The following is a 144,179-nucleotide window of genomic DNA, read 5'->3' on the forward strand; positions in this document are numbered from 1 at the left end:
TCCTACTCTTTCCCTGGTTATCCTCTTCCCACTAATATACCTATAAAATATCTTGGGATTTTCCCTTCTTTTACCAGCCAGAGCTTTCTCATATCCCCTCTTTGCTCTCCTAGTTGCTTTCTTAAGCTCCATCCTACACTTTCTGTATTCCACTAATACTTCCGTTGATTTGCTCTCCTTGTATTTGCTAAAAGCCTCTCTTTTCTTTCTCATCATACCCTGAATGTTTCTGGTCATCCATGGTTCTCTAGGCTTGTTGCTCCTACCTATTACCCTAGATGGAACATGTTGGGCCTGTACCCTCCCCATTTCCTTTTTGAATGCTCCCCACTGCTCTTCTGTAGAATTCCTGACAAGTAACTCTTTCCAGTCTACCTTGGCCAGATCCTGCCTTATTTTGCTAAAATTCACTCTCCCCCAATCCAAAACCTTTTTTTGCAACTTGTCTATTTCTTTCTCTATAACAAGCTTAAATTGTACCATGTTGTAGTTGCTATCACCAAAATGCTGCCCCACCAACACATCAACCACCTGTCCGGCTTTATTCCCCAAAATTAGATCCAGCACTGCACCCTCCCTTGTTGGATCCTCTACATATTGAGCTAAAAAGTTCTCCTGTATACATTTTAAGAACTCCACTCCATCTAAGCCCTTAACACGATGACTATCCCAATTAATGTTGGGAAAGTTGAAATCACCTAATATAATTACCCTATTATTATTTTTACACACCTCTGCAAATTGCTCACATATTTGCTCCTCAATTTCCCGCTGACTATCTGGGGGTCTATAATAAACACCTAGCAAAGTGGCTGTCCCTTTTTATTCCTAAACTCTACCCATAAAGCTTCATTTGATGCCCCCTCCAAGATATCATCTCTCCTTACTGGAGTAACTGACTCCTTAACTAATATTGCAATGCCCCCTCCTCTTTTACCCCCTCCTCTGTCTCGCCTGAAGATTCTATATCCCAGGATATTGAGCTGCCAATCCTGCCCCTCCCTCAACCATGTCTCCATGATGGCTACTGTATCACAATTCCACATGTCAATCCTTGCCCTTAACTCATCTGTTTTACCTGTAATACTCCTGGCATTAAAGTAGAGGCCTTCCATCCCGGTCTTACTCCCTTGAAACTTACTTCCGCTGTATTCCCTCTGACTTGTTCGCTTTCCTGTGTTTAGCTGTGTCCCTATGCCGCTAGGAGTCTGCGTCCCCTCCCCCTGCCAAATTAGTTTAAACTCCTCCCAACAGCACTAGCAAACCCGCCAGCAAGGATGTTAGTCCCCCTCTGGTTCAGATGTAGACCGTCCCGCTTGTACAGGTCCCACCTTCCCCAAAAACGGTCCCAGTGGTCCAGGAATCTAAAACCCTCCCTCCTGCACCAACTCTTAAGCCACGCATTCATCTGTGCTATTCTCCTATTTCTATACTCGCTGGCACGTGGCACTGGGAGTAATCCAGAGATGACAACCTGAGAGGTCCTGCTTTTTAGTCTACTGCCTAACTCCCTGAATTCTTGATGCAAGACCTCATCCCTCTTTCTACCTATGTCATTGGTACCAACATGTACCATGACCTCTGCCTTATCACCCTCCCCCTTCAGGATGCCCTGTAGCCGTTCAGTGACATCCCAGACCCTGGCACCAGGGAGACAACACATCATCCTGGAGTCACGTTGACGGCCACAGTAGCACCTATCTGTTCCCCTGACTATAGAATCCCCTATTACTATTGCTCTTCCTCTCTTTCACCCTTCTGGTGCAGACAGGCTGCTTGTGGTGCCAGAAGCTTGGCTCTGTCCGCACTCCCTGGAGGAACCAGCCTCATCAGCCTCCAAAACGGAATACCAATTTGCAAGCGGGACCCCAGGGGACTCCTGAACTACCTGCCTGTTTCTCTTGAACTGCCTGGTGGTCACCCATACCCTTCCTTCCTCGTCCCTTCAGCTGCGGTGTGACCACCTCTCTAAATGTGCTATCCATGATGCTCTCAGACTCGCGGATGCTGCTCCACAGTGTTTCCAACTGCCGTTCCAGCTCTGAAACCCGAGCTTCCAGGAGTTGCAGCTGGACACACTTCCTGCACACATGTTGGTCCCGGGGACTGGAAATGTTTCCGGATTCCCACATGCAGCAAGAGGAGCAAACCACGGCTTTAAGCTCTCCTGCCATGACTAATCCCTTTAAATTTAAAACTTTAGAAGACTATTACAATAAAAAAATAAATCAACTAAGTCTTGCTAAAACAATGACTTACAATTCAATCCAGTTTGAAAAATACCCACCAGGACTTACTCACCAGTCAGCTGTGCTCTTTGGAAACTCTCGGCTCCCCTCACGCTCTTTGAGGACAGGTAGGAAATGAAAGGAGCTCCTTGCTCCCTCCTCACCGAACTCCCTCAGTCACAAAACTCCCACTTTAGCACTCTAATGCAGCCCCAAGTCAGGACTCCAATGCAAATGAAGTCAGCACTGTAAGATGGCCCACTTTTATACTGTCTGACTCTAGCCCCTGAGAAATGGTCTAAGCCAGTAATCTAATTAATAAGGTGCAGCTGCAAGCAGAGCCTGAGTGAACTCTGCTTAAAGCTGGTCTAAAACTCACCTTCTCCAACCTAAACAGCAACTGTCAAGTTAATTTGCTAAATAAAAGAAAGACTAGGCTTTAGATAAAACTAACCCTTAATTACCCTCAGTCACAAAACTCCCACTTTAGCACTCTAATGCAGCCCCAAGTCAGCACTCCAGTGCAAACTTGCCACTTATCAGCCCAAACCTGGATATTGTCCAGGTCTTGATGCATATCTACACAGACTGCTTCAGTATCTAAGGAGTTGCGAATGGTGCTGAACATTGTACAATCATCTTACTTTAATCATATAGGATAACACGTGACTCTCAATAAACAGATGGGATAACATCTGGTGATTTACAGGATATTATACCATGTGACATAATACCACATGACACAAAGGTCATCTCACCATTTCATAGCAGGAAGTACTGAACCTTGACTGTCTATAACACTAAACTGACAGCCCCAGCTGAACACTGATTATTATATGGCTAATTGACCAAGACATTTTCTTCTTGGCTCAGTATTATTGTAATCTGTGGAAAGAAAGAGCCAATTCAGCAACTTCTTTGTAACGAATATGAACAGTGTGTGTCAGGAGGCTATTCAGCGAGGGCAGGTGTCACAGCCAGGTCGATTAAGGGTTGCTGCTTGTTGCTATAATCTACAGCTGTCTCTCCCTCCCTAGCCAATGAGAGTAAATGTGAAGCAGTTAAAAGGTATCGTAAAGTACTTAAAGCATGGCAACAGGCCTTTCCACCCATATTGTCCATAGCAGTGTTTATGCTCCACACGAGGCTCCTCCCACATCCAGATATGTTGGCTGTGAATAGGAAAGTGATGTGCTACTGGAATTCTACACAATGGGAGCAAAGGAATGGGGTTTGGTTCATTCAAATTATATGCAATGGAACTGAATGAGAAGGTGACGAATTGCAGGAAATCTATACATTGGGTTTGAATGGGAAATGGTTACTCTATTGGAATTTTATGCATTGGGAGAAAATGGAAAAGGATTTGGGTCTATTGAAATTGTATTTAATGGGATTTAATGTGAAGAGGATGGTCTATTGGAAATCTATATGTTTGGATTGAATGGGAAAGAGTTGGTCCATTGTAGCTATGGACATCTTGCAATGTAACCACAGAGCTTGGGAAGCAATAGTGCTGGTTCATGATGGGTGTACAGACACAACAGAATAGCTAAGCACAAATATAATTACTTTAATGAGAAGTCTAGTTGGGAAGAGTCATTTATAGTCAAAGTGCCCTGCTTTATACTGAGGAAGAAAACAAAAAATCCAGCTTGACTGGAAGAAAGGTCAATCTTCTTATTTTCTGGGAAGTATAGAGTTACATTCCCACCTTACTAGGCCACTTCTAGATCTGATAAGTCTTCATCCATTCCAGAGCAACAAGTTAAACATTTCAAACCTCAAACCAACTTATCTAGAACTTGAGAAACCATGACACTGGCTGGATAATCAGACTTACCCTCCCCTTTAAAAAGGGATGGACTTAATGTTAGAACTCAACTAGGAGGACTGATGCCTGGGATCAGAGGATTGTCCTATGAGGAGATTGAGTAAACTAGGTCTATATTCACTAGAATCTCAAAGAATGAGAGGTTGTTGGCCAGGGGCTGCAAGAAATACAGAATCAGTTACAAACTGCTGGAATTGTTTGTGACCTATAGTAACCTGGAGCTCAGACACTGGCCTGTGCTGGTAAAAACCAGTTTGAACTAATTAATTTATGTGACAAGGCAAAGGAGCGATCACAGGAAAAGAGCCTTATTTGGACACGGTGTGATGCCGGGGTCTTTGGGCCTGGGCCAATTAGGAGAAGATGCGAACGAGGTGAGCAGGCTTAAACCAACCGGAAAGAGACAGCTCAGTTTTGGAGAGATAGAGAAAGAGAATAAGAAGAGACCTTTTTGGGCATAGAGCCAGCGATAAACTCCGGAGAACAACCATCGTGGAAGTGGAAGACCCTGCGTGAGCAACGCGGCGACGACGTAAAAGAGAGAGAGAACGGAACTCCTGGCCAGCTTCAACTCTCCCCTTTTTCGGGTATTATCCTTTGTTTTCTGTGACTAGGTCAGGGAAAGGTCAGTGGAACCTAGTGGGTGTGCTTATCAATTCTAGCTAGCTTTGTTATTAACTGTATAACTCAGTTTGAGTTGTATGCTTTTGTCTAACTAAGTGTATAAGCCTTATTCTTACATTGTACAGCAACATGAATAAAGTAAATTGATAGTTAAAGAAAAGACTGAGTTTCCTCCTCTTTGTACTAAGCCATTAACTGTAGCCTGTGGATTAAGTGGAGGGTGGCTCTCCTGTAACCCGATATCCCAAACATCCAGCCTGAGCCTGAATTGAGAGGACTTAGTCCCACGTGACGGCCAGGATCAAGTGGGTGCAGGGAATAAAGGAACCAAGGGGAGTTGACTCCGCTCCACGGTTTACAAGGTGATCTCAAATTATGAAGCTTACTGGTGCACTCCCCCAATTGCCCCATTTACGTGCCCTCGCCCAATTCGCCCATTTACTGCTGCCTTCCCCCAATTGCCCCATTTACTGCTGCCTTCCCCCAATTGCCCCATTTACTGGTACCCTTCTCCCAATTCACCCATTTACTGGTGCCCTTCCCCCAATTCGCCCATTTACTGCTGCCTTCCCCCAATTGCCCCATTTACTGCTGCCTTCCCCCAATTGCCCCATTTACTGGTGCCCTTCTCCCAATTCGCCCATTTACTGGTGCCCTTCCCCAATTCGCCCATTTACTGCTGCCTTCCCCCAATTGCCCCATTTACTGCTGCCTTCCCCCAATTGCCCCATTTACTGGTGCCCTTCTCCCAATTCGCCCATTTACTGGTGCCTGCTCCGATTTACTGGCACTTACTTAATTGGCTGTAAAGACAGCGATAATTTATTTGCTGTAAAACAAACACCATTTACAGGAAAGCCATCAGGCTCTGAATGTCATCGTCACTTTTCGGAATCTCTTGGGTTGAAATTGATCAAGACCCATGCAACAATGTCTGACATTAACATGGAATCGATGTAAGTCAATAACATTTCTAAATTACTTACCAGTAACATTATCTGTAGTGCATTTAAAGATGGCTATTTTAGTTCAATATTTTATTCCATCTCCTAATTTGTTAGTAGCTTATCCAACCATAGGGAGATGAGCCTGTTCCTATCCTCACTAAGAAGTCACCCTCACATTCCAAATGAGGACTCACTGGAATATGATTGGGAGCAAAACCCTCAGATATCAGTTGTGGTTTAGTGGATAGCACTCTTGCCTGAGATTTAGAAGGTTACAGGTTCAAATCCCACCCCAGTGGCTTGCGCCCATAATCCAGGCTGACATTCCCAGTACAGTACTAAAGTAGTCTTCTTTGGCCTCCTTATCTCGAGAGACAATGGATAAGCACCTGGAGGTGGTCAGTGGTTTGTGAAGCAGCGCCTGGAGTGGCTATGAAAGGCCAATTCTATAGTGACAGGCTCTTCCACAGGTGCTGCAGAGAAATTTGTTTGTCGGGGCTGTTACACAGTTGGCTCTCCCCTTGCACCTCTGTCTTTTTTCCTGCCAACTACTAAGTCTCTTCGACTCGCCACACTTTAGCCCCGTCTTTATGGCTGCCCGCCAGCTCTGGCGAACGCTGGCAACTGACTCCCACGACTTGTGATCAATGTCACAGGATTTCATGTCGCGTTTGCAGACGTCTTTAAAGTGGAGACATGGACAAGGTAGTACTGCGTAGTTAAAGGTGCTGTTTTTTGTTTTGCGATGTTAATCTAGTGAGTAAACATAGCTTGCAATGTAGTATTGAAACACACCATCTAAAAGGCCCAATAACTTGCTTGAGTGAGCTAAATCTCAATTGGGGCAATGATAACGTGGGTGCTAGTAACAAAAAAACAGGAGTAGGCCAGATAGCCCCTTGAGCCTGTTGTAAGGGTGAGGACTTGCCCCGCTACCCAAAAACGCCTCGAGAGTCGGAGGTCTAGTACAAACGGGTGATCTTTATTAACCAGCATGCAAGGAGAGGTCCTACTCTTAGGAATGATTATAGGGGTTCTATTAGTACAATGTGTGAGCAGTCTACTTATACAGTTTACTTGACAAGCTGTTCTTTAATTATATCATTTCCCATCTACTGTCTTCCCAAATCCCATTCTGCCTTGATTATATTATTCACCTCATCAACCTCTTGATTAGGTTATTCATGTGATTTGTGTGTCTAAAAGGCAAGCTCTTCTCAGGTTTCAGGGACCTAAGTAATGCCAAGTATCCCATGATTCCCTAAGCCAGTCTCCCCTACAGACCCCCATTTGGCTCTTGGCTAGCATCTGGCCCAAAGTAGCCACTACCCTAAAATCCTCTGCCCATCGGGTAATCTGGGGATCCTACCTGTTTCGACGTGCTTCAGGTCCTTCCCTAGCATCCTCTTACGACCTCATCTGTGACCTAGTGAACAGGGGGCTTAGTCTGGGATTGATACTTTGCTGTGAGAATGCTGAAACACCCTTCGCCTGCATAAAATATCTGCTCAAGCTAAACTCGATTGCTATTCAAGTTAACTAAGGACTAAACTGGGCCTCCCAGTAAGTGTTCCCACCCCTCAAGGGTACCCGTTCCATGCCTTCCAGAACATTAGCCAGTGTGTTTTTCCACTGTCTCTTCGCACTATACACAAGGCAAGCCATATATATAGCAGCATTACCAACTGGGCAACCACCAGTGGGAGATGATCCGAATCCATGAATGGATCTGCACACTGAGGCCCCAATTCAAGAGGTCCTCCAACAGGTGGTGTTGTCTACCTGTTCTATGTCCTTATCGATTTCCTTGCTCTTCTGCTGCAGGGTATAGTATACTTTATGCACCCTGTCAAGTTCATTTTGTATTGCAGTGAGGTGCTTAGGTAGTGGGGGTATTGGGTAGGAGAACCGGTTAATGTACAGTGTCAGGCTATCTTTCATATCCTCCTCAACCTGCATATAAACCATCTCCCACTTGTGGATGTCTATTAGTTCAACGCTTCCCACCCGGGCTGACACCTGGGGGTGCAGACATACGGTATGGTTGGTCAGTGGCCATGGGCAATTCCTGTGGTGGTATTCCTGTTGTGATGTGATGAAACAATGTCTCCCTTTGCCCAGGTATGCTACATGTGTTGGTTCCATTCCGGCTGCAATGGTTTCCATTGTACAGTCAGCTGGTGCCTTAGAGCCACATCTGGCCTCTTCTATCTTGTATATTGGGCGGGGGCAGACTACAGCCGTCCAAAGTGGTACCTGTCATACTCCTTCTTTCTCTACTGCATATGAAAGCATGTCACGGTGCCTCACATAAAAATCCCCTCTAATCACTCCTATATTCTCTACTCTATACAAGGTCCTTCCTGGTGTTAATTTTGTCAGGACCGGGAGTGCTAAGACCATGCCCAGGAACATTCAGCATTAGTAGAATACACATGTATTAAACCCCTGAGCTGGCTACCAGTGATGTTCGACCCTGCCTTCCTAGACAAGTCGGTCAACTGTTCATTTGTAACCCACATGGGTATTTCTCCCTCTTGAATTTGCCTCAGGTTTTCCTGTGCCTGTTCAAGCACCCATGACCCAGAAGTACTGCAGACATCATTTTGAGCCACCTTTCGAGAGGCGTTGTGGCCTTCATTAATCAATTTGTTAATAGTCCATGCGTGACTCTCCAATACAGTTGCTGGGGCCTGCACCGTTTGGGTTAGATCCTGGTCTGTACAAAATTGTCCGGCCTGGACTTCTTGTTCTCTATTTAATATCACTTTAAGTTGGGCAGTCAATCTGCGGATCTTGTAGTCCATGGAGGCTAAATCAATGGAATTGACTACAGAGGTCCCGGTATTGAACAATGTGGCAGCGTCACTTACCCGGCTGTGCTTCTTCTGCCCCTTTCCTCGGGAGCAGGGACTTCGCCCATTCCCACCGTTAAACTGACCAGCCTATTTCAACACTCGCCTCAACAGGGCTGAGTACAATGTTCGGGTTTTAATGGAACACCAAAGGGGTCAACCTATATCCGATATATTCAATACTATGGGTACCAGCTCATGGTGTAAATTGTCATACAGAACCTTATTTCTTTTATTACCACCAGCCAATTGTCTGGGCAAGGGCTCAGCTCTGGGCAAGGTATTACGGGTTGTGCAGCTCCCGCAGTTCTGGTGATTACTGTAGTGGCTTGGGTTGTCGTTGTTGTATGGACCTTTTCCTTAGAGAACACATCCCGTGTCCACGTACTACCTCCACTCGGGTTGCACAAACTGAATCTGTGGAGTGAGAGTGATTGAACTGGGTGTAATCTGTCTCACACCATGCTCATATATAGTCTACCTTTGAGCAACTAAAAAAGCTCTTCCCCTCGTTTTTAATGCACACACTGTTTGAGTTCGGGAATGTTATGTACGTGCTGCCGTTTGAATTCCCCCCGAACCCGTCATCATCAGTCCTTGTCGTGAGTACACCTGTGCTGCAGTTCAAGGTTATTTGCTTTCCCACATTACGGTCAGTGCTCCTCGCTCCTGGTCGCACTCGGCGTCACTCGCGGTATACCACAGTCCCGTCTGCTGCTGCTGTCGGGTGATGGCCTCGGCTCCCTCAGTGATGGGAAGGACGACCCCCATCCTCGTGAACAACATTGCGACCCTCATGATCCTGCAGGAGGAAACAGATGATGGACGCCAGTCATCACCGGTCAGCCTCGGTTATTCTTAGTGCCAGTGTAAGGCCGTAATTGGGATCAATGTTTCCATCGGCCTCTCCCTGCATATCCAAGCAATTGCATGTGTTACTGGTCATAAAGACCTCATAGAGTCCCAGCCAGCACAGTGTCCAACTGGGTTTTCCCAGTAAGGCCTTTACCATAACCAAGTCCCTTGGCAATCTTTCCTTCTCCTTAGCCTCGTCAGTTTCTAAGTCTTTGATTAGCTGCTGGTTCCTTGCCTCTTGCCTTAGGCCATGCAGCTGTTTACATAACTCCCTCACAAATCGCTTTCCCCACGCTCTTTGCGGCTCCTGCATCCTCACTTCCTACATAGACATCCCCTGGAAGCCTCATAGCCCTGGCTGTCATCAACTCAAAGGGCGTCAGTCCGGTCGTTCTGTTAGGGGTGGCCCGTAACCTCATCAGGACACTGGGTAACAGGTCTGCCCACCCCTTCTCTGTCTCTGCTATAGCTTTAGCTAAGGACGTATCGGTTTATCCTTTCTACCATTCCTGCGCTCTGAGGATGATATGGTATGTGGAACCTCTGCCTAATTCCCATCAAGGCGCATACCTGCTTCGCTATTTTTCCGGTGAAGTGCATTCCTTGGTCTGAGTCAATTTGCAATGGTACCACCCGAGCATGGTATTACTTCTTCTGCCAAGATTGTTGCTTCTGTGGTGGCAGAGCAATCACGTATGGCAAATGCCTCTATCCACCGGGTGAAATGATGCATTATCACCAGGCAGTAGGTTTTACCCTTACTTGGAGGTAGGGGTCCCGTGACGTCGACTTGTAAGTGGGTCAACCCTAGGCCTGGATTTGGTGGGACATCTTGATCTTAACAGCCTTGCCTGGGTTAAATTGGGCACACACAATATACACTGCTGTCAGTGCGTAGCCACGCCCCTGCCCATGCCAGGCCACCACCAACAGCGTTCCATCCGCCCTATCATGGCGTTACGCCCGGTGTGTTGGTCCCCATGATAGACATTGAGTAAATTCTGTCTAATAAATTCTGGGCCAACACCCTACCTTGCATTTTGGAAGATCCAATTCAAGAGTGAACTATACAGTAAATGGAAAAGTCCTGGGGAAAATTGATGTACAGAGAGATTTGGGTGTTCAGGTCCATTGTCCCTTAATTCAGTGACCTGCACTGATAATCCTCTCGATAAACTGCCATCCTTAACCACCGTACCATCCCCTTTCACCACAGCCCATCCTGTATGTGGAGCTCCATTCACATACCACCTCGACCCATCTACAAACAGGGTAATATCAGCATCTGTCAGGAGCTCGTCGCTAAGTCCACCACTATCCTTGGTTGCCATTTCTTCTGCACATTCGTGAGGTTCCCCCTCATTCAGCATCCCTTCTGTGGGGGTGTCTCTTATATCTTTTATTATTTGCACTGACTAATCTTTGGGCAACAAGACAGCCTCCCATTGTTACCCAACAGCTATCTGAGACTGTTTTCAGTCTGCCTGTGTTTAGTAATTCTACTAAGGTGTGCTTGGTGTCTCCCGTCATTACGATGGGCTCGCTAACCTTTACTGCCCAGGCAGCGCAATCGAGTGTCACCACACCTCGCGGCATCCTGATTTCCCACAGGGGTTTGTTATGTAGAGAAGTATGCCACTGGTCTCATTCGGTCTCCGTGTGCCTGAGCTACCATGGCGCTGTAATACCCAGCATTGTTGTCAGTATAAGTGTGGAATGGTCTTCCCATGTCTAGCAGCCCGTGGGCAAGTGCCAATATAAGGGTTTGTTTCAGACAGGCAAAACTGAGGTCAATGGGAATCAGGGGGAAAACCCTCCGCTGGTTGGAGTCATACCTAGCGCAAAGGAAGATGGTTGTGGTTGTTGGAGGTCAATCATCTGAGCTCCAGGACATCACTGCAGGAGTACCTCAGGGTAGTGTTCTAGGCCCAACCATCTTCAGCTGCTTCATCAATGACCTTCCTTCAATCATAAGGTCAGAAGTCGGGATGTTCGCTGAGGATTGCACAATGTTCAGCACCATTTGTGACTCCTCAGATACTGAAGCAGTCTGTGCAGAAATGCAGCAAGACCTGGACAATATCCAGGCTTGGGCTGATAAGTGGCAAGTAACATTCGCGGCACACAAGTGCCAGGCAAGGACCATCTCCAACAAGAGAGAATCTAACCATCTCCCCTTGACATTCAATGGCATTACCATCACTGAATTCCCCCACTATCAACATCCTAGGAGCTACCATTGACCGAAAACTGAACTGGAGTAGCCATATAAATACCGTGGCTGCAAGAGCAGGTCAGAGGCTATGAATCCTGCGGCAAGTAACTCACTTCCTGACTCCCCAAAGCCTGTCCACCATCTACAAGGCACAAGTCAGGAGTGTGATGGAATACTCTCCACTTGCCTGGATGGGTGCAGCTCCAACAACACTCAAGAAGCTTAACACCATCCAGGAGAAAGCAGCCTGCTTGATTGGCACCCCATCAAATTCTTCCGCAAAATTTCGACAGTAGTTAAATAACCCTAGCATTTTGCGTACTCCTCTCACATTTGTTGGTCCAGGCATTTTATTAATAGCTTCCTTCCTGTCTAATGGCATGGACCTGCTCCCCTTCTCTACAACGTATCCTAAGTACTGCATCTTCCGCTGTCCAATCTGGGCCTTCCTTGGATTGGTTTTAAACCCTGCCTCACTCAATGCCTCCGGAATGGTTAACACTGCCCCTATATGTCCCTTCACTGTCTCCGATGAAATGAGGAGATCGTCCGGATATTGCAGCACCATGCTGTTAAATCTTCCCAAGTCCAGAGGCTCCAGCACGGAGCTCATGACTCTGTGGAATATTGCAGGACTATTGTGAAAACCCTGGGGTAGCCTGGTCCAGGTGTACTATCGGCTACCCACTGTAAAGGCAAACTTCTCCTGTGATTCTTTGGCTAGGGGTATCGCCCAAAAACCGTTAGCTATGTCCAATACTGTAAAGACCTGATATTCTGGTTTTAGTCCATTGAAAATAGTGACAGGGCTTGCCACTATTGGATATTCCCGTGGGGTAACTTCCTTAAGTGCAGTGTAATCTATAGTAAGTCAGTATGTCCCATCTGGCTTCCTCACTGGCCAGGCGGGTGAGTTGGTCGTAGGGACGGTGGGACGAATCACCCCCCACTAATAGGCTGCACTATTTCTGCTACAGCCTGTTGTGCCTCTTGTTTAATGGGTTACTGTTCCTTTGCCTGAAGTTCGGGGCCCTTCACCACTACCGGCTCCATTTGCACCAGCCCACAGTCTTGTCTACTGCTAGCCCACACGTCGGGGATCTGCTGACACAACTGTCCCCATGCCCCATGTATCTCCCAGGCCCTTTCTGCTGTCTCGACGGGTGCCACTTTTGACATCCTGGCTACTGCCGCCTCTGGGATCGATTGTCCCCGATTACTTCCTGCGCAGGGCCACAACACTCGTCCCTTTTTTGGGTCGATCAGTGCTCCCCAGTTCCCGAAATCGATCCATTCCTAGGGTTGTCCCTTTCATGTTTCTACACACCCACAGCTGGGTGGGACTCATTAATCCTCCTATTTTCAAAAGGATGGTCTCACTTCTTTTGGCTCTTATATGTTTCCCCCCATCCCCGAAAGTGTAATTAGATTAGATTAGATTAGAGATACAGCACTGAAACAGGCCCTTCGGCCCACCGAGTCTGTGCCGACCATCAACCACCCATATATACTAATCCTACACTAATTCCATATTCCTACCACATCCCCACCTGTCCCTATATTTCCCTACCACCTACCTATACTAGGGGCAATTGCTAATGGCCAATTTACCTATCAACCTGCAAGTTTTTGGCTTGTGGGAGGAAACTGGAGCACCCGGAGGAAACCCACGCAGACACAGGGAGAACTTGCAAACTCCACACAGGCAGTACCCAGAATTGAACCTGGGTCGCTGGAGCTGTGAGGCTGCGGTGCTAACCACTGCGCCACTGCTTAACCGTTGGAATGTATAAATCAGTCAAGGATACCGAGGCCCTCGTGTCTATCAACATCCTGCACTGCTAGCCCCCTAACAGTGCATCGATATACATGCGTGGGTCCCCCATGAATCCGTCTACCCCGGGAGCCGGGGCGACCTATTTCTATTCCAATATTCCTAGAATCATTGCCCTGATCTCCTCCCGGGTTATAAATTTGTTCTCTGATTGTTGGGTTCCCTGCCTAGGTCTGCTCCCTTCCATCCCGCCCGCTGGGGCCCGACGTTGTCCCCTCATGTGCCCAATTCTGCAGCAATTCGTACACCTCTGACCCTCTTTGCATTCTCTGGCCCTGTGTCCTAATTTCCCGCAATTATAACATGCTCCTTGTGCCCCCGGTGTATGGTAAATATTTTCATATTTATCGGCTATAAACCTGGAAAGGGACCCCTCCGATCCCAAATCTAGACCTTTGGCGCTATTGGTCATCCTGTCAGAGTGTGGTCTGCCTGAGCGGTATTGACCCGCGGGATACCCTTCAAATCCCCTGGGCGATATTGATCTACGGGATACCCTCTAAATCCCCTGCACAGCTCAACCTCTTCTGAAGGTCTGCTTTGTGGTCTCTCTCAGCACGGTCTCCTGTGTGGTAACAGCCTTCAGGATACCCCTAAATCCCCTGTGCGGCTTCACCTACTATGTGGCTCTGCGTTGCAGCTTTCTCAGTGTAGCTGTCTACCCGGTTCCCTCAACTCACAACCTACTACCCTGGCACCCGCTTTGATTGCTTGGCACTCGAGTCTCCAGGCTTTGGTTCTTTGATACCCACTTAAAGTACTAGTCCCGCGATTGTGCCCCCTAGTGAGGTAGACCTTTCCTAACTATGGGTGGTAAAATAAAAGGTACTCACCCCTTGATTGGTCTCCTCAATGTCGCGGTCCTGATGTGGTGTATCCTGCCAACTACGTCAAATGTAAGGGTGAGGTCTTGCCCCACTACCCAAAAACGCCTCAAGAGTTGGATGTCTTGCAAGGAGAAGTCCTACTCTCACCAATGATTGTAGGGGTTCCACTAGTACATTGTTCCAGTCATCATTTTATACAGTTTTGCAGGAGGTTTACTTGATAAACTGTTTGTTAATTACATCATCTCCCATCTACTGTCTTCCCTAATCTCATTCTGCCTTGATTATATTATTCACCTCATCAACCTGATTAGGTTATTCTTGTGATTCGTGTGTCTAACAGACAAGCTTCTCTCAAGTTTCAGGGACCTAAGTTAAGGCAAGTAACCCATGATTCCCTGAGCCAGTCTCCCCTACACTGTTCTACTATTCATAGAATCATGGAAAGTTTACGGCACAGAAAGCAGCCACGGCCCATCGTGCCTGCACTGGCCAATAAACGATCCACCTATTCTAATCCCACCTTCCAGCATTTGGTCCGTAGCCCTGAAGGTTACTGCACTTGAGGTGCATATCCAGACTCGTTTTGAATGAGTTGAGGGTTCCTGCCTCAACTACCCTTTCAGGCAGTGAGTTCCAGTCTCCCACCACCCTCCGAGTGAAAACGTTATTCCTCCTCTTCCCTCTAATTTTAAATCACTTTAAATCTATGCCCCCGAGTCATTGACCGCTCTGCTAATTTAAATAGACCCTTCACCTCCACTCTATCCAGGCCCCTCAAAATTTTGTACATTTCAATCAGATCTCCCCTCAGCCTTCTCTGTTCCAAGGAGAACATCCCCAGCCTATCCAATCTTTCCTCATAGCTGCATTTTTCAATTCCCAGCAATATCCTTGTAAATCTCCTCTGTACCCCATCTAGTGTAATTACATCCTTTCTGTAATGAGGTGACCAGAACTGCACAAAGTATTCAAGTTGTGGCCTAACCAATGATTTACACAGTTCTAGCATTACCTCCCTGCTCTTATATTCTATACCTCGGTTAATAAAGGAAAGGATTCCATATGCCTTCTTAACCACATTATCAACCTGTCCTGCTACCTTCAGGGATCTGTGGACATTCACTCCAAGGTCCCTCATTTCCTCTACACCTCACCGTCTCTTTGGGCCTCCTTATCTCGAGAGACAATGGATACGCGCCTGGAGGTGGTCAGTGGTTTGTGAAGCAGCGCCTGGAGTGGCTATAAAGGCCAATTCTGGAGTGACAGGCTCTTCCACAGGTGCTGCAGAGAAATTTGTTTGTTGGGGCTGTTGCACAGTTGGCTCTCCCCTTGCGCCTCTGTCTTTTTTCCTGCCAACTACTAAGTCTCTTCGACTCGCCACAATTTAGCCCTGTCTTTATGGCTGCCCGCCAGCTCTGGCGAATGCTGGCAACTGACTCCCACGACTTGTGATCAATGTCACACGATTTCATGTCACGTTTGCAGACGTCTTTATAACGGAGACATGGACGGCCGGTGGGTCTGATACCAGTGGCGAGCTCGCTGTACAATGTGTCTTTGGGGATCCTGCCATCTTCCATGCGGCTCACATGGCCAAGCCATCTCAAGCGCCGCTGACTCAGTAGTGTGTATAAGCTGGGGGTGTTGGCCGCTTCAAGGACTTCTGTGTTGGAGATATAGTCCTGCCACCTGATGCCAAGTATTCTCCGAAGGCAGCGAAGATGGAATGAATTGAGACGTTGCTCTTGGCTGGCATACGTTGTCCAGGCCTCGCTGCCGTAGAGCAAGGTATTGAGGACACAGGCCTGATACACTCGGACTTTTGTGTTCCGTGTCAGTGCGCCATTTTCCCACACTCTCTTGGCCAGTCTGGACATAGCAGTGGAAGCCTTACCCATGCGCTTGTTGATTTCTGCATCTAGAGACAGGTTACTGGTGATAGTTGAGCCTAGGTAGGTGAACTCTTGAACCACTTCCAGAGCGTGGTCGCCAATATTGATGGATGGAGCATTTCTGACATCCTGCCCCATGATGTTCGTTTTCTTGAGGCTGATGGTTAGGCCAAATTCATTGCAGGCAGACGCAAACCTGTCGATGAGACTCTGCAGGCATTCTTCAGTGTGAGATGTTAAAGCAGCATCGTCAGCAAAGAGGAGTTCTCTGATGAGGACTTTCCGTACTTTGGACTTCGCTCTTAGACGGGCAAGGTTGAACAACCTGCCCCATGATCTAGTGTGGAGGAAAATTCCTTCTTCAGAGGATTTGAACGCATGTGAAAGCAGCAGGGAGAAGAAAATCCCAAAAAGTGTGGGTGCGAGAACACAGCCCTGTTTCACACCACTCAGGATAGGAAAGGGCTCTGATGAGGAGCCACCATGTTGAATTGTGCCTTTCATATTGTCATGGAATGAGGTGATGATACTTAGTAGCTTTGGTGGACATCCGATCTTTTCTAGTAGTCTGAAGAGACCACGTCTGCTGACGAGGTCAAAGGCTTTGGTGAGATCAATGAAAGCAATGTAGAGGGGCATCTGTTGTTCACGGCATTTCTCCTGTATCTGACGAAGGGAGAACAGCATGTCAATAGTCGATCTCTCTGCACGAAAGCCACACTGTGCCTCAGGGTAGACGCGCTCGGCCAGCTTCTGGAACCTGTTCAGAGCGACTCGAGCAAAGACTTTCCCCACTATGCTGAGCAGGGAGATTCCACGGTAGTTGTTGCAGTCACCGCGGTCACCTTTGTTTTTATAGAGGGTGATGATGTTGGCATCGCGCATGTCCTGGGGTACTGCTCCCTCGTCCCAGCACAGGCATAGCAGTTCATGTAGTGCTGAGAGTATAGCAGGCTTGGCACTCTTGATTATTTCAGGGGTAATGCTGTCCTTCCCAGGGGCTTTTCCGCTGGCTAGGGAATCAATGGCATCACTGAGTTCCGATTTGGTTGGCTGTATGTCCAGCTCATCCATGACTGGTAGAGGCTGGGCTGCATTGAGGGCAGTCTCAGTGACAGCATTCTCCCTGGAGTACAGTTCTAGGTAGTGCTCAACCCAGCGGTCCATCTGTTTGCGTTGGTCAGTGATTATGTCCCCCGATTTAGATTTGAGGGGGGCAATCTTCTTGATGGTTGGCCCAAGAGCTCTCTTCATGCCATCATACATTCCTCTGATGTTTCCGGTGTCTGAGGCCAGCTGAATATGACTGCATAGGTGTTGCCAGTAGTCGTTTGCACAACGCCTAGCTGTTCTTTGTGCAGTACTTCTGGCTGCTTTAAGTGCTGCGGATGTTAAATCGCTGGGGGCTTTCTTGTAGTTCAAAAGTGCAATGCGCTTAGCGGCTATGACAGGTTCCAGCTCTTCACTATGAGATTGAAACCAGTCTGCATTTCTCTTCGCACTTTTGCCGTAGGTGGTCAAAGCTGACTCATAGATGGCGTCTCTGATGTGGGCCCACTTGGTCTCAGCATCCCCTGTGGGAGTGTTTTGAAGGGCTGTTACAAGTGAATTTAGAAATTTTTGTAACAGCTGTGGGTGAGAAATTCTGCTCGTGTTGATGCGCGGGTGGCCCTTCTGCTTGGAATGATGCAACTTCTTTGGTCTGAGTCTAACCTTGCTGCACACCAGGGAGTGGTCGGTGTCGCAGTCCGCACTGTGGAAGCTGCGTGTGATTTGAACACTGTTTAAGGCGGCTCGCCTTGTGACAATGAGGTCTAGCTGGTGCCAACGACGTGATCTTGGGTGCCTCCATGAAACCTGGTGACAGGGTTTAGTGTGAAAGAACGAGTTGGTGATGCAGAGGTTATGATAGGTACACAACTCAAGCAGTCTCTGCCCGTTCTCATTCATCCTTCCAACGCCATAGCGCCCAAGGCAGGAGGGCCATGAGTCATGGTCGGCCCCAACCCTGGCATTAAAGTCCCCCAGCAGGAATAGGTGTTCGGTGTTGGGGATGCTGCTAATGATGTTATGGAGTTGTTCATAGAACTGGTCTTTAGCTTCAGGTGCGGAGCAGAGTGTTGGAGCATAGATGCTGAGTAGGTGTACTGGACCAGAGGTGGTGAGCAGTCGGATGGACAGTATGCGTTCCGAGCCATTTGAGGGAGGCTCTATCATGCTGAGCAAGGAGTTTCTGATGGCGAAGCCCACTCCATGCTGTCTTGGTTCTTCAGGATCCCTGCCCTGCCAGAAGAAGGTGTAGTCTTGCTCTGCTAGAGAGCCACTCGCGGGGAGGCGAGTCTCCTGAAGTGCTGCAATGTCCACATTGAGTCTACTGAGCTCGTTGTTAATGATGGCGGTCTTCCGAGAATCGTTGATTTGTGTAAGGTCTTCCGACAGGCCAGGACACATAGTTCTGACGTTCCAGCTTGCAAAGCGAAGGGCTGGTACCTTCTTTCCTTTTTTCATGTTGTTTGGTGCGGTGTATCAGTCCACCTTTCGGGCAATGACCCTGAGCTCCAAGCACCCATTGAAGCAGGCAGACTGTGGCGGGACAGAACCTTATTGACCGGGGGCTGCCCGGTTTGAGGCGGGCGGTAGCTGTCCAGTGAGGTGCAATGACCTCTCCCACCGACAAAGGCAACCCGTGGCGCCCAGTTTCTACGCCAATTTATCTGGACTTATAACCCGTAACTGCTGCCTTCCGTGTTGTTTTAGTCGCTGTGAGGCAACTATGGAGTGACCTCTCCATGGCGCATGCCTGGGCAAATTTATGGAGGTTGAGAGTTGCCCAGTCGTCAAAACCCCCCTCTCGGCCTTTCTGGTGGGGTCCAAAGGAGTGCAGGACACGACGTTTGGCACCAGTATGGCTGCAGGAACTGCCGGAAACATGCCAAAGGTGACACATGACCGCCTACGGGGTTCCGCTCCGGATTTTCTGTTAGGGTTTACTCCCTTAGCCTTGGTCTCTCCCGAGACGCCCACAAGGCAGTGGGGTTGTTGGGGCCCCTACACAGGTGTAGGATGGTGCCGGTGGGAGGAGGGGATGCAAGGGGGAGGGGTAGAGGGAGGGGGTGGGGGGGTTGCAGGGGAAGGGGGTGCGGGGTGAAGATGGTGCGAGGGGGGGGCGGGCTGGGACGGGGTTGTGAGGGGGTGAGCTGAGAGGGTGGAGCAGGGAAGGGGACGGGGGTGGGGGGGAGGTGGAAGGGGGGTAAAGGGGGGGGGGAGGGGGGGTGGAATCTGGTGCAGGTAATAAGCCATTTCCTCAGTGCCCACCATCGACGTCCGGAAAGCTCATCCACGTCCTTCGGGAGGTGAAGCATCATTTGGCAGACTTAGAGGTGATTACATTTGCTAAGGGTTTTTTTTTCTGCAGTGGTTTAAATAAAGGCATGCAGCATTGCCGACAGTGCGCTGCAGATGCTCTCCGAGCCATCTCCCGCGGGCGCTTTGAAGTTGCGGCCGGGGGGGCCGTTCGTGGATGTTTGGGTGTTCGGGGCACCTTTTCACAGGACTTCTCTCGGGTCCCGCAGCTCCTTCTTCACCTCAATGGACTTACCGCATGCCGTGGCTGCAGACACTCTGGACTGTGAAGACAGCAGGATCGGAGATTGAAGTATCGGCAGCTGTGCTCGTCAGTTTCATCCGGATCAATTTCATTGAGAAAACAAAGAGCAGGTGTGGCTGGGGGAGGGCAGTGGGCCCAGGTAACATACACTAAACTAACTGTTAACTTTTAGATAGGGCTAAAATGAACTGATTTAAAGAGCCAGGGGAATTTAAACAGTTTAAGAGGGCAGATTGGGGGAGAAAACGTTAGGGATGGGAGCAGATGGCCATGGATAGAGTTGAACAGCAAGGGAGCTTCCTAGGGAGCTTCCAGCCCAGGAGCCATCTTGAACCATCAATAACACCTCACCGTATTCTCCCATTAATCCTGTATTCCTTTGCCTTGTTTGATCTCCCCAAATGCATCAACTCACACTTCTCCGGGGTGAATTCCATTAGAATTAGATCATGACTGATCTAAGCTCCATTTGTCTGCCTTGTTTCTGTATCTTGTAATACCATAGCCTAAATAAAAATCTTAATGATCTTAGTTTTGAAAGATTCTACAGCTGTTGCGTGGTAAGAATTCCTCTAAGGTTTGTGTGAAGAAGTGCTTCCTGATTTTACTCTTGAATGGCCTAGTTCTAATTTAAAAGTCATACTCCCTTTGTTCTGGACTTACGAACATGAACATACGAATTAGGAGCAGAAGTAGGCCATTCGGCCCCTTGAGCCTGCTCCGCCATTCAGTAAGATCATGCTTGAGCTGTTTGTGTCTCGACTTCTTCAACAGAGAAAATAGTTGCTCATTACCTTCACCTATCAGCTCTTTTCAACACCTCAGCACTCTTGGATTAGGTCAGAGGGAGAGTGGGAGGTTAGGAAATCAGCCAATGTGGTCACTACTCATACAAAAGCAAAATACTGCGGATGCTGGAAATGTAAAATAAAAACACTCCTTGGGGGAGGGCACCAGTAAACGGGGGTGGGTGAATGGGGGGAGGACACCAGTGAATGGGGAAATGGGGGGAAAGCGTCAGTAAATGGGGGAAATTGAGGAGGAGGCCAATAAATGGGCTTTTCTTTCTGAAGAGAAGTCAGATGTCCTGATGGAGGTCTTCAGAACTATGATAGCATTTGTTAGGGTAGATGTGGAGCAAGTGTTTCTACTTGTGGGCGAGTCCAATCACTAATAAATCCAGTAAGAAATTGAGGAGAAATCCTTTCCCCGGAGAGTGTGTAACTTGCTATCACAGGATATAATTAAGGCAAATAGCATAGGTGCATTTAAGGGCAAGCTAGATAAACACATGAGGAAGAAAGGAATAAAAAAAGGCTTTCATTTATATAGTTCCTTTCATGACCACTGGACGTCTCAAAGAACTTTACAGCCAATTAAGTACTTCTTTTCAAAGTGGCTCTCCCTTGGCATTTCTTCGGTGATGAAGATTTTGGGAAAGTTGTACTCGTTGGTTGCAGGCCCGCTGGTGACTATTCAGGCCTATCCGTGACTGACGGATTCTCCCACAGTGGGTGCAAGTGAAGATGTAGTCGTTGCTGTGGGCAACTGGATCTATCCTTCTCCTCCTTTTCTTTCATGCTGGTTTTTCTTTGCTCAGTCTCAAAGGTATCTGTAGCCTTTCTGATGTAGCACCTCCAGGCATCACGAACTATGGGCTGCGCTGCCCACTGGCGATGATCAAAGTGGCGCACAGAGAGGGACTTCTTCGGGGAGTCCTTGAAATGTTTGCGTGGGGCCCTTCTGTTCCTTTTACTAGCTCTCCACACAACATGATTTTGGGCAGGCGACCGTCGGGCAACATGACCCCGCCCAACGCAGTTGGCTTTGCAGGAGGATGGCCTTGATGCTGGTGACGTTTCCAGGACTTCAATGTTTGTGATGCGGTCCTGCCAGAGGATCTCGAGGAGTGTGCGGATCCAGTGTAGTCGTGATTTGTAATGCGGGAAAGGTTCATGTGCAGCAGCTGGACCCAATGTGCTGGAACATTCTTTGTAATAAAGTTGGTTCTTGGTATACATACCACTCATTTTCCTGCAAAACAACAGAGGCGACAGTTTAAAAGTAATTAACTGGGTTGGGATTGCTTTGGGGGCATCCTGTATGGGTGAAAATGCATGTTTCTGGTATGAGTGCACGTTACAGCCTGAGTCCTGATATTCAGCTCCCTCTGATGTCAAAGGGGCTGGCGGGTACGGAAGCCGGTGAGGTTCAGAGCGGCGTTGGGCGGTTTCGACTTTCGCGTTTTTTGTGTTCGTCTCTTGCTTTCCGGCGATGGCGGCACATTTGAAGAAGCGGGTGTATGAGGAGTTCACCAAAGTGGTTCAGGTCGGTCAGGTTTTTAAACTCTCGTCGGCTTTATGTAACTTTATTCGGCCTTATTTAAGTACAGGTTCTTTTCTATGGTTGTTTCCCCACCCCCCACCATTGGACTGCAAGTGGCCGACCGTCAGGCTGCCTCCTCCGGCTTGGGGCGTCAGGAAAACGGCCTCTTTCTCAGGCTTGAGGTCCAGGCCCTTTAATTCACTTTACAACCCACCAAACCTTTGAATTAAAAGTATTTTAATGTGCATAATAAATGTTTGTTTATCAAAAGTCTACAAAGTGTATAAATACTGTTTTTATTACATTTTATTTTGTTACCATCTTTTAAAATTATAAATGGATTTTAAAAATATTTTTTGCTAAAGTTACTGTTTTGTCAAGAATCAAGAACTTTATCAACACGAAAAAAGTTTGGTGTTAACTTCCAGAAGTTACCCACCTCGGTTCCCTGTCCTTTAATATCTTTCCCCAGCAAAAATCTATCAGTCTCAGTGTTGACTTTTTCAGCTAATGCTCCAGCCTCAGTAGCTTTTTTTTGGGGGAGAGAGTTCCAGATTTTCTCTGTGGGAAGACTGTGGGCTCAAGCCCGACTCGGCTTTGCCCTGGTTTTCCAGGTGGTCACTGTATTGCAGTACCGAGGAGGTGCTGCATTGTCAGAGATGCCGTTGTTCAGATGAGACGCTAAACTAGGGTTCTGTCTGCCTTTTCAGGTCAATTTAAAAGTTCCATGCCACTATTTGAGAGCCAGGGGAATGTTCCCAGTTAGCACGCTCTGCTTTAAATCAGAAGGTTGTGGGTTTGAGGCGCACTGTAGCCTAGTGTAGTGAATCTAGGCTGACACTTCAGTACAGTTTGTCGTCTTGTTTGTGCTGTTGACACAGCATTTCTATGAAGTGCTGCCTAACATCACTCCTGAATGGCCTAGCTCTAATTTTAAGGCTATGTCCCCTTATTCTGGACTCCCCTGACCAGAGGATATAGTTTCTCTCTATCACTTAATAAACCTACCCATCTCATTCAGATAACATCTTAATCTTCTAAATTCAAGTGAATACAATTCTAGTCTATGCAACATGTCCTCACAATTTAAAAGCAGAAAGCATGGAGGATCAGCCATTATCATAATGAATGGTGGAGCAGGCTCGAGGGGCCGAATGGCCGCCTCCTGTTGTGGAAGTGCTTCTGATAGGTCTTCCTTTTTCCTCAACTGAGGAATCCCCCCCCCTCCCCCTGTGGTTGACAGGGCCCTCAACCGTGTCTGCCCCATTTCCTGCACTTCTGCCCTCACCCCTTCCCCTCCTCCCAGAACCTTGTCCTCCTTATTCACTCCACCAGCCTACATATCCAAAGGATCATCCTCCGCCATTTCCGCCACCTCCAGCGTGATACCACCACCGAACGCATCTTCCCCTCCCCTGTCAGCATTCCAAAGGGATCGTTTCCTCTACAACACCCTGGTCTACTCCATTACCTCCGACACCTCATCCCCTTTGACGGGACCTTCCCATGCAATCGCAGGAGTGTAATATCTGCACTCTACCTCTTCTCTCCTCACTATGCAAGGCCCCAAACGCTCCTTCCAGTTGTAGTAGCAGTTTACTTGTACTTCTTTCAATTTAGTATACTGTATTTGCTGCTCACAATGTGTCTCCTCTGCATAGAATCATAGAATGTTTAAGGCACAGAAAGAGACCACTTGGCCCATTGTGTCTGTGCCAGCCGAAAATGATCCACCTATTCTAATCCCACCTTCCAGCATTTGGTCCGTAGCCCTGCAGATTATGGCACCTGAGGTGCATATCCAGACTCCTTTTGAATGAGTTCAGGGTCTCTGCTTCAACTCTTTCAGGCAGTGAGTTCCAGACCCCCACTACCCTCTGGGTGAAAATGCTTTTCCTCATCTCCCCTCTAACTTTTCTACCAATCACTTTAAATCTATGTCCCCTCGTCACTGCCCTCTGCTAAGGTAAATAGACCCTTCACCTCCACTTTATCCAGGCCCCTCAAAATTTTGTACATTTCAGTCAGATCTCCCCTCAGTCTTCCTGTTCCAAGGAGAACAACCAGGCCTATCCGATCTTTCCTCATAGCTGCATTTTTCCAGTCCTGGCAACATCCTCATAAATCTCTTCTCTATCCTCTCTAGTGCAATTACATCCTTTCTGTAATGAGATGACCAGATCTGCACACAGTGTTCAAGTTGTGGCCTAACCAATGAGTTATACAGTTCCAGCATAATCTCCCTCCCTATTCTATAACTCGGCTAATAAGGGAAAGGATTCCATATGCTGCCTTAACCACCTTCATCAACCTGTCCTGCTACCTTCAGGGATCAGTGGACATTCACTCCAAGGTCCCTCACTTCCTCTACACTTCTCAGTATTTTCTCATTAATAGTGTATTCCTTTGCCTTGTTTGACCTCCTCAAATGCATCACCCTCACACTTCTCCAGGTTGAATTCCATTTGCCATTTTTCTGCCCATCTGACCAGACCATCAATATCTTCCTGCAGCCTACAGCTATCCTCCTCGCTATCTACCACATGGCCAATCTTTGTGTCGTCTGCAAACATCTTGATGACGCCCCCTACGTTTACGTCAAAATCGTTAAAATGTACCACAAAAAATAGGGGACCCAGTACTGAGCCCTGCGGAACACCTCTGGAAGCAGCCCTCCAGTCGCTAAAACACCCATCACTGAGCCAATTTTGTATCCACCTTACTGTATTTGCGTAGATCCCATGGGATTTTATTTTTTTAACAAGTTTGCCAAGAGGGACCTTGTCAAAAGCCTTGCTAAAATTCATGTAGATCACATCAACTGCACTACCCTCATTTATTTCCTTGTTTCTTCTTCAAAGAATTTGATCAAGTTGGTCAAACAAGGTCTTCCCTTAACAAATTCATGCTGACTATCCTTGATTAACCTGTCCTTTCTAAGTGACAGTTTATCCTGTCTCTCAGAATAGATTCCAATAATTTTTCCTCTACTGAGTTTAGACTGACTGGCCTGTAATTATTCGGTCTATCCTTTGCTCCCTTTTTAAACAGAGGTAAAATGTTAGCAGTTCTCCAATCCTCCGGCACCACACCTGTATCCAGTGAGGACTGAAAAATGATGGTCAGACCTTCTGCTATTTCCTCTCTTGGTTCTTTTAACAGCCTAGGGTACATTTAATCTGGCCCTGGTGATTTATCAACTTTCAAGGATACTAATCCCATTAATACATCCTCTCTCCCTATGTTTATCACACCGAATATTTCACACTCCTCCTCCCTAACTACAATATCTGCATCATCCCCCTCCTTTGTGAAGACAGACGCAACGTATTCATTAAGAACCATACCAACATCTTCCGCCCCTACATATAGGTTACCTTTTTGGTCTTTTATGGGCCCTACTCTCTCCTTAATTATCCTCTTTTAATGTCTTGATAAAACATCTTTGGGTTCACCTTGATTTTGCTTGCCAATATTCTTTCATGCCCTCTCTTTGCTTTCCTAATTTCCTTTTTGATTTCACCCCTCCACTTTCTATACTCCTCTCAGCTTTCTGTAGTATTGAGTTCACGGTGTCGGACATAAGCTTTCCTTTTTTGCCTTACCTTACCCTGCAGGCTCCTTGACATCCATGGGGCTCTAGATTTGGCTGTCTCACCCTTTTTCATTGTGGGAACATGTTTGCTCTGAACCCCTTGAATGCCTCCCACTGCTCTGACACTGATTTACTTTCAAGTAGCTGTTTCCAGTCCACTTTCACTAAATCACTCCTCAGTTTAGTAAAATTGACTTTGCCCCAATTGGGGACACCAAACGCAGATTGGGTGATCACTTTATGGAACACCTTCGCTCAGTCTGAAAACAAGATCCCGAGTTTCCGGTCGCTTGCCATTTCAGCACACACCCCTGCTGTCACGCCCATGTCTCTGTCCTGGATCTGCTGCAGTGTTCCAGTGAACATCAATGCATGCTCGAAGAACAGCACCTTATCTTCCGATTAGGAACGCTACAGCCTACTGGACTGAACATTCAGTTCAATAATTTCAGAGCACGACTGGCCTTTTTAAAATTTTTTATTTTATTTCATTTTATTCTACCATGTGCCTGCCTACATTTTTTTTCATGTTTGTGCTTTTGGCTAGGACTGCTCATTATTCTGTCATTAACACTCCCTCTGCACTAATGCTTTGTCTTTCATCACACCATCAGCATCCTCTCTTTGCCTTTGTCCCATGGCCTTGTCATTTAATCTCTCCAGCCCTCTGTCCTATCACACATCTTCCCTTTTGTTCTCTTTCCCCCCCCCCACCCCACCCCCACTTGTTTAAAACCTATTACATTTCTAACCTTTGCCAGTTCTGATGAAAAATCAGTGACCTGAAATGTTAACTCTGCTTCTCTTTCCACAGATGCTGCCAGACCCGCTGAGTTTTTCCAGCACTTTCTCTTTTTATTTCTCATAATTTAACCCATTTATCCCCAGTATCATTTTGTTGAATCTGCGCTGCATTCCCTCCAAGGGATGCAGTGCCCAGTACTGAACCAGTGCTTCAGATGGAGGCTGAACAGTGTTACATAGCTAACAAGTCCCATGAATTCTCCCCAGCAACAAATCCCATGAATTCTCCATAATGACAAATCCTGTGAATTCTGTGAAATTATCAAATTACTGTACTGTCTGGCTCTGTTTGTCGTACTTTTCCGTCTGAGTTGGAAGATTGCAGGCTCAAGCCCCACTCAGCTGAACACGTGGCTACAGAACTGGTGTAGGAGGGAGGGATTCAGATATGTGGATTATTGGGATACCTTCTCGGGAAGGTGGGACCTGTACAAGAAGGACGGGTTGCATCTGAACTGGAGGGGCACCAATATCTTGGGCAGGAGGTTTGCTCGAGCTCTTCGGGAGGGTTTAAACTAGTTTGGCAGGGGGATGGGAACTGGAGCCACGGATCAGTGGATGGGGTAGCTGTTGAACAGACAGATACAGAGTGCAGAGAGTCTGTGAGGAAGGTTAGACAGTTGACAGGGCAAAGTTGCAGCCAGTATGATGGGTTGAAGTGTGTCTATTTTAATGCAAGAAGTGTCAGGAATAAGGGTGATGAACTTAGAGCATGGATCAGTACTTGGAGCTACGATGTTGTGGCCATTACGGAGACGTGGATATCTCAGGGGCTGGAATGGATGTTGGATGTTCCGGGGTTTAGATGTTTCAAAAGGAATAGGGAGGGAGGTAAAAGAGGTGGGGGAGTGGCACTGTTAATCAGGGATAGTATCACAGCTGCAGAAAGGGAGGTCGTCGTGGAGGGTTTGTCTACTGAGTCATTATGGGTGGAAGTCAGAAACAGAAAAGGAGCAGTCACTTTGTTGGGAGTTTTCTATAGACCCCCCAATAGCAACAGAGACATGGAGGAACAGATTGGGAGGCAGATTTTGGAAAGGTGCAGAAGTAACAGAGTTGTTGTCATGGGTGACTTCAACTTCCCTAATATTGATTGGAACCTCCTTAGTGCAAATAGTTTGGATGGAGCAGTTTTTGTCAGGTGTGTCCAGGAAGGTTTCCTGACTCAATATGTAGATAGGCCGACTAGAGGGGAGACTATGTTGGACTTGGTGCTTGGCAACGAACCAGGCCAGGTGGCAGATCTCTCGGTGGGAGAGCATTTCGGTGATAGTGATCACAACTCCCTGACCTTTACTATAGTCATGGAGAGGGACAAGAGCAGACGGGATGGGAAAATATTTAATTGGGGGAGGGGGAATTACAATGCTATTAGGCAGGAACTGGGGAGCATAAATTGGGAACAGATATTCTCAGGGAAATGCACGACAGAAATGTGGAGGTTGCTTAGGGAGCACTTGCTGCGACTGCTGGATAGGTTTGTCCTGATGAGGCAGGGAAGGGATGCTAGGGTGAAGGAACCTTGGATGACAAGAGATGTGGAACGGCTAGTCTAGAGGAAGAAGGAAGCTTACTTAAGGTTGAGGAAGCAAGGATCAGACAGGGCTCTAGAGGGTTACAAGGTAGCCAGGAAGGAACTGAAGAATGGACTTAGGAGGGCTAGAAGGGGACATGAAAAAGTCTTGGCGGATAGGATTAAGGAAAATCCCAAGGCGTTCTACACTTATGTGAGGAACAAGAGGATGGCCAGAGTGAGGGTAGGGCCGATCAGGGATAGTGGAGGGAACTTGTGCCTGGAGTCGGAGGAGGTAGGGGAGGTCCTAAATGAATACTTTGCTTCAGTATTCACTAGTGAGAGGGACCTGGTCGTTTGTGAGGACAGCGTGGGACAGGCTGATATGCTCGAACAGGTTGAGGTTAAGAGGGAGGATGTGCTGGAAATTTTGAATGATATGAGGACAGATAAGTCCCCGGGGCCAGACGGGATATACCCAAGGATATTACGGGAAGCGAGGGAAGAGATTGCTGCGCCTTTGGCGATGATCTTTGCGTCTTCACTGTCCACTGGAGTAGTACCTGATGATTGGAGAGTGGCAAATGTTGTTCCCTTGTTCAAGAAAGGGAATAGGGATAACCCTGGGAATTATAGACCAGTCAGTCTTATGTCGGTAGTGGGCAAATTATTGGAGAGGATTCTGAGAGACAGGATTTATGATTATTTGGAAAGGCATGGTTTGATTAGAGACAGTCAGCATGGCTTTGTAAGGGGCAGGTCATGCCTCACAAGCCTTATTGAATTCTTTGAAGATGTGACAAAACACATTGATAAAGGAAGAGCAGTGGATGTGGTGTATATAGATAGATTAGAGAGTTGGGCAGAGAAATGGCAGATGGAGTTCAATCAGGGCAAATGCGAGGTGATGCATTTTGGAAGATCCAATTCAAGAGTGAACTATACAGTAAATGGAAAAGTTCTGGGGAAAATTGATGTCCAGAGAGATTTGGGTGTTCAGGTCCACTGTTCCCTGAAGGTGGCAACGCAGGTAAATAGAGTGGTCAAGAAGGCATACGGCATGCTTTCCTTCATCGGACGGGGCATTGAGTACAAGAGTTGGCAGGTCATGTTACATTTGTATAGGACTTTGGTTCGGCCACATTTGGAATACTGCGTACAGTTCTGGTCGCCACATTATCAAAAGGATGTGGATGCTTTGGAGAGGGTGCAGAGGAGGTTCACCAGGATGTTGCCTGGTATGGAGGGCGCTAGCTATGAAGAGAGGTTGAGTAGATTAGGATTATTTTCATTAGAAAGACGGAGGTTGAGGGGGGACCTGATTGAGGTGTACAAAATCATGAGAGGTATAGACAGGGTGGACAGCAAGAGGCTTTTTCCCAGAGTGGGGGTTTCAATTACTAGAGGACACAAGTTCAAAGTGCAAGGGGAAATGTTTAGGGGGGATATGCGTGGAAAGTTCTTTACGCAGAGGGTGGTGGGCACCTGGAACGCGTTGCCAGCGGAGGTGGTAGACGCGGGCACGATGGAGTCTTTTAAGATGTATCTAGACAGATACATGAATGGGCAGGAAGAAAAGAGATACAGAACCTTAGAAAATAGGCGACATGTTTCGAGAGAGGATCTGGATCGGCGCAGGCTTGGAGGGCCGTAGGGCCTGTTCCTGTGCTGTAATTATCTTTGTTCTCTTTTTTTTAATATGGAGTTTAGCAAGGCGTTTGATAAGGTTCCCCATGTAGGCTCATTCAGAAAGTAAGGAGGCATGGGATTCAGGGAAAGCTGGCTATCTGGATACAAAATTGGCTGGCCCATAGAAGTCAGAGGGTGGTAGTAGATGGAAAGTATTCAGCATGGAGCTCGGTGACCAGTGGTGTTCCACAAGGATCTGTTCTGGGACCTCTGCTGTTTGTGATTTTTATAAATGACTTGGATGAGGATGTGGAAGGCTGGGTTAGCAAGTTTGCCGATGACATGAAGGTTGCTGGAGTTGTGGATAGTGTGGAAGACATAAAGACAGGGCTAAATTGTGGCGAGTCGAAGAGACTTAGTAGTTGGCAGGAAAAAAGACAGAGGCGCAAGGGGAGAGCCAACTGTGCAACAGCCCCAACAAACAAATTTCTCTGCAGCACCTGTGGAAGAGCCTGTCACTCCAGAATTGGCCTTTATAGCCACTCCAGGCGCTGCTTCACAAACCACTGACCACCTCCAGGCGCGTATCCATTGTCTCTCGAGATAAGGAGGCCCAAAGAAGAAAGAAGGAAGGCTGTTGTAGGTTGCAACGGGACATTGACAGGATGCAGAGCTGGGCTGAGAAGTGGCAGATGGAGTTCAACCTGGAAAAGTGTGAAGTGATTCATTTTGGAAGGTTGAATTTGAATGCGGAATACAGGCTTAAAGACAGGATTCTTGGTAGTGTGGAGGAACAGAGGGATCTTGGGGTCCATGTCCATAGATCGCTCAAAGTTGCCACCCAAGTTGATAGGGTTGTTAAGAAGGCGTATGGTGTGTTGGCTTTCATTAACAGGGGAATTGAGTTTAAGAGCCGCGAGGTTATGCTGCAGCTCTATAAGGCCCTGGTTCGACCGCACTTGGAATATTGTGTTCAGTTCTGGTCGCCTCATTATAGGAAGGATGTGGAAGCTTTAGAGAGGGTGCAGAGGAGATTTACCAGGATGCTGCCTGGACTGGAGGGCATGTCCTACGAAGAAAGATTGAGGGAGCTCAGGCTTTTCTCATTGGAGCGTAGAAGGATGAGAGGTGACTTGATAGAGGGGTAAAGATGATGAGAGGCATAGATAGAGTGGATAGTCAGAGACTTTTTCCCAGGGTGGAAAGGACTATCACCAGGGGGCATAATTTTAAGGTGATTGGAGGAAGGTTTCGGGGAGATGTCAGAGGTAGGTTCTTTACACAGAGAGTGGTGGGTGCGTGGAATGCGTTGCCAGCGGTGGTAGTAGAAGCAGATACATTAGGGGCATTTAAGCGACTCTTGGATAGGTACATAGATGATAGTAGAATGAAGGGTAGGTAGTTAGTTTGATATTCGAGTAGGTTAAATTTCGGCACAACATCGTGGGCCGAAGGGCCTGTACTGTGCTGTACTGTTCTATGTTCTATGTTAAGCTTTGCCTTCATATTTCAGGTGGTCACTGTATTGCAGTACCGAAGGAGTACTGCATTGTCAGAGATGCTGTTGTTCAGATGCGACGCTAAACCGAGGCTCCGTCTGCCTTTTCGGGTTGATTTAAAAAATCCCATGCAATTATTTGAGAGAGAGCGCCAGGGGAGTGTTCCTAGTTAGTAGCATACTTGCCTCTAAATCAGAAGATTGTGGGTTTGAGATCCACTGTAGCCTAGTGTAGTGAATCTCGGCTGACACTTCAGTCGTGTTTGTACTGTTGATTGGGTATTTTTATTTATTTTATTTTAATTTATTTTTTATTTTATTTATTTTTATTTTTTATTTTTATACTGTTTCATGCAGAGTTTCCATGAGGGTAATTTTAACTTTACAATTACAAAATAGGCAATAATTACATTGTCCGACGTTACACACCTCTCCCGATTTTCATTTCCAGGTCATTGGAAATTTTAACATTTATTAACCGGTTTACTTTTGCTGGTTAATAAACAAGTTAAAAAAACTGAACTGAGGTATTTTGTGTTAATAACACTGAGTGCACTTTCATTCCCTACTGTTTAATAATTAATTTACAAAGTTCCACTGATGAACTTTAAAGATCAAAGACTTGTCTTAGCACTGGTTCTAGTTATATACTCATCAGTAAATCTCCCGTCTCTACCCATAGTAAGTCAGAGGATGTTCATGTTTGATGATCACAGGAACATTAGAGCATGTAGAACATTATGTACTGATCTGCTGCTGAAGTGTAGATGAAGTGGGTGCTTGGGTCAGTTACAGGTCTGGCTACAGATCAGAAACCTGGCTTTGGAGTACATCAGGTTAAGCTGCAGAGATTGTGGCTCTGGTATTCAAGGCGATACTGCATAAACTTATGCTCTTTCATAACTCTGTTTTCCATTTCCTAACGCACTGTCCCATTTACCCATCACCTCTGTGCTCGCCAACCTACATTCCCTCTCGGTCCACGAATGCCTCGATTTTAAAATCTCTCTGCCTTTAAGTTTTTCTTCCTTTAAAATTCTGCTTAAAACCTACCTCTTAAACCAAGCTTTTAGTCACCTGCCCTAAGATCTGTTTGTGCAGCTTGGTGTCAGTTTTTGTTTTATTACACCCTGTGAAGTTTTGCTACATTAAAGGCGCTATATAAATACAAGTCAGCTTTGACCACCTACGGCAAAAGTGCGAAGAGAAATGCAGACTGGTTTCAATCTCATAATGAAGAGCTGGAACCTGTCATAGCCGCTAAGCGCATTGCACTTTTGAACTACAAGAAAGCCCCCAGCGATTTAACATCCGCAGCGCTTAAAGCAGCCAGAAGTACTGCACAAAGAACAGCTAGGCGTTGCGCAAACGACTACTGGCAACACCTATGCAGTCATATTCAGCTGGCCTCAGACACCGGAAACATCAGAGGAATGTATGATGGCATGAAGAGAGCTCTTGGGCCAACCATCAAGAAGATCACCCCCCTCAAATCTAAATCGGGGGACATAATCACTGACCAACGCAAACAGATGGACCGCTGGGTTGAGCACTACCTAGAACTGTACTCCAGGGAGAATGCCGTCACTGAGACTGCCCTCAATGCAGCCCAGCCTCTACCAGTCATGGATGAGCTGGACATACAGCCAACCAAATCGGAACTCAGTGATGCCATTGATTCCCTAGCCAGCGGAAAAGCCCCTGGGAAGGACAGCATTACCCCTGAAATAATCAAGAGTGCCAAGCCTGCTATACTCTCAGCACTACATGAACTGATATGCCTGTGCTGGGACGAGGGAGCAGTACCCCAGGACATGCGCGATGCCAACATCATCACCCTCTATAAAAACAAAGGTGACCGCGGTGACTGCAACAACTACCGTGGAATCTCCCTGCTCAGCATAGTGGGGAAAGTCTTTGCTCGAGTCGCTCTGAACAGGCTCCAGAAGCTGGCCGAGCGCGTCTACCCTGAGGCACAGTGTGGCTTTCGTGCAGAGAGATCGACTATTGACATGCTGTTCTCCCTTCGTCAGATACAGGAGAAATGCCGTGAACAACAGATGCCCCTCTACATTGCTTTCATTGATCTCACCAAAGCCTTTGACCTCGTCAGCAGACGTGGTCTCTTCAGACTACTAGAAAAGATCGGATGTCCACCAAAGCTACTAAGTATCATCACCTCATTCCATGACAATATGAAAGGCACAATTCAACATGGTGGCTCCTCATCAGAGCCCTTTCCTATCCTGAGTGGTGTGAAACAGGGCTGTGTTCTCGCACCCACACTTTTTGGGATTTTCTTCTCCCTGCTGCTTTCACATGCGTTCAAATCCTCTGAAGAAGGAATTTTCCTCCACACAAGATCAGGGGGCAGGTTGTTCAACCTTGCCCGTCTAAGAGCGAAGTCCAAAGTACGGAAAGTCCTCATCAGAGAACTCCTCTTTGCTGATGATGCTGCTTTAACATCTCACACTGAAGAATGCCTGCAGAGTCTCATCGACAGGTTTGCGTCTGCCTGCAATGAATTTGGCCTAACCATCAGCCTCAAGAAAACGAACATCATGGGGCAGGATGTCAGAAATGCTCCATCCATCAATATTGGCGACCACGCTCTGGAAGTGGTTCAAGAGTTCACCTACCTAGGCTCAACTATCACCAGTAACCTGTCTCTAGATGCAGAAATCAACAAGCGCATGGGTAAGGCTTCCACTGCTATGTTCAGACTGGCCAAGAGAGTGTGGGAAAATGGCGCACTGACACGGAACACAAAAGTCCGAGTGTATCAGGCCTGTGTCCTCAGTACCTTGCTCTACGGCAGCGAGGCCTGGACAACGTATGCCAGCCAAGAGCGACGTCTCAATTCATTCCATCTTCGCTGCCTTCGGAGAATACTTGGCATCAGGTGGCAGGACTATGTCTCCAACACAGAAGTCCTTGAAGCGGCCAACATCCCCAGCTTATACACACTACTGAGTCAGCGGCGCTTGAGATGGCTTGGCCATGTGAGCCGCATGGAAGATGGCAGGATCCCCAAAGACACATTGTACAGCGAGCTCGCCACTGGTATCAGACCCACCGGCCGTCCATGTCTCCGTTATAAAGACGTCTGCAAACGCGACATGAAATCGTGTGACATTGATCACAAGTCGTGGGAGTCAGTTGCCAGCATTCGCCAGAGCTGGCGGGCAGCCATAAAGACAGGGCTAAATTGTGGCGAGTCGAAGAGACTTAGTAGTTGGCAGGAAAAAAGACAGAGGCGCAAGGGGAGAGCCAACTGTGCAACAGCCCCAACAAACAAATTTCTCTGCAGCACCTGTGGAAGAGCCTGTCACTCCAGAATTGGCCTTTATAGCCACTCCAGGCGCTGCTTCACAAACCACTGACCACCTCCAGGCGCGTATCCATTGTCTCTCGAGATAAGGAGGCCCAAAAGAAAGAAAAGAATAAATACAAGTTGTTGTACATTGGACGCTGTCGGCTAGATTTGCATCTTGTTGCTTGGATGTAACATTGGCAAGTGAAAACTGTATGGTTTTTTTTAGTGGGCAGCTGATCCACAATGTCATTTTTGCACTCAGACAGCAAGAGGAGGAAAGAGATCTCAGAGGTTTTTTGGACTGGAGGAGGTTACGGAGATAGCGAGTGAGGCGGGGCCATGGAGTAAAGACAAGCAGTATATACAAGCATCCTCGAGGCGGCCAACATCCCCAGCATATACACCCTACTGAGCCAGCGGCGCTTGAGATGGCTTGGCCATGTGAACCGCATGGAAGATGGCAGGATCCCCAAGGACACATTGTACAGAGAGCTCGTCACTGGTATCAGACCCACCGGCCGTCCATGTCTCCACTTTAAAGACGTCTGCAAACGCAACATGATGTCCTGTGACATTGACCACAAGTTGTGGGAGTCAGTTGCTAGTGATCGCCAGAGCTGGCGGACAGCCATAAAGGCGGGGCTAAAGTGTGGGAGTCGAAGAGACTTAGCAGTTGGCAGGAAAAAAGACAGAAGTGCAACGGGAGAGCCAACAGCCCCGACAACCAATTTTATCTGCGGCACCTGTGAAAGAGTCAGTCAGTCTAGAATTGGCCTTTATAGCCACTCCAGGTGCTGCTTCACAAACCACTGACCACCTCCAGGCGCTTACCCATTGTCTCTCAAGACAAGGAGGCCAGAGAAGAAGAAGCTTCTCAAATGACATTCACAGTCCACTGAAGAAATTCTGAAATGAAGAATATTTCGACAACTGTATATTACTCTATTATATTAGATTAATGACTATACACAGGCCAACAATTCCCTGGGAAATATTTCCACATTAATACATCTGCCACTTGCACTAAAGTTCAAGGATGCTTTCTCAACCTTTCACTGACTTCAACCAAATTGAGTATTTGTTGATTTATTGATTGATATCAGGTGCTTTGACCTGTGAGACAGCACCCCTCCCCACCATCCAACAACAATTAAAACCAGGCAGACTGTTTATGTCCCTGCCTCATGTGTGAAAATTGTCCAAATTGTAATGTGTAGCCTGCACGACTTGCAGAACCAGCGAGCTGTGACTCACCTCATGTACACCAGGCTCAGCAAGAAAGAAGTAGATGAATAATCCAGTATAGACAAAAATAGCAGATGCATCATTTTTAATATATAGATTTCATACCTAGAATTATACAGCACAGAAGTAGGCCATTCTGCCAGTGAGCCTTTGCCAACTCCCTATACAAAGCTAGTCACAGTTCCAGTCCTCTCACTGAGGCTTTTTACTTTGATTTGTTCCTATGCTGTAAATTCTATCAGCTCTACTGGTCTGTACAGGTGTTTATGCTCCACACAAGCCTCCTCCCACCCCTTCTTCCTCCCACCCCTTTTTTTAGAATTAGAATTAGAATATTACAGCGCAGTACAGGCCCTTCGGCCCTCGATGTTGCGCCGATCATCTGACCTACACTATTCCATTTACATCCATATGTCTATCCAATGACCACTTAAATGCCCTTAAAGTTGGCGAGTCTACTACTGTTGCAGGCAGGGCGTTCCACGCCCCTACTACTCTCTGCGTAAAGAAACTACCTCTGACATCTGTCCTATATCTTTCACCCCTCAACTTAAAGCTATGTCCCCTCGTGTTTGCCATCCTCATCCGAGGAAAAAGACTCTCACTATCCACCCTATCTAACCCTCTGATTATCTTGTATGTCTCTATTAAGTCACCTCTCCTCCTCCTCCTCTCTAACGAAAACAACCCCAAGTCCCTCAGCCTTTCCTCGTAAGACCTTCCTTCCATACCAGGCAACATCCTAGTAAATCGCCTCTGCACCCTTTCCAAAGCTTCCACATCCTTCCTATAATGCAGTGACCAGAACTGCACGCAATACTCAAGGTGCGGCCTCACCAGAGTTTTGTACAGCTGCTTCATGACCTCGTGGCTCCGAAACTCGATCCCTCTACTAATAAAAGCTACCCTGTCAAATATCCTATTTCTTTCTCCCTCGTGTGTTTAACTAGCTTCCCTTGAATGAGCAGTTGAGGTGAATAGCATAGATACAATGTAGTAGTGAGTTCCAGATTCTCAACACTCTGAGTGAAGACGTTTCTCCTGAATTCCTTATTGGATTTATTAGTGACTATCTTATATTTATGGCCCCTCGAAGAACAAAGAACAGTACAGCACAGGAACAGGCCATTCGGCCCTCCAAGCCTGCGCCGATCTTGATGCCTGCCTAAACTATAACCACCTGCAATTCCGGGGACCGTATCCCTCTATTCCCATCCTATTCATGTATTTGTCAAGATGCCTCTTAAACGTCATTATCGTACCTGCTTCCACCATCTCCCCCGGCAGCAATTTCCAGGCACTCGCCACCCTCTGTGTAAAGAACTTGCCTCGCACATCCCCTCTAAACTTTGCCCCTCTCACCTTAAACCTATGACCCCTAGTAACTGACTCTTCCACCCTGGGAAAAGCTTCTGACTATCCACTCTGCCCATGCCACTTATAACTTGGTAAACCTCTATCATGTCACCCCTCCACCTCCGTCATTCCAGTGAAAACAATCCGAGTTTATCCAACCTCTCCTCATAGCTAATGCCCTCCAGACCTGGCAACATCCTGCTAAATCTCTTCTGTACCCTCTCCAAAGCCTCCACGTCCTTCTGGTAGTGTGGCGACCAGAATTGCACGCAATATTCTAAGTGTGGCCCAACTATAGTTCTGTACAGCTACAGCATAACTTGCCAATTTTTATACTCTATGCCCCGACCAATGAAGGCAAACATGCCATATGCCTTCTTGACTACCTTATCCACCTGCATTGCCACTTTCAGTGACCTGTGGACCTGTACGCCCAGATCTCTCTGCCTTTCAATACTCCTGAGGGTTTTGCCATTTACTGTATACTTCCCACTTGCATTAGACCTTCCAAAATGCATTACCTCATATATGTCTGGATTAAACTCCATCTGCCATTTCTCCGCCCAAGTCTCCAACTGATCTATATCCTGCTGTATCCTCTGACAATCCTCATCACTATCCGCAACTCCACCCAGCTACATTTTCCTCCAAATCATTTATATATACTACAAACAGCAAAGGTTCCAGTACTGATCCCTGCGGAACACCACTAGTCACAGCCCTCCATTCAGAAAAGCACCCTTCCACTGCTACCCTCTGTCTTCTATGACAGAGCCAGTTCTGTATCCATCTTGCCAGCTCATCTCTGATCCCGTCTGACTTCACCTTTTGTACCAGTCTGCCATGAGGGACCTTGTCAAAGGCTTTACTGAAGTCCATATAGATAACATCCACTGCCCTTCCTTCATCAATCATCTTCGTCACTTCCTCAAAAAACTAAATCAAATTAGTAAGACACAACCTCCCCTTCACAAAACCATGCTGTCTCTCGCTAATAAGTTTGTTTGTTTCCAAATGGGAGTAAATCCTGTCCCGAAGAATCCTCTCTAATAATTTCCCTACCACTGACATAAGGCTCACCGGCCTATAATTTCCTGGATTATCCTTGCTACCCTTCTTAAACAAAGGAGCAACATTGGTTATTCTCCAGTCCTCTGGGACCTCACCTGTAGCCAATGAGGATGCAAAGATTTCTGTCAAGGCCCCAGCAATTTCTTCCCTTGCCTCCCTTAGTATTCTGGGGTAGATCCCATCAGACCTTGGGGACTTATCTACCTTATCTACCCCTCATTTTGGAATCTCCCATAACTGGAAACATCTCTATGTAATGGCTTAACAGTCATGAAAATGCATTCTGAAATTTGCGATAATGATTGTGTTCACAAGTGTTTAAGATAATGGCAAAAGAACCAGAGGTGAGATAGGAGAATATTTTTGATGCAACGAGTTGTTGTGACCTGGAATGCGCTGCCTGAAAGGGCGGTGGAAGCAGATTCATTGGTAACTTTCAGAAGAGAATTGGATAAATATTTGAAGGGGGAGAAAAGTACAGGGCTACAGGGAAAAAAGAGGGAAGTGGAACTAATTGGCTAGCTCTTTCAAAGAGCCAGCACAGGCACAATGGGCTGAATGGCCTCCTTCTGAGCTGTATCATTCTATGATTTTATAAAACTGGAGAAGCTGAACTTGTTGGGCTCCATATGTTAAGCCATTGTACAGTTTTGTTGACCTGAATCTATATTTTTTCTCTCTCCAAATGTAGCAACAGCCACACGAAGAGATTCCGGCCAAGAAACTCCGATTGACAAAACCGAGCAAATCGGCAGCCCTCCACATTGACCTGTGCAAATCCACAAACCCTACCGAAGCCCTGCAATACCTGCTGCAGTTTGCGAAGAAGCCTGTGGAAGCAGAGAGTGTGGAGGGAGTCGTTCGTATCCTCCTGGACCATTACTATAAGGTATGGTTGCCACTATTTTATGCCACCCTGCTTATGATGGGTAACCGTCTGTAATCAGGCAGTTTCTCACACAGTTCCTGTTCACCCGTCATCCCCCGTACCCGCCGACCTACACTGGCTTCTCGTCTGCAATGCCTCCATTTTAAAATTCTCAGTCTCGTGTTCAAAACCACCCCCCCCCCCCCGCCATGGCCTCGCCCCCTTTCTATCCCTGTTACCTCCTCCAGCCCGAAAACCCTCCGAGATCTTCTCACTCCTCCAATTCTGGCATCTTGCGCATTCCCTGTTTTCATCGCTCCAGCATTGGCGGCCTTGCCTTTAACTGCTTTTTAAAAAATTCTTTCATGGGATGTGGGCGTCGCAGGCCAGGCCAACATTTATTGCCCATCCCTAATTGCCCTCGAACTGAGTGGCTTGCTAGGCCATTTCGAGGGCATGTAAGAGTCAACCACATTGCTGTGGATCTGGAATCACATGTAGGCCAGACCAGGTAAGGACAGCAGATTTCCTTCCCTAAAGGACATTAGTGAACCAGATGGGTTTTTACAACAATTGACAATGGTTTCATGGCCATCATTAGACTAGCTTTTAAATTCCAGATTTATTAATTGAATTCAAATTCCACCTTCTGCTTTGGTGGGATTCGAACCCATGTCCCCAGAGCAATACCTGGGTTTCTGGGTTATAGTCCACTGACAATACCAGTACGCCACCGCCTCCCTGCTCTTGAGCCCTAAGTTCTGAAATTCTCTCCTTAAACCCCTCTGACTCTCTGCTTCTCTTTCCTCCTTTAAGATGGTCCTTAAAACCTATCTTTTTGACCAGGTATTTGGTCACCCGTCTTAATGTCGCCTTATGGGGCTTCAATGTTAAATGCGTTTTTATTGCTCATGTGTAGGGACTTGGGGCGTTTTACTATGTTAAAGGCAGTATGGAAATGCAAGTTTTTGTTTCAGAAGAAAAATAGATGAGTACATAAGAGAAAGGAAATAGAAAAATATGCTGAAGTAGATGGAATGGGAGGAGACTCGTGGAGTATAAATGCGAACACAGGCTGAATGGCCTGTTTCTGTGCTGTAAATTCTATGTAATTAACACTAATCATTTTCCGTCACCATTTCAAAGGTGCCACTTGAAGCATATTAAGCAGACCACCTATTTCAGCCAATTCAGTAAGCCCTTTGGACCTTGTTTAAAGTGCAGTTACCTGAATTGCATTTGAAGTGACGCTGGATGAACATGAGGGAGAAAGGAATAGAAGGATATGCTGATGGGGTGAGATGAAGAGAGGTGGGAATAGGTTCATGTGGAGCATAGACTCCAGCAAGGACCAGATGGGCCGAATGGCCTGTTTTTGTGCTGTAAACCATTTTAAAAGTTCTGCCAGTTTCAGGCATAATGGGGTGTTTATTCAAAATTTTTCTGTTTGTAGGCCAGTACCGCAGTATCATCAGACATTGCCACTTTGTACTGAAGCTTGGTGAAATAGTGAATGAGTGATGGCATTGCATACCTTTTCCGGCCATCAGTCAGGCTTTGAGAGCTCATTGTCTTTTTCTCCATCCAGAGTCTAGAGCTCGGGGTTATAATCTCAGAATAAGGAGTTGGTCATTTAGGACTGAGATGAAAAATTTCTTCACTCAGAGTGTTGTTATCCTTTGGAATTCTCTACCCCCAGAGAGCTGTGAATACTCAGTCATTGAGAGATTTCAGACTGAAAGCGATAGGTTTTTGGGCACAAAGAGATATGGGGTTAGGACGAGAAGGTGGGGTTGATGTAAAAGCTCAGCCTTGATCCTTTGTTGTCTAGGTGTCAATTTTTGTTTGATGGTGCCCCTGTGAAGCACCTTGAGATGTTTTCCAGTTTAAAGATGCTATATAAATGTGGGTTGCTGTTCATTTGTAAGGGCAGAGCTAAGAGCATGGATGTTCCTTTGCTGACATCTGCATTTCCATTACAGGAGAACGAGAGCTCGGTCAGGCTGAAGATTGCTTCTTTGATCGGGTTGCTGTCAAAAACTTCAGGTTTTGTAGCTGACTGCATCATAGATGATGTCATTGTCGCCCTTAACAACGAAAGTAAGTCTTGAATGCAGAATATTAGCGAAAACTGAATGCTGAAACTACACAGCCAGACATTCTTGGGTATGGTAGTTTAGTTCTGTTACTGAACTAGTAACACAGAAAACATGAATTCAGATTACACCATGGCAGAGTGAGAATTTGATTTCAGTATAAATAAAAGAAAAGCTGGCTGATAATATTACATGACCTTGAAACTGTCAGATTGTCGAAAAACCCAACTAGTATGTTGGTTGAGGGATTAAATATTGGCCAGGACACTTGGGAGAGCTTCCCTGCTCTTCTATAGTTCTGTTGGATCTTTTATATTCACTTGAGAAGGCAGCTGGGGCCTCTGTTTAACGTCTCATCTGAAGACGGCACTTCAGACAGTGCAGCACTGCTCTGGGTGTGTCAGTTTATATTTTGTGATTAATACTCTGGAGTGGGACTCACAGCCTTCTGACTCAAGAAGTAAGAGTGCTGTTAACTAACTAAAAAACGTTCTCGCACATGTGCATTATCCTCTTTAGCCCAAGTAAACATACAGGCCTTATGGGACAGATAAATGATTTGAGAAGAGAAGTTAATTTTACAATTATTTCTGCCCCATAAACTTGGACCATTAGATGGGAGGAAACATGAAGCCTTCGAGACTTGGAAATTCAGTTCAACTGAGGACACATTGTGTTGTCAATCCTTCAGATGAGACGTCAACCTGAGACTCTTCCTGCCTGTTCTGGTGGGGATTGAAGATCCCATGGAACTGTTAAAAGAAAAGCTGAGTGCCCTTTCAGTGACCACATCAATATTCTTTTCTTAAACATCATCACCAAAAAAATACAACTCACTGCTGTTTTGTGGGATGTTACTGGTTCAGAATAGGATTTGGGACTCATATCGACTGTTTCTTCATGCTTGCTGGATCAGAATCCTGGAATTCCTGATGTAAGTCCACAGTGGGAGTATCTTCACCACAGGGACCACACCGGTTCAAAAAGGCGGCTCACCAAGGGACAGCTGGTCAATAAATGCCAGCCTTGACAGTGATGCCCACATCCCAAGGAAATTTTTTTTTAAAATTTTGTTAGGTAGAGCATTTTCTGGTATTTCAACAACACTATTTTCTTTTGCGACCTTTATCTGGGAGTAGGTATCAAAACCAGGGGGAAAGTACTAATGGCTATCGGGGGCGGGGAGGGGGGAAGCAAAATCTCAAATTGCTTTTGGAAGTGCAAGATTAGAATATAGGCTGCCCATGTTTTGGGTATTTGCTTTTAAATGTGCTGTCTTGTTGCAGAGTCTCACCATGTCCTCGCCCAGTTACTGGACACCATTTTGGTGATTGGCATTCAGCTGCAGGACAACCTGCCTCTTAGCTTCCGTTTGGTTGAGATTGGATGTAAGGTAGGAAACGGTTGTTTGTTTACTTCTGATTTCCCTGGTTATTGGCAGGGAACTATTTCTGGGGGACTATCTATAGAAGTACTTTTGGAACAGGAAAAGCCCATCATCGCCATCCCTCTTAGCTAGATTAAACCCACCAATCCCATCCCTTTAAAACAACAGCATTCATTTATATGGTGCTTTTAGTGTAATAAAACGTCCCAAGATGTTTCAAAGGAGCATTATAAAGCAAAATTTGGCACTGAACCACGTAAGGAGATATTATGACAGCTGACCCGAAGGCTTGGTCAACGATTTAGGTTTTAAGGAGCATCTTAAAGGAGGAGAGAGCGATAGGGAGATGGAGAGAGAGAGAATTCCAGAGGTTAGAGCCTAGGCAGCTGAAGCATGGCCATCAGTGACAGAGCGACTAAAATTGGGGATGCACCATATTGATTCCTTTTCTCCAGAAACCGATCTAATTGTGTTGTCAGATTGTCATAAAAACCAAGCTGCTTGTCCCTTTAAGGAAGGAAACCTGCCAACATTATCTGGTCTGGACCTAAACGTAACTCAAGTCCCACACCAAACATGATTGACTCCTAACAGATCTCTTCAGTGGCCTGTAAGCCACTCAGTTGTGCCAAATTAACGATGGGTGGCAAATACCAGCGATGCCTACAACACGTGAATGAATTTTTAAAAACTGTCACTAGTAAATACATATTTCTGTTTATTTTACAAATCTTTAAGGTAATTGACAAAAGGACCATAGGCAAGCTGCAGGTAATATTTTTAATGCGGCACAGTGGCGCAGTGGTTAGCATCGCAGCCTCACAGCTCCAGCGACCCGGGTTCAATTCTGGGTACTGCCTGTGTGGAGTTTGCAAGTTCTCCCTGTGTCTGCGTGGGTTTCCTCCGGGTGCTCCGGTTTCCTCCCACAACCAAAGACTTGCAGGTTGATAGGTAAATTGGCCATTATAAAATTGCCCCTAGTATAGGTAGGTGGTTGGGGAATATAGGGACAGGTGAGGATGTGGTAGGAATATGGTATTAGTGTAGGATTAGTATAAATGGGTGGTTAATGGTCGGCACAGACTCGTTGGGCCGAAGGGCCTGTTTCAGTGCTGTATCTCTAAATAAATAAATGAGTTGTTATCATCTGGAACACAGTACTTGAAAGGGTAGTGGAAGCAGGTTTAGGAATCACTTTCAAAGGGGAGTTAGATGAATACTTGAAAGGGAATAATGTGCAGGGCTATGTAGAAAGAGCGAGGCAGCATAACTAATTGGATCGCTCTTTTGGAGAGTCAGCATAGGCCCAATGAGTCGAATGGCCTCCTTCTTTGCTGTGAGAGTCTATGATTTCTTTTTGTTTTGGTCTCCTTACCTAAGGAAGGATATACTTGCCTTAGAGGGGATGCAGCAAAGTTTCACTTGATTGATTGCTGGGATGGAGCGGGCCGTCCTATGAGGAGAGATTGGGTAGAATGGGCCTATGTTCCCCAGAGCTTAAAAGAAAAATGTAAAATTCTCAGAGGGCTTGACAGGGTAGATGCAGAGAGGCTGTTTCCGCTGACTGGACAGTCTAGAACTAGGGGTCACAGTCTCAGCATAAGGAGTTGGCCATTTAGGACTGAGATGAGGAGAGACATCTTCACTCAGAGTTGTGAAACTTTGGAATTCTCTACCCCAGCTGTGGATGCTCAGTTGTTGAGAATATTCAAGACTGAGATCGATAGATTTTTGACCACTAATGGAATCGAGGGATATGGGAGCGGGCGGGAAAGTGATAGAAGGACAATCATGATCTCATTGAATGGTGGAGCCTCCTCAAGGGGCCAAATGGCCTCCTTCTGGTCCTATTTCTTACATTCTTATCTGTCGGTCAATATTTTGAAGACGAGCAGAGGCGTTCTCCCTGCTGTTCTGACCAATATTTATCCCTCAACCAAGAAGTAAAATAGAGTATCTGGTGATTGTCACATTGCTATTTTTGGGAGCTTGCTGTGTGAGGATTGGGTGCCATGATTCCTATGTTGCAGCAGCGATTGCACTTCAGAACTGCTTTATTGGCTGTAAAGCATTTTGGAACACCCAGCTTTGTGAAAGGCGCTATATAAATGCTCGTCATTTTTTTTGCATTCTGTGTAACTTCAGTGTTTCTTTTCTTGACAATATTCAGCACTTAGCGGACACGTCCCACGTGGTGCGGAATAAATGCTTGCAGCTGATCGGTTGCCTGGGGTCCCTGGATAAGCCGGCAGTGAAAGAGCTGGAAAACCTTACTGCCAGAGACGTGCAGAAGATCATCAGTGACTCCTTCACCGACCAGGATCCTCGTGTTCGAACAGCGGCAATGAAAGCCATGGTGAGCTTGGATTACTGTGCGGCCTACAGTTCAGTGCACACTCAGCAGATAATCAAGTCAGACAAACCTGAAATAATTAATTACTTTTTATGTGTCAACCACGGTTCAGTGGATAGCATTCTGGCATCTGAGTCAGGAGGTTGTAAGTTCAAATCCCACTTCAGAAACTTGAGCACATAATCTAGGCTGATTCTCCCAGTAGAGTACTGAAAGAGTACTGCAGTGTTGCAGGAGTCGTTTTTCGGCTGAGATGTTAAACTGACACATGTCTTCTCTCAGATGGACGTAAAAGGTACCTTGGCATATTTCAAAGAGGAGCAGGGAAGCTCTCGCCTGTGTTCGGGCCAATATTTATCCCTAAAAAATGAACATCACAAAAACAGATTTTCTGGTCATTCCCACATCTCTGTTTGTGGGATCTTGCTGTGTACAAGTTGACTGCGACAGGTAGATTGGTGAGGACGAGGTCAAGTAGGATTTTCCTGCTTGTTGGTTCCCTCACTATCTGCTGCAGCCCCACTCTAGCAGTTATGTCCTGTAGAACTTTGCCAGCTCGGTCAGTAGTGGTGCTACCGAGCCACTGTTGGTGATGGACATTGAAGTCCCCCACTCAGAGTGCATTCTGTGCCCTTGCTACACTCAGTGCTTCTTCCAAGTAGTGTTTAACATGGAGAATCACTGATTCATCAGCTGAGGGGTGGGGGGAGCAGTAGGTGGTAATCAGCCATGTCTGACCTGATGCCATGAGACTTTATGGGGTCCGGCGTCAATGTTGACTCCCAGAGCAACTCCCTCCCGACTGTATACCCACCTCTGGTGGGTCTGTCCTGCCGGAGGGACAACACACACCCAGGGATGGTGATGTCTGGGACATTGTCTGTAAGGTATGATTCCATGAGTCTCACTGTATCAACTGTTTCTTGACTAGTCTGTGGGACAGCTTTCCCAATTTTGGCACAAGCCCCCAGATGTTAGTAAGGAGGACTTTGCAGGGTTGACAGGGCTGGGTTTGATGTTGTCTTTTCCACTGCCTCGTTCGATGCCGGGTGGTCCGACCGATTTAGTTTCTTTTCTTACACCTTGTAGTGGTTTGATACAACTGAGTGGCTTGCTAGGTCATTTCAGAGGGCATTTAAGAGTCAGTCACATGTAGGCCAGACAGGTAGGGACGGCAGATTTCCTTCCCTAAAGGACATTAGTGAACCAGATGGGTTTTTACAACAATTGACAAGGGTTTCATGGTCGCCATTAGACCAGTTTTTAATTCCAGATTTTATTAATTGAATTCACATTTCACCACCTGCCGTGGTGTGATTCGAACCCATCTCCCCAGACTATTAGCCTGGGCCTCTGTATTAGTCCAGTGACATTACCACTGCGCCACCGCCTCATGTGGGAGGGAAGTCTGTGATAACAATGTTCTCTAGTGACTTGTCAGTCTGCATTCCTTTCTGCTCACGATAGGGCAGAAATAGCCTGACAACACTCGCTCCCAAGACGTGATGAATGCGCATTTGGGTGAAATAGCAGAGGTAAGCTGCTTTTTCAGGACTGGAGGAGGGGGAAAGATATGATAGTTGGGGAGATAAAAAAAACCTGTCTTTACATCCGCTATTCACTCATGAAGCAGGATAGTCGATCCAATGTTTCTTTGCCCAACAGTGTGCAATATCGTCTGGTTATCAGGCAGCATGGATGTGTCTCCCACAGTCTAGAAAATGGACTGACTTGCAGTTATAGTTTGCTTTTGATACTTTGCTTTTACTCAGCACAAAAATTGAGGCTGACAGTCCAGTGCAGTGCCGCAGGAGTGCGGCACTGTTAGAGATAGCGTTTTTCGGGTGCAACGTTAAACTGAGGCCCTGTCTGCCCTTTCAGGTGGACATAAAAGATCCCGTAACACTATTTCGGAGCAGAGCAGGGTCAATATTTGTCACTGAATCAACATCACAAAGAAAGATGATCTCATTATCACGTTGCAGTGTGTGGAAGCTTGCTGTGCACCAATAGACTGCTGCATTTCCGACATTACAACAGTGACTAAACTTCAAAAAGAGCATTTTGTTGGCTGCAAAGCGCTTTGAGACATCCGGTGATCTTGAAAAGTCTTGTATATTAATGCAACTTCAAATTCAACAGGCTACGTGGGAGAGAAGTCTGTGATAACAACGTTCATCTGGGTGGTCACTTGTCAATCTGCATTCCCTTCTGCTCATGATAGGGCAGACCACAATGTAATAGTTACAATACATCTGCGACCTGTCTATTAAGCTGCTCTGCTGAGAATTAGTGCGTTTTTTGTGCTTTGTCCTAGTTGCAGCTACACGAAAGGGGAATGAAGTTACAGCAGATCATCTACTGTCAGGTAAAGATGTCACAAAAACCTCGGAGAGGATGTGGAAGAGATTTGCCAGAAGGCTTGAGGGGACTTCAGTTATGTGGAGGGACTGGAGAATCTGGGATTTTTCTCCTTAGAACAGAGAAGTTAAGGGGAGATTTAATAGAGGTGTTCAAAATCATGAGGGGTTTTGATAAGTGGAAATAGGAAAAAACCTTTCCATTGGCAGGAGGGTTAGTTACCAGAAGACAAAGATTTAAAATAATTGGCAAAAGCACCAAAAGCATCTTTGGTAAACATTTTTGCATAGTGAGTTGTTATGATATGAAGTACACAGCCAAGATAACTGGTCGAAATGGATTAAAAACCTTTCCAAAGGGAATTGAATAAAAACAGGGCTATGGGGGAAGAGTGGGACTAACTGAATAGCACTTTCAAAAAGCTGGCACAGGCAGATGGGCCAAGTGGCCTCCTGTGCTGTATGATTCTAAATAGCATCTAAATGTTGTGTGGTGTGGGAATATACAGAAAGAAGGGTGAAAAGGAAAGGTCCCACCCCACCCATTCGGCAGTGTAACCTCGTGCAGCACCCTGCCTTCCCTATAAGTGGGCTTGGGACTGAGCCCCCAGCTTTCTGGTCTTTTACATGCCAACACCATGCAAACCAAAACTTTCCTACTAGAGCTGTGCAGGGAATCGGTGAGGAAAACTGATGGCTCACCTGTGCAGAGGTAGCTGATCTCAGCAAGGATCAGGTAGGGGTTCTGTGGTTTGACTCAGTACCCTTTGGCTGGAGTGGAGTTTTGTCGTGCTGGGAGGGAAATCAGCCAACTTACCCACTTCTGATGGTTATCCAGAGAGCCCCAGCTGGAAAACAGATGTGCATGGACACAGGCTGCTTCCCCCCACGTTCCCCCCCCACCCCCACCATTCCTGCTGTCTCTGCCTGTCACAGTTGTATTCTGCTGACACAGATTGGTTCAGCTCTTATGTGAAGGATGACCCCTTGGGTGAGGCAGCAGAAGATTACCAGAGCCTGGGGAACCGTCTGTTCTTGTTTGTAAGATGGAATAAGTTTTAATTTCAAATTCTTATTCTTGTTTTCAAATCCTTCCTTGGCCTCTCCTTTCCCGATTTCTGTAACCTCCTCCAGCCCGACAACCATCCAAGATCTCTGGGCTCCTTCAATTCTGCCTTATGCATCCTTGATTTTAACCACTCCACTATTGGTAGCCGTGCCTAGAGCTGCCTGGGTCCTAAATTCTGGAATTCCCTCCCTAAACCCCTCCATCTCTCTACCTCTCCTCCTTTAAGACGTTCTTTGAAATCTACCTCTTTAACCGATACCTCATTCTTTAGCCATGTCAGAATCTGTCTGATTATACCCTTCTGCAGCGCCTTTGGAAATTTACTACGTTTCTTGGTAGTGTGGAGGAACAGAGGGATCTTGGGGTCCATGTCCATAGATCGCTCAAAGTTGCCACCCAAGTTGATAGGGTTGTTAAGAAGGCGTATGGTGTGTTGGCTTTCATTAACAGGGGCATTGAGTTTAAGAGCCGCGAGGTTATGCTGCAGCTCTATAAGGCCCTGGTTAGACCACACTTGGAATATTGTGTTCAGTTCTGGTCGCCTCATTATAGGAAGGATGTGGAAGCTTTAGAGAGGGTGCAGAGGAGATTTACCAGGATGCTGCCTGGACTGGAGGGCATGTCCTACGAAGAAAGATTGAGGGAGCTAGGGCTTTTCTCATTGGAGTGGAGAAGGATGAGAGGTGACTTGATAGATGGGTAAAGATGATGAGAGGCATAGATAGAGTGGATAGCCAGAGACTTTTTCCCAGGGCGGAAAGGGCTATCACCAGGGGTCATAATTTTAAGGTGATTGGAGGAAGGTTTCAGGGAGATGTCAGAGGTAGGTTCTTTACACAGAGAGTGGTGGGTGCGTGGAATGCGCTGCCAGCGGTGGTAGTAGAAGCAGATACATTAGGGACATTTAAGCGACTCTTGGATAGGTACATGGATGATAGTAGAATGAAGGGTAGGTAGGTAGTTTGATCTTAGAGTAGGTTAAAGGTTCGGCACAACATCGTGGGCCGAAGGACCTGTACTGTGCTGTACTGTTCTATGTTCTATACATGTATATCAATGCAAGTTACTGTAGACCACAAATAACAATGACCATTTTGTTTCTTTTATCCGGTTCCTTTCCCAAAGGCTTGCAAGGCTTTGTCAGACGACTATGAGCAAGTGCGCTCTGTGGCCGTGCAGCTCGTGTGGGTCCTCAGCCAGCTGTACCCTGACAGGTTAGTGTTGCTGCGTTAAGGCGTATTTGAATAAGATGGTAGATTTAGGCCCGGCTCCTGCGCTGAAATCCCAGCCTGATGCTCCTCAAAACGATGTGGGATCTGTAGACAATGGACGTACTCTACATCAAGTAAGGTGTACATTAGTAACTAATTGCTGTCAATTGGGGAAAAATTCAACTTTGACCAAGGGCTGGTTGGTGGTTGGGGGAAAGTGGTGGGGTCTTTCTGGGACTTCCGGGCTTGGTACACAGTGTCCCTATTTTCATGTGACTGTCTCCATTTCTTTAGTATAGTCCCTATTCCGTCATCCAATGAGGAAATTCGGCTGGTCGATGATGCTTTCGGAAAGGTTTGTCACATGGTGAATGATGGATCCTGGTTAGTGAGAGTGCAAGCAGCCAAACTGTTGGTAGGTTTTATCTCCATGACCATCCAGCAGTGCTAAGCAATAATTAATCATTACGTTAAGTCCTGCGCCCTTTGCTGTACTTGTCCTTTGTCTTATAAAGTCTCTTCTCTTAACCCCTGTCCTTGATGAGCAAGGTTCAGTTGGGAGCTCTCTTGCTGTGAGTCAGAAAATTGTGGGTTTAAGTCTCACTCCAGAAGTTTGATACTCCTTGTGCAGTACTGTGGGAGTGCTGCACTGCTGGAGGTGCTGTCTTTTGGATGAAACTTTAAACCAAGGCCTCCTTCTGCCCTCTGTAGTTGATATAAAATTAGAATTAGAATTAGAATTAGAATATTACAGCGCAGTACAGGCCCTTCGGCCCTCGATGTTGCGCCGATCATCTGACCTACACTATTCCATTTACATCCATATGTCTATCCAATGACCACTTAAATGCCCTTAAAGTTGGCGAGTCTATTACTGTTGCAGGCAGGGCGTTCCACGCCCCTACTACTCTCTGCGTAAAGAAACTACCTCTGACATCTGTCTTATATCTTTCACCCCTCAACTTAAAGCTATGTCCCCTCGTGTTTGCCATCCTCATCCGTGGAAAAAGACTCTCACTATCCACCCTATCTAACCCTCTGATTATCTTGTATGTCTCTATTAAGTCACCTCTCCTCCTCCTTCTCTCTAACGAAAACAACCCCAAGTCCCTCAGCCTTTCCTCGTAAGACCTTCCTTCCATACCAGGCAACATCCTAGTAAATCTCCTCTGCACCCTTTCCAAAGCTTCGACATCCTTCCTATAATGCGGTGACCAGAACTGCACGCAATACTCCAGGTGCGGCCTCACCAGAGTTTTGTACAGCTGCATCATGACCCCGTGGCTCTGAAACTCGATCCCCCTACTAATAAAGGCTAACACACCATATGCCTTCTTAACAGCCCTATTAACCTGGGTAGCAACTTTCAGGGATTTATGTACCTGGATACCAAGATCTCTCTGCTCATCTACACTACCAAGAATCTTCCCATTAGCCCAGTACTCTGCATTGCTGTTACTCCTTCCAAAGTGAATCACCTCACACTTCTCCGCATTAAACTCCATTTGCCATCTCTCAGCCCAGCTCTGCAGCCTATCTATGTCCCTCTGTACCCTACAACACCCTTCGACACTATCCACAACTCCACCGACCTTCGTGTCATCCGCAAATTTACTAACCCACCCTTCTACACCCTCATCCAGGTCGTTTATAAAAATGACAAACAGCAGTGGCCCCAAAACAGAACCTTGCGGTACACCACTAGTAACTAAACTCCAGGATGAACATTTGCCATCAACCACCACCCTCTGTCTTCTTTCAGCTAGCCAATTTCTGATCCAAAGCTCTAAATCACCTTCAACCCCATACTTGCGTATTTTCTGCAATAGCCTACCGTGGGGAACCTTATCAAACGCCTTACTGAAATCCATATACACCACATCCACGGCTTTACCCTCATCCACCTGTTTGGTCACCTTCTCGAAAAACTCAATAAGGTTTGTGAGGCACGACCTACCTTTCACAAAACCGTGCTGACTATCGCAAATGAACTTATTCTTTTCAAGATGATTATAAATCCTGTCTCTTATAACCTTTTCCAACATTTTACCCACAACCGAAGTAAGGCTCACAGGTCTATAATTACCAGGGCTGTCTCTACTCCCCTTCTTGAACAAGGGGACAACATTTGCTATCCTCCAGTCCTCCGGCACTATTCCTGTCGACAATGACGACTTGAAGATCAACAACAACGGCTCTGCAATCTCCTCCCTGGCTTCCCAGAGAATCCTAGGATAAATCCCATCTGGCCCAGGGGACTTATCTATTTTCACTCTTTCCAAAATTGCTAACACCTCCTCCTTGTGAATCTCAATCCCATCTAGCCTAGTAGGCTGTATCTCAGTAATCTCCTCGGCAACATTTTCTTTCTCTACTGTAAATACTGACGAAAAATATTCATTTAACGCTTCCCCTATCTCCTCTGATTCCGCACACAACTTCCCACTACTATCCTTGATTGGCCCTGTTCTAACTCTTATCATTCGTTTATTCCTGATATACCTATAGAAAGCCTTAGGGTTTTCTTTGATCCTATCCGCCAACGACTTCTCGTGTCCTCTCCTTGCTCTTCTTAGCCCTCCCTTTAGATCCTTCCTGGCTAGCTTGTAACTCTCAAGCGCCCTAACTGAGCCTTCACGTCTCATCCTAACATAAGCCGCCCTCTTCCTCTTGACAAGCGCTTCAACTTCTTGAGTAAACCACGGCTCCCTTGCTCGACAACTTCCTCCCTGCCTGACAGGTACATACTTATCAAGGACACGCATTTGCTGCTCCTTGAATAAGCTCCACATTTCGTTTGTGCCCATCCCCTGCAGTTTCCTTCCCCATCCTACACATCCTAAATCTTGCCTAATCGCGTCATAATTTCCTTTCCCCCAGCTATAATTCTTGCCCTGCGGTATATACCTGTCCCTGCCCATCGCTAAGGTAAACCTAACCGAATTGTGATCACTATCGCCAAAGTGCTCACCTACATCTAAATCGAACACCTGGCCGGGTTCATTACCCAGTACCAAATCCAATGTGGCATCGCCCCTGGTTGGCCTGTCCACATACTGTGTCAGAAAACCCTCCTGCACACACTGGACAAAAACAGACCCATCTAAAGTACTCGAACTATAGTATTTCCAGTCAATATTTGGAAAGTTAAAGTCCCCCATAACCACTACCCTGTTACTCTCGCTCCTGTCGAGAATCATCTTCGCTATCCTTTCCTCTACATCTCTGGAACTATTCGGAGGTCTATAGAAAACTCCCAACAGGGTGACCTCTCCTCTCCTGTTTCTAACCTCGGCCCATACTACCTCAGTAGACGAGTCCTCAAACGTCCTTTCTGCCGCTGTAATACTTTCCTTGATTAACAATGCCACACCCCCCCCTCTTTTACCCTCTTCTCTGTTCTTTCTGAAACATCTAAATCCCGGAACCTGCAACATCCATTCCTGCCCCTGCTCTACCCATGTCTCCGAAATGGCCACAACATCAGGATCCCAGGTACCAACCCATGCTGCAAGCTCACCCACCTTATTCCGGATGCTCCTGGCGTTGAAGTAGACACACTTTAAACCAAGTTCTTGCTTGCCAGTGCCCTCTTGCGTCCCTGGAACCTTATCCCCTACCTCACTACTCTCAACAGCCTGTACACTGGCACTGCAATTTAGGTTCCCATTCCCCTGCTGATTTAGTTTAAACCCCCCCGAAGAGCACTAACAAATCTCCCCCCCAGGATATTGGTACCCCTCTGGTTCAGGTGAAGACCATCCTGTTTGTAGAGGTCCCACCTACCCCAGAAAGAGCCCCAATTATCCAGGAAACCAAAACCCTCCCTCCTACACCATCCCTGCAGCCACGTGTTCAACTCCTCTCTCTCCCTATTCCTCTCTTCGCTAGCACGTGGCACAGGCAACAACCCAGAGATAACAACTCTGGTTGTTCTCGCTCTAAGCTTCCACCCTAGCTCCCTGAATTTCTGCCTTAAATCCCCATCTCTCTTCCTACCTATGTCGTTGGTGCCTATGTGGACCACGACTTGGGGGTGCTCCCCCTCCCCCTTAAGGATCCCAAAAACACGATCGGAGACATCACGTACCCTGGCACCTGGGAGGCAACACACCAACCGTGAGTCTCTCTCGTTCCCACAGAACCTCCTATCTGTTCCCCTAACTATGGAGTCCCCAATGACTAATGCTCTGCTCCTCTTCCCTTTTCCCTTCTGAGCAACAGGGACAGACTCTGTGCCAGAGACCTGCACCCCATTGCTTACCCCTGGTAAGTCGTCCCCCCCAACAGTATCCAAAACGGTATACCTGTTGTTGAGGGAAACGGCCACAGGGGATCCCTGCACTGCCTGCTGGTTCCCTTTCCTTCCCCTGACGGTAACCCATCTACCTACTTCTTTTACCTGAGGTGTGACTGCCTCCCTATAACTCCTGTCAATAATCCCCTCCGCCTCCCGAATGATCCGAAGTTCATCCAGCTCCAGCTCCAGTTCCCTAACGCGGTCTGCGAGGAGATCCTGCTGTGTCAGTTCGAAGCACGACGGAGTTCTCCTCGGTGTCCTGGCCAATATTTCTCTCTCAACCAGCATCACTAAAATCAATTATCTGGTCATTATCACAGTGCTGTTTGTGAAAGCTTGCTGTGCACAAAACGGCTGTTGTGTTTCCTGCATTGCAACAGTTCAAAACTATTTCATTGGCTGTAAAGCACTTTGGGATGTCCTGGGTTTGTGACTAGCGCTATATAAATGTCAGTTTTCTTTTCTTTAGATGCTATATAAATGGCTCTTATTGTTGGTTTCTGTCTCAGTTGCACTTACAACATTATTGCTAATCACCTCCTTATATTTCAGGGATCCATGCACCAAGTCAGTGTACAGTTTCTGGAGCAGACTCTTGATAAGAAATTGATGTCAGATCTAAAGGTGGGTTATGCTTTAGTTGAATGACCTCTCTGGTATTTTTATATCGCATATTTTGCAGATTATTTCTTGTAAAATTCCCATCCTTGTTTTCAAATCTCTTCATGGCCTTGCCCTCCCTATAGCCATCAAGATCTCTGCGTTACTCCAGTTCTGCCCTCTTTTACATCCCTGATTTCCTTTGCTCCACCATTGATGGCTATGTCTTTAGCTGCCTGAGCCCAAAGATTTGGAATTCCCTCCATAAACCTCTACACCTTAAAACCTACCTTTTTGATCAAGCTTTTGGTCATCTATTCAAATGTCTCCTTTCGCTCGGTGTCATTTTCTTTGTCTTAATTACGCTTTTGTGAAGCAGCTTGGGGTGCTCTACTGTGTTAAAAACAAAGTGATTCCTGACAACGCAGCCAGTCACCAACGTCATCAGGCTACGCCAAGATGCGCAGACGGGCTCCTGCTCTCTGCCTGTGCGCTGCGTTCCGACTTGCCAAGACTGGTTAGCGCATGCGCCGATGACGTCATCACATGATTTGTGTATCTTCGGGCAATGCGCCTGCTCGGACTCTGCACATGCGCTTTACGCGTACAGCAATGCAACGCCAACGGGTATTCACCCATGCGTCAAGCTCCGCGCCCCCCCCCCCCCCCCCCCTTCTCCGGCCGCTCCGCTCTTTCGGCTGCCCTGCTCCCCCCCTCCCTGTTCTGTCCGGCCACTCGCTCTGCTCTTTCAGCCGCTCCACTACCCCCCCCCTTGCTGTTCTCTCCGGCTGTTCCGCACCCCCCGCCCTCACTGTTCTCTTCGGCTGTTCCGCACCCCCCCGCCCTCACTGTTCTCTCTGGCTGATCTCTTTCGGCCACTCAGCTCCGCTCCCCCCCCCCCCCCCCCGCCGCCCCTCTCTGTTCTCTCCGGCCGCTCTGCTCCCCCCCCCTCGCTGCTCTCTCCGGCCGCTCCACTCTTTCCGGCTGCTCCGCCCCCCCCCCCCCCCCACTCGCTGCTCTCTCCAGCCGCTCCGCTCTTTCCGGCCACTCCGTTTCCCCCCACGTCCCTGGTCCGCTCCGCTGCCCCAACCCCACCCCGGCCCGCTCGCTCTGTCCCTCCTGCCATTGTGTTTAGGTTAGGTTGCCTTCGCGTGATTATTTGAGCAGCGCCATCTTTACTCCTGGCAGCTGCCTGAAGTCGCAGACTGTGACGTTTTAGTTTGCGCATGTGCCACTGCAGCGCCACCTAGTAGTAGTGTTGTCAGCAAATGCAGCCTATTAAAAATTGCTGTAAGTTACTGCTACATTATTTTTTTGCATGAGATTTTAAACATAGATACATATTAGAGATCCCCTGGACTGACCAACATTAATCCCTAGGCAGTGTCACCAAGTATAGCTTCTTTGGTCACATATTCATTTTCTGTTTTGAGTCCTTGCTATGCCTGAGGATGTGAAAGGAGCTATTTAAATGTACGTTGCTTGGTAGAATCATTATTTTATGAGTCTCAGAGGGTATTCTGAATTATGGTTTTCTGATTCTCCCCCTCCTGTCCCATGCAGAGAAAGCGCAGCGCCCATGAGCGAGCCAAGGAACTGTACACTTCGGGCGAGTTCTCCAGTGGCCGGAAGTGGGGTGACGATGCTCCCAAAGAAGCGGTAGACACCTACACGGTCAATCTGATCAACTCGGGGGCCTGTGGTGCCTTCGTACATGGGTTAGAGGATGAGATGTATGGTGAGCAGGACCAACCTCCCCACGGATTGTAAAATGAGTTTATCACGTAGCATGTTGAAATGATTATGAAGCAGCTTGGGACATTTTGCTATGATGAAGGTGGTAAATCAGTGCAAGTTATTGCCAGAAATGCTGTCTTCTGGCTGAGATGTTAAACTGAAGTGGATGTAAAAGATCCCATGACCTAGTCAACTTTCATACCTCAGACAATGTCGCCAAGAATAGCTCAGTTGATCACTCAGAAATAAAGCAGGAGTAGGCCATTCGGCCCTTGCGCCTGCACCGCCATTCGATAAGATCATGGCTGATCTGATTGTGGCCTTAACTCCACTTTCCTGCCTCCTTCCCCCGCCCCATAACCCTTGACTCCCTTATAAAACATAAATCTGTCTAATTCATTCTCATTCATTTGCTGTTTGTGGATCCTTGCTATGCCTGTAAAAACAACGATTACACTTTAAAAGTAATACATTAGCTCTGAGCGATTTGAGGCATCCTGTGGATGATCTTGTTGTGCTAGCCGTAGTCCCAAAGGACCATAGGCATCCCTCTCCAATTAGAGGGAGACAAGTTAGATAGATTTTGAACAGATCTAGCAACTCAAAACTGGGCATCCATGCGGCGCTGTGGGCCATCAGCAGCAGCAGAATTGTACTCAACCACAATCTGTAACCTCATGGCTCGGCATATCCCCCACTCTACCATTACCGTCAAGCCAGGAGACCAACCCTGGTTCAATGAAGAGTGCAGGAGGACATCTCAGGAGCTGCACCAGGTATGCCTAAAGATGAGATGTCAGCCTGGTGAAGCTACAACACAGGACTACTTGTATGCTAAACAGCGGAAGCAGCGTGCAATAGACAGGGCTAAGCGACACAATATCCTGACTTGGAACTATATCACCGTTCCTTCACTGTCGCTGGGTCAAAATCCTGGAACTCCCTTTCCAACAGCACTGTGAATGACCCTACACCCCAAGGACTGCAGCGGTTCAAGAAGGCAGCTCACCACCACCCTCTCAAATGCAATTAGGGATGGGCAATAAATGCTGGCCTAGCCAGCAAAGCCTGCATCCCACGAACGAATAAAAAAAAGTTGGTGATGTATAGCTTGAGGGTCACCACTTCACAAGCATGGGGTATGGCAAGGAGGCAAGCCTCCATGAACTAGCCGTGAAGCAGTGGGTACAGGGATTGTTGGCGTTCTGCACCGCACTGCATTCGGTTCTGGGTCCCGCACCTCAGGAATATTTTAGCCTGTGGTGCCTGCGGTGCAGCACAGATTCACTAAAACAATACCGGGCTAAAATGGGTTAAATTGTGAGGACAGGTTGCAGAGACTAGGCTTGTATTCCCATGAGTTTAGAAGATTAAGGGTGATATAATTGAGCTGTTTAAGATAATTAAAGGAGTTGATAGGGTAGATCGAGAGAAACTATTCCCGCTGGTGGGGAAGTCCAGAACAAGGAGGCATAACCTTAAAATTAGAGTTAGACCAATCAGGGGCAACGTCAGGAAGCACTTCTTCACACAAAGGGTAGAGAAAATCTGGAACTCTGTCTACCAAAACATTTGAGGTTGGGGGTAAATTGAAAATTTCAAAACCGATTGATAAATTTTTGTTGGATAAGGGTATGAAAGGTTTACGGAACTAAGACAAATGAATGGAGTTGATGTGGAGATCAGGCATAATCTCATTGAATGGCATAATAGGCTGGAGTGGGCCTACTCCAGTTCCTATGTTCCGAATAACACCTTAAAGTTGTCTTCTTGAGTATGTTTCCATGAAAATGCCCCTAGCCACTCTTACATGACATTGTTCATGGCGAGTCTTGAGCAGTTGTAATCTTCAGATCAAGCATGGTTAAAGTAGAGAAGGACAGTGAATAATTTGACTAGGGTGGTAGAACTAACTCAAGCCCCGTCTTCAAGACATGCATTCTGTGCTTATATTTAATATTTAAATTATGAATAATGGTTTAATGGAAAGATATCCATCAAATTTGGTAAATACAGTTGGTTATAGTATAGGAAGAGCTTGAAGATACAAAACTCGGTCTACGCTACCACTACTGGCGAGGGAGTGTAATAATAGTGAGAAGTTTACCAAGGCAGCTTCCAATACAAATGCGGATATAGGTATTTGTGTATGGCAAATGTGTATGCAAGTTAGAAAAATTTTAATAGATTAAAATAGATAGACCTAGATAATGGGGTTGCATTTGTACTTTGGGCATAATTGGCAATTTGTGCGCGAAATTTACTATTTTTCGTAATTGAATTTTTTGTTCAAGTTTAAGCTTATTTGCATATTGCCAAATGCAAAATCTTCCATGAGCCAGCGCAATTGGCCACCGCTCCAGAATGTAATTGTTTTCTTTTACATTAAAAAGTATTCCTTGATAAATTTAAGAGCAGAAACCTGGTGCAGTTTCATTAATGGAGCTGACAAGTTTAATGACAAAAAAATAAGGATTTTTAATAAGATTCCACCACCTGTGAGGAACTTGGTTTTAAATAACTGAAGATGACTTTAAAGAAGCGTACAGAGCTATTTACTAATTCCATTAATATACGGTGATCAGTTTCTTAGTAGATTAAATACTTGTTAATATTCAAAAGGTTTAATAGTGTAAAAACCTAATAGAGTCCTTGTGCCTAAAAAAATGAGCTTAATTGCAAAGAGCCTCCTCAAAGGCCCAGAAACAGGAGCAATTAGTGGAAACTTGCCATGGTGTTTAGTTCAGTCTGTGGACGTGAACAGTTTTGTGGTCGGGGCCAGCATCCATCACAGTGCTTTCTTAAACCAGCTCAAACGATCATGGAAACTTGATCTGCACTTGAAACTCCTTGATCCTTTAGGCTGGTTTGGCCAACTTTGGACGAGTCACACTGGAAAATACAGTGCAAGCTGGAGAAAGCTCCAGGCCGCTCTGTCGATATCTCATTGCTTTCAAAGGAAACTTTTTTTTTTGATATAGTTTCTTTCCCTTCAAAAAGCTGGTCCTCATTCCCTGGCCAAAAGGGCGGTCAGGCAGCCCGATCACATTCCTCTCTGCAAAGGAAGGATCAAGAAAGAACTTGCTTTTATATAGTGCCTTCATGACCTCAGGACGTTCTAAAGCGCTTTACAGCCAATGAGAGACTTTTAAAGTGTACTCACTGTAGTAATGTAGGAAACGCTACAGCCAAGTTGTGTACAGTAAGCTCCCACAAACAGCTATTGTGCTAATGATCAGATAATCTGTTTTTGTGATGTTGGTTGAGGGATAAATATTGGCTTGAACCACCCTGCTCTTCTTGTAAATAGTGCCATGGGATTTTTTTACCTACCTGAGAGGGCAGGCAAGGCCTTGGATTATTATATCATCGGAAACACGGCACCTCCAACAGTACAGCGCTCCCTCAGTACTGCACTGGGGATGTTGACTTTGATTAAGTGCTCAAATCTCTGGAGTGGATTTGAATCTTCTGACTCTGAGCCAGGCTGACACCTACCCACTGAGCCAGGCTGACACCTATAGCAGGATTTGTCTTGGTCACAGAATCTCATTTAAACATTCTCCGGAACACTTTGAATTTTCCGATGGTTTTATAGGGTATTTTTGCTCTTTGAACCGCAGAGGTCCGTAATGCAGCTGTAGAATCGCTTTGTATGTTGGCTCAGGCCTCTGCGTCTTTCGCTGAAAAGTGCCTGGATTTTCTGGTGGATATGTTCAATGACGAAATCGAGGAGGTGAGGCTGGGGTCGATACACGCTCTGCGCAAAATCTCCTGTCACATCCGACTGCGGGAGGATCAGCTGGACACCGTGCTGGCAGTGCTGGAGGTGATCTTTGTTAACTTTTAGCCTGTTTCTTCCATGTGCCCTTTGCACCACACACTATCATAGAATGATGCAGCACAGAAGGAGGCCATTTGTCCCCTTTCGTGCTTGTACTGGCTTTTTGAAAGAGCTGCCCAATTAGTCCCATTCCCTCTGCTTCTTTTCCCATAGCCTTGCAAATGTTTTCTCGTCAAGTATTTATCCAATTCTCTCCTGAAAGTTACTATTGAATCTGCTTCCCTTTCAGGCAGCATATTCCAGATCATAATGACTCACTGTATAACAAAAAACTCAATGTCACCACTGCTTCTTAAATCTTAACTCCTAAACCTTAAATCTGTGAATAAAAGCAAAATGCTGCATATGCTGGAAATCTGAAATAAAAACAGGAAGTGCTGGAAATGCTCAGCAGGTCAGGCAGCATCTGTGGAGAGAAAAGCAGAGCTAACGTTTCAGGTCACAGATCTCCCCATAGATGAAGCCTGACCTGCTTAAATCTGTGAACCCTGGTTACTAACTCCTCTGCCACTGCAAACAGTTTCTCCTTATTTATTCTATCAAAATCATTCATGATTTTGAACACCCCCACCAAATCTCCTCATAACCTTCTCTGTTCTAAGAAGAACAATCCCAGCTTCTCCACATAACTAAAGTTCCTTGTCCCTGGTACCTTTCTAGTTAAATCTCTTCTGCACCGTCTTCAAGGCCTTGACATCCTTCCTAAAGTGTGGCACTCAGAATTGGACGTAATCTTAGAGTCATAGAGTCATACAGCACTGAAACAGGCCCTTCGGCCCACCGAGTCTGTGCCGACCAACAACCACCCATTTATACTAATCCTACATTAATCCCATATTCCCTACGACATCCCCACCTTCCCTCAATTCTCCTACCACCTACCTACACTAGGGGCAATTTACATTGGCCAGTTTACCTATCAACCTGTAAGTCTTTGGCTGTGGGAGGAAACCGGAGCACCCAGCAGAAACCCAGGCAGTCACAGGGAGAACTTGCAAACTCCGCACAGGCGGTGCCCAGAACAGAACCCGGGTTGCTGGAGCTGTGAGGTTGGATGGTTACGTGCATTCAGGCCTCTTCCAAAGTGACTGTAACCAGCAGCTCTGCAGTTGTCAAAGTGAGCCTCAGTACTGCTGCTCCTCCTCATTTTATTCCCAACTCTCCAAAAGGCATTGACTTTTGCTGGGATATGTTATTAAAGACATCAACAGTCTCTGCTGTCTAACCCACGTGACCATTCTGAACCTGGATTGCAAAGCATCTGGGAACATCTTGTTGAAGGTACAATACATGATTGTGAGGTGTTGCACTGTTTCCCTGATTTCCTTTATCTCAACCATTTGTGGCCATCTAGTCCCTGAGATCTGGAATTCCCTCCCTAAACCCCTCTAACTCTCCTCCTTTAACATTCTCCTTAAAACCTACCCCTCTTGCCATGTTCCTGTCCCAGTATCTCCTTATGTGACTTGTGTCAAATTTTGATTGATACTGCTCCTGTAACACACTTTGGAACATTTTACTGTTCTAAAGGCTGTATATAAATGCATGTTGTTATTGTTGAAATTGAATCTAATAAATCTTGCGCCAGAGAATAGCTATGAAATCTGCTGGGTTGTCGTTTAACAAAAAGAGCTCAACTGGTTTAGTTAAATGGGACCTCCATATCTACCCAATCCATTCACTCATTACCTGGTTGTTTGACATCAGGGCTGAAAGGGTTGAATTACGATGGCAGGTTGCATAGACTGGGCTTGTTCTCCATTGAGTATAGAAGATTAAGGGCGGATCTCATTGAGTTGTTTAAAATGATTACAGGAGTTGACAGAGTAGCTAGAGAGAAATAATCTGATAGCGGGCCTAAATTTAAAATTAAAGCTGGGCTGTTCAGGGGTAATGCCAAGAAGTACTTCTTCATACAAATCTGGAAACTCTTTCTCTTGCCCCCCTACCCCACACCGCACCTCTAAAAAGCTGTTGAGGTGTTGAAAATGTCAAAATTGAGGTTGATAGATTTTTGTTGGATTTAGGAATATGGAACCAAGGTGGATAAATGGAGTTTGAGATACAGATCAACTATGTTCTAATTGAATGGCAGAACAGGCTCGAGGGGCTGAATGACCTGCTCCTGTTCTTATGACTCTTAATGTCCTCAGCAACTAGGGATAGGTAAATAATAAATATAGTTGATCGATAATCCAAGAATATTTTTTCTTTGTAAACAAACCATTTGTACCACACCTCAGAAATAATTCCCCAGGCCTGGTGTTTTGGTATTCAGTTACACTTTTTTGTTTTGCAGGACTCTTCTCGTGACATCCGGGAAGCTTTGCACGAGCTGCTGTGTTACACGAACGTATCGACTAAGGATGGTATCCACCTGGCTCTGGTAGAGCTGCTGAAGAATCTGGCAAAGTATCCGACCGATCGGAACTCCATCTGGAAGTGAGTTTTTCACTGTGGTTTAATGTATTCCAAAACAGCACCTGGTGATTTCCTGAGACAGGAGGTCCCTACTTTAACCTTTGTTTTTTTAATACAGCAATTTTCATTGAGAGAATTCGACAATCGAGGCATTGCTGACTGAGAGCAGTGGTAAGCTGCCTCCATCTAGAGGTGCTTAAGATGATTAAAGGCATCGATATGGTAGGTTCGCTAGGACACTGGTTTGCGGGGCTATCTGGAACCCAGTGGAAGAGTCCTGTGGCACTCCCACCCCACCCCAGTGATGGGGCTACCCCCTCTGGGCGCCACACTTTAGGAAAGATGGGAAGGCATTAGAATGCAGTAAAGATTCATGTACATGGTTTCAGGGATGAGGAACTTCAGTTACGTGGATAGATTGGAGAATTTGGGACTGTTTTCCTTGAAGAGGAGAAGGTTGAGAGGAGATTTGATAGAGGTATTCAAAATCATGAAGGTTCTGGACAGAGTAGATAGGCAATAACTGGTTGAAGGATCGTGACCAAGATGGCACATATTTAAGGTAACTTTCAAAAGGGAATTGAATCGCGACAAGAAAGATATATAACTGATCAATGCAGGTAAGCCGCAATCTAACTGAATGGCTGAACAGGCTTGAGGGAGGGGCTGAATGGCCTACTCCTATTCTTGTGTTTGTAAAAGAAAACATTTGCAGGGGAGAGTGGAAGTAATTGGATAGCTCTTTCAAATAGCTGGCATGATGGGCCAAATGACAGCCTTCCATGCCGTATGAAAACTTTCAATGAATTTGAGCGAATTTTCTTTTCCTCCTAGATGTCTCAAGTACCTTGGAAGCAGACATCCTACTCTGGTGTTGCCACTGGTCCCGGAGTTACTCAGCACACATCCATACTTTGACACCCCAGAACCAGACATGGACGACCCAGCTTGTATCCGTTTTAATGTCGATTACAAATGAATGCATTCTTTTTCTCTTAATGGGGTTAACGTGACAAAAGTTTTCACTTTTTTCAAACTGGTTATTCGGCGGAACGGCACGTAGGTGTGGAAAAATAATTTTGATAGAAAACATTGAGATCTCGATTTAAACTTCAAAGGTTTTAAAGCTTAAAATGAAAACTGTAAGAAAGGCTGGAGGCTCCTCACTGATTCTAATAATACACCAGTGCACAAACTTTAAAAAAAAAATTTCATTCATGGGATGTGAGTGTCACTGGCTAGGCCAGCATTTATTGCCCATCCCTAGTGGTGCTTGGGAAAGGGACAGGCTGTCCGACACCGGTAATGGCGTCAGCTGCCTGTGCGCACACGCTGGCACCATTTTTAATGGGCCGCCAACCCTGCTGATTCATTTACATTTTTATAGTAATACTCCCCACCCTCCCCCCTAATGTACCCATGGAAAACCTATCGCCTCTTTCCCACCCCCCAATAACAATTACATTCAATATTTGCCCTCTTCCCCCCCACCCCCACCTCACCCCCAACAAACACTTACCTTCAACACTTGACCTTCCCCTCCCCACCAAACAATCTGACCAAAGTGCAGAGGTCATCCCTTCCCACCATCCCCTGCACTAGTAATGTAAATTTTGACCCTATTCCCTCCACTATACTAAAAATCATAAGTTCCCTTCTTCCCCATCATGGTGGCACCTGCTTTCCCTGGACGGGAATGTGAGGGCACGTGAGTGCTGGCCGCCGCTCAGAAGATTACAGCCCGAAGGTAAGATCGCAGTGTATAAAATTTATTAATTTCATTAATTTAAATATGTTAATCCGGCTTCCGTCGCCCAGCGGTAAGGTGGTGGGGGGGGGCCATCATGGAACCTCACCGCCACTGGGAAGATTGGGCCCAGCACTCCCAGCGTCTGACTGCGTGGCGGCCCACTGCTGGAACGATCTTCCGGCCCGCCCCTGGCCACAGAGCCCGACGTCGGGAGCTTAGTAAAATCCTGGCCCCAGTGTTGCAGTTAAGCCTGTCACAATGACAATGCCCCAATCTTACTGGGTTCAGACATTAAACCAAAGCCCCTGCCTCCCCTCTCAGGTGGACGTAAAATGATCCCACTGCAGTATTTTGAAGAAGAACAGGGGAGTTGTCCCTGGTGTCCTGAACAATATTTACCCCCTCAACCAATATCACTAAGAAAAAATTATCTAGTCATTATATCATTGCTGTTTGTGGGAGCTTGCTACGAGTAAATTGGCTGCCAAGTTTCCTACATTACAACAGTGACTGCACTTCAAAAGTCTTTCATTGGCTGTAAAGCACTTTGGAATATTCTGAGTTTGTGAAAAGCGCTATAGATTGTAAGTCTTTTTATTGCTTGTGGAAAAAGGCCTACCCCTCCCTGCTGTGCAATGCAACTTGCAGCTGCTTACCCCCTCCCCATCCGTATTCGCCAGCATTTCACCTGAGTCAGCTCGCAGAAACCAGATACTGGCAATTATTACCATAACCGTAACGCAAGCCGTTGAAGGCAACGTGCAGAGCTTAGTTCCAGTCAGGATCCAAGTCATTTCCTCGCACCGCCAGTTTCAAAAACCTTTCTGAAGCAGGCTCTCAGCAAATTTCCAACCTCTATCATCATAAGTTCCCTTCTTCCCCATCATGGTGGCACCTGCTTTCCCTGGACCCTCACCGCCCCACCCCATTGCCTTTCTAACTAGTTTCTCAAGCTTCCCCTCTCACCGCAATAAGCCTAAAGATCCCCCTCCAAGCAGAGAGGTTCTCAAGAATAAATAAAAACAAGAAATGCTGGAAATACTCAGCAGGTCTGGCAGCATCTGTGGAAAGAGAAGCAGAGTTAACGTTTCGGGTCAGTGACCCTTCTCCACATATGCTGCCAGACCTGCTGAGTATTTCCAGCATTTCTTGTTTTTATTTCAGGTTTCCAGCATCCGCAGTATTTTGCTATTATTTTAAGGTTCTCAAGAACCTGCCCCCATCTTTGCAAATCACTGGCCATGTTCTGAATCAACTACCCCATCCCCAGAGCAGAGTGTATGGCCCCAGTTCTCTGCATTTAAATAAGCTGCCCCTGACCTGGGAGTGCTTGCTTCTGACGACAGGTACTAACAATGGGAAGTGTTTCATTTTCTGACACTCACTTTTCTCACCTAACAATCTGATGTTGAAAAATGTTTGGTGAAAATGATAACTATTTTGGATTGCATGAATTAATATTTGAACAGGTTAAGGCGTTATTGTCCCTCTGAAGTGTACACAGTTAAAGAAGATCATCCTTTGTTTCTTAACTCCAAATTGTATTAGATATTGCTGTGCTTGTTCTGGTGTTCAACGCTGCCAGGACCTGCCCAACTATGTCTGCACTCTTCTCAGATCACACATTCCGACACTATGCCTACCTACGTGACAGCCTCTCTCACCTGGTGCCACCATTACAGGTAAGTGAAACTGGTAGCAGTCGCAAAGTACTTTTCAGTGCAGGTTGTGGAGCACCGAGCAGAAGACCCTGGGGTCCTATGCTTTACAGTGAGGGCTCCTGCTTTTGGAAAGGGTACGGGGAGGGCAGTTAAACTGATTCTTGGGATTAGGTGCCCATGAGGGAGGACTAAAGGAATCTAGAAATGTTTACACTGAAGAAGAGAAAGCTTAGGCGAGAACTTATGAGGTTTTCAAGTTTTTTAATCTTCATAGGTGGGATGTGGGTGTCGCTGGCAAGGCTGGTATTTATTGACCATCCCTAGTTGCCCTAGAGAAGGTTGTGGTGGGCTGCTTCTTGATCCGCTGTTTGTTACTGATGGGCGGCACAGTGGCGCAGTGGTTAGCACCGCAGCCTCACAGCTCCAGGGACCCGGGTTCGATTCTGGGTACTGCCTGTGCGGAGTTTGCAAGTTCTGCCTGTGTCTGCGTGGGTTTCCTCCGGGTGCTCCGGTTTCCTCCCACATGCCAAAGACTTGCAGGTTGATAGGTTAATTGGCCATTATAAATTGCCCCTAGTATAGGTAGGTGGTAGGGAAATATATAGGGACAGGTGGGGATGTGGTAGGAATATGGGGATTAGTGTAGGATTAGTATAAATGGGTGGTTGATGGTCGGCACAGACTCGGTGGGCCGAAGGGCCTGTTTCAGTGCTGTATCTCTAAACTAAACTAAACTAAACTGAGTGACTTGCTAAGCCACTTCAGAGGGCAGTCAAGAGTTCAAAGCATTGGTGAGGGACCAGAGTCACCAGCATGTCTAGGCTGTGTAAGGACGGCAGGTTTCCTTCCCTCGAGGACATTAGTAAACTAGTTGGGTGTTTACAACAATCCAACAGCTTCGTGGTCACGTTTACTGGTACCAGATTTTTATTTCCAGAATTTTCAAAGTGACATGGTAGAATTATTAGTTATTAGACCAGGCCTCTGAAGTATTAGTAACATAAACTCTACTGGATAAGTGAGCTGAACGAGAGTAAATCGTTGACTTAACAACACTCTCCAATGAGGGCTACAGGCTTGAGTTCAGTAGAGGAAAGTTGACCAGTTTTGATGTAACTTCCACTATATCCACGGTGGTGAATCTGTGGAATAGAGAGGCTAATAGTACCAGCAAGTTCAAAATGGAGCTGGATTGTTATTTGGGAAAAGAGGAAATCAAGGATATGAGAAAGCACGTTACAGTATTTTTTTTTTTCGAGCTTTGGGTAGGTGGCTCCATTTCTACCCATGTACATTATTCCTAAGTTCCACCAATCATTTCTCAGAGGCTTTGCAAGGCATTTATTCTTTCCCAAGTGTTTGTATTTTTGAATTCATATTTTACCACTTTTCCCTATTCTATATATGGTAATTATAGAGGGAAATGTGTGTCACCTCTGGGAGCCAGTTTATTTATTTTTTAATTCTTCCATATTATGAGTACAGTCTGCACGCGCTGGGCAGTCTCTGGTATCCCAGCCAAATGGCCAATGAAAGTCAAAAGCTGTTCAACTGTGGGTGGCGGGGGGGGGGGGAGGGGAGGGGAGTTGAGGTGAGGTGGCGGAATCACAGCCAAACCTCATGCAACGTGAAAGCAGCCTTCTCACAGGGTTGACTGGTAAGCAATTAGGAATGTGGTCCTTGACTCCATGATATCTGCTTTCTAGCAAGGGGAGAGCGGAGCCACTTGCAGTACTCCAGTTTATAAACTAGCACAGCGTAGACGTGAGTTTGAATCAGCACGGGGCCAAGATTTGAATGCAGCTCAGGCTCACCCCTGTCCTGTGGTGTGTCGTAGTGCCACTGTTGGAAAGAAAAGAAAGAATTTGCATTTCTATAGCACCTTTCATGACCTCAGAACCTCCCAAAGTGCTTCACAGCCAATGTAATACTTTTTAAATGTAGTCACTGTTGTAATATAAGGAACCGCGCAGCTAATTTGAACACAGCAAGCTCCCACAAACATCGTGATAACGACCAATAGTCTGTTTTTTCAGTAATGTTGGTTGACGGATAAATATTGGCCAGGACACCGGGGAGAACTCCCCAGGTCTTCTTTGAAATAGTGACTGTGGGATCTTTTCATTCACTAAAGGGACAGGTGAGACCTCAGCTTAATGTCTCATCTAAAGGATGGCACCTGTGACAGTGCAGCATTCCCTTGGTACTGCCATTGGGTGCTAGCCTAGATTATGTGCTCAGATCTCTGAAGTGGGACTTGAACCCACGACCTGGCTCACAGGCGAGAGTGCTACTCAGTGAGCCACATCTGACAACTGTGCGGGTCCAGAGCATGAGAATTCCAGCCAATCAGGCTGGCAGTCTTACGGAGGAGTCAGTGATGGCTGCTGTAACAGTGGAAAATGTACACTACTTCATGAGAAAAAGCTGTTCTGAGATTGTATTAAGGCACGTTGTGGAGCAAGATAGAGAGGGAGCTTTACAGTTATTCTGAGTAAGTGCTTTAGTTCTTCATCTTGTGATATGGAAATCTAACGTCCACAGTGCCCATGGCACCAAGATAGAAAAGAATGAAAGGGAATGCGAGTTAACTGGGAAGTGGTGTCTAAAGAGCAGAGATTCTGAAAGGGAGACGTTGAAATTCGAGTGATTTTTTTTTTAAGACACCTGTCACCCACTCAGGGCACAAGAGCATACACCCTGGGATTAGCGGTGTCTCCCATCTCACAGCAGAAGGAATCTATTTTTGATTAAAAATTATTTATGTGGGATAGGTAAATGGTTAAAAAAAAAATTGTTTCCTCCGGTTGCTGAATATTTGCCAGGGGACGGGGAGGGGGTGGTCACGGTGGTGGGGTGAAGGGAATAGAGTGCAGACTGTCACTTGAAGAACAAAAGGTGAAGCTAGAGGAAGTGTTTTCATACAGGGATTTCTTAGAAAGAGGATCTGCATTTCTATAGCGCCTGTCACGCCCTCATGATGTCCCAAAGCGCTTTATAGCCAATAAAGCACTTTTGAAGAGTAGCCACTGTTGTAATGTAGGAAATGCGATCTTTTGCTCTTTGCACCCACCCAGCAAACCAAGCAGAGAGTGGAGACTGTCAGCTGCAATACCCGATCTGTGCAACACGTTGTCCGGGTGTTCCAGCTGGGTGGATCATTTTCTGCATGCATTGCAAGGCTGGATCCGCTCGTGCAAATATGCCGTTGCAGCGGAACACGTGCGGATACTCGGTTTTCTGGATGCTTGACTTGCAAAAAAAGCTGCACCTCCTAACCTTAGCTCTGAAGGATCGCCTCATCCCTTTGTGTTTTTTTTTTGCAGTTGCCAGGTAGGATGATGGCGCCCGTCTCAGATTCTACTGACCTTGCGTTAAGTGAAGATTCGTCACGGCAGTTTGTGCAGCAAAGCCTTGACCGAGTTCAGAGTATTCAACATCTAGATGCTCAAGGAGCTCAGGATCTTCTGAAGTTAACAATTCGGTGTGAATTTCCAGTGATATAATTGCATGTTTGTTTAAGCTGTCTAGTCAGGTCATGTTTCTGTATAGGTATCTGCAAAATAAATTCAGACACCATGTCTAAAAGCTACACGCCACCCTACAAGAAGGATGTCACCGTTCAGAGGTGATTTGCTATAATGGTACTGGGGATGAGGGACTTCAGTTACATGGAGACGGTGGAGAAGCTGGGGTTGCTCTCCTCAGCGCGCAGGAAGTTAAAGGGGAGATTCAATCGAGGTGTTCAAAATTGGCGGGAGGGTCAGTGACCAGAGGACAGAGATATATGAGCATATGAAATAAGAGCAGGAGTAGGCCATTCGGCCCCTTGAGCCTGCTCTGTCATTCAATAAGATCATGACTGATCTGATTGTGACCGTAACTCCACTTTCCAGCCTGCCTCCCCACCCCCGACCCCCCACCATAATTCCTTTGTAAATTAAAATATGCCTAACTTAGCCTTGAATACATTCAATGACCCAGCCTCAACGCTCAGATAATTAGCAAAAGAGCCAGAAGGAAGCTGAGGAGACTTGAGCAGGATTTTGTGATCTGGAATGTGCTGCCCGAGCAGATACAGTGGTAACTTTCAAAAGGGAATTGGATAAGTACTTGAAAAGGGAAACTTTGCAGGGGTCTGGAGAAAGAGCAGGGAAGTGTGATTAACTGAATAATTCTTTCAAAAAGCCAGCACAGCACAATGGACCAAATGGCCTCCTTCTGTGGTGTACGATTCTAACAGCAGATACTGAGGACAATCGTAATGCCACCAGCAACCCTGCCTAAAATCAGCTATATCATCCCAGGTCAGGGGTGAAACTTCAAAGTTACTCCACCTGATGTAGGGCTTGGCAGAGGGTTGAATTTCAGTGCAGAACCTTTATTGATTCAATTGAGACAGTGCTAGTGACTCACGTATCTTTCTTTAATCTTCCTTCTCTAAACAGTGACCTGCAGAGACTGGGAGAGCTACAGCCAGAGCTGTCGGGAATAGCAGAGTTTTCCGCTACATATTTAGAATGCCAGCTCCTCCTTATGAAGGTAGGGTGTGCTCGCAGTGCTGAAACACTGCTTCATTGTTACCCCAGCTTCCTGCTAATGGAATTTTCAACATTCAAAGCCAGTAATTGTGGAAGGATTTAGGAGACGTGTGTATAAGATAACTGGCATAGAAAAGTTAAACCAAAATAGGGAGCAACTGTTTCCAGTGTCAGGAGGGTTAGTAATGAGAGGACACAAAGTTAAGATAATTGGCAAAAGAACCAGAGGGGAGATGAGAATTTTACACAGAGTTGTTGTGATCTGGAATGTGCTGCCTGTAAGGGCGGTGGAAGCAGATTCAATAGCAGCTTGCTAAAGGGAATTGGATAAACACTTGAACGGAAAGAAAATTGCAGGGCTATGGGAAAGGGGTGGGGGGGGGGTCACAGTGGGATTACTTAGATAGCTCAAAGAGCTGGCACAGGCATGATGAGCTGAATGGCCTCCTATGCTGTCCATTTCTGTGACAGTAGGACAAAGGGGTTTAAACGTTAAAAAAGAGCAGAACTAGCACTGGTGCCATGAATTCCTTGCTTGTACAAAAAGTACATACCGTGACTTCTCGGTAAGGTAGAGAAATGTTCTTCAACAACAGTCGGATGCCATGAAGCTGGGATTGGAGGGACAATCTCAGATGGGTCACATGACTCTCTATAACTGTCTCAAGTTGGGGAAGTTTCAGTGAGTTAGCACATTGAGGATTTGTCTTGAGGTCCAGGTTTTCTAAACTTTGCTGGTATGCCTGTAGGAATAGAAACAGGAAGAGGCCATTCAGCCCCTCGAGTGTGTTCCACCATTCTATTAGGCCATGGCTGATCTGTATCTTAAAAAGTAAGAGAATGTGAGGAGTTGGATTTGAACCCTCACCTACAGGGGAGACTGTGACCTCAACATGGTGCCTAAAACCATTCAACTGGCCTGACCTCAGGTATATATACAGGGGAGTATGTTACTGTTCAGCCTCATGGTTATCAATGCCTAATGATGGGTAAGAGCTCACTCATATTCCCTTGAGTATAGAGGATTAAGGGGTGATCTAATTGAAGTGTTTAAAATGATTAAAAGATTTGATGGGGTAGCTAGAGAGAAACTATTTCCTCTGGTAGGAGACTCCAGAATAAACATTAAATTAGAGCTAGGCTTTTTAGGGGTGATGTTGGGAAGCACTTCTTCACAAGAAGGGGAATAGAAATCTAGAACGCTGTCCCTCAAAAAGCTGTTGAGGCTGGGGGTCATCTGTAAATCTCAAAACTGAGATTGATGGATTTTTGTTAGGCGTGTGTTAAGGGTTGTGGAACAAAGGCTGGAGAGAGAGTTGAGGTGCAGATCAGCCATGATCCATTTGAATGGTGGGACAGGTTGGAGGAACTGAATGGCCTCCTGTCCCTATGTAAATTCCTAAATGTCCTAAATTCCTCTCTTGGTGGAGTAGCAGGTGATAGGTGGGTTGCTGTTGAGTAGGAAGAGCTTTACTGTGCATGCAATTCATACTACTTGAGACTTGGAGTTGTTAGGAGATGCTGAGGTCCAGTCTGATATCTCTGCTGCCATGCTGTCTGACGGCAAAGACAAAAGGGACAATTTTAACCTACCCTGTCCAGCAGCAAACTGAGTGACTGGATAGGGTGGACCTCAGGTTTTATTTCTGCACCTAATTTGACGTCAAAAGACTGCATTATTTGTAGTGGGGAGATGTGGGAATTTGTGTTAAAACGCCATTTTGCTGGATCCTGAGGGATCCCTATCAAGTGAGTTAGATTAAAATTGTTCCCAGGAATCAGGCGTAGGCATCTCTTGGCGTGTAGCACCATTCGCGACTCCTCAGATACTGAAGCAGCCCGTGTCCACATGCAGCAAGACCGGGACAATATCCAGGCTTGGGCTGATAAGTGGTAAGTAACGAGTACCAGGTAATGACCACCTCAAACAAGAGAATCTAACCATCTCCCTTGACATTCAATGGCATTACCATCACTGAATCCCCCACTATCAACATCCTGGGGGTTACCATTGACCAGAAACTGAACTGGACCAGCTACATAAATACTGTGGCTACAAGAGCAGGTCAGAGGCTGGGAATTCTGCGGTGAGTAACTCACCTCCTGACTCTCCAATGCCTGTCCACCATCTACAAGGCACAAGTCAGGAGTGTGATGGAATACTCTCCACTTGCCTGGATGGGCGCAATTCCAACAACACTCAAGAAGCTCGACACCATCCAGGACAAAGCAGTAGCGCTTGATTGGCACCCCATCCACCACCTTCAGCATTTGGTGGAAGTGGTGGCATAGTGATAATGTCGCTGGACTGGGATATGGGTTCGAATCCCACCATGGCACCATGCCACCATGGCAGATGGTGAAATTTGAAATCAATTAATAAATAATAGTTTAAAATGTCCATGAAACCCATCTGCTTCACTAATGTCCTTTAGGGAACGGAAATCTGTCACCTGCCTGCATGTGACTCTTGGTTGACTCTTAACTGCCCTCTGAAATGGCCCAGCAACCCACTCACTTCAAGGGCAATTCGGATGGGCAATAAATGCTGGCCTAGCCAGTGATGCCCACATCCACAAACCAATAAAAATTCAGTTCCTTCACCGCTGACGTACAATGGCAGCAGTGTGTACCATCTACAAGATGCACTGTGGCAACTCACCAATACTCCTTCGGCAGCATTTTCCAAACCCGCAACCTCTACCACCTAGAAGGACAAGGGCAGCAGATGCATGGGAACACCACCACCTGCAAGTTCCTTTCCAAGTCACACACCATCCTGACTTGGAACTATATCTCTGTTCCTTCACTGTTGCTGGGTCAAAATCCTGGAACTCCCTTCCTAACAGCACTGTGGTTTTACCTACACCCCCAAGGACTGCAGCGGAAGGAAGGCAGCTCACCACCACCTTCTCAAAGGCAATTGGGGATGGGAAAGAAATGCTGGCCTAGCCAGCAATGCCCACGTCCCAAGAACGAATAAAAAAATTGCTCCATGTCTCACGCTCAATCTCTGAGCTCTGGCCAGCAGAAACCTCATTCTTCAAGGGTCTTGTGAGCAGATTTGGAGAGTGTGTATTGCTGATAGCAGATGTAAAAACACGTATGTTCAAAATGCCGCATCATTTCTCGATGAGGTAGAATCTGAAAGAAAATGTTATTTCCCCCACAGTCGCTTCAAGAGAAGCTGTGGAATGTGGCTGCCCCACTCTACCTCAAACAGAACGCCATGGCAGCTGCTGCAGCTAAACAGGTAAGAGATATCCATTCCTGTTTCTTTCTGTCACCTACCTTCTTTGCTTCCTCCTTATGGTATCACACAGGTGTCAGCCAGGGTACAGTGGGTAGAACTCCTGCTTCTGAGTCAGTAAAGTCTGGGCAAAATAAACTAGGCTGATACTCCAGAAGTTAAAAAAAGAAAGATGTTGCATTTATGTAGCACCTTTCATGGCCGTGGGACGTCCCAAAGCACATTACAGCCAATGAGGTACTTTTGAAGTGCAGTCACTGCAGTGACGAAGGAAACTCGGCAGGCAATTTGCACACAGCAAGCTCCCACAAACAACAATGTGATAATCAAATAATCTGTTTTTTGTGATGTTGATTGAGAGGTAAATATTTGGCACCAGAGAGAACCCCACCCCCAAACCCCCCCTCCCCCTCCTGCTCCCTCTCTTCGAAATAGTCATAGACTCATTTGTGGCATAGAAGGAGGCCATTCAGCCCATTGAGTCCATGCCAGCTCTCTGCAGAGCAATCCAGTCAGTCCCACTCCCCTGCTTGATCCCCGTAGCCCTGCAAACTTGTTTCCTTCAAGTGCCCATCCAATTTACTTTGGAAATCATTGATTTTCTCCGCTTCCACCACCCTCGTGGGCCGTGGGACATTTTACGTCCAGTTGAGAGGGCAGACAAAACCTCGGTTTAATGTCTAATCCGAAAGACGGCACCTCTGGCAATGTAGCAGTCCCTCAGTGCTGCACTGGGAGTATCAGCCTTCATTTTTGTGCACAAGTCCTGGAATGGGACTTGAACCAACGCAGGACTGAAGGAGTGCTGCAGTGTCGGAGGTGCTGTCTTTCGGGTGAGATGTTAAACCGAGGCCAATATCTTTTTGAAAAAAAGAGCAGGGGAGTTCTCCCTGGGTTAATAGTTATAGTTCAACCAGCATCACTACAAAGCAGATTATCTGGTTATTATCTCTTTTTATTTGAGAGATCTTGCTGTGCGTAAATTGGCTGCTGCGTTTCCCACATTACAGAGACAACGCTTCAGAAGTATTTAATTGGCCGTAAAGCGCTTTGGGATGTCCTGAAGTGGTGAAAGACACAACAGAAATCCAAGTTCTTTCTCTCTACCATGCCTTATCCAAGTGGCCACCCTGCATGTGTGATTCAAGCTTCTGAGTGCTGGCACGCTGCTCTACAGCGTGACGCATTGCCAGCTTTCCCAGTCCCGTTCCTCATCCGACGGCCATGCCTGCACACACTTCTTTCCAGCAGGGGCCGCTGGTTAAACATCAGGCGCCATTTCCTGCTTGCTGGTTTGTGGCATGGAGACCAGTTGTAGAGCTCTTGGTCACCGCTCTACGTGAGATCCATTAATCCAACGAAGACGGGGATTGAAACATCTGGTTGGTACACCTCAGAAACACACCACCTGCTGTACTAACCCACTGGGGGCAGAATGCTCTCTCCAATAAATACAGACAGGGTAGAAGTAGATCATTATTTCACAGAATTACATAGAATTTTAGAACACTGCAATAGGCCTTTTGGTTCACCTGGTCCTTGTTGGTGTTTATGCTCCACTTCGAGCCTCCTCCCACCCTACTTCATCTCACCCCATCAACATACCCTTCTGTTCCTTTATCCCACGTGTGTTTATCTCACTTCCCCTTAAATGTATCTATGCTATTTGCCTCAACTACTTCATGTGGTAGCGAGTTCCACATTCTCACCACAATTTCATAAGACGAGGGATAGAATTCCTGCAGGAATTTCCACACTTGCTGCCTAACCTCTTTGAAAGGTCAGAGAAAATGCCAGGAGAAGCGGGTTTTCCATCAGAGTTACAGTGGCAGAGTGGGAGAATCTAATGTCAACTAATGAGACAATTAAATTTCAGGACTAGCGAAAGGCTATGGGAACATAGGGAATAGGAGCAGGAGTAGGCCATTCGGCCCCTCAAGCCTGCTCTGCCATTCAACTAGATCATGGCTGATCTTCTACCTCAACGCCATTTTCCTGCACTATCCCCATCTCCCTTGATATCTTTAATAGCTAGAAATCTATCGATCTCTGTCTTGAACATAATGACTGAGCCTCCTGGGGTAGAGAATTCCACAGATTCATCACCCTCTGAATGAAGAAATTCCTCCTCATTTCAGTCCTAAATGACCTTCTCCTTATTCTGAGACTGTGTCCCCTGGTTCTAGACCCACCCACCCCCAGCCAGGGGAAACATCCTGCATCAACCCTGTCGAGCCATGTAAGAATTGTGTCTGCTTCAATGAGATCACATCTCATTCTTCTATTCTCTAGAGAATACAGTCTCCTCAATCTCTCCTCATCGGACAATCCCACCATCCCAAGAATCAGTCTGGAGCCCAAGTCAGCCTGTCTCTTTTTTTTTTTAGGGGGTGGACCCCACCTTCTCACCAGACTCCTTGATCCTTTCTGTCTCCAGAATGCATCCAACTTAGTAGAATGGTTCCAGGGATGAGGGACTTCAGTTATGTAGAGAAACTGCAGAAGCTGGGATTGTTCTCCTTTAAAGCAGAGAGGATTAAGAGCAGAGTTCATAGAGGCATTCAAAATTATGAATGGTTTTCATAGAGTAAATAAGGAAAAACTTTCTGTTGATGGAGGGCCGGTAACCAGCGGACACAGATTTAAGATAATTGGTAAAAGAACCGGAAGGGAGGTGAAACTTTTTTTTTTTTACACAGCGAATTTATGTGATCTTGAATGTGCTGACTGGGCGATGGAAGCAGATTCAATAGTATCTTGCAGAAGGGAATTGAATAAAGACTTGAGGGGGAAACATTTACAGGGCTATGGGGAAAGAGTAGGGGATCGGAACTAATTAGATAGCTCTTTCAAAGAGCCGGCACAGACACTGGGCCGAATGGCCTCCTGTGCTGTTTCATTCTATTCTCTGAGAATGTTTTACATGGTTTTACACCAGTCGAGCTGACTGGCCTGTTTCTGTACAGTAAATTCTATGTAAAATAACAAGTCTCCCCTTTCTCTTCAAACGCCAAATTTCACAGCAAAAAAAAAAGTTTAGACGTGAAAATTAAGTTTTCTGTTGGACATAAGGCTGCACTTTTTATTCATCCCTCTGAAACAAGCCGATTCAGAAAGCAATACCCCAGCGTTTAGAGTTTTATTTATTAAAATATCATTTTTGCCAAAACATGGATGTTGGGATCGATGAACTTAGGACATTACAGCAGCAGGAGTGTGTTTTGCTGACGGTGACGCTTCTTTAGATGGTCACTAGAGGGGGCAAATGGAATTTAGCTCACACTCAGAGCTGATTGTTCTACTGATGTCTTCATTGACTGATGCTGAGTACTGTCAATTTCGTCATTCCTTTAAGTAGGTGTCAGCTATGCGTCGTGTGCTCCCGGTCAGAGATATAAAGCACAGTTGCACAAGGGCGGCACAGTGGTTAGCACCGCAGCCTCACAGCTCCAGCGACCCAGGTTCGGTTCTGGGTACTGCCTGTGCGGAGTTTGCAAGTTCTCCCTGTGACTGTGTGGGTTTCCGCCGGGTGCTCCGGTTTCCTCCCACAGCCAAAGACTTGCAGGTTGATAGGTAAATTGGCCATTGTAAATTGCCCCTCGTGTAGGTAGGTGGTAGGAGAATTTGAGGGAAGGTGGGGATGTGGTAGGGAATATGGGATTAATGTAGGATTATAAATGGGTGGTTGATGGTCAGCACAGGCTCGGTGGGCCGAAGGGCCTGTTTCAGTGCTGTATCTCTCTATGACTCTAAGCCCCGTTCACCCATCACCCCTGTGCTCACTGTCCTACTTTGGCTCCCGTCAGCGCCTCAATTTTAAAATTCTCATCCTTGTGTTCGAATCCCTCCACTGGCTGACCCCTCCCTATCTCAGTAACTTCCTCCGAGATCTCTGCACCGATTCTGGCCTCTTCCATCGCTCCACCATTGGTGGCCATGCTTTCAGCTGCCTGGACCCCAATGTTCTAAGATATTTGGATATGACATGGTCCAAGTGCAGATATTATTTCCAAGCTGCTAAAGGAATGCTAACCTATCTTCAAAATGAATCCCATTCAGCTGCTTCTTGTATGAGCTACTCTCTCTCTCCCTCTCTTTGTCTTTTCCTGCAGATTCTGGAGCACACGTACAAGCTGGAGTTCCTGTACAGTGGCCTAGAGAGTAGGCATGTGGCAACCATCCACCACATGCGGCTTCAGGCTAAAGCACTGCAGCTCATTCTGACCGCTCGCACTACCAGAGGGTAAGGGACCGGTTGCCGAGGTGCCTCGCCATTTATAGACTTGTTAGAACGTGAAACTCACTATCACGTAGAGTGGTTGTAGCGAATAGAATAGGTACATTTAAGGGGAAGCTAGATAAGTATTACACAATGATATAGAATATACGGTACAACAACAGGCCATGCAACTCAACTGGTCCATTTATGCTGCATGCGAGCCTCCTCTCAGCCCTTTTCCTCTAACCCTATCAACATATGGCAGCGCAGTGGTTAGCACCGCAGCCTCACAGCTCCAGCGACCCGGGTTCAATTCTGGGTACTGCCTGTGTGGAGTTTGCATGTTCTCCCTGTGTCTGTGTGGGTTTCCTCCCACATGCCAAAGACTTGAGGGTTGATAGGTAAATTGGCCATTATAAATTGTCCCTAGTATAGGTAGGTGGTAGGGAAATATAGTGACAGGTGGGGATGTGGTAGGAATATGGAATTAGTGTAAGGTTAGTATAAATGGGTGGTTGATGGTCGGCACAGACTCGGTGGGCCGAAGGGCCTGTTTCAGTGCTGTATCTCTAATAAAAAATAATAATAAATAAAATATCCTTCTATCCCTTCCTCGTGCGTTTATCTAGCTTCTCCTTAAATGCATCTATGCTATTCGTCTTAACTACTCTCCATAGTGGCAAATTCCATATTCTCACCTCTCTTTGGGTAAAGACGTTTCTCCTGAATTCCCTATTGGATTTATTACTGACTATCTGATGATTGCACAATGTTCACCATTTGTGACTCCTCTGATACAGAAGCAGTCCGTGTAGAAATGCAGTAAGACCTGGACAATATCCAGGCTTGGGCTGATAAGTGGCAAGTAACATTCGCGCCACACAAGTGCCAGGCAATGACCATCTCCAACAAGAGAGAATCTAATCATCTCCCCTTGACATTACCATCGCTGAATCCCCCACTATCAACATCCTAGCGGCTACCATTGACCAGAAACTGAACTGGAGTAGCCATACAAATACCATAGAATACCATAGCTACAAGAGCAGGTCAGAGGCTAGGAATCCTGCGGCGAGTAACTCACCTCCTGACTCCCCAAAGCCTGTCCACCATCTACAAGGCACAAGTCTGGAGTGTGATGGAATACTCTCCACTTGCCTGGATGGGTGCAGCTCCAACGACACTCGAAGCTCGACACCATCCAGGACAAAGTATTGATTGGCACACCATCCACAAACATTCACTCCCTCCACCACCGATGCACAGTGGTAGAGTGTGTACCATCTACAAGATGCACTGCAGCAACGCACCAAGGCTCCTTAGACAGCACTTTCCAAACTCACGATCTCTACCACCTAGAAGGACAAGGGCAGCAGATGCATGGGAACATCACCACCTGCAAGTTCCCCTCCAAGCCACACACCATCCTGACTTGGAACTATATCGCCGTTCCTTCACTGTCACTGGGTCAAAATCCTGGAACTCCCTTCCTAACAGCATTGTGGGTGTGCCTACCTCCCATGGACTGCAGCACTTTAAGAAGGCAGCTCACCACCACCTTCGCAAGGGCAATTAGGGATGGGCAATAAATGCTGGCCTGGCCAGCGATGCCCACATCCCATGAATGAATTTTTAAAAAATCTGATATTGTTGGCCTCTAGATTTGCTCTTTTCAAATGGAAACATTTTCTATATGTCCACCATGAATATAAGAAATAGGAGCAGGAGTAGATTGCACGGCCCATCGAGCCTGCTCTGCCATTCAACATGGTCACCGATGATCCTTGGCCTCAACTCCACTTTCTCACCTGTTCCCCATATCCCTTGATTCCCTGAGAGACCACAAATGTGTCTGTCCCAGCCTTAAATATATTAAAAGATGGAGCATCTGGGGTAGAGAATTCCAAAGATTCACAACCCTTTGCGTGCCTATCAGACCCTTTCATAAACTTAAAGAACTCTATCAGGTCACCTCTCTGTCTTTTCTAGCTGCCACCTTCTGTTACAGAACAATGGTCACTGCACTTCAAGCTATCACATTCCTCAGAAACACCTCAAGGCCATTGATGCTGTATATTCATGTTTTCTTTGGAACAGAGGAGGCTGAGCAGAGATTTAATTGGGGGATATAAAATTCTAAGGGGTCTAGATAGATTGGATAGGAAGAACCTATTTCTCTTAGAGAGGTCAGTAACCAGGAGGCATAGAATCATAGAAAGGTTACAACACAGATGCAAGCCATTCGGCCTGTAGTGTCCGTACCGGCTCTCTGCAAGAGCAACTCCGTTAGTCCCACTCCCTCACCCTTTCCCTGTAGCCTTGAAAATCCCTTCAGGTGCTTGCCCAGTTCCCTTTTGAAAGCCACAATTGAACCTGCCTTCACCACACTCTCAGGCAGTGCATTCCAGATCCTGACCACTTGCTGCTTAAAAATATTTTTCCTCAAATCACCATTGGTTCTTCTGCCAGTCACCTTAAATCGGTGTTTTCTGATACTCAACGCTTCTACCAATAGGAACAGTTTCTCTCTATCTACTTTGTCCAGACCTCTCATGATTTTGAGCACCCCTATCAGATCTCCTCTCAACCTTGTCTTCTCTAAGAACTACCAAAGCTTCTCCAATCTATCCACATAACTGAAGTCCTTCATCCCTGAGTTCTGATGAAAGGTCACAGACCTTTCCACAGATGCTGCCAGACCTGCTGAGTATCTCCAGCACTTTGTGTTTTTATCCCTCATCCCTGGAGTCATTCTTGCAAATCTTTTCTGCACCTTTTCTAAAGCCTTCCCATCCTTCCTAAAATGCAGTGCCCAGAATTGGACACAATACTTGAGTCGAGGCCGAACCAGTGCTTTATGAAGGTTCATCATAACTTCCTTGCTTTTGTACCCAATGCCTTGATTTATAAAGCCCAGGATCCCATATGGCCTTTTAACCACTTTCTCAACCTGCCCTGCCACCTTCAACAATTTGTGCACATATACCCCCAGGCCTCTCTGTTCCTGCACCCACGTTAGAATTGTACCCTTTAATTTATATCGCCACTCTTCATTCTCTCTACCAACATGCATTACTTTGCACTTCTCTGCATCAAATTTCATCTGCCATGTGTCTGTCCATTCATCAGCTTGTTTATGTCCTCTTGAAGTCTATCACTATCCTCCTTACAGTTCACAATACTTGCAAGATTTGTGCCACCTGCAAATTTTGAAATTGTGCCCTGTTCACCCAAGTCTAGGTCATTAATATACATCAAGAAAAGCAGGGGTCCTAATACCAACTCCTGGGGAGCCCCACTGCACCATCTTCCTCCAGTCTGAAAAATAGCCGCTCACCACTCTGTCTGTTTCCTGTCACTCAGAGAACTTCATATCTATACTGCCACTGTGCCTTTTATTCCATGAGCATAGATTTTAAACTACTCGTAGAAGGATTTGAGAGGAGTTGACGAGAATATTATTCACCCAGAGGGTGATAAGGGTTCTGGAGCTCACTGACTGAAAGGGGAAGAAACCCTAATCACATTTAAAAATATACTTGAAGTGCCGGAAACTACAGGGCTAGAAATTGGGAATAGGCTGGATAGCTGTTTTACAGCTGGCACAGACACCATGGACTGAATGGATTCCCGCTGTGCCGTAAATTTCTATGATTCTATAAAAGCAAAAATGTCTTCATTAAGTCCCAGTTCTACTGTTGTTCTATTCTTTCTAGGATGGAAACTCTTATCAACATGTGCGAGAAGTTTTTGCAGGAGATTGAGACCTTTCCAAGGTAAACCATTCCACAGTTTGAGAATTTGAATTCAGTTTATTAAAAAAAAATGTGGAAATAAAATTCTGGTTTCAGTAATGGTGACCATGAAGCTGTCAGATTGCATAAAGACCCAACTCGTTCACTAATGTCCTTTAGCAGTGGTGGCTGGGTCATTGAATATATTCAAGACTGAGTTAGACATATTTTTGATCTACAAGGGAGTCAAGGGTTACGGGGGCAGGCAGGAAAGTGGAGTTCTTGTGTTCTTATCAGAGAAGGAATCCTGCCATGATCACTCGGCCTAGTCCTATGTATGACTCCAGTCCCACACCAAACGTGGTTGACTCTTTTGTAAAAGCAAAATACTGCAGATGCTGGAAATCTGAAATAAAAACAAGAAATGCTAGAAATACTCAGCAGGTCTGGCAGCATCTGTGGAGAGCGAAGCAGAGTTAACGTTTCAGGTCAGTGACCCTTCTTCAGAACTGGCAAATATTAGAAATATAAAAGGTTATAAGCAAGTAAAGCGGGAATGGGGCAAGAGATAACAAAGGAGAAGGTGTAAATAGGACAAGGCCACAGAATAGCTGACCAGAAGGTTGTGGAGCAATGGCAAACAATAAGTTAATGGTGTTATGAAAGACAAAGCATTAGTACAGATAGTGTGTTAATGGACTGAAAATTGAACAGCCGCAAGTACAAACATGAAAAAAAACAGTGGGTAAGCAAACTGAACAAATTAAGATGAAATAAAATAAACACAAAAAAAATGTATAAAAAAAAGGAAAAAGAAAAAAATAACTAAAAATAAAAGTAAAATGGGGGGCCCGTCATGCTCTGAAATGATTGAACTCAATGTTCAGTCCGGCAGGCTGCAGTGTGCCTAGTCGGTAAATGAGATGCTGTTCCTCAAGCTTGCGTTGATGTTCACTGGAACACTGCAGCAATCCCAGGACAGAGATGAGAGCAGGGGGGTGTGTTGAAATGGCAAGCAACCGGAAGCTCGGGGTCCTGCTTGCGGACTGAGCGGAAGTGTTCCGCAAAGCGGTCACCCAGTCTGCGTTTGGTCTCCCCAATGTAGAGGAGACCACATTGTGAGCAGCGAATACAGTATACTACATTGAAAGAAGTACAAGTAAATTGCTGCTTCACCTGAAAGGAGTGTTTGGGGCCTGGGATAGTGAGGAGAGCGGAGGTAAATGGGCAGGTATTACACCTCCTGCGATTGCAGGGGAAGGTGCCGTGGGAAGGGGATGAGGTGGTGGGGGTAATGGAGGAGTGGGCCAGGGTGTCACAGAGGGAACGATCCCTTCGGAATGCTGACAGGGGAAGGGAGCGTAAGTTGCGTTTGGTAGTGGCATCACGCTGGAGGTAGCGGAAATGTTGGAGGATTGTGGAGACTGATGGGGTGGAAAGTGAGGACAAGGGGAACCCTGTCGCGGTTCTGGGAGGTAGGGGTAGGGGAAGGGGTGAGGGTAGAGGTGCGGGAAATGGGCCGAAAATGGGTGGTTGACTCTTAGCTTCCCTTTGAACTATATCTCTAGCGAACCACTCGGCCAAATCAAAATCGCCATCTGTGGTTCATGAGCAGCTTCTCTAGAAATGGAGCAATCAGTGCCACCCTTGCCAGTGACGCCCACATCCTGAAAATTAATATTAATAAATAAAAAGCAAACTTTCTTGGTGTTTGACACCATTTTTTTTTAAATGGGAAAGGCGGGGAGGTGAGTGCCACTGTTGGGCAGATGAATGTAGGATGGACCCGGGGAGTTCCTGTGCTGGTCCCAGTCCAGTGTCCTTCACACATGTGATAGAGTTGGGATTAGCGTTTGACCATGAGGGAGAGGAATTGGGCTGTGTCTGCGAGGGTGTGGGATCTGGGTGCGTCTGTGAGGGGGTGGGATCTGGGTGCATCTGCGAGAGGGTGGGATTTGGTTGCGTCTGCGAGGGGGTGGGATTTGGGTGCGTCTGCGAGGGGGTGGGATCTGATGCGTCTGCAAGGGGGTGGGATCGGGGTGCGTCGGCGAAGGGGTGGGATCTGGGTGCACCTGCGAAGGGATCAGAATGGGGTGCGTCTGCGAGGGGGTGGGATCGGTGTGCGTCTGCGAGGGGGTGGGATCAGGGTGCATCTACGAGGTGGTGGGAGGAGTTGGGTTCGGCCATGACTGTTCCCTGATGGGAGGGTTAGTCTGCCAAAGCTCGTTGCGGCAGCATAATGGCGACTCAAGCAAGGTGTGCAACAGTCAGTATCCATGAAGCCATACTGCAGTGGAAGTGGGAGCAAGGGATCAGAAAGACCCGTGAAGAGTGGAGAAGGTTGCGAACAAAAAAAGAGCAAATCAGCCAAATAAAAAGAAAATGAAAAAATGCTGTGAATATTCAGCGGGGCCGTCAGGCAAGATTTAGTTTCATGGTGTAATTCCTCCCCTCGTCCAAGGAAGGGTACTACGTGAAACAGTAATATCTGTCTTTCCCTCACTGCCATCCCTCCCTCCCTGGCACTCCGTGTTTCACACTCAGTGTCGCATGTTCTCTGTCTGTCTCTCCCTCTCTCCCTCTCTCTCTCTCTCTCTCTGACTCTCTGATTCTCTTTTTCTGTCTCTCTGTCTGACTCTCCGTCTGTCCGACTTTCCAACTCTCTGATTCTCTTTCTCTGACTCTCTCTGTCGGTCTTTCTTCATCTATTTGTCTGTGTCACAAAAGGTTTTATTTTTGTACTAAAATCTTGGACTTCTATGTGTTTTAAAAAAAAAACTGAAAAAAGGATGTTGCTTAGTGAAAGACACCTGCAAAAATAATTGGAATTCCAGCAATGTTTTGAAAGGAAGTTCAGAACAAAGAGATGAACTTTATGGGTGTTTTGAAAGGAAATTAAACTTGTAAAAGGACAGAAAGGTTAGCAGTTTCAAGGAAATCACAGAAGTTTGACCTGTCTTCAGAGCAGCTTTTAAACCGGGGGAGACACTGTGTCTGGGCATGTGACCATGTTCAGGAAGGTTCTTTTTTCACTTTGAACCCTTTAAAAGCCTGTGAACTGGACAAAGAGCAGGTATTTGAAATCTTTGCTTGACCTGCCTGGAGCCAGAGAGAAAAGACCCAGAAAAGTGTTACCTCTCTCTCTAAAGGAGACTCCCATCTCTTGAAAAAGGAGTCCTTCATTTGAAAGGTAGCAGATTCCTGTTGCCTGAAGAATTTCTGCATCCAGTGAGATCCCTGCTGCCTCCTGTGTTCTCAGAAAATCTTGAATCTGAAAAATTCTTCTACTGCTAGACTGCTGCATCAGAGCTCAAGCAGACCTGTTGCAACACCCCTGATGGAAGACCTATGTGACGCCTGCTGCAGTTAAATTGCTGTGAACATCTGCCAATCACAGACTGTTCATCAACCTCACCTGGACAGACTTCGAGTGGCATCCAACTATTCGTCTCTGGGACACCTTACCGTACTGAAAACATCCTACCAGAACGTGAACCTCAATTTTTAAAAAAATTATTCCTTCTATTAAGAAACAATTATAATCCAAAATCCCTTTTGAAACCGGTTAACCGTTTCTTTTTGAACGTATGCGTGTGTGCATGAGGGTTATGGGAATAGGGGTTTTTTCATGTATGGATTTATCTTGTTAGTAGTTAAGACCTATTTCTTTTCTAATCAATAGTTAATGTTGCTGTTTAAAGAAACCTGGCTTGATGTGCTTTATTCTGAGGGGAAAATACAGTGTTTAATTTGGCTAGTCTTCAGTAGGTGGGAAACTTTATTTGATATGCTATTACCTGTGGAGTAGTGGGACTAAATTAAGTGCATTAGTCCTGCCTTGGTCGTAACATCCATTTGTCTGTCTCTCTCTCAGTCTTTCTCTCTTTCTCTCTCTTTCTCTCTCTCAGTAATAATCTGTATGTATCTATCTATCCCTCCTTCTCTCTGTCCTTCCCTCCTTTCCTCTCTGTGTCCCTCCCTCCGAGCCCCCCTCTGTGTTCCTCCCTACTTCCCTGTTCCTCCCTCCCTCTGAGTCCTCTCTCTGTCTGTCTCTCTTGACTCCCTCCATTGGTCCCACCCTTCCTCCCTGACTGAGTCCCTCCTCCCCTTGCTCTGATTCCCTCCCAATCTCTGAATTTCTCTCTCTAATTTTGCTCCTCCCTGATTTCTCTTTTGCCTGTCCGCCATAATCAGACCACACTTGGAATTCTGCTTGCAATTTTGGTTACTGTACTTTGCATCATAGACAATACAGAGCTGACCAATAGAGTTCATTCCAAATGTGAAGAAGATTAGGTGTGAGAAAAATCAGAGAAGCTGCAGCCCTATGGTTCATAGAGAAAGTTAAAGGGCAACCTCATTGAGTTCTATAGTGTTATTAAATAGCACATTAAATAGAATGGGTGGCTTTTTCCTTGGAGGTGAGAAGGTTTAGAGGCAACCTGCATGATTTCTTCAAGGTTATGAAGGATTATGAGCCTCTTCTCATCCCATGACTTCTTGTCATCCGCTGTGCTTGTGGACCTACATCGTCTGGCTGGTCCAGCAACACCTCCATTTTTCAAATTCTCATCCTTGGTTTCAGATCCCTCCATGAATGATGTCAACCTCTGCCTCTCTCTGTAATCTGCTCCAGCCCTACAATCCTCCAAGAACTCTGCATTCCTCTAATTCTGGCCTCTTGCACATCCCTGATTTTAATCGCTGCACCATTCGTGGTCACGCCTTCAGTTGCTGAGGTCCTAAGCTTGGGAATTCCCTCCCTAAACCTCTCCACCTCTCTCTGCTCCTTTAAGACCCTCCTTAAAACTTAACCTCCGGCCAAACTTTTAGTTACCTGTCCTAATATGTGGCTCGGTGTTAAATATTGCCTAATTAAACTCCTGTGAAGCGGCTTGGGACATTTTCCTATGTTAAACTTGCATTTATATAGCATCTTTTAGTTGTTCTTAAAAACAGGGACCCTGATTGATCATTGCCTTCGTGGTTTGTTGCTCCTTCCACTCAATTTGAAAGAGTTCAGGTCACAAGCTGTCACTATCTAGTTGCCTCCCCCTCCCCCCGCCACCTCCCCTTGCCAGTTTTCTCAGCATTGCATATTAATCATTTCTTTTCCCTGCCACTTCCAGGTGCTTTGCCTCAGAACTCCAGTACTTACAGGAGAGCTTTGTTGAGAAGCTCCTGGAAGTTATGCCCAGACTCGTGGCCTGCAAGCCAACGGAGATGGTAAAGATCCTGCAGACCACGCTACGACACAGCAGCTTCCTCCTGTTGAAGCTCCCAGAGCAGGTTAGCCGCCTTTGCAGAGTTTTATACAGTTACTGACTGTATTGGAGAGCTGGGGTTGCTTTATGTGTTATGCACAAAACAATGGAGAAGTTTTTTTTAAAAGACCTACAAAGATTTAGTTACTTGGAAAATAAGAAACTAGTGGGTTAGAGGAATAAAGGAATCTGAGAGTATAAATACACATCACTAAAAGTAGCGACACAGGTTAACAAGGCCATTTTTTAAAAAAGCAAACCAAGCTCTAGGGTTTCTTTCTAGAGGGATAGATTATGTTAAACTTGTATTGAACCTTGCTTAGACCACAGTTGGAGTACTATGAACAGTCTGATTGTCATAACAAGGATATAGAGGCACTCGAGAGGGGACAAGAAAGATTTACAAGGATGATACCAGAACTGCGAGGTTATACTTATCGGGAAAAGGTGAACAGGCTGGGTCTCTTTTTCCTTGAAGAGAGAAGGCGGTTGGGTGATCAAACAGAAGTCTTTAAAGCATGAAAGGTTTGATAGAATAGACGCTTGTGGGAAGAGCAAAACTAGAGGCTGTGAATATAAGATGGACACCAAGAAATCAAATGGGGAATTCAGAACAAACTCCTTTATCCAAAGAGTGGTGAGATGTGGAATTCACTATAATAGGAAGTGGTTGAGGTGTGTAGTATAGATACATTTGAAGAGAGGCACATGAGGGAGAAAGGAAAACATAGAAAATAGGAGCAGGAGTAGGCCTTTCGGCCTGCTCCGCCCTTTCATTATGATCATTGCCGATCATCCAACTCAGTAACCTGTTCCCGCTTTCGCCCCATACCCTTTGATCCCTTTAGACCCAAGAGCTATATCTAACTCCTTCTTGAAAACATACAATGTTGTGGCCTCAACTGCTTTCTGTGATAGCGAATTCCACAGGCTCACCACTCTCTGGGTGAAGAAATTTCTCCTCATCTCAGTCCTGAAAGGTTTACCCCGTATCCTTAGACTATGACCCCTGGTTCTGGACTCCCCCACCATCGGGAACATCCTTTCTTCATCTACCCTGTCAAGTCCTGTTGGAATTTTATAGGTTTCTATGAGATCCCCCCTCACTCTTCTGAACTCCAGCGAATATAATCCGAACTGACTCAATCTCTCCTCATACGTCAGTCCCTCCATCCCAGGAATCAGTCTGGTAAACCTTCACTGCACTCCCTCTATAGCAAGAACATCCTTCCTCAGATAAGGAGACCAAAACTGCAGACAATATTCCAGGTGTGGCCTCACCAAGGCCCTGTATAATTGCAACAAGACATTCCTGCTCCTGTACTCGAATCTTCTCACTATGAAGGCCGACATACCATTTGCCTTTTTTACTGCCTGTTGCACCTGCATGCTTACCTGCAGCGACTGGTGTACGAGAATACCCAGGTCTCGCTGTATATTCCCCTCTCTCAGTCTTACCTCTCAGGAATAGCGAGTTATGCTGATAGAGTTAAATGAAGAAGGATGGGGGGGATGCTCGAGTGGAGCATAAACATCAGCATGGACTGGTTGGGCTGAATGGCTTGTTTCTGTGCTGTATATTCTGTGTAAAAAAAAAAAAAAATTTAATATGAACAGTCAGGATGAACTGCAGCGTTTTAGCCTGAAGCTGCATGTTGCGGATTATCGGCACGAGACCTCTCTCCAGGCTGCTGCACAAGCTCCAGCTTGTACATGTGCTCCAGAATGAAAGAGAGACAGAGAGAGGTAGGTAGGCTGGGGCTCTTTTCTCAAGAAAAGGGGTGGCCTGATTGGGGTCTCTAGCTGCCTTGGTTTAATGCTAGCTCCGACAGTGTTATACAATGTATTAATCTAACCTTCATTGTCTGGATGAGTGTGATTTCAAAATCAGTGAGTAAGAACATAAGAAATAGGAGCAGGAGTAGGCCATTTAGCCCTTCGAGCCTGCTCTGCATTCACTAAGATCATGGCTGATCTTTTACTTCAACACCATTTTCCTGCACTATCCTCATAACCCTTGAAATTTTTAATCTTGATCTCTGTCTTGAACATACTCAACGACTGAGCCTCCAAAGCCCTCTTGGGCAGAGAATTCCAAAAATTCACTACCCTCTGAGTGAAGAAATTCCTCCCCATCTCAGTCCTAAATGGCCTGCCCCTTATTCTGACACTGTGTCTCCTGGTTCTATCTCCCCAGCTGGGGAAACATCCTTCCTGCATCTACCCCATCCAGCCCTGTAAGAAATTTTTATGCTTGAATGAGATCACCTCTCATTCTTCAAACTCTGGAGAATAAAGGCCCAGTCTATTTAATCTTTCCTCGTAAGACAATCCCTCCATCCCAGGAATTAATTTGGTGAACTATGATGTTGTTGCTATTACAGAGACTTGGTTGAGGGAAGGACAGGATTGGCAGCTAAATGTTCCAGGAATAAGAAGCTTCAGGCGGGATAGAGGGGGATGTAAAAGGGGTGGGGGAGTTGCATTACTTGTTAAGGAGAATATTACAGCTATACTGCGGGAGGACACCTCGGAGGGGTCGTGCAGCGAGGCAATATGGGTGGAGCTCAGGAATAGGAAGGGTGAAGTCACGATGTTGGGGGTTTACTACAGGCCTCCCAACAGCCAGCGGGAGGTAGAGGAGCAGATATGTAGACAGATTTTGGAAAGATGTAAAGGTAACAGGGTTGTAGTGGTGGGTGATTTTAACTTCCCCAATATTGACTGGGACTCACTTAGTGCTAGGGGCTTAAATGGGGCAGAATTTGTAAGGAGCATCCAGGAGGGCTTCTTGAAACAATATGTAGATACTCCAACTAGGGATGGGGCCGCACTGTACCTGGTATTGGGGAATGAGCCCGGCCAGGTGGTCGAAGTTTCAGTAGGGGAGCATTTCAGGAACAGTGCCCAAAATTCCGTAAGTTTTAAGGTACTTGTGGATAAGGATAAGAGTAGTCTTCGGGTGAAGGTGCTAAATTGGGGGAAGGCTAATTATAACAATATTAAGCAGGAACTGAAGAATTTAGATTAGGGGCGGCTGTTTGAGGGTAAATCAACATCTGACATGTGGGAGTCTTTCAAATGTCAGTTGGTTAGAATCCAGGACCAGCATGTTCCTGTGAGGAAGAAGGATAAGTTTGGCAAGTTTCGGGAACCTTGGATAACGCGGGATATTGTGAGCCTAGTCAAAAAGAAAAAGGAAGCATTCGTAAGGGCTGGAAGGCGAGGAACAGACGAATCCCTTGAGGAATATAAAGACCGTAGGAAGGAACTTAAGCAAGGAGTCAGGAGGGCTAAAAGGGGTCATGAAAAGTCATTGGCAAACAGGATTAAGGATAATCCCAAGGCTTTTTATACATATATAAAGAGCAAGAGGGTAACTAGGGAAAGGGTTGGCCCGCTCAAGGACAGAGGAGGGAATCTATGTGTGTAGCCAGAGGAAATGGGCGAGGTACTAAATGATTACTTTGCATCAGTATTCACCAAAGAGAAGGACTTGGTCGATGATGAGCCTAGGGAAGGGAGTGTAGATAGTCTCAGTCATCTCATTATCAAAAAGGAGGAGGTGTTGGGTGTCTTGCAAAGCATTAAGGTAGATATGTCCCCAGGGCCTGATGGGATCTACCCCAGAATACTGAGGGAGGCAAGGGAAGAAATTGCTGGGGCCTTGACAGAAATCTTTGCATCCTCATTGGCTACAGGTGAGGTCCCAGAGGACTGGAGAATAACCAATGTCGTTCCTCTGTTTAAGAAGGGTAGCAAGGATAATCCAGGAAATTATAGGCCGGTGAGCCTTACATCAGTGGTAAGGAAATTATTAGAGAGGATTCTTCGGGACATGATTTACTCCCATTTGGAAACAAACAAACTTATTAGCAAGAGGCAGCATGGTTTTGTGAAGGGGAGGTCGTGTCTCACTAATTTGATTGAGTTTTTTGAGGAAGTGACTAAGATGGTTGATGAAGGAAGGGCAGTGGATGTTGTCTATATGGACTTCAGTAAAGCCTTTGACAAGGACCCTCATGACAGACTGATACAAAAGGTGAAGTCACACGGGATCAGAGGTGAGCTGGCAAGATGGATACAGAACTGGCTCTGTCATAGAAGACAGAGGGTAGCAGTGGAAGGGTGCTTTTCTGAATGGAGGGATGTGACTAGTGGTGTTCCGCAGGGATCAGTGCTGGGACCTTTGCTGTTTGTAGTATATATAAATGATTTGGAGGAAAATGTAGCTGGTCCGATTAGTAAGTTTGCGGACGACACAAAGGTTGGTGGAGTTGCGGATAGTGATGAGGATTGCCAGAGGATACAGCAGGATATAGATCGCTTGGGCGGAGAAATGGCAGATGGAGTTTAATCCGGACAAATGTGAGGTAATGCATTTTGGTAGCTCTAATGCAGGTGGGAAGTATACAGTAAATGGCAGAACCCTTAGGAGTATTGACAGGAAGAGAGATTTGGGCGTACAGGTCCACAGGTCACAAAGTGCAACGCAGGTGGATAAGGTAAGTCAAGAAGGCATACGGCATGCTTGCCTTCATTGGTCGGGGCATAGAGTATAAAAATTGGCAAGTCATGCTGCAGCTGTACAGAACTTTAGTTAGGCCACACTTAGAATATTGCATGCAATTCTGGTCGCCACACTACCAGAAGGATGTGGAGGCTTTGGAGAGGGTACAGAAGAGGTTTACCAGGATGTTGCCTGGTCTGGAGGGTATTAGCTATGAGGAGAGGTTGGATAAACTCGGATTGTTTTCACTGGAACGACGGAGGTGGAGGGGTGACATGATAGAGGTTTACAAAGTTATGAGCGACATGGACAGAGTGGATAGTCAGAAGCTTTTTCCCAGGGTGGAAGAGTCAGTTACTAGGGGACATAGGTTTAAGGTGAGAGGGGCAAAGTTTAGAGGGGATGTGCGAGGCAAGTTCTATACACAGAGGGTGGTGAGTGCCTGGAACTTGCTGCAGGGCGAGGTGGTGGAAGCAGGTACGATAATGACGTTTAAGAGGCATCTTGACAAATGCATGAATAGGATGGGAATAGAGGGATACGGTCCCCGGAAGTGCAGAAGGTTTTAGTTTAGGCAGGCATCAAGATCGGCGCAGGCTTGGAGGGCCGAATGGCCTGTTCCTGTGCTGTACTGTTCTTTGTTCTTTGAACCTTCATTGCACCCCCATATAGCAAGTATATCTTTCCTTAGGTTAGGAGACCAAAACTGCACACCATACTCCAGATGCAGTCTCACCAAGACTCTGTATAATTGTAGCAAGACATCTTAAAAGCCAACATACCATTTGCCTTCTGAATTCCTTGCTGTACCTGCATGTTAGCTTTCAGTAACTCATGAACAAGGACATCCAGGTCCCCTTGAAGTTCGATACTTCCCAGCCTCTCACCATTTAAGAAATACTCTATTTCTGTTTTTCCTACCAAAGTGGATAACCTATTACTCCACATTGTATTCCATCTGCCAAATTTTTGCCCACTCGCTTAGCCTCTCCAAATCCCCTTGAAGTGTCTTTACATCCTCCTTTTGTGTCATCTGCAAACTTGGAAATATTACATTTAACCCCCCCGCATCCAAATCATTGGTGTAGATTGTGAATAGCTGGGGTCCAAACACTGATGCCTATCAGTCACAGCCTGCCAACCTGAAAATGACTCATTTATTCCTACTTTCTGTTTTCTGTCCGTTAACCAGGTCTCAATCCATGCAACACAGATATGATGGGCCGAATGGCTTCTTTCTGTGCTGTAACTTTTCTCTGGTTCTATTCCCCCCAATCCCATGTGCTCTAATTTTCTTTACTATTCTCTCGTGTGGGACCATATCAAAAGCTTTCTGAAAATCTAAATATATGACATCCACCGGTTCCCCCTTATCTATTCTGCTAGTAACATCCTCAAAAATCTCCCGACCGGTTTGTTAAACATGATTTCCCTTTTCTAAATCCATGTTGACTCTGCCCAATCCTACCATTATGTTCTCAGTGTACTTTAGGCCCCATTAATTTCTCTAGTACTTTTTACTGATATTAATGTCTTGCAGTAACTCTTTCACACTTTTCCCTTGATTCTCCATTATTTCTGGGAGGTTTTTAGTATTTTCCTCCGTGAAGACAAAAGTGAACACAGAAGTGTCACATTGCTTTGCGGGATAGCAGTGATCAGATGGTGGTGGTTGTTGAGGACTGCACATTAGGAGAGTGCAGGATAGACTGACACTCCCGTGCAGTACTGATGTCATGCAGGGTTGTCAGAGGTGTCGTCCTCTGGATGAGATTGATCTCCATCTGCCCATCCAGAGGAATGTTAACATTAGTCAGATGGCTATGAGCTGGTTTTCTGGAAGGAGCAGATGAAATGGGACAGGAAGGACACCTTCTAAAACTCAACTAATCCTTTTGTTTCATAGGTGCACAGGGCCTCTGCAACTATCATTGAGCCAACCGGAGAGTCTGATAACCCTCTGAGGTTCACAACTGGCCTCGTGTTAGCCTTGGACATTGATGCTACGTTAGAACATGTACAGGATCCCCAGAACACTGTTAAAGTGCAGGTCGGTCACCACAATCAATAAGACAACTGGCAATCACTTTCTCTCCACAGAATTCTCTACTGGAGAGGGCTTTGGATGCTCAGTTGTTGAGTATATTAAAGGCCGCAATCGATAGATTCTTGGACACTGAGGGAATCATGGGTATGGGATTGGGGCGGGAAAGTGGAGTTGAGATCAAAGATCAGCCATGATAACTCAATGATGGTTCTGCTCCATTTCTTTTTTTTTATTTGTTCGTTTGTGGGCTGTGGGGGTCACTGGCTAGGCCAGCATTTAATGCCCATCCCTAATTGCCCTTGAGAAGGTGGTGGTGAGCTGCCTTCTTGAACCTCTGCAGTCCTTGGGATGCAGGTCCAACAATTGTGGTGTTAGGAAGGGAGTTTGACCCAGTGACAGTGAAGGAACGGCAATATAGTTCCAAGTCAGGATGGTGTGTGACTTGGAGGGGAACTTGCAGGTGCTGGTGTTCCCATGCATTTGTTGCCCTTGTCCTTCTAGCTGGTAGAGGTCGTGGGTTTGGAAGGTGCTGTTGAAGGAGCCTTGGTGAGTTGCTGCAGTGCATCTTGTAAATGGTACACACTGCTGTCACTGTGCGTCGGTGGTGGAGGAAGTGAATGTTGAAGGTGGAGGAAGTGAATGTTGAAGGTGGTGGATGGGGTCCCAATCAAGTGGACTGCTTTTTCCTGGATGGTATCGAGCTTCTTGAGTGTTGTTGGAGCTGCACCCATCTAGACAAATGGAGAGTATTCTATCACACTCCTGACTTGTGCCTTGTAGCTGGTGGACAGGCATTGGGGATTCAAGAGGTGAGTTACTCGTTGCAGAATTCCCAGTCTCTGACCGACTCTTATAGCTACAGCATTTATGTGGCTGGTCTAGTTCAGTTTCTGGTCAATGGTCATCCTCGGGATGTTGATAGTGGGGGATTCAGCAATGGTAATGTCATTGAGCGTCAAGCGAAGATGGTTATATTCTCTCTTTGTGATGGTCATTGTCTGGCACTTGTGTGGCGCGAATGTTACTTGCCACTTATCAGCCCAAGCCTGGATATTGTCCAGGTCTTGCTGCTTGTGGACACGGGCTGCTTCAGTATCTGTCCATATGGTGCGGAACATTGTGCAATCATCAGCGAACATCCCCACTTCTGATCTAGTGATGGAGGGAAGGTCATTGATGCCGCAGCTGAAGTTGGCTGGACCTAGGACACTACCCTGAGGTAGAGCATGGGACTACTCGACCGAGTAGGGTAGTGTCGGGTTGGGTCACTCTTCTGTGTCTGGTATTCGGGCTCGGGCCGGGTCGGACACAGTGACAGCCAGGACGTCAAGACAGGAAACGTGCATTTGGACTCCGCACTAGTCTGCAGTGAGAAATTCCATCTAAGGTAGAGCACAACCTCTTTAATATAATCAACTTTATTCCGGTGGTCGGATCGGGTCGGGCGCGGGAAAAAATTCAAAGGACTCGGGCCAGGTCGGGCTTGGGTCGGATGTGGTTCTGTCGGGCATGGGTCTGGTTTCATTTGCAGACCCGAGCAGGCCTTTACCTTGAGGAACTCCTACAGTGATGTCCTGTGACTGTGATGATTGATCTCCAACAACCACAACCATTTTCCTTTGTGCTAGGTATAACTTCACCCAGCGGAGTTTTCCCTCTGATTCCCAGTTTTGCTAGGGCTCCTTGATGCCATACTCAGTCAAATGCTGCCTTGATGTCAAGGTCAGTGACTCTCACTTCACCTCTGGAATTCAGCTCTTTTGTCCATGTTTGGACCAAGGCTATAATGAGGTCAGGAGTTGAGTGGTCCTGGTGGAACCCAAACTGAACGTCAGTGACCAGGTTCTTGCTGAGCAAGTGCCGCTTGATAGCACTGTCGACGGCCCCTTCCATCACTTTGCTGTTGATCGAGAGTAGACTGATGAGGCGGTAATTGGCTGGGTTAGATTTGTTCTGCTTTTTGTGTACAGGACATACCTGAGCAATTTTCCACATTGCAGGGTAGATGGCAGTGTTGTAGCTGTACTGGAACAGCATGGATAGGGCGCAGCTAGTTCTGGAGCCACTCCAGGCGCTGCTTCACAAACCACTGACCACCTCCAGGCGCGTATCCATTGTCTCTCGAGATAAGGAGGCCCAAAAGAAATAAAGTTCTGGAGCACAAGTCTTCAGTCCTATTGCAGGAATATTGTCAGGGCCCATAGCCTTTGCAGTATCCAGTGCCTTCAGTCGATTCTTGATATCGCGTGGAGTGAATCGGATTGGCTGAAGTCTGGCATCTGTGATGCTGAGGACATCAGGTGGAGGCCGAGATGGATCATCAACTCGGCACTTCTAGCTGGTCACTTACAGGTGGTCATTTTGAAACCCACACAGTTTCGTAGTCACCCAAAATATAGGAACAGGAGAGGAGGCCATTCAGCCCCTTGAGCCTGTTTTGCCATTCATTGAGATCATGGCTGATCTGTATCTTAATTACATCCACCCGCCTTGGTTCCATATCCCTTAATACCATTGCCTAACAAAAATCTATCAATCTGAATTTTGAAATTTTCAGTTGACTCCCCCCGTACTCCCTCGCCCCTACCAGCCTCAACAGCTCTTTGAAGGAGGAAGTTCCAAATTCCCATTACTCTCTGTGTGAAGAAACGTCACCCCTGAACAGCCTGGCTCTAATTTTAAGGTTATGCCCCCATCTTCTGGACTTTCTCTTTACCTATCATGTCAAATCCTTTTATCAGGGGAGGCAGTGGCGTATCGGTAATGTCACTGGACTAGTAATCCAGAGCCCAGGCTAATGCTCTGGGGACAGAGGTTCAAATCCCACGATGGCTGATGGTGAAATTTGAATTCAATTAATAAAAAAAAATCTGGAATTAAAAGCTAGTAAAAACCCATCTGATTCACTAATGTCTTTAGGGAAGGAAATCTGCCGTCCTTACCCGGTCTGGCCGACAAGTGACTCCTAACTGCCCTCTGAAATGGCCGAGCAAGCCACTCAGTTCAAGAGCAATTAGGGATGGGCAATACATGCTGACCTAGCCAATTTAACCCTTTAAGCCCCAGTATAATTCTGGTGAATCTGCACTGCACCCCCTCCAAGGCCAGTATATCCTTTCAGAGGTGTGGTGTCCAGAACTGAACACAGTACTCTAGATGGGGTCTGACCAAGGCTCTGAACGACTATAGAGGATCAATTGGCAATTTAAGAATGATCAATACATGTTGGGACTTGATGTTTACATTATTCGATGGTTATTATCCTGTGCTTCTATATTCCTTGCAGCTAATTTTAAAACTACTACTCCTGATCCTGTGTTCTTTTACTCACAATTCTGTGAAGGAAAAGGGTTTTCTCTAACAATGCTCAATGCTTTGTATTTTGTGCTTGATTTACATCAAGTGGGGCGGCACAGTGGCGCAGTGGTTAGCACCGCAGCCTCACAGCTCCAGGGACCCGGGTTCGATTCTGGGTACCACCTATGTGGAGTTTGCAAGTTCTCCCTGTGTCTGCGTGGGTTTTCTCCGGGTGCCCCGGTTTCCTCCCACAAGCCAAAAGACTTGCAGGTTGGTAGGTAAATTGGCCATTATAAATTGTCACTAGTATAGGTAGGGGGTAGGGAAATACAGGGGCAGGTGGGGATGTTTGGTAGGAATATGGGATTAGTGTAGGATTAGTATAAATGGGTGGTTGATGGTCGGCACAGACTCGGTGGGCCGAAGGGCCTGTTTCAGTGCTGTATCTCTAACCTAATCTAATCTAATCTTGACTGTCCTGTTGCCTGCCCCGTTCACCTCAGCTTCTCAATCCTAATAATTTAGGAACACATAGCACCGGAAAAGACCTTTTGCGGTTCATCTGACCGATCATGGTACTTAGGAAATATCTCACAAATCAATAAATACTGGCCTTGCCAACAATGTCCACATCCTATTAGCTAATTTTTTTAAAATCCCACAATAACATTCATACCAATTTTTCCCTTCGACCCAACTCTGTTGAATTTTTTGGTATATTCAGAACCCCTCCCCTGCCTCCCTTAACAGCTTATTCCATACAGTCACCATCCTCTGCTAGAGTAGTTAATCCCAGCTAATCTTTTTGCCCTCCCCTCTTTTAGAAGTTGTCATTCTGTTAAACATATCTTGCCTATGCCCTGTCGGGTCTTGATTACTTTGATAAGTTCACCTCTAAGCCTTCTCTTTTTCCCACTTTCTGCAGCCTTTCTTTGTATCTTAGCTATTAATTTAGTCAGCCTTAGTTGCACTCTCTCCAGTGTGTGGACATCGTCTTCAATTTTTAATGACGTCTGGTCCCCTCATTTAAAAATTGTATCCTACAGCACAAAGGAGGCCATTCAGCCCATCGTGACTATGCAGTCCTTTACAAGAGCTATCCAATAGTCCCATTGCACCCTGCTGTTGCCTTTTCAAGTATTTATCCAGTTGTCTTTTGAAAGTTGCTGTTGAATCTACTTCCGTTACCCTTTCAGGCAGTGTATTTCAACAATTCGCTTCATAAAAAAGCATTTTCCCTCTGGTTCTTTCGCCAGTTATCTTTATTCGATTAAAGTAATCCCACGCTTTTTTCCCTCGCTTTGTGTAGAACAAAAGCAAACAGGGAAAGCTGTCAGCAGGTATGTTCTGTGCAGTGGGGTGGAGTGGCTGTGTAACTGAAGTTGATTCTGGTGTCACCTGCAGATCGTGTATCCAGATGGGCAGGCCCATATAATCCATCCCAAGCCGGCTGATTTCCGAAATCCTGGGCCTGGAAGACACAGATTGATTACTCAGGTCTATCTCTCCCACACAGCCTGGACAGGTAACTGGTTTGGTATTGAAGTAGTGACAACAATAACTTAAGTGACATAGCACCTTTAACGGAGAAACACTACAGCACTTCACAAGAGAAGTAATCAGGCATCGGATATATAAGGATATAGAGGCATTGGAGAAAGTGGGAGAAATGGTTTTATAAGGATAATACCAGAACTGAGAAGTTATTCTTATCAAGGAAGACTGAACAGACTGAGGGGTGACCTGATAGGTCTTTAAAATCATAAAGGGTAGATGTGGAGAAGATGTTTCTACATGTGGGGGATTCCAGAACTAGGGGCCATAAATATAAGCTAGACACTAATAAATCCAATAGAGAATTCAAGAGAAACCTCTTTACCTAGAGAGTGGTGTGAATGTGGAATTCACTACCACATGGAATGGTTGAGGTGAATAGCAGAGATGCATTTAAGTAGAAGCTGGATAAACACATGAGAAAGGAATAGAAGGATATGTTGATAGGGTGAGATGAAAAGGGGTGGGAGGAGTCTCATCTGAAAGACGGCACCTCCGACAGTGCAGCGCTCCCTCATTACTGACCCCTCCGACACTGCAGCACTCCCTCAGTACTGCCCCCTCCGACACTGCAGCACGTCCTCAGTACTGCCCCCTCCAACAGTGCAGCACTCCCTCATTACTGCACCCTCCGACACTGCAGCACTCCCTCAGTACTGCCCCCTCCGACACTGCAGCACTCCCTCAGTACTGCACCCTCCGACACTGCAGCACGTCCTCAGTACTGACCCCTCCGACACTGCAGCACTCCCTCAGTACTGCCCCCTCCGACACTGCAGCACGTCCTCAGTACTGCCCCCTCCGACACTGCAGCACGTCCTCAGTACTGCCCCCTCCAACAGTGCAGCACTCCCTCATTACTGCACCCTCCGACACTGCAGCACTCCCTCAGTACTGCCCCCTCCGACACTGCAGCACTCCCTCAGTACTGCCCCCTCCGACACTGCAGCACGTCCTCAGTAATGCCCCCTCCGACAGTGCAGCACTCCCTCAGTACTGCCCCCTCCGACAGTGCAGCACTCCCTCAGTACTGCCCCCTCCGACAGTGCAGCACTCCCTCAGCACTACCTCAGTGCTCCCCTCTCCAAAACTGCAGCGCTCCCTCAGTACTGCCCCCTCCGACAGTGCAGCACTCCCTCAGTACTGCCCCCTCCGACAGTGCAGCACTCCCTCAGTACTGCCCCCTCCGACAGTGCAGCACGCCCTCAGTACTGCCCCCTCCGACAGTGCAGCACGCCCTCAGTACTGCCCTCTCCGACAGTGCAGCGCTTACTCAGTACTGCCCCCTCCGACAGTGCAGCACTTCCTCACTACTGCTCCCTCCGACACTGCAGCACTCCCTCAGTACTGCCCCCTCCGACAGTGCAGCACTCCCTCAGTACTGCCCCCTCCGACAGTGCAGCACTCCCTCAGTACTGCCCCCTCCGACAGTGCAGCACTCCCTCAGTACTGCCCCCTCCGACACTGCAGCGCTCCCTCAGTACTGCCCTCTCCGACAGTGCAGCACTCCCTCAGTACTGCCCCCTCCGACAGTGCAGCACTCCCTCAGTACTGCCCCCTCCGACAGTGCAGCACTCCCTCAGTACTGCCCCCTCCGACAGTGCAGCACTCCCTCAGTACTGCCCCCTCCGACAGTGCAGCACTCCCTCAGTACTGCCCCCTCCGACAGTGCAGCACTCCCTCAGTACTGCCCCCTCCGACAGTGCAGCACTGCCTCAGTACTGCCCCCTCCGACAGTGCAGCACTGCCTCAGTACTGCCCCCTCCGACAGTGCAGCACTGCCTCAGTACTGCCCCCTCCGACAGTGCAGCACTGCCTCAGTACTGCCCCCTCCGACAGTGCAGCACTGCCTCAGTACTGCCCCCTCCGACAGTGCAGCACTGCCTCAGTACTGCCCCCTCCGACAGTGCAGCACTGCCTCAGTACTGCCCCCTCCGACAGTGCAGCACTGCCTCAGTACTGCCCCCTCCGACAGTGCAGCACTGCCTCAGTACTGCCCCCTCCGACAGTGCAGCACTGCCTCAGTACTGCCCCCTCCGACAGTGCAGCACTGCCTCAGTACTGCCCCCTCCGACAGTGCAGCACTGCCTCAGTACTGCCCCCTCCGACAGTGCAGCACTGCCTCAGTACTGCCCCCTCCGACAGTGCAGCACTGCCTCAGTACTGCCCTCTCCAAAACTGCAGCGCTCCCTCAGTACTGCCCCCTCCGACAGTGCAGCACTCCCTCAGTACTGCCCCCTCCGACAGTGCAGCACTCCCTCAGTACTGTCCCCTCCGACAGTGCAGCACGCCCTCAGTACTGCCCTCTCCGACAGTGCAGCGCTTACTCAGTACTGCCCCCTCCGACAGTGCAGCACTTCCTCACTGCTGCTCCCTCCGACACTGCAGCACTTCCTCAGTACTGCCCTCTCCGACAGTGCAGAACTTCCTCAGTACTGCCTCCTCCGACAGTGCTGTGCTCCCTCCGACAGTGCAGCATGCCCTCAATACTGCCCTGTGGCAGTGCAGCCCTCCCTCTGGCAGTGCAGCACGCCCTCAGTACTGCCCCTCTGACAGTGCAGCACGCCCTCAGTACTGCCCCTCTGACAGTGCAGCACGCCCTCAGTACTGCCCCTCTGACAGTGCAGCACGCCCTCAGTACTGCCCCTCTGACAGTGCAGCACGCCCTCAGTACTGCCCCTCTGACAGTGCAGCACGCCCTCAGTACTGCCCCCTCCGACAGTGCAGCACGCCCTCAGTACTGTCCTCTCCGACAGTGCAGCGCTCCCTCCGACAGTGCAGCACGCCCTCAGTACTGCCCTCTCTGACAGTGTAGCCCTCCCTCTGGCAGTGCAGCACTCCCTCAGTACTGACTCTCCGACAGGGCATCGCTCCCTCGGTACTAACCCTCCAACAATGTAGCACAATTCTAGATCATGGGGCCTAAACCCCAAAGTCCAGATGGCCAATAATGGGGCAAGAGGGTTGTGGAGAGGGATTGATGCAAGAGAGACCCAAGTTAGCAGAATGGAAACTTCTGGGGTTCAGGTTTTTGGGAGTTTTTTTTATATTCCTTCATGCGATGTGAGCATCACTGGCCAGGCCTGTATTTACTGCCCATCCTTAACTGGCCTTCATTTAAATGGAAAGAATCTCAACCCATTACTGCAGTAGCTCCGTATACATATACTGTCAAAACATTAAAATAGGAGATTTGAAGACCTTTTGAGGTCAATTTTATTTGTCCCCCTGCTGTTCATGTCTGTCAAAATGATGATTGAGGCTATTCAGCCAAAGGGTCTAATTGTCCTGCGCCCCTCCTCCAGAGACTGCCTGGACTACGGGCTCAAATCTCTGGAGTGGTACTTGAAACCATGACATTTTGCCACAGAGGCGAGAGTGCTCCCCACTGAGCCATGGCTGGCACAATAGTGTGTGGGTGTGCGTGAATATTTTAATGCCAATAACAAAAATAATATATTTATAAAGCACTTTTAGTAAAATGTCACAAGGTACTTCACAGGAGCATTCTCGGATAAAATTTGACACATGCGATATTAGGAAAGATGGCCAAAAGCTTGGTTAAAGAGGTATATTTTAAGGAGTGTCTTAAGGAGGGAAGAGAAGTGGAGAGGTTCAGGCAATCATTTTTATTCCCTGCCCCCTCTCTCCCACAGAGCCTTGTCAGATAGAGGTGCGGTTGCTGCTGGCCTACAGTTCCAGTAGGAGCAGGGCGTCTAGCTTGAGTGCAGTCTCCAGACCAGCCTGGAGTGATAGCATGGATGGTTTGCCACAGACAGATAATGTCATTGAGGGCACCATTAATCTCAGCAGACATGTCAAGGTCTACCTGATGCCCAAGCCAGCCAGGCGGTGAGGACCAGCGACGCTGCAGGCAAGAGAAAAAGAGGACTCAACTGAGCTGGAGAAGAAGATTAAAATACGAGACGTTTGCAGAATGTGAACCAGCTGACAGAAGCAGCTTCAGGTTTGTTGTCCAGCCATGAATTTAAACACTGGGGAGTGCAGAGATTGTAAACCACGAGAGTGACTCAGGTTGTCGGTCATGAACACTGAGAAGTTCGCAACGCCGAACCGTTAACAGGAATGTTGAAACCCAACTGAGAGCGACAGACCCTGGAGAATTCCTGTGCTGCCTTTTAAATATTTCTAACCTCCGTGCTGTTCCAGATCTTGAGCTGTTTTGGTAAAGCTTGGAGACTGACCATTAATGAAGAGCTCTGTAGATTTTCAGAAACCGTGTTGAAAGAACAATTGACTTTTTTTTCTTATTGAAAGTTTGATATAAACGTTTTAAGATTTTGAAAATGTTCACTGCTTGAGGGTTGCATCTCTCCGTTAACATGCAACGACGTGGAACTCGGTGTCACTTACACCTTGAATCTGAGCTCTCGCCCCACACTAAAACTGTGACGCCTCCACGATCCTACTTTTGTGTTGTGTAGAAAAACTGCAGGCTAGGAAATGACCCCATTTCCTTTCTGGGGAAAACAACCAGGGAGGTCTCAGCCAGGTCACAAGCTAGGGTGCTGCAGTGCAGTCAGAACTCCTAGGCCAGGGAGGGAGCATGGGAAGGATATCGAGCCAGAGTTGCAGCTCCTGATCAGTATCTGGTGACTGTCCTCCCTGCTGGAAACTCCAGATGTGAGGACAGGATTGAATAGCCTTCTGGCACAAGTTGAGAATCGTCCCTCAGGAGAGGTATCAGGAGGCTAGCGAACGTTTGTGGAATCATACAGGAGTGTGAGACAGTGCCTTAACTTTAAACAGGGTCCAGAATGAGTGGACAGGAATCCCTAATATTGCTGCAACAGAGCCTTAATTACAGCAGCTTAATATACCCACTACCTGACAGGCCATCTTTGTGAGCTCCTCCATTATATACTGAGTAATGCAGAGTGGGAGGGTATTTGTCTTGTGGTATTGAGAAACGACTGACGCTGGTGGCTTTGTCTCGGTCCTTCAATGCATCACTGCCAGGGAACATACTCCACTCTGTGTATTACCCAGTATTGAAGCACAGGATTGTACTTCATTTTTCAGAGCTTTGGTTGCTGGTCTGAATTGCGTTATGAAACCGTTCAGTCATGTTGAAATACTGACAACAGGAGAGAGAGAGATGCCTTGGCGGACCCAGAACGCGGTGTGAAGTTGGTGTAAATAAACAGGTGGCTCATCTTCATCAGTGCAGTCGGGTGTGCCACTTTTACATCTCACCATCAGTGCAGTCGGGTGTGCCACTTTTACATCTCACCATCAGTGCAGTCGGGTGTGCCACTTTTACATCTCACCATCAGTGCAGTCGGGTGTGCCACTTTTATATCTCATCTTTATCAGTGCAGTCGGGTGTGCCACTTTTACATCTCACCTTCATCAGTGCAGTCGGGTGTGCCACTTTTACATCTCACCATCAGTGCAGTCGGGTGTGCCACTTTTATATCTCATCTTTATCAGTGCAGTCGGGTGTGCCACTTTTACATCTCACCTTCATCAGTGCAGTCGGGTGTGCCACTTTTACATCTCACCTTCATCAGTGCAGTCGGGTGTGCCACTTTTATATCTCATCTTCATCAGTGCAGTCGGGTGTGCCACTTTTGCATCTCACCTTCATCAGTGCAGTCGGGTGTGCCACTTTTACATCTCACCTTCATCAGTGCAGTCGGGTGTGCCACTTCTACATCTCATCTTCATCAGTGCAGTCGGGTGTGCCACTTTTGCATCTCACCTTCCTCAGTGCAGTCGGGTGTGCCACTTTTATATCTCCTCTTCATCAGTGCAATCGGGTGTGCCACTTTCACATCTCTTCTTCAGTGCAGTCGGGTGTGCCACTTCTACATCTCATCTTCATCAGTGCTGTCGGGTGTGCCACTTTTACATCTCATCTTCATCAGTGCAGTCGGGTGTGCCACTTTTGCATCTCACCATCAGTTCAGTCGGGTGTGCCACTTCTACATCTCATCTTCATCAGTGCTGTCGGGTGTGCCACTTTTACATCTCACCATCAGTGCAGTCGGGTGTGCCACTTTTACATCTCACCTTCATCAGTGCAGTCGGGTGTGCCACTTTTACATCTCACCTTCATCAGTGCAGTCGGGTGTGCCACTTTTATATCTCATCTTCATGAGTGCAGTCGGGTGAGCCACTTTTACATCTCTCCATCAGTGCAGTCGGGTGTGCCACTTTTACATCTCACCATCAGTGCAGTCGGGTGTGCCACTTTTACATCTCACCATCAGTGCAGTCGGGTGTGCCACTTTTACATCTCACCTTCATCAGTGCAGTCGGGTGTGCCACTTTTACATCTCATCTTCATCAGTGCAGTCGGGTGTGCCACTTTTACATCTCACCATCAGTGCAGTCGGGTGTGCCACTTTTACATCTCACCTTCATCAGTGCAGTCGGGTGTGCCACTTTTACATCTCACCTTCATCAGTGCAGTCGGGTGTGCCACTTTTACATCTCATCTTCATCAGTGCAGTCGGGTGTGCCACTTTTACATCTCACCTTCAGTGCAGTTGGGTGTGCCACTTTTACATCTCACCTTCATCAGTGCAGTCGGGTGTGCCACTTTTACATATCACCATCAGTGCAGTCGGGTGTGCCACTTTTACATCTCATCTTCATCAGTGCAGTCGGGCGTGCCACTTTTACATATCACCATCAGTGCAGTCGGGTGTGCCACATGTACATCTCACCATCAGTGCAGTAGGGTGTGCCACTTTTACATCTCATCTTCATCAGTGCAGTCGGGTGTGCGACTTTTACATCTCATCTTCATCAGTGCAGTCGGGTGTGCCACTTTTACATCTCACCTTCATCAGTGCAGTCGGGTGTGCCACTTTTACATCTCACCTTCATCAGTGCAGTCGGGTGTGCCACTTTTACATCTCACCATCATCAGTGCAGTCGGGTGTGCCACTTTTATATCTCATCTTCATCAGTGCAGTCGGGTGTGCCACTTCTACATCTCATCTTCATCAGTGCAGTCGGGTGTGCCACTTTTGCATCTCACCTTCCTCAGTGCAGTCGGGTGTGCCACTTTTATATCTCCTCTTCATCAGTGCAATCGGGTGTGCCACTTTCACATCTCTTCAGTGCAGTCGGGTGTGCCACTTTTACATCTCATCTTCATCAGTGCAGTCGGGTGTGCCACTTTTACATCTCATCTTCATCAGTGCAGTCGGGTGTGCCACTTTTACATCTCACCATCAGTTCAGTCGGGTGTGCCACTTTTACATCTCACCATCAGTGCCGTCGGGTGTGCCACTTTTATATCTCATCTTCATCAGTGCAGTCGGGTGAGCCACTTTTACATCTCACCATCAGTGCAGTCGGGTGTGCCACTTTTACATCTCACCATCAGTGCAGTCGGGTGTGCCACTTTTACATCTCACCATCAGTGCAGTCGGGTGTGCCACTTTTACATCTCACCTTCATCAGTGCAGTCGGGTGTGCCACTTTTACATCTCATCTTCATCAGTGCAGTCGGGTGTGCCACTTTTACATCTCATCTTCATCAGTGCAGTCGGGTGTGCCACTTTTACATCTCACCATCAGTGCAGTCGGGTGTGCCACTTTTACATCTCACCTTCATCAGTGCAGTCGGGTGTGCCACTTTTACATCTCATCTTCATCAGTGCAGTCGGGTGTGCCACTTTTACATCTCACCTTCAGTGCAGTTGGGTGTGCCACTTTTACATCTCACCTTCATCAGTGCAGTCGGGTGTGCCACTTTTACATCTCACCATCAGTGCAGTCGGGTCTGCCACTTTTACATCTCATCTTCATCAGTGCAGTCGGGTATGCCACTTTTACATCTCACCATCAGTGCAGTCGGGTGTGCCACTTTTACATCTCATCTTCATCAGTGCAGTCGGGCGTGCCACTTTTACATCTCACCATCAGTGCAGTCAGGTGTGCCACATATACATGTCATCTTCATCACTGCAGTCGGGTGTGCCACTTTTACATCTCACCTTCATCAGGGCAGTCGGGTGTGCCACTTTTACATCTCATCATCAGTGCAGTCGGGTGTGCCACTTTTACATCTCACCTTCATCAGTGCAGTCGGGTGTGTCACTTTTACATCTCACCTTCATCAGTGCAGTCGGGTGTGCCACTTTTACATCTCACCTTCAGTGCAGTTGGGTGTGCCACTTTTACATCTCACCTTCATCAGTGCAGTCGGGTGTGCCACTTTTACATATCACCATCAGTGCAGTCGGGTGTGCCACTTTTACATCTCATCTTCATCAGTGCAGTCGGGTATGCCACTTTTACATCTCACCATCAGTGCAGTCGGGTGTGCCACTTTTACATCTCACAATCAGTGCAGTCGGGTGTGCCACTTTACATCTCATCTTCATCAGTGCAGTCGGGCGTGCCACTTTTACATCTCACCATCAGTGCAGTCGGATGTGCCACAAATACATGTCATCTTCATCACTGCAGTCGGGTGTGCCACTTTTACATCTCACCTTCATCAGGGCAGTCGGGTGTGCCACTTTTACATATCATCAGTGCAGTCGGGTGTGCCACTTTTACATCTCATCTTCATCAGTGCAGTCGGGTGTGCCACTTTTACATCTCACAATCAGTGCAGTCGGGTGTGCCACTTTACATCTCATCTTCATCAGTGCAGTCGGGCGTGCCACTTTTACATCTCACCATCAGTGCAGTCGGATGTGCCACATATACATGTCATCTTCATCACTGCAGTCGGGTGTGCCACTTTTACATCTCACCTTCATCAGGGCAGTCGGGTGTGCCACTTTTACATATCATCAGTGCAGTCGGGTGTGCCACTTTTACATCTCACCATCAGTGCAGTTGGGTGTGCCACTTTTACATCTCATCTTCATCAGTGCAGTCGGGTGTGCCACTTTTACATATCACAATCAGTGCAGTCGGGTGTGCCACTTTACATCTCATCTTCATCAGTGCAGTCGGGTGTGCCACTTTTACATCTCATCTTCATCATGGCAGTCGGGTGTGCCACTTTTACATCTCACCAACAGTGCAGTCGGGTGTGCCACTTTTACATCTCACCATCAGTGCAGTCGGGTGTGCCACTTTTACATCTCATCTTCATCAGTGCAGTCGGGTGTGCCACTTTTACATCTCACTATCAGTGCAGTCGGGTGTGCCACTTTTACATCTCATCTTCATCATTGCATTCGGGTGTGCCACTTTTACATCTCATCTTCATCAGTGCAGTCGGGTGTGCCACTTTTACGTCTCACCATCAGTGCAATCAGGTGTGCCACTTTTACGTCTCATCTTCATCATTGCATTCGGGTGTGCCACTTTTACATCTCACCAGTGCAGTCGGGTGTGCCACTTTTACATCTCATCTTCATCAGTGCAGTCGGGCGTGCCACTTTTACATCTCACCTTCATCAGGGCAGTCGGGTGTGCCACTTTTACATCTCATCAGTGCAGTCGGGTGTGCCACTTTTACATCTCACCTTCAGTGCAGTTGGGTGTGCCACTTTTACATCTCACCTTCATCAGTGCAGTCGGGTGTGCCACTTTTACATCTCACCATCAGTGCAGTCGGGTCTGCCACTTTTACATCTCATCTTCATCAGTGCAGTCGGGCGTGCCACTTTTACATCTCATCTTCATCCGTGCAGTCGGGTGTGCCACTTTTACATCTCATCTTCATCAGTGCAGTCGGGTGTGCCACTTTTACATCTCATCTTCATCAGTGCAGTCGGGCGTGCCACTTTTACATCTCATCTTCATCAGTGCAGTCGGGTGTGCCACTTTTACATCTCATCTTCATCAGTGCAGTCGGGCGTGCCACTTTTACATCTCATCTTCATCAGTGCAGTCGGGTGTGCCACTTTTACATCTCATCATCAGTGCAGTCGGGTGTGCCACTTTTACATCTCACAATCAGTGCAGTCGGGTGTGCCACTTTACATCTCATCTTCATCAGTGCAGTCGTGTGTGCCACTTTTACATCTCACTATCAGTGCAGTCGAGTGTGCCACTTTTACATCTCACTATCAGTGCAGTCGGGTGTGCCACTTTTACATCTCATCTTCATCAGTGCAGTCGGGTGTGCCACTTTTACATCTCATCTTCATCAGTGCAGTCGGGCGTGCCACTTTTACATCTCATCTTCATCAGTGCAGTCGGGTGTGCCACTTTTACATCTCATCATCAGTGCAGTCGGGTGTGCCACTTTTACATCTCACAATCAGTGCAGTCGGGTGTGCCACTTTACATCTCATCTTCATCAGTGCAGTCGTGTGTGCCACTTTTACATCTCACTATCAGTGCAGTCGGGTGTGCCACTTTTACATCTCACTATCAGTGCAGTCGGGTGTGCCACTTTTACATCTCATCTTCATCAGTGCAGTCGGGTGTGCCACTTTTACATCTCACTATCAGTGCAGTCGGGTGTGCCACTTTTACGTCTCATCTTCATCATTGCATTCGGGTGTGCCACTTTTACATCTCATCTTCATCAGTGCAGTCGGGTGTGCCACTTTTACGTCTCACCATCAGTGCAATCAGGTGTGCCACTTTTACGTCTCATCTTCATCATTGCATTCGGGTGTGCCACTTTTACATCTCACCAGTGCAGTCGGGTGTGCCACTTTTACATCTCATCTTCATCAGTGCAGTCGGGCGTGCCACTTTTACATCTCACCATCAGTGCAGTCGGGTGTGCCACTTTTACATCTCATCTTCATCACTGCAGTCGGGTGTGCCACTTTTACATCTCACCTTCATCAGGGCAGTCGGGTGTGCCACTTTTACATCTCACCATCAGTGCAGTCGGGTGTGCCACATTTATATCTCTCCTCCATCAGTGCAGTCGGGTGTGCCACTTTTACGTCTCATCTTCATCATTGCAGTCGGGTGTGCCACTTTTACATATCACCATCAGTACAGTCGGGTGTGCCACTTTTACATCTCATCTTCATCAGTGCAGTCGGGTGTGCCACTTTTACATCTCAACATCCGTGCAGTCGGGTGTGCCACTTTTACATCTCATCTTCATTGCAGTCGGGTGTGCCACATGTACATCTCACCTTCATCAGGGCAGTCGGGTGTGCCACTTTTACATGTCATCAGTGCAGTCGGGTGTGCCACTTTTACATCTCATCTTCATCAGTGCAGTCGGGTGTGCCACTTTTACATCTCACCATCAGTGCAGTCGGGTGTGCCACTTTTACATCTCATCTTCATCATTGCATTCGGGTGTGCCACTTTTACATCTCACTATCAGTGCAGTCGGGTGTGCCACTTTTACATATCATCAGTGCAGTCGGGTGTGCCACTTTTACATCTCATCTTCATCAGTGCAGTCGGGTGTGCCACTTTTACATCTCACTATCAGTGCAGTCGGGTGTGCCACTTTTACATCTCACCATCAGTGCAGTCGGGTGTGCCACTTTTACATCTCATCTTCATCAGTGCAGTCGGGTGTGCCACTTTTACATCTCACTATCAGTGCAGTCGGGTGTGCCACTTTTACAACTCATCTTCATCAGAGCAGTCGGGTGTGCCACTTTTACATCTCACCATCAGTGCAGTCTGGTGTGCCACTTTTACATCTCATCTTCATCAGTGCAGTCGGGTGTGCCACTTTTACATCTCATCAGTGCAGTCGGGTGTGCCACTTTTACATCTCATCTTCATCAGTGCAGTCGGGTGTGCCACTTTTACGTCTCATCTTCATCAGTGCAGTCGGGTGTGCCACTTTTACATCTCACCAGTGCAGTCGGGTGTGCCACTTTTACATCTCATCTTCATCAGTGCAGTCGGGTGTGCCACTTTTACATCTCAACATCCGTGCAGTCGGGTGTGCCACTTTTACATCTCATCTTCATTGCAGTCGGGTGTGCCACATGTACATCTCACCTTCATCAGGGCAGTCGGGTGTGCCACTTTTACATATCATCAGTGCAGTCGGGTGTGCCACTTTTACATCTCATCTTCATCAGTGCAGTCGGGTGTGCCACTTTTACATCTCATCTTCATCATTGCATTCGGGTGTGCCACTTTTACATCTCACTATCAGTGCAGTCGGGTGTGCCACTTTTACATATCATCAGTGCAGTCGGGTGTGCCACTTTTACATCTCATCTTCATCAGTGCAGTCGGGTGTGCCACTTTTACATCTCACCTTCATCAGTGCAGTCGGGTGTGCCACTTTTACATCTCATTTTCATCAGTGCAGTCGGGTGTGCCACTTTTACATCTCACCATCAGTGCAGTCGGGTGTGCCACTTTTACATCTCACCTTCATCAGTGCAGTCGGGTGTGCCACTTTTACATCTCATCTTCATCAGTGCAGTCGGGTGTGCCACTTTTACATCTCACTATCAGTGCAGTCGGGTGTGCCACTTTTACATCTCATCAGTGCAGTCGGGTGTGCCACTTTTACATCTCATCAGTGCAGTCGGGTGTGCCACTTTTACATCTCATCAGTGCAGTCGGGTGTGCCACTTTTACATCTCATCAGTGCAGTCGGGTGTGCCACTTTTACATCTCATCTTCATCAGTGCAGTCGGGTGTGCCACTTTTACGTCTCATCTTCATCAGTGCAGTCGGGTGTGCCACTTTTACATCTCACCAGTGCAGTCGGGTGTGCCACTTTTACATCTCATCTTCATCAGTGCAGTCGGGTGTGCCACTTTTACATCTCAACATCCGTGCAGTCGGGTGTGCCACTTTTACATCTCATCTTCATTGCAGTCGGGTGTGCCACATGTACATCTCACCTTCATCAGGGCAGTCGGGTGTGCCACTTTTACATATCATCAGTGCAGTCGGGTGTGCCACTTTTACATCTCATCTTCATCAGTGCAGTCGGGTGTGCCACTTTTACATCTCATCTTCATCATTGCATTCGGGTGTGCCACTTTTACATCTCACTATCAGTGCAGTCGGGTGTGCCACTTTTACATATCATCAGTGCAGTCGGGTGTGCCACTTTTACATCTCATCTTCATCAGTGCAGTCGGGTGTGCCACTTTTACATCTCACCTTCATCAGTGCAGTCGGGTGTGCCACTTTTACATCTCATCTTCATCAGTGCAGTCGGGTGTGCCACTTTTACATCTCACCATCAGTGCAGTCGGGTGTGCCACTTTTACATCTCACCTTCATCAGTGCAGTCGGGTGTGCCACTTTTACATCTCATCTTCATCAGTGCAGTCGGGTGTGCCACTTTTACATCTCACCTTCAGTGCAGTTGGGTGTGCCACTTTTACATCTCACCTTCATCAGTGCAGTCGGGTGTGCCACTTTTACATATCACCATCAGTGCAGTCGGGTGTGCCACTTTTACATCTCATCTTCATCAGTGCAGTCGGGTATGCCACTTTTACATCTCACCATCAGTGCAGTCGGGTGTGCCACTTTTACATCTCATCTTCATCAGTGCAGTCGGGTGTGCCACATATACATGTATTCTTCATCACTGCAGTCGGGTGTGCCACTTTTACATCTCACCTTCATCAGGGCAGTCGGGTGTGCCACTTTTACATCTCATCATCAGTGCAGTCGGGTGTGCCACTTTTACATCTCACCATCAGTGCAGTCGGGTGTGCCACTTTTACATCTCATCTTCATCAGTGCAGTCGGGTGTGCCACTTTTACATCTCACAATCAGTGCAGTCGGGTGTGCCACTTTTACATCTCACCATCAGTGCAGTCGGGTGTGCCACATATACATGTCATCTTCATCACTGCAGTCGGGTGTGCCACTTTTACATCTCACCTTCATCAGGGCAGTCGGGTGTGCCACTTTTACATCTCATCATCAGTGCAGTCGGGTGTGCCACTTTTACATCTCACCATCAGTGCAGTCGGGTGTGCCACTTTTACATCTCATCTTCATCAGTGCAGTCGGGTGTGCCATTTTTACATTTCACAATCAGTGCAGTCGGGTGTGCCACTTTACATCTCATCTTCATCAGTGCAGTCGGGTGTGCCACTTTTACATCTCATCTTCATCATGGCAGTCGGGTGTGCCACTTTTACATCTCACCATCAGTGCAGTCGGGTGTGCCACTTTTACATCTCATCTTCATCAGTGCAGTCGGGTGTGCCACTTTTACATCTCACTATCAGTGCAGTCGGGTGTGCCACTTTTACGTCTCATCTTCATCATTGCATTCGGGTGTGCCACTTTTACATCTCATCTTCATCAGTGCAGTCGGGTGTGCCACTTTTACGTCTCATCTTCATCATTGCATTCGGGTGTGCCACTTTTACATCTCATCTTCATCAGTGCAGTCGGGTGTGCCACTTTTACATCTCATCTTCATCATTGCATTCGGGTGTGCCACTTTTACATCTCATCTTCATCATTGCATTCGGGTGTGCCACTTTTACATCTCACCAGTGCAGTCGGGTGTGCCACTTTTACATCTCGTCTTCATCAGTGCAGACGGGCGTGCCACTTTTACATCTCACCTTCATCAGGGCAGTCGGGTGTGCCACTTTTACATCTCATCATCAGTGCAGTCGGGTGTGCCACTTTTACATCTCATCTTCATCAGTGCAGTCGGGTGTGCCACTTTTACATCTCATCATCAGTGCAGTCGGGTGTGCCACTTTTACATCTCACAATCAGTGCAGTCGGGTGTGCCACTTTACATCTCATCTTCATCAGTGCAGTCGTGTGTGCCACTTTTACATCTCACTATCAGTGCAGTCGGGTGTGCCACTTTTACATCTCACTATCAGTGCAGTCGGGTGTGCCACTTTTACGTCTCATCTTCATCATTGCATTCGGGTGTGCCACTTTACATCTCATCTTCATCAGTGCAGTCGGGTGTGCCACTTTTACATCTCATCTTCATCAGTGCAGTCGGGTGTGCCACTTTACATCTCATCTTCATCAGTGCAGTCGGGTGTGCCACTTTTACATCTCATCTTCATCATTGCATTCGGGTGTGCCACTTTACATCTCATCTTCATCAGTGCAGTCGGGTGTGCCACTTTTACGTCTCATCTTCATCATTGCATTCGGGTATGCCACTTTTACATCTCATCTTCATCAGTGCAGTCGGGTGTGCCACTTTTACGTCTCATCTTCATCATTGCATTCGGGTGTGCCACTTTTACATCTCACCAGTGCAGTCGGGTGTGCCACTTTTACATCTCATCTTCATCAGTGCAGTCGGGCGTGCCACTTTTACATCTCACCATCAGTGCAGTCGGGTGTGCCACTTTTACATCTCATCTTCATCACTGCAGTCGGGTGTGCCAATTTTACATCTCACCTTCATCAGGGCACTCGGGTGTGCCACTTTTACATCTCACCATCAGTGCAGTAGGGGGTGCCACTTTTACATCTCACCTTCATCAGTGCAGTCGGGTGTGCCACTTTTACATCTCATCTTCATCAGTGCAGTCGGGTGTGCCACTTTTACATATCACCATCAGTGCAGTCGGGTGTGCCACTTTTACATCTCATCTTCATCAGTGCAGTCGGGTGTGCCACTTTTAAATCTCATCTTCATCAGTGCAGTCGGGTGTGCCACTTTTACATCTCAACATCCGTGCAGTCGGGTGTGCCACTTTTACATCTCATCTTCATTGCAGTCGGGTGTGCCACATGTACATCTCACCTTCATCAGGGCAGTCGGGTGTGCCACTTTTACATCTCACTATCAGAGCAGTCGGGTGTGCCACTTTTACATCTCATCTTCATCAGTGCAGTCGGGTGTGCCACTTTTACATATCACCATCAGTGCAGTCGGGTGTGCCACTTTTACATCTCATCTTCATCAGTGCAGTCGGGTGTGCCACTTTTAAATCTCATCTTCATCAGTGCAGTCGGGTGTGCCACTTTTACATCTCAACATCCGTGCAGTCGGGTGTGCCACTTTTACATCTCATCTTCATTGCAGTCGGGTGTGCCACATGTACATCTCACCTTCATCAGGGCAGTCGGGTGTGCCACTTTTACATCTCACTATCAGTGCAGTCGGGTGTGCCACTTTTACATCTCATCAGTGCAGTCGGGTGTGCCACTTTTACATCTCATCTTCATTGCAGTCGGGTGTGCCACATGTACATCTCACCTTCATCAGGGCAGTCGGGTGTGCCACTTTTACATCTCACTATCAGTGCAGTCGGGTGTGCCACTTTTACATATCATCAGTGCAGTCGGGTGTGCCACTTTTACATCTCATCTTCATCAGTGCAGTCGGGTGTGCCACTTTTACATCTCACTATCAGTGCAGTCGGGTGTGCCACTTTTACGTCTCATCTTCATCATTGCATTCGGGTGTGCCACTTTTACATCTCATCTTCATCAGTGCAGTCGGGTGTGCCACTTTTACGTCTCATCTTCATCAGTGCAGTCGGGTGTGCCACTTTTACATCTCACCAGTGCAGTCGGGTGTGCCACTTTTACATCTCATCTTCATCAGTGCAGTCGGGCGTGCCACTTTTACATCTCACCATCAGTGCAGTCGGGTGTGCCACTTTTACATCTCATCTTCATCACTGCAGTCGGGTGTGCCACTTTTCCATCTCACCATCAGTGCAGTCGGGTGTGCCACTTTTACATCTCATCTTCATCAGTGCAGTCGGGTGTGCCACTTTTACATCTCACCATCAGTGCAGTCGGGTGTGCCATTTTACATCTCATCTTCATCAGTGCGGTCGGGTGTGCCACTTTTACATCTCATCTTCATCAGTGCAGTCGGGTGTGCCATTTTACATCTCATCTTCATCAGTGCAGTCGGGTGTGCCACTTTTACATCTCACCATCAGTGCAGTCGGGTGTGCCACTTTTACATCTCATCTTCATCAGTGCAGTCGGGTGTGCCACTTTTACATCTCACCATCAGTGCAGTCGGGTGTGCCATTTTACATCTCATCTTCATCAGTGCGGTCGGGTGTGCCACTTTTACATCTCATCTTCATCAGTGCAGTCGGGTGTGCCATTTTACATCTCATCTTCATCAGTGCAGTCGGGTGTGCCACTTTTACATCTCATCTTCATCAGTGCAGTCGGGTGTGCCACTTTTACATCTCACCATCAGTGCAGTCGGGTGTGCCAATTTTACATATCATCAGTGCAGTCGGGTGTGCCACTTTTACATCTCATCTTCATCAGTGCAGTCGGGTGTGCCACTTTTACATCTCACTATCAGTGCAGTCGGTGTGCCACTTTTACGTCTCATCTTCATCATTGCATTCGGGTGTGCCACTTTTACATCTCTTCTTCAGTGCAGTCGGGTGTGACACTTTTACATCTCACCTTCATCAGGGCAGTCGGGTCTGCCACTTTTACATATCACCATCAGGGCAGTCGGGTGTGCCACTTTTACATCTCATCTTCATCAGTGCAGTCGGGTGTGCCACTTTTACATCTCACCATCAGTGCAGTCGGGTGTGCCACTTTTACATCTCATCTTCATCAGTGCAGTCGGGTGTGCCACTTTTACATCTCACCATCAGTGCAGACGGGTGTGCCACTTTTACATCTCACCATCAGTGCATTCGGGTGTGCCACTTTTACATCTCATCTTCATCAGTGCAGTCGGGTGTGCCACTTTTACATCTCACCATCAGTGCAGACGGGTGTGCCACTTTTACATCTCACCATCAGTGCAGTCGGGTGTGCCACTTTTACATCTCATCTTCATCAGTGCAGTCGGGTGTGCCACTTTTACATCTCATCTTCATCAGTGCAGTCGGGTGTGCCACTTTTACATCTCACCATCAGTGCAGTCGGGTGTGCAACTTTTACATCTCATCTTCATCAGCGCAGTCGGGTGTGCCACCTTCACATCTCACCATCAGTGCAGTCGGGTGTGCCACTTTTACATCTCACCATCAGTGCAGTCGGGTGTGCCACTTTTACATCTCATCTTCATCAGTGCAGTCGGGTGTGCCACTTTTACATCTCACCTTCATCAGTGCAGTCGGGTGTGCCACTTTTACATCTCACCTTCCTCAGTGCAGTCGGGTGTGCCACTTTTACATCTCATCTTCATCAGTGCAGTCGGGTGTGCCACTTTTACATCTCACCTTCATCAGTGCAGTCGGGTGTGCCACTTTTACATCTCACCTTCCTCAGTGCAGTCGGGTGTGCCACTTTTACATCTCACCATCAGTGCAGTCGGGTGTGCCACTTTTACATCTCATCTTCATCAGTGCAGTCGGGTGTGCCACTTTTACATCTCACCTTCATCAGTGCAGTCGGGTGTGCCACTTTTACATCTCACCTTCCTCAGTGCAGTCGGGTGTGCCACTTTTACATCTCATCTTCATCAGTGCCGTCGGGTGTGCCACTTTTATATCTCATCTTCATCAGTGCAATCGGGTGTGCCACTTTTACATCTCTTCTTCAGTGCAGTCGGGTGTGCCACTTTTACATCTCACCATCAGTGCAATCGGGTGTGCCACTTTTACATCTCACCTTCATCAGTGCAGTCGGGTGTGCCACTTTTATATCTCATCTTCATCAGTGCAGTCGGGTGTGCCACTTTTACATCTCATCTTCATCAGTGCAGTCGGGTGTGCCACTTTTACATCTCACCATCAGTGCAGTCGGGTGTGCCACTTTTACATCTCACCATCAGTGCAGTCGGGTGTGCCACTTTTACATCTCACCTTCATCAGTGCAGTCGGGTGTGCCACTTTTACATCTCACCTTCATCAGTGCAGTCGGGTGTGCCACTTTTACATCTCACCTTCATCAGTGCAGTCGGGTGTGCCACTTTTATATCTCATCTTCATCAGTGCAGTCGGGTGTGCCACTTTTACATCTCACCATCAGTGCAGTCGGGTGTGCCACTTTTACATCTCACCATCAGTGCAGTCGGGTGTGCCACTTTTACATCTCACCTTCATCAGTGCAGTCGGGTGTGCCACTTTTACATCTCATCTTCATCAGTGCAGTCGGGTGTGCCACTTTTACATATCACCATCAGTGCAGTCGGGTGTGCCACTTTTACATCTCACCATCAGTGCAGTCGGGTGTGCCACTTTTACTTCTCATCTTCATCAGTGCAGTCGGTTGTTCCACTTTTACATCTCACCTTCATCAGTGCAGTCGGGTGTGCCACTTTTACATATCACCATCAGTGCAGTCGGGTGTGCCACTTTTACATATCATCTTCATCAGTGCAGTCGGGTATGCCACTTTTACATCTCACCATCAGTGCAGTCGGGTGTGCCACTTTTACATCTCATCTTCATCATTGCATTCGGGTGTGCCACTTTTACATCTCATCTTCATCAGTGCAGTCGGGTGTGCCACTTTTACGTCTCATCTTCATCAGTGCAGTCGGGTGTGCCACTTTTACATCTCACCAGTGCAGTTGGGTGTGCCACTTTTACATCTCACCATCAGTGCAGTCGGGTGTGCCACTTTTACATCTCATCTTCATCACTGCAGTCGGGTGTGCCACTTTTACATCTCACCATCAGTGCAGTCGGGTGTGCCACTTTTACATCTCATCTTCATCACTGCAGTCGGGTGTGCCACTTTTCCATCTCACCATCAGGGCAGTCGGGTGTGCCACTTTTACATCTCACCATCAGTGCAGTCGGGTGTGCCACTTTTACATCTCATCTTCATCAGTGCAGTCGGGTGTGCCACTTTTACATCTCACCATCAGTGCAGTCGGGTGTGCCATTTTACATCTCATCTTCATCAGTGCGGTCGGGTGTGCCACTTTTACATCTCATCTTCATCAGTGCAGTCGGGTGTGCCATTTTACATCTCATCTTCATCAGTGCAGTCGGGTGTGCCACTTTTACATCTCATCTTCATCAGTGCAGTCGGGTGTGCCACTTTTACATCTCACCATCAGTGCAGTCGGGTGTGCCAATTTTACATATCATCAGTGCAGTCGGGTGTGCCACTTTTACATCTCATCTTCATCAGTGCAGTCGGGTGTGCCACTTTTACATCTCACTATCAGTGCAGTCGGTGTGCCACTTTTACGTCTCATCTTCATCATTGCATTCGGGTGTGCCACTTTTAAATCTCATCATCAGTGCAGTCGGGTGTGCCACATTTACATCTCACCTTCATCAGGGCAGTCGGGTCTGCCACTTTTACATATCACCATCAGGGCAGTCGGGTGTGCCACTTTTACATCTCATCTTCATCAGTGCAGTCGGGTGTGCCACTTTTACATCTCACCTTCATCAGAGCAGTCGGGTGTGCCACTTTTACATCTCACCATCAGTGCAGACGGGTGTGCCACTTTTACATCTCACCATCAGTGCATTCGGGTGTGCCACTTTTACATCTCATCTTCATCAGTGCAGTCGGGTGTGCCACTTTTACATCTCACCATCAGTGCAGTCGGGTGTGCAACTTTTACATCTCATCTTCATCAGTGCAGTCGGGTGTGCCACTTTTACATCTCATCTTCATCAGTGCAGTCGGGTGTGCCACTTTTACATCTCACCATCAGTGCAGTCGGGTGTGCAACCTTTACATCTCATCTTCATCAGCGCAGTCGGGTGTGCCACCTTCACATCTCACCATCAGTGCAGTCGGGTGTGCCACTTTTACATCTCACCATCAGTGCAGTCGGGTGTGCCACTTTTACATCTCACCTTCCTCAGTGCAGTCAGGTGTGCCACTTTTATATCTCATCTTCATCAGTGCAATCGGGTGTGCCACATTTACATCTCTTCTTCAGTGCAGTCGGGTGTGCCACTTTTACATCTCATCTTCATCAGTGCAGTCGGGTGTGCCACTTTTACATCTCACCATCAGTGCAATCGGGTGTGCCACTTTTACATCTCACCTTCATCAGTGCAGTCGGGTGTGCCACTTTTATATCTCATCTTCATCAGTGCAGTCGGGTGTGCCACTTTTACATCTCATCTTCATCAGTGCAGTCGGGTGTGCCACTTTTACATCTCACCATCAGTGCAGTCGGGTGTGCCACTTTTACATCTCACCATCAGTGCAGTCGGGTGTGCCACTTTTACATCTCACCTTCATCAGTGCAGTCGGGTGTGCCACTTTTACATCTCACCTTCATCAGTGCAGTTGGGTGTGCCACTTTTATATCTCATCTTCATCAGTGCAGTCGGGTGTGCCACTTTTACATCTCACCATCAGTGCAGTCGGGTGTGCCACTTTTACATCTCACCTTCATCAGTGCAGTTGGGTGTGCCACTTTTATATCTCATCTTCATCAGTGCAGTCGGGTGTGCCACTTTTACATCTCACCATCAGTGCAGTCGGGTGTGCCACTTTTACATCTCACCTTCATCAGTGCAGTCGGGTGTGCCACTTTTACATCTCATCTTCATCAGTGCAGTCGGGTGTGCCACTTTTACATCTCACCATCAGTGCAGTCGGGTGTGCCACTTTTACATCTCACCTTCATCAGTGCAGTCGGGTGTGCCACTTTTACTTCTCATCTTCATCAGTGCAGTCGGTTGTGCCACTTTTACATCTCACCTTCATCAGTGCAGTCGGGTGTGCCACTTTTACATATCACCATCAGTGCAGTCGGGTGTGCCACTTTTACATATCATCTTCATCAGTGCAGTCGGGTGTGCCACTTTTACATCTCACCATCAGTGCAGTCGGGTGTGCCACTTTTACATCTCATCTTCATCAGTGCAGTCGGGCGTCCCACTTTTACATCTCACCATCAGTGCAGTCGGGTGTGCCACATTTACATCTCATCTTCATCACTGCAGTCGGGTGTGCCACTATTACATCTCACCTTCATCAGGGCAGTCGGGTGTGCCACTTTTACATCTCAACTTCATCAGTGCAGTCGGGTGTGCCACTTTTACATCTCATCTTCATCAGTGCAGTCGGGTGTGCCACTTTTACATATCACCATCAGTGCAGTCGGGTGTGCCACTTTTAAATCTCATCTTCATCAGTGCAGTCGGGTGTGCCACTTTTACATCTCAACATCCGTGCAGTCGGGTGTGCCACTTTTACATCTCATCTTCATTGCAGTCGGGTGTGCCACATGTACATCTCACCTTCATCAGGGCAGTCGGGTGTGCCACTTTTACATCTCACTATCAGTGCAGTCGGGTGTGCCACTTTTAGATATCATCAGTGCAGTCGGGTGTGCCACTTTTACATCTCATCTTCATTGCAGTCGGGTGTGCCACATGTACATCTCACCTTCATCAGGGCAGTCGGGTGTGCCATTTTACATATCATCAGTGCAGTCGGGTGTGCCACTTTTACATCTCATCTTCATCAGTGCAGTCGGGTGTGCCACTTTTACGTCTCATCTTCATCATTGCATTCGGGTGTGCCTCTTTTACATCTCATCTTCATCAGTGCAGTCGGGTGTGCCACTTTTACGTCTCACCTTCATCAGTGCAGTCGGGTGTGCCACTTTTACATCTCACCAGTGCAGTCGGGTGTGCCACTTTTACATCTCATCTTCATCAGTGCAGTCGGGCGTGCCACTTTTACATCTCACCATCAGTGCAGTCGGGTGTGCCACTTTTACATCTCATCTTCATCACTGCAGTCGGGTGTGCCACTTTTCCATCTCACCATCAGGGCAGTCGGGTGTGCCACTTTTACATCTCACCATCAGTGCAGTCGGGTGTGCCACTTTTACATCTCATCTTCATCAGTGCAGTCGGGTGTGCCACTTTTACATCTCACCATCAGTGCAGTCGGGTGTGCCATTTTACATCTGATCTTCATCAGTGCGGTCGGGTGTGCCACTTTTACATCTCATCTTCATCAGTGCAGTCGGGTGTGCCACTTTTACATCTCATCTTCATCAGTGCAGTCGGGTGTGCCACTTTTACATCTCAAAATCAGTGCAGTCGGGTGTGCCAATTTTACATATCATCAGTGCAGTCGGGTGTGCCACTTTTACATCTCACCATCAGTGCAGTCGGGTGTGCCACTTTTTCATCTCATCTTCATCAGTGCAGTCGGGTGTGCCACTTTTACATCTCACTATCAGTGCAGTCGGTGTGCCACTTTTACGTCTCATCTTCATCATTGCATTCGGGTGTGCCACTTTTACATCTCATCATCAGTGCAGTCGGGTGTGCCACTTTTACATCTCATCATCAGTGCAGTCGGGTGTGCCACTTTTACATCTCATCATCAGTGCAGTCGGGTGTGCCACTTTTACATCTCATCTTCATCAGTGCAGTCGGGTGTGCCACTTTTACATCTCATCTTCATCAGTGCCGTCGGGTGTGCCACTTTTACATCTCAAAATCAGTGCAGTCGGGTGTGCCAATTTTACATATCATCAGTGCAGTCGGGTGTGCCACTTTTACATCTCATCTTCATCAGTGCAGTCGGGTGTGCCACTTTTACATCTCACTATCAGTGCAGTCGGTGTGCCACTTTTACGTCTCATCTTCATCATTGCATTCGGGTGTGCCACTTTTACATCTCATCATCAGTGCAGTCGGGTGTGCCACTTTTACATCTCATCATCAGTGCAGTCGGGTGTGCCACTTTTACATCTCATCATCAGTGCAGTCGGGTGTGCCACTTTTACATCTCACCTTCATCAGGGCAGTCGGGTCTGCCACTTTTACATATCACCATCAGTGCAGTCGGGTGTGCCACTTTTACATCTCATCATCAGTGCAGTCGGGTGTGCCACTTTTACATCTCACCTTCATCAGGGCAGTCGGGTCTGCCACTTTTACATATCACCATCAGTGCAGTCGGGTGTGCCACTTTTACATCTCATCTTCATCAGTGCAGTCGGGTGTGCCACTTTTACATCTCACCATCAGTGCAGTCGGGTGTGCCACTTTTACATCTCATCTTCATCAGAGCAGTCGGGTGTGCCACTTTTACATCTCACCATCAGTGCAGTCGGGTGTGCCACTTTTACATCTCATCTTCATCAGTGCAGTCGGGTGTGCCATTTTACATCTCACCATCAGTGCAGTCGGGTGTGCCACTTTTACATCTCATCTTCATCAGTGCAGTCGGGTGTGCCACTTTTACATCTCATCTTCATCAGTGCAGTCGGGTGTGCCACTTTTACATCTCACCATCAGTGCAGTCGGGTGTGCAACTTTTACATCTCATCTTCATCAGCGCAGTCGGGTGTGCCACCTTCACATCTCACCATCAGTGCAGTCGGGTGTGCCACTTTTACATCTCACCATCAGTGCAGTCGGGTGTGCCACTTTTACATCTCATCTTCATCAGTGCAGTCGGGTGTGCCACTTTTACATCTCACCTTCATCAGTGCAGTCGGGTGTGCCACTTTTACATCTCACCTTCCTCAGTGCAGTCAGGTGTGCCACTTTTATATCTCATCTTCATCAGTGCAGTCGGGTGTGCCACTTTTACATCTCACCATCAGTGCAGTCGGGTGTGCAACTTTTCCATCTCATCTTCATCAGCGCAGTCGGGTGTGCCACCTTCACATCTCACCATCAGTGCAGTCGGGTGTGCCACTTTTACATCTCACCATCAGTGCAGTCGGGTGTGCCACTTTTACATCTCATCTTCATCAGTGCAGTCGGGTGTGCCACTTTTACATCTCACCATCAGTGCAGTCGGGTGTGCCACTTTTACATCTCATCTTCATCAGTGCAATCGGGTGTGCCACTTTTACATCTCTTCTTCAGTGCAGTCGGGTGTGCCACTTTTACATCTCATCTTCATCAGTGCAGTCGGGTGTGCCACTTTTACATCTCACCATCAGTGCAATCGGGTGTGCCACTTTTACATCTCACCTTCATCAGTGCAGTCGGGTGTGCCACTTTTATATCTCATCTTCATCAGTGCAGTCGGGTGTGCCACTTTAACATCTCACCATCAGTGCAGTCGGGTGTGCCACTTTTACATCTCACCATCAGTGCAGTCGGGTGTGCCACTTTTACATCTCACCTTCATCAGTGCAGTCGGGTGTGCCACTTTTACATCTCATCTTCATCAGTGCAGTCGGGTGTGCCACTTTTACATATCACCATCAGTGCAGTCGGGTGTGCCACTTTTACATCTCACCATCAGTGCAGTCGGGTGTGCCACTTTTACATCTCACCTTCATCAGTGCAGTCGGGTGTGCCACTTTTACATCTCATCTTCATCAGTGCAGTCGGGTGTGCCACTTTTACATCTCACCTTCATCAGTGCAGTCGGGTGTGCCACTTTTACATATCACCATCAGTGCAGTCGGGTGTGCCACTTTTACATATCATCTTCATCAGTGCAGTCGGGTATGCCACTTTTACATCTCACCATCAGTGCAGTCGGGTGTGCCACTTTTACATCTCATCTTCATCAGTGCAGTCGGGCGTGCCACTTTTACATCTCACCATCAGTGCAGTCGGGTGTGCCACATTTACATCTCATCTTCATCACTGCAGTCGGGTGTGCCACTATTACATCTCACCTTCATCAGGGCAGTTGGGTGTGCCACTTTTACATCTCATCTTCATCAGTGCAGTCGGGTGTGCCACTTTTACATCTCACCATCAGTGCAGTCGGGTGTGCCACTTTTACATCTCATCTTCATCAGTGCAGTCGGGTGTGCCACCTTTACATCTCATCTTCATCAGTGCAGTCGGGTGTGCCACTTTTACATCTCACAATCAGTGCAGTCGGGTGTGCCACTTTACATCTCATCTTCATCAGTGCAGTCGTGTGTGCCACTTTTACATCTCATCTTCATCAGTGCAGTCGGCTGTGCCACTTTTACATCTCATCTTCATCATGGCAGTCGGGTGTGCCACTTTTACATCTCACCATCAGTGCAGTCGGGTGTGCCACTTTTACATCTCATCAGTGCAGTCGGGTGTGCCACATTTACATCTCATCTTCATCAGTGCAGTCGGGTGTGCCACTTTTACATCTCACTATCAGTGCAGTCGGGTGTGCCACTTTTACATCTCATCTTCATCAGTGCAGTCGGGTGTGCCATTTTACATCTCACCATCAGTGCAGTCGGGTGTGCCACTTTTACATCTCATCTTCATCAGTGCAGTCGGGTGTGCCACTTTTACATCTCATCTTCATCAGTGCAGTCGGGTGTGCCACTTTTACATCTCATCTTCATCAGTGCAGTCGGGTGTGCCACTTTTACATCTCATCTTCATCAGTGCAGTCGGGTGTGCCACTTTTACATCTCACCATCAGTGCAGTCGGGTGTGCAACTTTTACATCTCATCTTCATCAGCGCAGTCGGGTGTGCCACCTTCACATCTCACCATCAGTGCAGTCGGGTGTGCCACTTTTACATCTCACCTTCATCAGTGCAATCGGGTGTGCCACTTTTACATCTCTTCTTCAGTGCAGTCGGGTGTGCCACTTATACATCTCATCTTTATCAGTGCAGTCGGGTGTGCCACTTTTACATCTCACCATCAGTGCAATCGGGTGTGCCACTTTTACATCTCACCTTCATCAGTGCAGTCGGGTGTGCCACTTTTATATCTCATCTTCATCAGTGCAGTCGGGTGTGCCACTTTTACATCTCACCATCAGTGCAGTCGGGTGTGCCACTTTTACATCTCACCATCAGTGCAGTCGGGTGTGCCACTTTTACATCTCACCTTCATCAGTGCAGTCGGGTGTGCCACTTTTACATCTCATCTTCATCAGTGCAGTCGGGTGTGCCACTTTTACATATCACCATCAGTGCAGTCGGGTGTGCCACTTTTACATCTCACCATCAGTGCAGTCGGGTGTGCCACTTTTACATCTCACCTTCATCAGTGCAGTCGGGTTTGGCAATTTTACATCTCATCTTCATCAGTGCAGTCGGGTGTGCCACTTTTACATCTCACCTTCATCAGGGCAGTCGGGTGTGCCACTTTTACATCTCATCTTCATCAGTGCAGTCGGGTGTGCCACTTTTACATCTCACCATCAGTGCAGTCGGGTGTGCCACTTTTACATCTCATCTTCATCAGTGCAGTCGGGCGTGCCACTTTTACATCTCACCATCAGTGCAGTCGGGTGTGCCACATTTACATCTCATCTTCATCACTGCAGTCGGGTGTGCCACTATTACATCTCACCTTCATCAGGGCAGTTGGGTGTGCCACTTTTACATCTCACCATCAGTGCAGTCGGGTGCGCCACTTTTACATCTCATCTTCATCAGTGCAGTCGGGTTTGCCACCTTTACATCTCATCTTCATCAGTGCAGTCGGGTGTGCCACTTTTACATCTCACAATCAGTGCAGTCGGGTGTGCCACTTTACATCTCATCTTCATCAGTGCAGTCGTGTGTGCCACTTTTACATCTCATCTTCATCAGTGCAGTCGGCTGTGCCACTTTTACATCTCATCTTCATCATGGCAGTCGGGTGTGCCACTTTTACATCTCATCAGTGCAGTCGGGTGTGCCACATTTACATCTCATCTTCATCAGTGCAGTCGGGTGTGCCACTTTTACATCTCACTATCAGTGCAGTCGGGTGTGCCACTTTTACGTCTCATCTTCATCATTGCATTCGGGTGTGCCACTTTTACATCTCATCTTCATCAGTGCAGTCGGGTGTGCCACTTTTACATCTCACCATCAGTGCAATCAGGTGTGCCACTTTTACGTCTCATCTTCATCATTGCATTCGGGTGTGCCACTTTTACATCTCACCAGTGCAGTCGGGTGTGCCACTTTTACATCGCATCTTCATCAGTGCAGTCGGGTGTGCCAATTTTACATCTCACCTTCATCAGGGCAGTCGGGTGTGCCACTTTTACATCTCACCATCAGTGCAGTCGGGTGTGCCACTTTTACATCTCACCAATTGTGCAGTCGGGTGTGCCACTTTTACATCTCATCTTCATCACTGCAGTCGGGTGTGCCACTTTTACGTCTCATCTTCATCAGTGCAGTCGGGTGTGCCACTTTTACATCTCACCATCAGTGCAATCAGGTGTGCCACTTTTACGTCTCATCTTCATCATTGCAGTCGGGTGTGCCACTTTTACATCGCATCTTCATCAGTGCAGTCGGGTGTGCCACTTTTACATCTCACCTTCATCAGGGCAGTCGGGTGTGCCACTTTTACATCTCACCATCAGTGCAGTCGGGTGTGCCACTTTTACATCTCACCAATTGTGCAGTCGGGTGTGCCACTTTTACATCTCATCTTCATCACTGCAGTCGGGTGTGCCACTTTTACATCGCACCTTCATCAGGGCAGTCGGGTGTGCCACTTTTACATCTCATCTTCATCAGTGCAGTCGGGTGTGCCACTTTTACATCTCACCATCAGTGCAGTCGGGTGTGCCACTTTTACATCTCACCATCAGTGCAGTCGGGTGTGCCACTTTTACGTCTCATCTTCATCAGTGCAGTCGGGTGTGCCACTTTTACATCTCACCATCAGTGCAGTCGGATGTGCCACTTTTACATCTCACCTTCATCAGTGCAGTCGGTTGTGCCACATTTATATCTCACCTCCATCAGTGCAGTCGGGTGTGCCACTTTTACATCTCATCTTCATCAGTGCAGTCGGGTGTGCCACTTTTACATCTCACCATCAGTGCAGTCGGGTGTGCCACTTTTACATCTCACCATCAGTGCAGTCGGGTGTGCCACTTTTACATATCATCAGTGCAGTCGGGTGTGCCACTTTTACATCTCATCTTCATCAGTGCAGTCGGGTGTGCCACTTTTACATCTCACTATCAGTGCAATCGGGTGTGCCACTTTTACATCTCATCTTCATCAGTGCAGTCGGGTGTGCCAATTTTACATCTCATCTTCATCAGTGCAGTCGGGTGTGCCACTTTTACATCTCATCTTCATCAGTGCAGTCGGGTGTGCCACTTTTACATCTCATCTTCATCAGTGCAGTCGGGTGTGCCACTTTTACATCTCATCTTCATCAGTGCAGTCGGGTGTGCCAATTTTACATCTCACCTTCATCAGGGCAGTCGGGTCTGCCACTTTTACATATCACCATCAGTGCAGTCGGGTGTGCCACTTTTACATCTCACCATCAGTGCAGTCGGGTGTGCCACTTTTACATCTCACCATCAGTGCAGTCGGGTGTGCCACTTTTACATCTCATCTTCATCAGTGCAGTCGGGTGTGCCACTTTTACATCTCACCATCAGTGCAGTCGGGTGTGCCACTTTTACATCTCATCTTCATCAGTGCAGTCGGGTGTGCCACTTTTACATCTCACCATCAGTGCAATCGGGTGTGCCACTTTTACATCTCACCTTCATCAGTGCAGTCGGGTGTGCCACTTTTATATCTCATCTTCATCAGTGCAGTCGGGTGTGCCACTTTAACATCTCACCATCAGTGCAGTCGGGTGTGCCACTTTTACATCTCACCATCAGTGCAGTCGGGTGTGCCACTTTTACATCTCACCTTCATCAGTGCAGTCGGGTGTGCCACTTTTACATCTCATCTTCATCAGTGCAGTCGGGTGTGCCACTTTTACATATCACCATCAGTGCAGTCGGGTGTGCCACTTTTACATCTCACCATCAGTGCAGTCGGGTGTGCCACTTTTACATCTCACCTTCATCAGTGCAGTCGGGTGTGCCACTTTTACATCTCATCTTCATCAGTGCAGTCGGGTGTGCCACCTTTACATCTCACCTTCATCAGTGCAGTCGGGTGTGCCACTTTTACATATCACCATCAGTGCAGTCGGGTGTGCCACTTTTACATATCATCTTCATCAGTGCAGTCGGGTATGCCACTTTTACATCTCACCATCAGTGCAGTCGGGTGTGCCACTTTTACATCTCATCTTCATCAGTGCAGTCGGGCGTGCCACTTTTACATCTCACCATCAGTGCAGTCGGGTGTGCCACATTTACATCTCATCTTCATCACTGCAGTCGGGTGTGCCACTATTACATCTCACCTTCATCAGGGCAGTTGGGTGTGCCACTTTTACATCTCATCTTCATCAGTGCAGTCGGGTGTGCCACTTTTACATCTCACCATCAGTGCAGTCGGGTGTGCCACTTTTACATCTCATCTTCATCAGTGCAGTCGGGTGTGCCACCTTTACATCTCATCTTCATCAGTGCAGTCGGGTGTGCCACTTTTACATCTCACAATCAGTGCAGTCGGGTGTGCCACTTTACATCTCATCTTCATCAGTGCAGTCGTGTGTGCCACTTTTACATCTCATCTTCATCAGTGCAGTCGGCTGTGCCACTTTTACATCTCATCTTCATCATGGCAGTCGGGTGTGCCACTTTTACATCTCACCATCAGTGCAGTCGGGTGTGCCACTTTTACATCTCATCAGTGCAGTCGGGTGTGCCACATTTACATCTCATCTTCATCAGTGCAGTCGGGTGTGCCACTTTTACATCTCACTATCAGTGCAGTCGGGTGTGCCACTTTTACATCTCATCTTCATCAGTGCAGTCGGGTGTGCCATTTTACATCTCACCATCAGTGCAGTCGGGTGTGCCACTTTTACATCTCATCTTCATCAGTGCAGTCGGGTGTGCCACTTTTACATCTCATCTTCATCAGTGCAGTCGGGTGTGCCACTTTTACATCTCATCTTCATCAGTGCAGTCGGGTGTGCCACTTTTACATCTCATCTTCATCAGTGCAGTCGGGTGTGCCACTTTTACATCTCACCATCAGTGCAGTCGGGTGTGCAACTTTTACATCTCATCTTCATCAGCGCAGTCGGGTGTGCCACCTTCACATCTCACCATCAGTGCAGTCGGGTGTGCCACTTTTACATCTCACCATCAGTGCAGTCGGGTGTGCCACTTTTACATCTCATCTTCATCAGTGCAGTCGGGTGTGCCACTTTTACATCTCACCTTCATCAGTGCAGTCGGGTGTGCCACTTTTACATCTCACCTTCCTCAGTGCAGTCAGGTGTGCCACTTTTATATCTCATCTTCATCAGTGCAATCGGGTGTGCCACTTTTACATCTCTTCTTCAGTGCAGTCGGGTGTGCCACTTATACATCTCATCTTTATCAGTGCAGTCGGGTGTGCCACTTTTACATCTCACCATCAGTGCAATCGGGTGTGCCACTTTTACATCTCACCTTCATCAGTGCAGTCGGGTGTGCCACTTTTATATCTCATCTTCATCAGTGCAGTCGGGTGTGCCACTTTTACATCTCACCATCAGTGCAGTCGGGTGTGCCACTTTTACATCTCACCATCAGTGCAGTCGGGTGTGCCACTTTTACATCTCACCTTCATCAGTGCAGTCGGGTGTGCCACTTTTACATCTCATCTTCATCAGTGCAGTCGGGTGTGCCACTTTTACATATCACCATCAGTGCAGTCGGGTGTGCCACTTTTACATCTCACCATCAGTGCAGTCGGGTGTGCCACTTTTACATCTCACCTTCATCAGTGCAGTCGGGTTTGGCAATTTTACATCTCATCTTCATCAGTGCAGTCGGGTGTGCCACTTTTACATCTCACCTTCATCAGTGCAGTCGGGTGTGCCACTTTTACATATCATCTTCATCAGTGCAGTCGGGTATGCCACTTTTACATCTCACCATCAGTGCAGTCGGGTGTGCCACTTTTACATCTCATCTTCATCAGTGCAGTCGGGCGTGCCACTTTTACATCTCACCATCAGTGCAGTCGGGTGTGCCACATTTACATCTCATCTTCATCACTGCAGTCGGGTGTGCCACTATTACATCTCACCTTCATCAGGGCAGTTGGGTGTGCCACTTTTACATCTCACCATCAGTGCAGTCGGGTGTGCCACTTTTACATCTCATCTTCATCAGTGCAGTCGGGTTTGCCACCTTTACATCTCATCTTCATCAGTGCAGTCGGGTGTGCCACTTTTACATCTCACAATCAGTGCAGTCGGGTGTGCCACTTTACATCTCATCTTCATCAGTGCAGTCGTGTGTGCCACTTTTACATCTCATCTTCATCAGTGCAGTCGGCTGTGCCACTTTTACATCTCATCTTCATCATGGCAGTCGGGTGTGCCACTTTTACATCTCATCAGTGCAGTCGGGTGTGCCACATTTACATCTCATCTTCATCAGTGCAGTCGGGTGTGCCACTTTTACATCTCACTATCAGTGCAGTCGGGTGTGCCACTTTTACGTCTCATCTTCATCATTGCATTCGGGTGTGCCACTTTTACGTCTCATCTTCATCAGTGCAGTCGGGTGTGCCACTTTTACATCTCACCATCAGTGCAATCAGGTGTGCCACTTTTACGTCTCATCTTCATCATTGCATTCGGGTGTGCCACTTTTACATCTCACCAGTGCAGTCGGGTGTGCCACTTTTACATCGCATCTTCATCAGTGCAGTCGGGTGTGCCAATTTTACATCTCACCTTCATCAGGGCAGTCGGGTGTGCCACTTTTACATCTCACCATCAGTGCAGTCGGGTGTGCCACTTTTACATCTCACCAATTGTGCAGTCGGGTGTGCCACTTTTACATCTCATCTTCATCACTGCAGTCGGGTGTGCCACTTTTACGTCTCATCTTCATCAGTGCAGTCGGGTGTGCCACTTTTACATCTCACCATCAGTGCAATCAGGTGTGCCACTTTTACGTCTCATCTTCATCATTGCAGTCGGGTGTGCCACTTTTACATCGCATCTTCATCAGTGCAGTCGGGTGTGCCACTTTTACATCTCACCTTCATCAGGGCAGTCGGGTGTGCCACTTTTACATCTCACCATCAGTGCAGTCGGGTGTGCCACTTTTACATCTCACCAATTGTGCAGTCGGGTGTGCCACTTTTACATCTCATCTTCATCACTGCAGTCGGGTGTGCCACTTTTACATCGCACCTTCATCAGGGCAGTCGGGTGTGCCACTTTTACATCTCATCTTCATCAGTGCAGTCGGGTGTGCCACTTTTACATCTCACCATCAGTGCAGTCGGGTGTGCCACTTTTACATCTCACCATCAGTGCAGTCGGGTGTGCCACTTTTACGTCTCATCTTCATCAGTGCAGTCGGGTGTGCCACTTTTACATCTCACCATCAGTGCAGTCGGATGTGCCACTTTTACATCTCACCTTCATCAGTGCAGTCGGTTGTGCCACATTTATATCTCACCTCCATCAGTGCAGTCGGGTGTGCCACTTTTACATCTCATCTTCATCAGTGCAGTCGGGTGTGCCACTTTTACATCTCACCATCAGTGCAGTCGGGTGTGCCACTTTTACATCTCACCATCAGTGCAGTCGGGTGTGCCACTTTTACATATCATCAGTGCAGTCGGGTGTGCCACTTTTACATCTCATCTTCATCAGTGCAGTCGGGTGTGCCACTTTTACATCTCACTATCAGTGCAATCGGGTGTGCCACTTTTACATCTCATCTTCATCAGTGCAGTCGGGTGTGCCAATTTTACATCTCATCTTCATCAGTGCAGTCGGGTGTGCCACTTTTACATCTCATCTTCATCAGTGCAGTCGGGTGTGCCACTTTTACATCTCATCTTCATCAGTGCAGTCGGGTGTGCCACTTTTACATCTCATCATCAGTGCAGTCGGGTGTGCCACTTTTACATCTCATCTTCATCAGTGCAGTCGGGTGTGCCAATTTTACATCTCACCTTCATCAGGGCAGTCGGGTCTGCCACTTTTACATATCACCATCAGTGCAGTCGGGTGTGCCACTTTTACATCTCACCATCAGTGCAGTCGGGTGTGCCACTTTTACATCTCACCATCAGTGCAGTCGGGTGTGCCACTTTTACATCTCATCTTCATCAGTGCAGTCGGGTGTGCCACTTTTACATCTCACCATCAGTGCAGTCGGGTGTGCCACTTTTACATCTCATCTTCATCAGTGCAGTCGGGTGTGCGACTTTTACATCTCATCTTCATCAGTGCAGTCGGGTGTGCCACTTTTACATCTCATCTTCATCAGCGCAGTCGGGTGTGCCACCTTCACAACTCACCTTCAGTGCAGTCGGGTGTGCCACTTTTACATCTCAACATCAGTGCAGTCGGGTGTGCCACTTTTACATCTCATCTTCATCAGTGCAGTCGGGTGTGCCACTTCTACATCTCACCTTCCTCAGTGCAGTCGGGTGTGCCACTTTTACATCTCATCTTCATCAGTGCAGTCGGGTGTGCCACTTTTATATCTCATCTTCATCAGTGCAATCGGGTGTGCCACTTTTACATCTCTTCTTCAATGCAGTCGGGTGTGCCACTTTTACATCTCATCTTCATCAGTGCACTCGGGTGTGCCACTTTTACATCTCACCATCAGTGCAGTCGGGTGTGCCACTTTTACATCTCACCTTCATCAGTGCAGTCGGGTGTGCCACTTTTACATCTCATCTTCATCAGTGCAGTCGGGTGTGCCACTTTTACATATCACCATCAGTGCAGTTGGGTGTGCCACTTTTACATATCACCATCAGTGCAGTCGGGTGTGCTACTTTTACATCTCATCTTCATCAGTGCAGTCGGGCGTGCCACTTTTACATCTCAACATCAGTGCAGTCGGGTGTGCCACATTTACATCTCATCTTCATCAGTGCAGTCGGGTGTGCCACTTTTACATCTCACCTTCATCAGGGCAGTCGGGTGTGCCACTTTTACATCTCATCTTCATCAGTGCAGTCGGGTGTGCCACCTTTACATCTCATCTTCATCAGTGCAGTCGGGTGTGCCACTTTTACACCTCACAATCAGTGCAGTCGGGTGTGCCACTTTACATCTCATCTTCATCAGTGCAGTCGGCTGTGCCACTTTTACATCTCATCTTCATCATGGCAGTCGGGTGTGCCACTTTTACATCTCACCATCAGTGCAGTCGGGTGTGCCACTTTTACATCTCATCAGTGCAGTCGGGTGTGCCACATTTACATCTCATCTTCATCAGTGCAGTCGGGTGTGCCACTTTTACATCTCACTATCAGTGCAGTCGGGTGTGCCACTTTTACGTCTCATCTTCATAATTGCATTCGGGTGTGCCACTTTTACATCTCACCAGTGCAGTCGGGTGTGCCACTTTTACATCTCATCTTCATCACTGCAGTCGGGTGTGCCACTTTTACATCTCACCGTCATCAGGGAAGTCGGGTGTGCCACTTTTACATCTCACCATCAGTGCAGTCGGGTGTGCCACTTTTACATCTCATCTTCATCAGTGCAGTCGGGTGTGCCACTGTTACATCTCACCATCAATGCAGTCGGGTGTGCCACTTTTACATCTCACCTTCATCAGTGCAGTCGGGTGTGCCACATTTATATCTCACCTCCATCAGTGCAGTCGGGTGTGCCACTTTTACATATCACCATCAGTGCAGTCGGGTGTGCCACTTTTACATCTCATCTTCATCAGTGCAGTCGGGTGTGCCACTTTTACATCTCACCATCAGTGCAGTCGGGTGTGCCACTGTTACATCTCATCTTCATCAGTGCAGTCGGGCGTGCCACTTTTACATCTCACCATCCGTGCAGTCGGGTGTGCCACTTTTACATCTCATCTTCATTGCAGTCGGGTGTGCCACATTTACATCTCACCTTCATCAGGGCAGTCGGGTGTGCCACTTTTACATCACATCTTCATCAGTGCAGTCGGATGTGCCACTTTTACATCTCACCATCAGTGCAGTCGGGTGTGCCACTTTTACATATCATCAGTGCAGTCGGGTGTGCCACTTTTACATCTCATCTTCATCAGTGCAGTCGGGTGTGCCACTTTTACATCTCACTATCAGTGCAGTCGGTGTGCCACTTTTACGTCTCATCTTCATCATTGCATTCGGGTGTGCCACTTTTACATCTCATCATCAGTGCAGTCGGGTGTGCCACTTTTACATCTCATCTTCATCACTGCAGTCGGGTGTGCCACTTTTACATCTCACCATCAGTGCAGTCGGGTGTGCCACTTTTACATCTCACCATCAGTGCAGTCGGGTGTGCCACTTTTACATCTCATCTTCATCAGTGCAGTCGGGTGTGCCACTTTTACATCTCACCATCAGTGCAGTCGGGTGTGCCACTTTTACATCTCATCTTCATCAGTGCAGTCGGGTGTGCGACTTTTACATCTCATCTTCATCAGTGCAGTCGGGTGTGCGACTTTTACATCTCATCTTCATCAAAGCAGTCGGGTGTGCCACCTTCACATCTCACCATCAGTGCAGTCGGGTGTGCCACTTTTACATCTCATCTTCATCAGTGCAGTCGGGTGTGCCACTTTTACATCTCACCTTCATCAGTGCAGTCGGGTGTGCCACTTTTACATCTCACCATCAGTGCAGTCGGGTGTGCCACTTTTACATCTCATCTTCATCACTGCAGTCGGGTGTGCCACTTTTACATCTCACCTTCATCAGTGCAGTCGGGTGTGCCACTTTTACATCTCACCAGTGCAGTCGGGTGTGCCACTTTTACATCTCATCTTCATCACTGCAGTCGGGTGTGCCACTTTTACATCTCACCTTCATCAGTGCAGTCGGGTGTGCCACTTTTACATATCATCATCAGTGCAGTCGGGTGTGCCACTTTTACATCTCATCTTCATCAGTGCAGTCGGGTATGCCACTTTTACATCTCACCATCAGTGCAGTCGGGTGTGCCACTTTTACATCTCATCTTCATCAGTGCAGTCGGGCGTGCCACTTTTACATCTCACCATCAGTGCAGTCGGGTGTGCCACATATACATGTCATCTTCATCAGTGCAGTCGGGTGTGCCACTTTGACATCTCACCTTCATCAGTGCAGTCGGGTATGCCACTTTTATATCTCATCTTTATCAGTGCAGTCGGGTGTGCCACTTTCACATCTCACCTTCATCAGTGCAGTCCGGTGTGCCACTTTTACATCTCATCTTCATCAGTGCAGTCGGGTGTGCCACTTTTACATCTCACCTTCATCAGTGCAGTCGGGTGTGCCACTTTTACATCTCACCTTCATCAGTGCAGTCGGGTGTGCCACTTTTACATCTCACCTTCATCAGTGCAGTCGGGTGTGCCACTTTTACATCTCACCATCATCAGTGCAGTCGGGTGTGCCACTTTTATATCTCATCTTCATCAGTGCAGTCGGGTGTGCCACTTCTACATCTCATCTTCATCAGTGCAGTCGGGTGTGCCACTTTTGCATCTCACCTTCCTCAGTGCAGTCGGGTGTGCCACTTTTATATCTCCTCTTCATCAGTGCAATCGGGTGTGCCACTTTCACATCTCTTCAGTGCAGTCGGGTGTGCCACTTTTACATCTCATCTTCATCAGTGCAGTCGGGTGTGCCACTTTTACATCTCATCTTCATCAGTGCAGTCGGGTGTGCCACTTTTACATCTCACCATCAGTTCAGTCGGGTGTGCCACTTTTACATCTCACCATCAGTGCAGTCGGGTGTGCCACTTTTACATCTCACCTTCATCAGTGCAGTCGGGTGTGCTACTTTTACATCTCACCATCAGTGCAGTCGGGAGTGCCACTTTTACATCTCACCATCAGTGCAGTCGGGTGTGCCACTTTTACATCTCACCTTCATCAGTGCAGTCGGGTGTGCCACTTTTACATCTCATCTTCATCAGTGCAGTCGGGTGTGCCACTTTTACATCTCACCATCAGTGCAGTCGGGTGTGCCACTTTTACATCTCACCTTCATCAGTGCAGTCGGGTGTGCCACTTTTACATCTCACCTTCATCAGTGCAGTCGGGTGTGCCACTTTTCCATCTCATCTTCATCAGTGCAGTCGGGTGTGCCACTTTTACATCTCACCTTCAGTGCAGTTGGGTGTGCCACTTTTACATCTCACCTTCATCAGTGCAGTCGGGTGTGCCACTTTTACATCTCATCTTCATCAGTGCAGTCGGGTGTGCCACTTTTACATCTCACCTTCAGTGCAGTCGGGTGTGCCACTTTTACATCTCACCTTCATCATTGCATTCGGGTGTGCCACTTTTACATATCACCATCAGTGCAGTCGGGTGTGCCACTTTTACATCTCATCTTCATCAGTGCAGTCGGGTGTGCCACTTTTACATCTCACCATCAGTGCAGTCAGGTGTGCCACATGTACATGTCATCTTCATCACTGCAGTCGGGTGTGCCACTTTTACATCTCACCTTCATCAGGGCAGTCGGGTGTGCCACTTTTGCATCTCATCATCAGTGCAGTCGGGTGTGCCACTTTTACATCTCACCATCAGTGCAGTCGGGTGTGCCACTTTTACATCTCATCTTCATCAGTGCAGTCGGGTGTGCCACTTTTACATCTCATCTTCATCAGTGCAGTCGGGTGTGCCACTTTTACATCTCACAATCAGTGCAGTCGGGTGTGCCACTTTACATCTCATCTTCATCAGTGCAGTCGGGTGTGCCACTTTTACATCTCATCTTCATCATGGCAGTCGGGTGTGCCACTTTTACATCTCACCATCAGTGCAGTCGGGTGTGCCACTTTTACATCTCATCTTCATCAGTGCAGTCGGGTGTGCCACTTTTACATCTCACTATCAGTGCAGTCGGGTGTGCCTCTTTTACATCTCATCTTCATCATTGCATTCGGGTGTGCCACTTTTACATCTCATCTTCATCAGTGCAGTCGGGTGTGCCACTTTTACGTCTCACCATCAGTGCAATCAGGTGTGCCACTTTTACGTCTCATCTTCATCATTGCATTCGGGTGTGCCACTTTTACATCTCACCCGTGCAGTCGGGTGTGCCACTTTTACATCTCATCTTCATCAGTGCAGTCGGGCGTGCCACTTTTACATCTCACCTTCATCAGGGCAGGCGGGTGTGCCACTTTTACATCTCATCAGTGCAGTCGGGTGTGCCACGTTTACATCTCATCTTCATCAGTGCAGTCGGGCGTGCCACTTTTACATCTCATCATCAGTGCAGTCGGGTGTGCCACTTTTACATCTCACAATCAGTTCAGTCGGGTGTGCCACTTTACATCTCATCTTCATCAGTGCAGTCGTGTGTGCCACTTTTACATCTCACTATCAGTGCAGTCGGGTGTGCCACTTTTACATCTCACTATCAGTGCAGTCGGGTGTGCCACTTTTACGTCTCATCTTCATCATTGCATTCGGGTGTGCCACTTTACATCTCATCTTCATCAGTGCAGTCGGGTGTGCCACTTTTACATCTCATCTTCATCAGTGCAGTCGGGTGTGCCACTTTTACATCTCACTATCAGTGCAGTCGGGTGTGCCACTTTTACGTCTCATCTTCATCATTGCATTCGGGTGTGCCACTTTTACGTCTCACCATCAGTGCAATCAGGTGTGCCACTTTTACGTCTCATCTTCATCAGTGCAGTCGGGTGTGCCACTTTTACATCTCATCTTCATCAGTGCAGTCGGGTGTGCCACTTTTACATCTCATCTTCATCAGTGCAGTCGGGTGTGCCACTTTTACGTCTCACCATCAGTGCAATCAGGTGTGCCACTTTTACGTCTCATCTTCATCAGTGCAGTCGGGTGTGCCACTTTTACATCTCATCTTCATCAGTGCAGTCGGGTGTGCCACTTTTACATCTCACCAGTGCAGTCGGGTGTGCCACTTTTACATCTCATCTTCATCAGTGCAGTCGGGCGTGCCACTTTTACATCTCATCATCAGTGCAGTCGGGTGTGCCACTTTTACATCTCATCTTCATCACTGCAGTCGGGTGTGCCACTTTTACATCTCACCTTCATCAGGGCAGTCGGGTGTGCCACTTTTACATCTCACCATCAGTGCAGTCGGGTGTGCCACTTTTACATCTCACCTTCATCAGTGCAGTCGGGTGTGCCACATTTATATCTCTCCTCCATCAGTGCAGTCGGGTGTGCCACTTTTACATCTCATCTTCATCAGTGCAGTCGGGTGTGCCACTTTTACATATCACCATCAGTACAGTCGGGTGTGCCACTTTTACATCTCATCTTCATTGCAGTCGGGTGTGCCACTTTTACATCTCATCTTCATCGGTGCAGTCGGGTGTGCCACTTTTACATCTCATCTTCATCGGTGCAGTCGGGTGTGCCACTTTTACATCTCAACATCCGTGCAGTCGGGTGTGCCACTTTTACATCTCATCTTCATCGGTGCAGTCGGGTGTGCCACTTTTACATCTCATCTTCATCAGTGCAGTCGGGTGTGCCACTTTTACATCTCAACATCCGTGCAGTCGGGTGTGCCACTTTTACATCTCATCTTCATTGCAGTCGGGTGTGCCACATGTACATCTCACCTTCATCAGGGCAGTCGGGTGTGCCACTTTTACATATCATCAGTGCAGTCGGGTGTGCCACTTTTACATCTCATCTTCATCAGTGCAGTCGGGTGTGCCACTTTTACATCTCATCTTCATCATTGCATTCGGGTGTGCCACTTTTACATCTCACTATCAGTGCAGTCGGGTGTGCCACTTTTACATATCATCAGTGCAGTCGGGTGTGCCACTTTTACATCTCATCTTCATCAGTGCAGTCGGGTGTGCCACTTTTACATCTCACTATCAGTGCAGTCGGGTGTGCCACTTTTACATCTCATCTTCATCAGTGCAGTCGGGTGTGCCACTTTTACATCTCATCTTCATCAGAGCAGTCGGGTGTGCCACTTTTACATCTCACCATCAGTGCAGTCGGGTGTGCCACTTTTACATCTCATCTTCATCAGTGCAGTCGGGTGTGCCACCTTTACATCTCATCTTCATCAGTGCAGTCGGATGTGCCACTTTTACATCTCACCATCAGTGCAGTCGGGTGTGCCACTTTTACATCTCATCTTCATCAGTGCAGTCGGGTGTGCCACCTTTACATCTCATCTTCATCAGTGCAGTCGGGTGTGCCACTTTTACATCTCATCCTCATCATGGCAGTCGGGTGTGCCACTTTTACATCTCACCATCAGTGCAGTCGGGTGTGCCACTTTTACATCTCATCAGTGCAGTCGGGTGTGCCACATTTACATCTCATCTTCATCAGTGCAGTCGGGTGTGCCACTTTTACATCTCACTATCAGTGCAGTCGGGTGTGCCACTTTTACATCTCATCAGTGCAGTCGGGTGTGCCACTTTTACATCTCACCATCAGTGCAGTCGGGTGTGCCACTTTTACATCTCACCATCAGTGCAGTCGGGTGTGCCACATTTACATCTCATCTTCATCAGTGCAGTCGGGTGTGCCACTTTTACATCTCACTATCAGTCCATTCGGGTGTGCCACTTTTACATCTCACTATCAGTGCAGTCGGGTGTGCCACTTTTACATCTCATCAGTGCAGTCGGGTGTGCCACATTTACATCTCATCTTCATCAGTGCAGTCGGGTGTGCCACTTTTACATCTCACTATCAGTGCAGTCGGGTGTGCCACTTTTACATCTCACTATCAGTGCATTCGGGTGTGCCACTTTTACATCTCATCTTCATCAGTGCAGTCGGGTGTGCCACTTTTACATCTCACCATCAGTGCAGTCGGGTGTGCCACTTTTACATCTCACTATCAGTGCATTCGGGTGTGCCACTTTTACATCTCATCAGTGCAGTCGGGTGTGCCACATTTACATCTCATCTTCATCATTGCATTCGGGTGTGCCACTTTTACATCTCATCTTCATCAGTGCAGTCGGGTGTGCCACTTTTACGTCTCATCTTCATCAGTGCATTCGGGTGTGCCACTTTTACATCTCACCAGTGCAGTCGGGTGTGCCACTTTTACATCTCATCTTCATCAGTGCAGTCGGGTGTGCCACTTTTACATCTCATCTTCATCATTGCATTCGGGTGTGCCACTTTTACATCTCATCTTCATCAGTGCAGTCGGGTGTGCCACTTTTACGTCTCATCTTCATCAGTGCATTCGGGTGTGCCACTTTTACATCTCACCAGTGCATTCGGGTGTGCCACTTTTACATCTCACCAGTGCAGTCGGGTGTGCCACTTTTACATCTCACCTTCATCAGGGCAGTCGGGTGTGCCACTTTTACATATCATCAGTGCAGTCGGGTGTGCCACTTTTACATCTCATCTTCATCAGTGCAGTCGGGTGTGCCACTTTTACATCTCATCTTCATCATTGCATTCAGGTGTGCCACTTTTACATATCATCAGTGCAGTCGGGTGTGCCACTTTTACATCTCATCTTCATCAATGCAGTCGGGTGTGCCACTTTTACATCTCACTATCAGTGCAGTCGGGTGTGCCACTTTTACATCTCATCTTCATCAGTGCAGTCGGGTGTGCCACTTTTACATCTCATCTTCATCAGAGCAGTCGGGTGTGCCACCTTTACATCTCATCTTCATCAGTGCAGTCGGGTGTGCCACTTTTACATCTCACCATCAGTGCAGTCGGGTGTGCCACTTTTACATCTCATCTTCATCAGTGCAGTCGGGTGTGCCACTTTTACATCTCACCATCAGTGCAGTCGGGTGTGCCACTTTTACATCTCATCTTCATCAGTGCAGTCGGGTGTGCCACCTTTACATCTCATCTTCATCAGTGCAGTCGGGTGTGCCACTTTTACATCTCACAATCAGTGCAGTCGGGTGTGCCACTTTACATCTCATCTTCATCAGTGCAGTCGGGTGTGCCACTTTTACATCTCATCTTCATCAGTGCAGTCGGGTGTGCCACTTTTACATCTCATCCTCATCATGGCAGTCGGGTGTGCCACTTTTACATCTCACCATCAGTGCAGTCGGGTGTGCCACTTTTACATCTCATCAGTGCAGTCGGGTGTGCCACATTTACATCTCATCTTCATCAGTGCAGTCGGGTGTGCCACTTTTACATCTCACTATCAGTGCAGTCGGGTCTGCCACTTTTACATCTCATCAGTGCAGTCGGGTGTGCCACATTTACATCTCATCTTCATCATTGCATTCGGGTGTGCCACTTTTACATCTCATCTTCATCAGTGCAGTCGGGTGTGCCACTTTTACGTCTCATCTTCATCAGTGCAGTCGGGTGTGCCACTTTTACATCTCACCAGTGCAGTCGGGTGTGCCACTTTTACATCTCATCTTCATCAGTGCAGTCGGGCGTGCCACTTTTACATCTCACCATCAGTGCAGTCGGGAGTGCCACTTTTACATCTCATCTTCATCACTGCAGTCGGGTGTGCCACTTTTCCATCTCACCATCAGGGCAGTCGGGTGTGCCACTTTTACATCTCACCATCAGTGCAGTCGGGTGTGCCACTTTTACATCTCATCTTCATCAGTGCAGTCGGGTGTGCCAATTTTACATCTCACCATCAGTGCAGTCGGGTGTGCCACTTTACATCTCATCTTCATCAGTGCAGTCGGGTGTGCCACTTTTACATCTCACTATCAGTGCAGTCGGGTGTGCCACTTTTACGTCTCATCTTCATCATTGCATTCGGGTGTGCCACTTTTACATCTCATCTTCATCATTGCATTCGGGTGTGCCACTTTTACATCTCATCTTCATCAGTGCAGTCGGGTGTGCCACTTTTACGTCTCATCTTCATCAGTGCAGTCGGGTGTGCCACTTTTACATCTCACCAGTGCAGTCGGGTGTGCCACTTTTACATCTCATCTTCATCAGTGCAGTCGGGTGTGCCACTTTTACATCTCACCATCAGTGCAGTCGGGTGTGCCACTTTTACATCTCATCTTCATCACTGCAGTCGGGTGTGCCACTTTTCCATCTCACCATCAGGGCAGTCGGGTGTGCCACTTTTACATCTCACCATCAGTGCAGTCGGGTGTGCCACTTTTACATCTCATCTTCATCAGTGCAGTCGGGTGTGCCAATTTTACATCTCACCATCAGTGCAGTCGGGTATGCCACTTTACATCTCATCTTCATCAGTGCAGTCGGGTGTGCCACTTTTACATCTCACTATCAGTGCAGTCGGGTGTGCCACTTTTACGTCTCATCTTCATCATTGCATTCGGGTGTGCCACTTTTACATCTCATCTTCATCAGTGCAGTCGGGTGTGCCACTTTTACGTCTCACCATCAGTGCAATCAGGTGTGCCACTTTTACGTCTCATCTTCATCATTGCATTCGGGTGTGCCATTTTTACATCTCACCAGTGCAGTCGGGTGTGCCACTTTTACATCTCATCTTCATCAGTGCAGTCGGGCATGCCACTTTTACATCTCACCATCAGTGCAGTCGGGTGTGCCACTTTTACATCTCATCTTCATCACTGCAGTCGGGTGTGCCACTTTTACATCTCACCATCAGTGCAGTCGGGTGTGCCACTTTTACATCTCACCTTCATCAGTGCAGTCGGGTGTGCCACATTTACATCTCACCTTCATCAGTGCAGTCGGGTGTGCCACTTTTACATCTCACCTTCATCAGTGCAGTCGGGTGTGCCACTTTTACATCTCACCATCAGTGCAGTCGGGTGTGCCACTTTTACATCTCATCTTCATCACTGCAGTCGGGTGTGCCACTTTTACATCTCACCATCAGTGCAGTCGGGTGTGCCACTTTTACATCTCATCTTCATCACTGCAGTCGGGTGTGCCACTTTTACATCTCACCATCAGTGCAGTCGATTGTGCCACTTTTACATCTCACCTTCATCAGGGCAGTCGGGTGTGCCACTTTTACATCTCACCATCAGTGCAGTCGGGTGTGCCACTTTTACATCTCACCTTCATCAGTGCAGTCGGGTGTGCCACATTTATATCTCTCCTCCATCAGTGCAGTCGGGTGTGCCACTTTTACATCTCATCTTCATCAGTGCAGTCGGGTGTGCCACTTTTACATCTCATCTTCATCAGTGCAGTCGGGTGTGCCACTTTTACATATCACCATCAGTGCAGTCGGGTGTGCCACTTTTACATCTCATCTTCATCAGTGCAGTCGGGTGTGCCACTTTTACATCTCATCTTCATCAGTGCAGTCGGGTGTGCCACTTTTACATCTCAACATCCGTGCAGTCGGGTGTGCCACTTTTACATCTCATCTTCATTGCAGTCGGGTGTGCCACATGTACATCTCACCTTCATCAGGGCAGTCGGGTGTGCCACTTTTACATATCATCAGTGCAGTCGGGTGTGCCACTTTTACATCTCATCTTCATCAGTGCAGTCGGGTGTGCCACTTTTACATCTCACTATCAGTGCAGTCGGGTGTGCCACTTTTACATCTCATCTTCATCATTGCATTCGGGTGTGCCACTTTTACATCTCACTATCAGTGCAGTCGGGTGTGCCACTTTTACATATCATCAGTGCAGTCGGGTGTGCCACTTTTACATCTCATCTTCATCAGTGCAGTCGGGTGTGCCACTTTTACATCTCACTATCAGTGCAGTCGGGTGTGCCACTTTTACATCTCATCTTCATCAGAGCAGTCGGGTGTGCCACTTTTACATCTCACCATCAGTGCAGTCGGGTGTGCCACTTTTACATCTCATCTTCATCAGTGCAGTCGGGTGTGCCACCTTTACATCTCATCTTCATCAGTGCAGTCGGGTGTGCCACTTTTACATCTCACAATCAGTGCAGTCGGGTGTGCCACTTTTACATTTCATCTTCATCAGTGCAGTCGGGTGTGCCACTTTTACATCTCATCAGTGCAGTCGGGTGTGCCACATTTACATCTCATCTTCATCATTGCATTCGGGTGTGCCACTTTTACATCTCATCTTCATCAGTGCAGTCGGGTGTGCCACTTTTACATCTCATCAGTGCAGTCGGGTGTGCCACATTTACATCTCATCTTCATCAGGGCAGTCGGGTGTGCCACTTTTACGTCTCATCTTCATCAGTGCAGTCGGGTGTGCCACGTTTACATCTCACCAGTGCAGTCGGGTGTGCCACTTTTACATCTCATCTTCATCAGTGCAGTCGGGTGTGCCACTTTTACATCTCATCTTCATCAGTGCGGTCGGGTGTGCCACTTTTACATCTCAACTTCATCAGTGCAGTCGGGTGTGCCACTTTCACATCTCACCTTCATCAGTGCAGTCGGGTGTGCCACTTTTACATGTCATCTTCATCAGTGCAGTCGGGTGTGCCACTTTTACATCTCACCTTCATCAGTGCAGTCGGGTGTGCCACTTTTACATCTCACCATCATCAGTGCAGTCGGGTGTGCCACTTTTATATCTCATCTTCATCAGTGCAGTCGGGTTTGCCACTTCTACATCTCATCTTCATCAGTGCAGTCGGGTGTGCCACCTTTGCATCTCACCTTCCTCAGTGCAGTCGGGTGTGCCACTTTTA

At 47.3% G+C, this 144,179-nt stretch overlaps 1 protein-coding gene across 3 annotated transcripts; it reads left to right on the top strand.

Moving 5' to 3' along the window:
• Nucleotides 1-21,970: 21,970 nt before the first annotated feature.
• Nucleotides 21,971-103,335, top strand: ints4 (integrator complex subunit 4). Of its 3 annotated transcripts, XM_068033062.1 has the most exons (23): nt 21,971-22,049; nt 38,765-38,962; nt 40,924-41,041; nt 42,324-42,430; nt 44,595-44,780; nt 47,095-47,145; nt 49,332-49,420; nt 49,712-49,832; nt 54,270-54,341; nt 55,881-56,055; nt 59,678-59,883; nt 62,198-62,340; nt 63,154-63,269; nt 65,618-65,751; nt 69,057-69,214; nt 70,179-70,272; nt 73,444-73,524; nt 77,634-77,764; nt 81,457-81,516; nt 86,604-86,763; nt 93,155-93,298; nt 97,997-98,117; nt 101,803-103,335. In XM_068033062.1, the coding sequence occupies exons 1-23, from the start codon at nt 21,996-21,998 to the stop codon at nt 102,000-102,002; spliced, it is 2,919 nt and encodes a 972-aa protein (XP_067889163.1). In that variant the 5' UTR covers nt 21,971-21,995; the 3' UTR covers nt 102,003-103,335. The 3 variants fall into 3 exon arrangements, with proteins under 3 accessions (XP_067889163.1, XP_067889166.1, XP_067889165.1); XM_068033065.1 differs by lacking the exons at nt 86,604-86,763; nt 97,997-98,117; nt 101,803-103,335 and having other exon boundaries at nt 93,155-93,293; XM_068033064.1 differs by lacking the exons at nt 21,971-22,049; nt 38,765-38,962; nt 42,324-42,430 and having other exon boundaries at nt 40,930-41,041.
• The last annotated feature ends 40,844 nt before the right edge of the window (nt 103,336-144,179 follow it).

Source organism: Heterodontus francisci, chromosome 6 (genome assembly GCF_036365525.1).
Source record: "Heterodontus francisci isolate sHetFra1 chromosome 6, sHetFra1.hap1, whole genome shotgun sequence".
Lineage (NCBI taxonomy): Eukaryota > Metazoa > Chordata > Chondrichthyes > Heterodontiformes > Heterodontidae > Heterodontus > Heterodontus francisci.

Coding starts and splice junctions, on each gene's coding strand:
- ints4 (XM_068033062.1), top strand. CDS start 21,996: ATGGCGGCACATTTGAAGAAGCGGGTGTATGAGGAGTTCACCAAAGTG. Junction 22,050..38,764: donor AGTTCACCAAAGTGGTTCAG/GTCGGTCAGGTT, acceptor CTCCAAATGTAG/CAACAGCCACACGAAGAGAT. Junction 65,752..69,056: donor ACCTGGTGCCACCATTACAG/GTAAGTGAAACT, acceptor TTTTTTTTGCAG/TTGCCAGGTAGGATGATGGC.